The sequence below is a fragment of the Uloborus diversus genome, chromosome 8, assembly GCF_026930045.1.
Source record: "Uloborus diversus isolate 005 chromosome 8, Udiv.v.3.1, whole genome shotgun sequence".
In the NCBI taxonomy this organism is placed as follows: Eukaryota; Metazoa; Arthropoda; class Arachnida; order Araneae; family Uloboridae; genus Uloborus; species Uloborus diversus.
In genome coordinates this window covers 160,091,248-160,212,184 of record NC_072738.1, presented here as the reverse complement: position 1 = coordinate 160,212,184, position 120,937 = coordinate 160,091,248, and the positions used below count along the sequence as shown (strand labels likewise).

The 120,937-nt window shown below is 36.2% G+C and overlaps 1 protein-coding gene across 1 annotated transcript; it reads left to right on the top strand.

The window, feature by feature from the left end:
• Positions 1-17,183: 17,183 nt before the first annotated feature.
• LOC129227327 (scoloptoxin SSD20-like) lies at positions 17,184-105,021 on the top strand. The gene is given in 8 exon segments (XM_054861871.1): positions 17,184-17,345; positions 23,129-23,424; positions 88,252-88,442; positions 93,477-93,717; positions 97,571-97,621; positions 97,623-97,643; positions 97,645-97,686; positions 102,311-105,021. Coding segments are annotated over 8 exon segments (1,110 nt in total). The 5' UTR covers positions 17,184-17,230; the 3' UTR covers positions 102,464-105,021.
• The last annotated feature ends 15,916 nt before the right edge of the window (positions 105,022-120,937 follow it).

The window sequence follows — 120,937 nt, the reverse complement described above, 5'->3', positions numbered from 1 at the left end:
GTATTTTCAAATGATAAATGGATGCTCTCGAAGGAATGTATTCGGTTTTGACAAAACAAATCTTTAACAAAAATGGTTTTATTGCACCAAAATATGAGTTTTATTATTATTATTATTATTTTTATTTATCATTATTATTATTATTATTGCGATCGCTATATTGCATTTTATTCTTTTCTTCTTGAAATTTTTATTACTGTATTGTTGAAAGGTGTTTTTTTGTTTGGATTTTATTTTCATATTTTTGTATTTAATACCTTTGTTTCCACTAGTTTATTTTTCATATTGAAAATTGTCAGTTTGTTTCTTTCGTTTTGTTATTTGACTCGGTCTTTCATTAAATCCCTTTAATAATTCAAAAGTACTGTTAGTTTATTTTTGGGACAGTTTTAAATCAAAAATACTGTTAGTTTATTTTACATTAGAAATAAAGTTTACACAAAATCTGTTTATTCTTATCTCTTCCTATTTTTTCCTACTTTTTTAAGTGATTTTTTTTCCTAATTTTCCTACTTTTTTAATTTTTAATTCCTTATTTCCTACTTTTTCCCCCCAAAAAACCACTTCGGGGTCTGATCTCGAAACGTAACACAGAAACACCCAGTAATGTTTCTGAATTTTTTTACAGTGTTTAAACAAACTGATCCACGTCTCATTCCCTTTTACTCTGAGAAGCTTTGGACACTCAATAATCATTGTTGTCCACCAAGCTTTAACTTAAGCTTCAGAAAGCTTTGGGGACAGTTTTAGTAGATACTTGAACGCTGCAGATTACTTGTCCCATGCTGCCACAAATTACTTTGTTAGTTCATGATTTATGCACACCCATTGTGGGTGTACAATAGGATGGGCCAAAAGACACTTTTTTTCCCCGATGATGGGTAGCGCGTTTAAGATGCCATTGGAAAAGCAAAGTTCATACAAAAAAATTGAATTCTTTTGGACAATTTCTCGATTTGTCGTAATTGGGTTGAAGTTTCGACCAAATGCTGTTTTTCGATGAGTATTATAAAATTATGAAAAATAGTACTTTTCAATTTTCGACTATGGGAACTTCGGAAAAAATGTCATTGATGGTACTAAATTCCCATTAAAAATGTGAGGTGTGTGGTATTATGTCTTCCTTTGCCACAAATGCCTAGAAGTTTTGGCAATTTTCTGTTTCTAACGTTTTCAATAATTTTCGTCAAATACAGCGTAACCCCGATTTAACTATTGTCACGGTACTGGAAAAAGTCATCGTTGAATAAAGGACATCGTTAAATCGAGGAGCATAGACATTCAATGCAGTCAAATCCGGACCAGTGAAATCTGTCGTCAAATTGGGGAAATCGTTAAATCGAGGAGCATAGACATTCAATGCAGTCAAATCCGGACCAGTGAAATGTATCATTATATTGGGGAAATCGTTAAATCGAGGAGCATAGGCATTCAATGCAGTCAAATCCGGACCAGTGAAATGTATCATTAAGTTGGGGAAATCGTTAAATCGAGGAGCGTAGACATTCAATGCATTCAAATCCGAGCCAGTGAAATGTATCATCAAATTGGGGAAATCGTTAAATCGAGGAGCATAGACATTCAATGCAGTCAAATCCGAACCAGTGAAAAGTATCATTAAATTGAGAAAATCGTTAAATCGGGTATCGTTAAATCGAAGTTATACTAGTATAAATTTTGCTTCTGCCATATTTGTCTGAAGTAATTATATAGTTTACCACATGTGATGAACTTTTAGATGATGGGTGTGTTACAAATTAACTACTAATTGCGTATAATTTTTTTAATTTCATATATATGCTATTAGAAAGCTTAAGTGCAGCTCTCTGTTTGCTTAGCGTTCAAAACCAATGGGGGTTACTCAGAATTTGCTAATGCTGGGGGGGGGGAGGAGGAAATAAATAATGAACTGTAAAATTTGGTGTGCATTTTTCACGCAAACGAACTCCGAGTCTGACGCCTGATAAATAAGATAGAGAAACTACTGGACCTAAAAGAACTTTCTGGCCCAATCAAAGCCAAGATGATGGAGTGCGAAAACCTACTTACGATACCACTCTAGGTTACCTATGTCATATTACATAGAAAAAAGAAAGGAAAACGGTGAAAAATCGAGCGTAGAGCCAAAACACGTACTTGATAGTTGTACAACTGCACTGTAAAAAAAATCAGAAACGTTACTGGTTATTTCCGTGGAACGTCTCGGGATTTCACACGTTTTCACCTATTTCCCCGTAAAAACAAGTATCTTCACAAAAAAGTTTCCTGAATCGCTACAAGTTGCACGCGTGCAGACTTTTCACTGTTGTGGAAAATATTTTTAGCAACCAGTTTAATGATTGCATGAGCGTGTTTATTAAGTGTATCGGCCTAAGGTTGCTTACGATCTGTCCAAACTGACTAAGCTTTCAATGAAAGCGAAAATGTCAAGGGATAGTTACAACTTTGTAAGAGAAAAGTCAATGGATGGCTACAGCTTTGCAAGGCAGTAACTGCAGGCAAAAGATATGGCTGGTTCGTTCTTGCATAGCTTTGGCTATGGTCGCTCTGATTTCCATGGAGCCTTCTTGGTAAATCCGGAAGATTCTAATCACTAAACCTACTTAATTTTGCGAGAAGGTTCTAGAGACATGACTGGCTTTAACAGGGGAGATTTCGCACGTCTTCATAAAGTTTCAAGGTTAATTTCAGAAAGGTTACTGACTTTTAGCGTAAAACGTTCCTTATTTTTCCAAGAAATGTTACTGGAAGAAATTGGGCGCATCAGCTGCCTATTATTTTCCAGGAACGTTTCTGAATCGTTTTTTTACAGTGTGTTTCAACTGGACTGTGGCCTGCAGAGTTTGAAAACAACCAACCAGGGCTTATTACGTAGTCTAGATGCCTCACAACTGCCAACAGGACTCTTGGCTTGCACTTTCGTACCCCGAAACACAAGATGCCTTACAATGCCTCGCCCAGTTCGTAGTATTAACTGATTTCCCCGAATGATTCGCCTAAAGAAGCAACAAGGGCTGCAAAGGAATCAGGACAAGTAAATAATATGGCCATCTTGAGAATTCAAAACAATGAAACCACAGCAATCGCAACAGACCAAAAACTAGTGTTTAAACATCAATACAAATTAATTAGAATAATTACGTAAAATGTTTGAAATTTCTACCTGAATAATACAGAAATAGAAAGTAAGTTATTTAATAGTAATGTGACTCAATTAGAGAATTACGTAAAATGTTTGAAATTTCTACCTGAATAATACAGAAATAGAAAGTAAGTTATTAAATAGTAATGCGACTCAATTAGAGAATTACGTAAAATGTTTGAAATTTCTACCTGAATAATACAGAAATAGAAAGTAAGTTATTTAATAGTAATGCGACTCAATTAGAGAAATTAAAAGTTTTTTTCAAAGTTAATAACATGCACACACAAAAAAAAATAAAAAAAAAGTTAGAGAGAAAAAGCAAGTTAAGAGAAAAGTGAATATAATCTATATACATAAATGGTTACTTCTGTATGTATATCCGGGATAAACTTCAAAACTACTGGACCGATTTTAACCATTTTTTCACCACAAATAGCTACATTACCAGGAAACAATAATAGGGTATAATTTATTTCTAAAAAAGTTAGTTTCAAAAAGTTATGATAGAAAACGGTAAATTTCATGTAATTTCCCCATTAAATGTTTAAATATAAAATCCATTGTTACAAAAATTCGTTGCCCTTACGACAGCAATATTAAAAGTAATCATAATAATTTTTTTGTGTTCTATTTAATTAAATGAATATTGCTCACGGTTGTTTTTTATACTATTTAATTAAATAAATATTGCTCACGTTTTTTTTTCTTTTTTTTTTTGTGATCTTTGTTTTTGTTAGTTTATATTTTGGAAATTCTTCAAATGTTTATATGCTTAAATGTCGTGCTTTTGCTTCTAACTGAATAATATTTTGTTACCCATACTTATTGCTATTTTACTGTTAAGAGCAACGAAGAAGCTCGATTTTTAATCACGTCAAAGCGGTGTGTTTTAAGTTCCTTCAGTTATAAAAAATGATAATAATAATTTGAATTTTGACATTTTGAATTCAAATTATGTTTTTCGCAATCACCAATGTAAGTATGTATGCGTGTGTGTTTGTGTGTGGGGGTATGTGTGTTTGTGTGTAGGGGGTATGTGTATGTGTGTGTAGGTATGTGTCTGTGTGCTGGCATAAGTGCGTGGGTAGTTGTGTGTATGAATGTGTGTGTGGGGGGGATGTGTATGTGTGTGCAGGCATATGTGTTTGTGTCTGTATGCAGGCATGAATGCGTGGGTAGTTGTGTGTATGTGTGTGTATGCGTAGGTGTCTGTATGTATGCGTGTGTGTATGTGTTTGTGTGTGTAGGTGTATGTGTGTATGTGTGCGTGTGTGTGTGTGTGTGTGTGTGTGTGTGTGTGTAGTTTTGTGTGTATGCGCGTGTGTGTAGGACATGGATGCAACCTGGAGACGGCTTTCGCCGTAGGAGCAGCATCGTGAGGAGCCGGTCGACGGTGATGGTGCTGAGGGTGGCGGTGGGAAAAATCAAAAGACGCCAAAAACAGTCAAATGAGAACAATAAGCAATCGTGATTGCTCAAAAAAAAAAAAAAAACGAATGAAAGTAGCTATTGTTTCTCACAATAATTACTGACCCAGGCAACGCCGTTATATTTTTGCTATTAATAAATAATTGTACTGCTACACTTACTTCCAATGGAAGTGCATCAAAGAATTGTACAAATTATACTTAAAATTCAAATTATAATCAACTATTCTACGGTGTGCAGGTAAACGGCAATAACTGCAAAGTTTGCATTTTGCATTTTTTTTTTTTTCATTCTTGTCTTCTATTTTACGTTTTCTTTATTGTACAAGCTCGCTTACTTGGGTTCCGCGGAAAAAAAGGCGCGAAAAAAAAACTAATTTCAGCATTTCTCTATTGTAATCATTGAATCCAACACACATTTCTTCAAATATCTCGAAAACTGATTTCTCCAGATACTGCCGTTAACCTGCACACAGCTGTATTTTTGAATATAATTTGAATCATATCACGACTTGAAATGCATGCGAGGTGCATATTAAAAATAAAATTATTTTTATTAAAATTTATAAAATTATTAAAATTTTATAACTAATCCACCTCGTGTGCAATTATTAAAATATGATCCTATACAATAATGATGGATGGGTAACATTGTCGACGGTTTACAGTGTGGCCCTCCCCCTGTATCCGCTCCTGGTACCGGTGGATACAAGACATCCAGGCAAAGGCACCCATATAGGGGGGGTAAGGGAGGCTTAAGCCCCTCCCCCCTTTAGGAATGAGAACTTCCTTGCTTTTAGTGCTTTTTTCTTTGCAAAAATGTATAAAAATTTCTTTTCCAGCCATTAATTAATAAATTATTAAAAACGTCGAATTTCATTATCTCTAATCTGTGCTGAAATCGGTTTCCGTGTGGAAAAATATTCTGCTAAACCATGGGGAATTTTTTTTAGCCCCTCCCCCTTAAAATTTTGCATATGGGCGCCCTTGCATCCAGGGACAAGCCATTCCACTCTGACTTCCTTTGATCCTCACTTAAGGACCGACTTAAAAAGTCGGACATCCAGGAGTAAAAGCTATAAGATCTGTATTTGTCACCCATCGCAATCAACACTGTGGCACTGAAGGTAGCATAGAGGCGTTAACGAGCAGAGAGGGAACTTCCCAAGTTCCCATTATGTTCCTGTCCCATCTTTTCATGTCAAGAGGGACGTCTTTAATTTGTGATATGTCAATGTTGCAAAACAATTTTCAAAACTCTTTTACTTATATGAGTAAAAGCAGAGCATAAAAATTACTGGTTGTCAAAGAAAAATTAATATTCATATTCTGAAATTGTTTTAATTCATATTACAAGACTTAGGTTCATAGTCAGGGCTACGATTGAGATTTTTTCTCAAAATCAAAGATTTGGCTCATAAAATTCCCAAGATTGGGTATCGAAAGCTTAAGGTAATGTAACTAGTGATTCTTAAAACTTATTCATTTTTCTCCAATAGTTACTACTATAGATAGTCAATTATTATTCATAAAAAAAAATGTGACAGTAAATTCTGAAATTGAACCTTCAATAACTTTCTATTTGGAACTTCAAAAATGGTTAAAAATCAAACTTTATAGAAAAAAAGCGGGGGGGGGGGGATTAGTGTCTCTTGGCTTGATAAAGTACACACGTAGGAAAAAACTATTTACAACATTTAGAGAGATTACAGCCTGCGCAAGAGTGAGAGCATTCTTTTTTCCTAGCAACGCAAATCTTAGTTTAGTTGTAGCATGTGTATAAAAGATATCCCCATTTTATATTGTTCAGCCAAAGCATGACATTTTAGTTAAAATATTATTTTTTAATATTAATATGTTTAACAAATATGTCACTTTCATGAACAAATCCCAAAACCAAACAATTTCAAGCACGATTCCAAAATATAAGTCGAAAATCTACACTAAAAACAATTCAAAAAAGTTCCTGGGAATGGGCAGCTAATGTCCCCAATTTCTGCCAGTAACATATCTTGCAAAAGGCAGGAATGTTTTCCGCTAAAATTGAGTAACATTTCTGAAATTATTTTGCAATCTTTTTAAAGAATTCAGAAATTTCCCCGGTTAAAGCCAGTAATATTTCTGGAATCAAGTATTTGGAAGTTCAATGTTCTGGAATAAAGTAATTAGTTAGTAATTTAGAGCAGTGGCGGCGATTCAGGGAATCAAGGGCCTCCGCACTTTTTTCATCATCAAAGATTGCCTGAAAGTTAAGATTTCAATTTTAAAACATTCCGGGTGAGATTACCCGAACATTAATGTCACCAAATATTGTTTAAAATTTCAGTTTTAAAAGCTTCAATTTTGAAAAATTTCCGGGAGAAAACACCCCGATCGCACTCCCTCCTTCATTTACATTCAAAGATACCTAAATTTGCGTTATAAAGACTTCACTTTGAGGGGGAAAAAATCAGGAAGAGAATCCGCCTAGATAGCATAAAACTGCGTTTTTAAGACTCCATATTAGAAAAAAAAAATCCGGAGATCTTTTTCTGAAGTCCCCAAAGGAAGTTCAAGTCTGAGTTCTTAGGATTTCATCAGTTCAAAAAAAAAAAAAAAAAAAAATACTGGGAGAACCTCCGAACTATAAACGAACCCTTTTGTTCCTCTTTAAGTCAATAAAAGAGAAGTCTGAAATACCGTTTTGAAAGAGGTTTAAAAAATGTTTTAAAGTTAGAAAATTTTCTGGGAGAGAACCCCAAACCACTTGCTCTAAGTTTGCTAAAGATGACTTTAATTTGCGTCTTTAAGACATCAGTTTAAGATTTTCCTCTGGGAAGAGTCTTCCTTACCCTTGCATTACCAAAGAGAGTCTAATCTTCTCCGGGTTTTATTATTATTATTTATTAGATTTTATTTAAAAAAAAAACATTACGGGGACAACCTTGGAAACTCCTCTCCATTCCCCAAACGTTGACAAAACTCTACTAAAACGGCGTTTTTAAAACTACAATTCCAAAACATTTACGCGAGAGAACATCAGAAGATAAACGTAAAAACTGGGAGGTCATTCCAAACATTTTCTACTTTCGAGTTCGAAACGTTACGTCAGAGCCGATCACGTGACGAGAAATCTCGCAAAGTGGTATTCTGAGGTAAAAAAATTCTTACTGCGATGTGGCGACGAGTCCAAGTTCCAGCCGCGATGGGGGAGGAAGAGTTTTTCGCCGGTTTTGGCGGCGCGGGGGGAGGGGAGGAGGCACGTGATTTCTTCCAACCAATGGTCTTTAGGCGCAGATACTTTTTGTTTTGCTCCATCCGTGCAAGATAAGGCGCGAATTTTGACGATTGGCACGCTAATGGCTCATACTTCAAAAAATACGTTTTACGTTGCAAAGAATCACATCGAAATAATTTTAGATTTTCTAGAAGCAAATCCAGAATTCATAAAAATAAATTCACCGAAAATTTTACAAAATAGTACACAAAGGAAAAATGAGCCGAGGGCTAAAGGTAAGTCATATTTTATGCTTACGAGTATTTCAATATTACAGTGTCTAAAACAAAAATCGAAGAGGGGGAAAAAGCCAATACATACATGAGAAAAAAAATTAACCGTACATTTTGTTGATTTATAATATAAAACCATCTATAATAGTAAGAACGTCTTGTATGAAATATATTTTTCCCGAGAAACTATAATCAAAATAATGATAATAATAATAACTTTAGAAAAAATCATGATATCAAAAAAAAAAAAAAAATCCTAACTGTCATAAATGCAGACGAAGAAATATTAATAGTCCGTAATCGGGGATTGTATATTATGTTGTTGTCGTGTCTCGTGTCGAATGCGAAAGGTTTAGCTGCATCCAAAAGTCTTGATGAAAAAATCTGCTAATTCAAATTGAATATAAAACACTAAAATGCAGGGGGGGGGGGCTAGGTTATGGCGCTGACTGCGCTATTGAATTTTTTAGGGGATGGTGGTGGTGTTTTGAGGGGTATTTGTTTATTGGGGGGGAGGCTCTTGCTTTTGTAGGGGGAGTCTTTGCGATATTTGGGGGGAGGGGCACCCCTGCAACATGTAAAAGGTTTGTTGGGCTAATTGAGCTTTTGGGGATGAGAGCAGTCATAACAGAGTATACAATCTTCCATATTAGGATTGGTAATGTAAAAACCAACCTTTCCCCCTGCTCAGTTGTAACATGTAATTATAGCAACAATCTCAGTATCAAAGACATATTCCAGTTTTTTTCTCTTTTTCTTTAAAATTATAATTTAATAAGCATATGCTTAAATAAAAAGTTTTATTTCTTCATTATTCCTGTTTTCAAATTCCATTTTTTCTAGGTATTGTTTTCCAAGACCCAATCTTAAGATATCTTCAAAACAGTACTTTTTTAGATTTCCTTTTCAAAACAAGCAACTTGTAACTATGACTACATAATTTCATCTTTATCTTCAAGATTAAAAAGTCAAAACAGCAGTCTGGGTTATAAGAGCAGTTTAAAATGAATAAATACTCTGCTTCTGTAAATGTATATTGAAAAATATTCGTAAAGGGAGTAAGATTTTTTAATCATCGTTTCACTTCAGCTGATAAAGAACTTTAAACGTTCAACCCAAAGGAAAGATTCTAAATTGAAGAAGAAATGAAGAAAGGAGCAATCGGGGCGAAATGGAAAATCAAATTTTGGAAACAATTTCCCAGAAATTACCAGGCTTTGTACTTTTTTGTAATTAGTTAATCAATATCAAATTTCAATAAAGAAAAAAAAAAATTCTTACAAATTAAATTCAATTGAAATTGAATAATGACAGTAGGTAACAAATAAAGAATTTAGGGGAAAAAAAGGGGGACGAGGATTTTACAGCAAAAGAAGACAGAAAAAAAATTACATTCGTCAGTGGTGTACATAGCATGGGTGACAGACGGGGCGGTCATTTGTGATGTCACCGCCCCCCCTTAAACGCAAAAAAAGGGGGATTGTATATTCTGTGTAAACTTGAAATTCATACAATTTTCAGAAACAAATAGTACTTTTGTGAAACAACTAAATTTTAAGTGGGATAATGTACAAAAGACAAATAAAAATTATGAACGCTTTTTATATAATTTGCCCTAGACGCATTTGTTCAGGCCGTCAAGCGGTCAAAAACAATAAAGAGGAGTAGAAAATTCATTAGCTCCTTAATTTTTTCAAATGCATTATTTCTTGAAAAATGGAAGTCCCCGATCCCCGCCCCCCCCCCCCCCCCGCCCAACGTATTTCCTAAGTGATGGATTTGGTTAAAAGAAAATGAAATCCATGGAAATAAACAACCTTAGCCGAGAATGCATTTTTATTCATAAACTGACATCTTTTGCATTGAAAAAGGAGCTGCTTAATGTCTCCAAAACACGTGTCTGCAATTTAATTCGGATATTCTGTGTATTATAATGTTGTGAAAGTGGGTTTAAGTCTTTTAAGCATTGAAAACTTGTTGTAAAGCGAGAAATGTTGCATATATACCTATTTTATGTTTGCAGTTATAATTCTCACCCCCCCCCCCCCTCTCTACCCCCCTGCACCATTTTTTGGGGGTTGGCCACATCCTAATTCGTTTTCTTCGTACCAATACCATACCTTTTAGAAAAACCAACTCCCGTAGTTTTTATTACGAAAATTTCACCGAAATCCACTCCCCCCCCCCCCACCCCTTCTTTCCCTGCAAAATGTTTTTGCAAAACTCCCGTTTTAGTGTCACAAAAATTGAACGGAAAACCACTTGCCCCTCAGTGCAGTTATATGACCCCTCCCCCTTTTCCCTGCACCATTTTCAGGGTTGGCAATATCCTAATTCGTTTTCCTCGTGCCAATACCTTTCAGAAAAACCAACTCCCGCAATTTTATCAAAAAAATTCCACTAAAAACCATTTGCACCCCCCCCCCCTCTGCAACATGTTCGGTGTTTGCAACATTCAAATTAGTTTTTCTGAAATGTATTGGCAAGCGGAAAACTAACTCCCGTTTTTGCGGCACGAAAATGGAACGGAAAACCACTCCCCCCTGTACAGTTACGACCCCCCTTGCCCCCTGCAACCATTTTCGGCGCAGAGCAAAATCCTAATTTCTTATTTGTTATCCTCCTGCCAATAAATATCTGTCAGAAAACTTACTCCCGCAATTGTATCACAAATTGAATAGAAAACCACTTGCCCCCCCCCCCCCCGGTGAAGTTTTAACCCCCCCCCCCCTTCCTGAACCATTTCCAAGATTGGCATCATCCAAATTCGTTTTCCCTCGATCCAATACCTTTCAGAAAAACAAACTCCCATAATTGTATCACAAAAATCGCATAATCTCACCTACTTCGGGGCAGTCGAGATTTCGCTCGCAAGTAAAGGCGCGAAAAGTCACTTTTTCCCCTTCTTTTCTAGCTTAGAATACGAACTTGCGAGATTTAAACTGCGAGACTGCGATTTTCCTTAAAGCGCCATCTAGTGAGACGATCAGAACTAATCTCGCAAGGTGAATTTCGAGCTTGGAATAAGCACCCTGGACTGTAGCTGATAATTTCAATCTTCAAATTATAAAACTTATTATAAAACTGACTTTAATTTTTGAAACAACAATTTTTTTTTAATGAGAATTAAACACACACCCACACACCGCGCGCGAACGAACATACGAAACTTCTTTTGTATTTTTAAGTTTTCACTTTTCTGAGTGTCTTATAGTGACTCTGTTTCTGACTCTGTGCGTGTTAACCTTATAAATTTTAGTTTGAATAATCTGCTAATACATAATGTCTGGTGTCCATTTGTATTTTTTTGAGCAATCACGATTGCTTATTGCTTTCATTTGACTGTTTTTGGCGTTCCTATCATTTTATTTTCCCACCGCCACCCTCCGCACCATCACCGTCGATCGGCTCCTCACGATGCTGCTCCTATAGCGAAAGCCGTCTCCAAGTTGCATCCCATGTCCTACACACACGCGCATACATACACAACTACACACACATACAGACACACAAAAACATACACACACACATACACACAACTACCCCACACATTCATGCCCGCACACAGACACAAACACATATGCCTACACACATACACATATCCCCCCCACTCACACATTCATACACACAACTACCCACACACTTATGGCAGCACACAAACACATACCCCCTACACACAAACACACATACCCACACACAAACACACACGCCTACATACACACCCTCGTGATTGCGAAAAACATAATTTGAATTCAAGATGTCAAAATTAAATTTTTTTTTTTTTTTTTTTTTTTTTTTTTTTTTAAAGTCGAGATCTTTTGCAGCCAAAAACTCGAACACAGAATCAAAAGGGAAAAAAATCTTGTCAAGCATAAGCCTTTTGAACAACGGACTTTGTGAAGCCGTAATTGACAAAATTTCTCACCATTTTCTTCACTCATTCTTGTCAAGCATAAGCCTTTTGAACAACGGACTTTGTGAAGCCGTAATTGACGAAATTTCTCACCATTTTCTTCACTCATCTAGTTATATAAATAACCTAGAATTTGAGGCGTTGCTCTCAGTTTAGTATGAATTGAAAAAGACTGATGCAATCTGCTGTCCAGATTTTTTACACGTAAACGTTGTCGGTGGATTGCGAACACCCCTAGAAAGTTTTACTTTAAGCAGCTTTTAAATCTGCTATAACCTCCTAAACCGTGGCAGGTGCTCCATCTACTGCTGCTGAAGATTACTATTGCTTTTTCCGTAATGAGTATTGTTAGACTTTAAGCCTTTGTTGTTACATTGTCAAAGTACTCTGTGGGTTGGTAAACGAGCTGCAGTAAACCCGTGAGGGAGGGGGGGGGATTGGTGAGAAGGACTCTAAGCCCTTCGTAAGTACTAGTAAAATGCTTACTGTCTGGCTTTTACGAGGAAAAGCTCTCGTCGTCAAGTCTGAGCCCGTCTGCTGCCATAGAAACGGACTTCGTTCATTTTCTGCAAAGGTAGGCAAGAAGGCTTTTTGGTGCATTTTGCCACGTGTTTGCTCGCCTTTGTTCAGCCGTACGGGTTTTTCCAACATTAAGATTCCCTTGGAAAGATGAAACGCGCCTCGTTGCTATAGCAGTAGACAGGCGCAGACATTTCGGCGGTGGCTTTTCTCGTGATGGTCGGATAGTAAATTTTATTGCTAAATGTCTTGAAGAGGATCCAGGCCTCGTGGACCCTTATTTGTATCGCATGGATCCCCATTATTTTTCTTTTATATTGAATTTTTTCAGACTGCAGTGGACCCCTGCATTTTGGGAACCTCTGAGCTATAGGTTAAAACATTCAAATTGTTTCTTTTTACGTCAACTAAACCCACGATATTTAATAGGAGTTTCGCCTTCGCAACTCAATAGCAGAACGCAATCAACAGTTTCGAATGCTCCCGGCGCCGCTATTATTGTCCGTTTTTCACGAGAAGGCCCACCTCCTCGAACGCAAGTTCCACTTTAAGCGGGGATGATCGGTAAGCAATCCACGCTCTTCTAAATGAGACAACCAGACAGAATTACCTTGGGCGTGCAATGTGCAAAAAAGTCTTAGGGTCCTTTACAGCACTTGCTTCACTTGTCTGTTGTTATTTCAGCTATTCTTACATTTAAAAAACTGCTGCTTTTAGAACAAAATGTTATGATCCGAATATACTTTCTGCCAAAAACAACGAAATAGAATCATCGGATACCACGTGACGAAGGAGGAGTCAAGTGCTTTCTCGTGGAAAAGGAACATTACCTTCTTTGTAACTTCCTAAATACTCTTACTGTTTGACCACGGATTATATGTAATTTGACAATGTGCCAAGTAAAGACGATTCCATCTGAATGAATCCAGCAGGGGAGAAGAGAAAATAACGATGGGATTTTGATGCACACATTTTATAATGTCACTAGTAACTTATTCATTTATTTCATTCTCAAAAGTAAAATAAGGGGAAACTAAAATAGTTACCATGGAAACAACAAAAAGAAAATAAAATATTTTCATTTCATTCAGGAATGTAAAAGCAAAATGGTAAGCTCAAAACTTTGTTGTGAATAAATAAATCATGTAATTTTTGCAGTGAGAATATAAATCGAATATACTTGAGATTTAAAAAATGTTGCTGTGAGCAAATTTTCATTTTTACAAAACTAAGGCTAAATAGTAGAATCAAAAGTGCGCATCTGAAACAAACCAACTAACACACCTATAAACTAATAGATACGTCCATTTCCGCCTCTAAACCGGATATTAGCCTTTCAGTGAAATCCCTCTTTCACAGTTCCAAAGAGACGTCCTTGAATTTTACAAACACAGGATTTATAACACTTCCCACACGGCATTCTTTTAGTTACATGATACAAGTAGAGCATAGAAATGCCTGGTAGTCAAAGACAAACTCAATAGAGACTAAAATTGGTTTAACTCATATACTGCAGGTTTTTTCAGTCTCTACAACTTCGTAGGTATCTTTGTATAGGTTGTATTGATTGTTTGAAAGTTTTCACAGAACATTTGTAACACTATAAAACGCATTTCAAGTGAAGCTTTTCTAGTGCAAACAATTAAGTTCTCTGTTTAGTGAATATCTTTTTAAACATGGTTATGGTTATACTTCAAGGTCCCTCGTGCCTACCGCAGTTTATAGTTTAACCGGTTGGATGGGACCCTGAAAACAGCTCTGGTTTTTTGATCCCGACCGGAATTTGAGCAATCCCTGGTCCAGTAACCCTAGAGGTATAGGTTCATTTGGAGAACTTTGTGACCACGACATATTTAACATGCCCCAGTAGCCATTAACGAATACGGAGGATCTTCGACTGGTTACGAATCTGACGCCCTACCAATTAGGCCACCACTATCTTACACATTATGCTGTCCAACTAAAGTTAGTTGGAGGAACGGAGGTTGATTTTACATAAGGCCTGAGTGGTGTCCTGATTTTACAATTAGGCTACCACTGTCTTACGCATTATGCTGTCCAACTAAAGTTATTGGTGGAACTGAGGTTCATTTCACATACAATTAACAATATTCGTGTATTTAATTGACTGCCTTGCCTGACTGTTTTATAAGGAAAATATCCTTGTCAGTCGTAAAAATCACTTTACATACTATTAATATTTAAGCACTATCAATCAAATTTACACGATGTAATTCATTTAAAAAGAATTCAGTATTACTTGAATATACCGATTAATTGCACATGTTGCACTTTAATAATCGTATACGACGTAGATCATTTACATTTTACGTAAAAAACGGTGTACTGCCAACGGAACTACTATAGGCACCTTTGGTTTCTGAAAATTGGTTCAAGATGGCTCTGGAGTTCTTCTTTGTTTCGCCAGCGGTGGCCCCTTTAATACGCTGTGTAAGATCTCCATGCTGCTAAGCAACTATTCTTGCATAAAAATTAAATTGTTAGTTAGCAGAACTTGACTGTATACTGTAAAAAAAAACGTACTGAGTATTTCTGTGCAGCGTTTCGGGATTTCTGTGGTTTTTATCCACTTCCTGGAAAAATTAAGTATCGTTGTTAAAACGTTTCCTCAATTGTTACAAGTTGCACGAATGCTGACTTCTCACTGTTGTGAAAAATATTTTTAGCTCCCAGTTTAAAGATTAACTGAGCGTATTTATTCAGTGTATCGGATTCAGTTCGATTACGGCTCGTCCAGACTGAGTGAGCACCCTTAGGAAGTGAATAAGTCGATGAACTACGTAGCGTTGCGAATATTGCCGGTGAGTAACATTTTTGATACTTACCTGCAATTCTGTCTAAGCGCTGGCCGTGTTGGCAATCCTGCTTTAGGAACTTCGTCGTTGAATCAGGAAGGTGCTAAGTTATTATATTATACCTACCGAAGTTTACTCTGAAGTTCCATAGACATTACTGGCATTAAACGGGAAAATATTTGAACTTTACATGAGGCCTCTACACTGTAAAAAAAATTCCGAAACGTTACTGGATATTTCCGTGTTACGTTTCGGGATTTCAATGGTTTTTATCCACTTCCTGGAAAAACCCAGTATCATTGTCAAAAAGTTTCCTGAATTGCTACAATTCGCACGAATGCAGACTTTTCACCGTTGTGAAAATATTTTTAGTTCCCAGTTTAAAGAATAACTGAACGTATTTATAAAGTGCATCGGCTTCAATTCAGGTACGGCCCCGTCCATGCTAGCTAAGCACGCAAAGGGAGCGAATAGGTATGGACTACGTTGCTTTGCAAGAGTTGCAGGCGAGTAAAATTTTCGTTACTTGCCAGCAGTTCTTGCTAAGCTTTGTCCATTATTGCAATGATGCTCTTGGAACTTCCTTGTTGAATCAGGAAGATGCCGAGCTATTATATTATACCTTCTTAAGTTTACTCGAATTTTTCAGATACACGACTGGCTTTTAACGGGAATATTTCTGAATATTTAAGAAGTTTCTAGGATAATTTCAGGATGGTTACTGAATTTCAACGAAAAACGTTCCTGGATTTTGCGAGATATGTTACTGGCAGAAATTGGGCACATGAGCTGCCCATTATTTCCCAGGAACGTTCCTGAATCGTGTTTACAGTGTAGGATAATTTTAGGAAGGTTACTGAATTTTAGCGAAAAACGTTCCTGGTTCTTGCAAGATATGTTACTCGCAGAAATCGGGCACATTGTATGCAAATTATTTTCCAGGAACGTTTCTAAATCGTTTTTCAAGTGTATTCAGTAGCATAGCACTATCAACCCTTTTCGAAGTTCCAGTGTAAGTGACTCGACAAAAATTTGGCATCTACATAGGATCTTGTACACCTTATTGTGTTTTTATCCCTTATTTACACTGTAAAAACGATTCAGAACGTTCCTGGAAAAAAATGGGCAGCTGATGTGCCCAATTTCTACCAGTAACATATCTTGTAAAAGGCAGAAATATTTTCCGCTAATATTCAGTAACCTTCAAGAAATTATCTCGGAAACCTCCTTAAAAATTCAGAAATCTTACCGTTTGAAGCCAGTTGTGTCTCTGGAACTGTAGAGTAAACTTTAGAAGGTATAATATAATTGCTTCGCCCCTTCCTGATTTATTAAGAACGTTCCATAAGCAGTATTGCAAACGTGACCAAGGCTAAACCAGAATTTTTCACGCCTGCAACTCTTGCAAAGCAGCGTAGTCCGTACTTATTCGCTCCCTTTGGGAGCTTTATTAGCATGGACGGGCCGTAAGTATGCCGAAGCCGATTCACTTTATAAATACGCAAAGTTAAACTTTAAACTGGGAGCTAAATATATTTTTTACGTTAGTGAGAAGTGTGCATTCGTGCAACTTGTAGCAATTCAGGAAACTTTCTGACAATAATACTTGATTTTTCCAGGAAGTGGATAAAAACCATTGAAATCCCGACACGTTACACGGAAATACTCAGTAACGTTTCGGAATTTTTTTACAGTGTACCGTTCAAGAGGAAATTGATTGAAGTATTCCAAAACCATTGCAGTTAATCTCTAGAGGCAAACCTGGCGGGGCAGCGTCGTAATGCTGTAATTGGGATCTGCATAGCCTTTACAATTTTACCAGGTTAGCTGAAAGATAAATTATTATTGACTCTTAATAAATATTTCCAGGGGTGTTTTCACAAACAACGAGACCGGAGATCTACTGAAGGAAAGCGAAATTATGAGAAGGCCGGATCTCGCTGAAACGCTGGAAATAATTGCCAAAGAAGGTAAAAAGGCTCTGTATGGCAAAAGCACGCTTGCGGAAAAGTTCTTACAAGACCTGAAGAACTCAGGTACGTATTTTAACAACAGCAAAATCAGAGAGATTATCCTCTGTTTCCTGAAAAACTCAAATAGAAATAGTACATTTTCATATATATATAATAGCGAATGATAGAGTAACGCTGACGTCACCAACAACGAAATTCGCGCCACGGCATGATTATTTGATAATATTTTTTGGTAATCTTTAAAATGCAGGGAAAGACTTTATTGTGTAGTGACTCGCTCCACGGCATTATAATTTGATAATATGTTTTGGTAATCTTTAAATGCAGGGAAAGGCTTTATTGCGTAGTGACTCGCTCCACGGCATGATAATTTGATAATATGTTTTGGTAATCTTTAAATGCAGGGAAGGGCTTTATTGCGTAGTGACTCGCTCCACGGCATGATAATTTGATAATATGTTTTGGTAATCTTTAAATGCAGGGAAAGGCTTTATTGCGTAGTGACTCGCTCCACGACATGATAATTTGATAATATGTTTTGGTAATCTTTAAAATGCAGAGAACGGCTTTATTGTGTTGTGACCTGCGCCACGGCATGATAATTTGATAAGATTTTTTTGGTAATCTTTAAAATGCAGGGAAAGGCTTTATTGTGTTGTGACTCGCGCCACGGCATGATAATCTGATAATATGTTTTGGTAATCTTTAAATGCAGGGAAAGGCTTTATTGCGTAGTGACTCGCGCCACGGCATGATAATCTGATAATATGTTTTGGTAATCTTTAAATGCAGGGAAAGGCTTTATTGCGTAGTGACTCGCTCCACGGCATGATAATCTGACAATATGTTTTGGTAATCTTTAAATGCAGGGAAAGGCTTTATTGCGTAGTGACTCGCTCCACGGCATGATAATCTGATAATATGTTTTGGTAATCTTTAAATGCAGGGAAAGGCTTTATTGCGTAGTGACTCGCTCCACGGCATGATAATCTGATAATATGTTTTGGTAATCTTTAAATGCAGGGAAAGGCTTTATTGCGTAGTGACTCGCTCCACGGCATGATAATCTGATAATATGTTTTGGTAATCTTTAAATGCAGGGAAAGGCTTTATTGCGTAGTGACTCGCTCCACGGCATGATAATCTGATAATATGTTTTGGTAATCTTTAAATGCAGGGAAAGGCTTTATTGCGTAGTGACTCGCTCCACGGCATGATAATCTGGTAATATGTTTTGGTAATCTTTAAATGCAGGGAAAGGCTTTATTGCGTAGTGACTCGCTCCACGGCATGATAATCTGATAATATGTTTTGGTAATCTTTAAATGCAGGGAAAGGCTTTATTGCGTAGTGACTCGCTCCACGGCATGATAATCTGATAATATGTTTTGGTAATCTTTAAATGCAGGGAAAGGCTTTATTGCGTAGTGACTCGCTCCACGGCATGATAATCTGATAATATGTTTTGGTAATCTTTAAATGCAGGGAAAGGCTTTATTGCGTTGTGACTCGCGCCACGGCATGATAATCTGATAATATGTTTTGGTAATCTTTAAATGCAGGGAAAGGCTTTATTGCGTAGTGACTCGCTCCACGGCATGATAATTTGATAATATGTTTTGGTAATCTTTAAATGCAGGGAAAGGCTTTATTGCGTAGTGACTCGCTCCACGGCATGATAATCTGATAATATGTTTTGGTAATCTTTAAATGCAGGGAAAGGCTTTATTGCGTAGTGACTCGCTCCACGGCATGATACTCTGATAATATGTTTTGGTAATCTTTAAATGCAGGGAAAGGCTTTATTGCGTAGTGACTCGCTCCACGGCATGATAATCTGATAATATGTTTTGGTAATCTTTAAATGCAGGGAAAGGCTTTATTGCGTAGTGACTCGCTCCACGGCATGATAATCTGATAATATGTTTTGGTAATCTTTAAATGCAGGGAAAGGCTTTATTGCGTAGTGACTCGCTCCACGGCATGATAATCTGATAATATGTTTTGGTAATCTTTAAATGCAGGGAAAGGCTTTATTGCGTAGTGACTCGCGCCACGGCATGATAATCTGATAATATGTTTTGGTAATCTTTAAATGCAGGGAAAGGCTTTATTGTGTTGTGACTCGCGCCACGGCATGATAATCTGATAATATGTTTTGGTAATCTTTAAATGCAGGGAAAGGCTTTATTGCGTAGTGACTCGCTCCACGGCATGATAATCTGATAATATGTTTTGGTAATCTTTAAATGCAGGGAAAGGCTTTATTGCGTAGTGACTCGCTCCACGGCATGATAATCTGATAATATGTTTTGGTAATCTTTAAATGCAGGGAAAGGCTTTATTGCGTAGTGACTCGCTCCACGGCATGATAATCTGATAATATGTTTTGGTAATCTTTAAATGCAGGGAAAGGCTTTATTGTGTTGTGACTCGCGCCACGGCATGATAATCTGATAATATGTTTTGGTAATCTTTAAATGCAGGGAAAGGCTTTATTGCGTAGTGACTCGCGCCACGGCATGATAATTTGATAATATGTTTTGGTAATCTTTAAATGCAGGGAAAGGCTTTATTGCGTAGTGACTCGCTCCACGGCATGATAATCTGATAATATGTTTTGGTAATCTTTAAATGCAGGGAAAGGCTTTATTGCGTAGTGACTCGCTCCACGGCATGATAATCTGATAATATGTTTTGGTAATCTTTAAATGCAGGGAAAGGCTTTATTGCGTAGTGACTCGCTCCACGGCATGATAATCTGATAATATGTTTTGGTAATCTTTAAATGCAGGGAAAGGCTTTATTGCGTAGTGACTCGCTCCACGGCATGATAATCTGATAATATGTTTTGGTAATCTTTAAATGCAGGGAAAGGCTTTATTGCGTAGTGACTCGCGCCACGGCATGATAATCTGATAATATGTGTTGGTAATCTTTAAATGCAGGGAAAGGCTTTATTGCGTAGTGACTCGCTCCACGGCATGATAATCTGATAATATGTTTTGGTAATCTTTAAATGCAGGGAAAGGCTTTATTGCGTAGTGACTCGCGCCACGGCATGATAATTTGATAATATGTTTTGGTAATCTTTAAATGCAGGGAAAGGCTTTATTGCGTAGTGACTCGCTCCACGGCATGATAATCTGATAATATGTTTTGGTAATCTTTAAATGCAGGGAAAGGCTTTATTGTGTTGTGACTCGCGCCACGGCATGATAATTTGATAATATGTTTTGGTAATCTTTAAAATGCAGGGAAAGGCTTTATTGTGTAGTGACTCGCTCCACGGCATGATAATTTGATAATATGTTTTGATAACCTTTAAAATGCAGGGAAAGGCTTTATTGTGACAAGGCTGAACTGGTAACTTAACTGTTTTACTGGTAAGACTGTCATTTTAGGAGTATGGGGAAACAAAAACAATGAACACTATCTACTGGAGTTTAGGGTTAATCCACTGGTGTAGTGGGTTAAAATTTCATTTATCAAAATATCAACAGGCAATTGCTTCGTTCAAATGTAGAAACAATTTTCACCCGTCGTACAATGACATACGATTTTCCAGTATCAAAAAAATTAACAAGTTTTCTATGTTTTTTTTTAGGAAACTGCGCTATGTATTGTGTTCCGCAACACAGCTTTTCTGTAAAAATTTATTACTCTTTCGCATAAAATTGGCGACGGGTCAATACTTAATTTTATTCCTCAAGCCACAGGAGGTTTCTTTTGAAAAACTCTACATTTCTGGTATAGAAGAAAATAAAAATCATAATCTTTACTAATAATAAAACTGAAAGCCCCTCTGTCTGTCAGGATCTCTGTCCGTCAGGATCTCTGTGACGCGCATAGTGCCTAGACCGTTCGGCCGATTTTCAGGAAATTTGGCACAAAGTTAGTTTGTAGCATGGGGGTGTGCACCTCGAAGCGATTTTTCGAAAATTCGATGTGATTCTTTTTCTATTCCAATTTTAAGAAAAAAATTCTCATAAGATGGACGAGTAAATTACGAAATTATCATTACGTGGAACCGTAACATGGACACAAGCCAATTGGCGAGAAAATTCACCATACATTATTTGTAAATATACAGGCGAACCAAAAGAACTTTTAAGTTTCTATTACGGGCAAAGCCATGCGGGTACCACTAGTAGATTATATAAAAAGCAAAAAATTTAAAAATGTCACGTGCGGATAATGTTGCGACCTAGAGTAAGGAAAAAATACTAGAGCTCACGACAAGCTTATTTTGTGACTATAAGCATGAGACCGCTAGTTACCACTATTCTTAGGTGAGCGCAAAGGCCTAGCTATCAGCCAAGCTCACATTCTCTCACCATGATGTGGCGGGAAATATGACAGCTGAAACCCCCCTCCCCCCTTCTTATTTAACCACCACTTTCTTCTCATGTTGTCAGCCACTTTCTGCCTTGCGCATAAAAAAACACGTACTCTGTGTATGTAAGCTCTATGACTGAAACGAAATGGCTCCCTACACTGTTAAAAAGAATCCTGAAATTTTACGGTATAAATTACTGGCATCCATGTTGCTGGTAACTTTTACTATAAAATCCCATTCTCCTGTAAAATTTTACGATATGATAAATGAGAGTTAAAAACGCAAAATGCAAACTGCAGGTTCAAATTCGATACTTTCGTATTGGCAGGCGACTTTGCTGATCATTATACAAGTCGGAGCACATCAACTGAGGAAAAATACAGTTACCTGCTTTATACTATAAGTTACATGGTGTATCAATTGGCGCTGCAATTGCAATCGGTTTTTTTTCGCTACAATTTACTGTAAGGTTTTTCTGTACTGTAAACACTCTATTTTAGAGTAACATTTACCATAAAAGTTTCCTGATTTTTTAACAGTGTATAAATTAAATTGATGAGGAACCGTTCGTAAATAACTATTCACAACTGCTGCTTGTCTTGTTGTGTACTGTAAACACTCCATTTTACAGTAACATTTACCATAAAAATTTCCTGAATTTTTAGCAGTATGAGTTTAATTGATGAGGAACCGTTCATAGATAACTATTCACAACTGCTGCTTGTCTTGTTGTGTACTGTAAACACTCCATTTTACAGTTACATTTACCATAAAAATTTCCTGAATTTTTAACAGTGTATAAACTAAATTGATGAGGAACCGTTCGTAAACAGCTATTCACAACTGTTGTTTGTCTTGTTGTATACTGTAAACACTCCACTTTACAGTAACATTTACCATAAAAGTTTCCTGAATTTTTAACAGTGTATAAACTAAATTGATGAGGAGTCGTTCGTAAATAACTATTCACATCTGCTCTTTGTCTTGTTGTGTGCTGTAAACACTCCACTTTACAGTAACATTTACCACAAAAGTTTCCTGAATTTTTAACAGTGTATAAACAAAATTAATGAGGAGCCGTTCGTAAATAACTATTCACAACTGATGTTTGTCTTGTTGTGTACTGTAAACACTCCACTTTACAATAACATTTACCACAAAAGTTTCCAGAATTTTTAACAGTGTATGAATTAAATTGATGAGGAACAGTTCGTAAATAACTATTCACAACTGTTGTTTGTCTTGTTGTATACTGTAAACACTCCACTTTACAGTAACATTTACCGTAAAAGTTTCCTGAATTTTTAACAGTGTATGAATTAAATTGATGAGTAACCGTTCGTAAATAACTAATCACAACTGCTGTTTGTCTTGTTGTGTACTGTAAGCACTCCCCTTTACAGTAACACTTACCACAAATGCTTCCTGAATTTTTAACAGTGTATGAGTTTAATTGATGAGGAAACGTTCGTAAACGACTGTTCAAAACTGCTGTTTGTTTCTTCAGGAAGCATCATCGACAAAACGGACCTCCGAAATTACGTGCCAGAGTGGCGTCGTGTCGTTGCCGCCCGGTTGCGAGACAACATGACGATGTTCTCCGTGTCTCCTCCAGGGAGCGGACCCCTCCTCGCCTTCATCCTCCACGTCCTTGACGGTTACGGTGAGGACTTCAGCCTCGAGGGGGCGACCGGAAGTCGGGATCGGGCGACGTTGGCCTTGCATAGGATGCTGGAGACATTCAAGTTCGCCTACGCGAAGAGAATGTACATGGAAGATGATGATTCTCCCGAGATGCAACAGGTGAGATATAAATATTGTTAGTTCATGAAAAATAAGAGCATATATTACTGCCGTGTGCAGGTCAGTGCTGTTCCCATAGAGGGTATACTCCATATACGCCGTATATCTCAAATATTTTTTAGACATATGACGTATACCCTCCAGCTTCATAAATTTTCATAATCTTAATATATAAAAATCAATGTGTGTGTCCTGAGATAACATATATATATATATATATATATATATATATATATATATATCTTACTACTATTATATATGCGAAAGTTTGTCTGTATGGATGTATGGATGGATGTTTGTTACTCTTTCACGCAAAAACTACTGAACGGATTTTCATAAAACTTTACAATAATATAGCTTATGCATCAGAATAACACATAGGGTAGTTTTCGTCGCGTTATGGGGGGCAAAACCCCCTTAGGGGGGCAATAAAACACAATTTTTGTATAAATTCTCTAATGTTGGGATGAAAAAATACTTGCACATATTTACATTATATGTCCATCGAAAGCTCTGATTTTTCTGCTGAAGATGGCACCTGTTCGAAATTTCTAAGTAGAATAAAAAACGAGTTATGAGCTTTTTAGTTCCATGTTCGAAGGCTTTCCTTTAAGTCAATACAGTATTTAGTGTATCATCTCAACTCCCTGTCGACAGCGGCAATTGTTGTATTGTTGACTATCTTTGCTTTTCGTGACCGTTCAAGGCTTTTCTCAAGTCAAATCTTGAAGTAAGATTTTTGCACAAGATTGGCAAATAATACATGATTTGGCTGATCATTTTCCACTTAAACGGAACTTTAATGTAATTAATGGTTTTTATTATTATTTATGCTGATTGAACGCTTACTCATTATCCAATCAACCAGCAGATCGCCAAAATTTTTGCAGAAAGATTTCCGTAGCTGATGCATTTGGCAGTTTTTTCAACGTTGCTGTTTTTGAAGCCGAAGACTACGTAATAATGTTTCTCAGCTTTCACCATATAAACAAAATATCGCCAATCAAAGCATTTTCAAAAGACTTTTTTTACTGTGTTAAATAATCCAGCAGCTAAATTAGGCAAATCCATAAACAGCACAAAAACTCCCATTAATTTTCCTTTTTGCACAATTTCAAACAATCACCAGATTTTACAACTTATTTTGGAAACATTTCGGATGAAACTGTGTAGCGCCATTTTATGGTGACCAAAAGTATCTCAGAATCTGGCGACGATATCTCTGTAACGAAAATTAATATCATATCGTTTTACAAAGGAAGGAAAGAAGGGGGGAGAATCATCGAAGGTACCCCAAAACGACTCTCGCAAATTCGGTAAAATCGCACCAATAGCCCACAATGATTGAAATTTCCCAAAATAGCTAAAGCAAGTATAAAGGGATTACGAGCGCAGCTACTTTTTTTAAATCACTTCGTACTTCATTAGCCATACAGAGAAGGTTTTAGACTCCATGTAAAAAAAAAAAGTATCAACAGATTAATCTTTTTAAACATGAGAAGATTAATTTCATGTTTTGGAAATTTGTATATGCTTAAATGTAGTGCTTTCGTTTCTAAATCAATACTATTTTGTTCTTTATACTTATTGCTATTTTAGTTTTATAGGTAAGGAAGAAACTCGATTTTTAATCACGTCAAAAAGATGTGTTTTAAATTCTTTCACTTAAAACAGAAAACAAAAGCAAGTAACGATTTTTTCTGTTAATTATTACTGACCCAGGCAACGCCGGGTATTTTCACTAGTATATATATATATCAACGCACAGCCAATACCGCTGAAACCTCAGACTTGAAATTTCGCAGGCATGTCCACATGATTACGAAAGTATCTACTAAGAAAGAATTTTTCGAAATATCAATTAGTTCGGGAGAAACTAATTAAAACCCCTTAATTTCTGTGAAATTAAAGCCTGTCGTTGAAATTTAAATCCCTTATTTTCTAAGGCTTTCCTCCATTCAAATCATTATTCAAGTACTTCATCTCAACTTTTTGCCGATAGCCGAATATTGGTTTTATTTCTCACGTGATTGATTCTTCGAGGCTTTTCTCAAGTCAAATAATAATGTTGCTGTCTTGCTTTCATATTTTTCAACATTGGAAACGAAGTTTTTAAGAACATCATCACAAACAAACTATCCTTTTGAATTTAGAAGAGTGCAGTTTCCTGTAAAAGTTTGCTTTACAATAACCGTTAATAAGTCACAAGAAAAGACATTAAAAGTAGCAAGGATCTATTTAAGAGAAGACTGTTTACACGAACAATTTAATGTAGCTTGCTCCAGAGTGAGTTCATCAAGCAGCTTAATAGTTTTAGCACCAGAAAAAAAAATGTTGTAAACAAAGAAGTTCTTGCTTAAACATAGGTATAACAATAAAATGTGGATGGCCTGCGTTTGCAAAGAACATTAATACTTTAAAAGGATCTTTAATGACAGTTAAAGAATCGGTTAAGGACAAGGGCACATATATATAAGGAGTCCAGGGGCCCCGGGACCCTCCCACATTAAAAAAAATTGTAGGTAATAAGTAATTATTAAAGGGATTTTCCTAACTAGGCACACCAAGCACTGTTATCCCCTACTAATTGATTACCCGAGCAATGCCAGGTACGGGAATGCTAGTATGAGATACTATGTATATGATCACATACATAAATTACGCGTAATGGATTACTGGGAGTATACCCTCAGAAAAATTGATGGGAACATTACTGGTGCAGGTAAAGGGCTGTAACTGCAATTTTTTTTTTTTTTTTTTTGCATTTTTGTCAACTATTGTACGTTATCTTTATTGTACAAGTTCGCTTATTTGTTTTCCGCCGAAAAAAAAAGCGCGGGAGAAACGTCAAATTCCAATATTTTCCTATTGTTTGTATTAAATTCACCACACATTTCTTCAAATATCTCGAAAACTCATTTCTACAAATACTGCCGTTTACCTGCACACGGGAGATTAGATTAGAGCAGGGGTTCTCGACCTAGAGAGCACGCCCTCTACACTGTAAAAACAGTTCAGAAAAGTTCTTGGAAAATAATGGGTAGCTAATGTGCACAATTTATGTCAGTAACGTATCTCGCAAAAACAAGAACGTTTCTCGCTAAAACTCAGTGGCCTTCCTGAAATTACATTGGAAACTTTCTGATGAATTCAGATATACGAGGGGGGATCCAAAAGAAACCGGACTAATGGTGCGATGCCAATTCTAGATGTAGTAGAGTGTTCTCTATCTAGATAGCTCAAGTAGAGACCTTCATAAACCAGCTGTGCAAGTGGCGTCAGTTTAATTGATACCGTCTGATCGTAGGGTTGGTTTTCTCAGGTGCTGTTTCTTTCCGCCTGCGAACTCATTACACGGCAGATTTAAAAGAACAAACTAAACTTGAAATTTTGCTTCTCCTGCTTGAAAAGTCGGCAACGGATTAGCTTACCAAATGTTTCAACAAGCTTTCGAGATGGAAGCTATGAGCCGCACGTAAGTTTTCGAGTGGTTTGGGCGCTTTAAAAGCGGTAGTATGAATGTTGAAGATCATGCTCGCTCTGAGCGCCCTTCAACGTCTCGAAATGATGAAAACGTTGAAAAAATCTTCCAAAAAATCAACGAGAGTCGTCGTTTTACGGTTGACGAAAATTTAGAAGAAACAAGAGTGAGTTGGAGCTCGCTAGGGCGATTGGAAGGATGGTTCCTTCACAATGATAACGCTCCCGTACACACAACCTTTACTACACTGTTAAAAATTCAGGAAGATTTTCTGGTAATTGTTACTGTAAAATGGCGGACTTACGCATCGCTGATTTTTACGGTAATTTATACCGGAGAAATAAGCGATCCCAGCGCCAATTGGTTGCTGTGGCCTACGGAGGAAACCGTAAAATTTTATAGTAACATTTGACTTTTACGGTAATAGTTACTGGCAACATGGATGCCAGTAACAATTACCGTAAATTTTCCGGAAAATTTTTAACAGTGTATTAACCGTTCTCAGGGGTGGCCAGTCGTTCTTCGACCCCCGTATTCGCCAGACCTAGCCCCCTGTGAACTTTCTCTGTTCCCGAGAATGAAAAAAATCTGAAAATGAAGCATTTTGATGATGTAGAGGCTGTAAAAACTACTTCGCAACGGGCACTGGACATGGTCAAAGTTAGAGAGTTCCAGGGGAGCTTCTAACAGTGGAAAAAAAAAATTAACAAGTGTATTGCATCTAAGGGTGAACACTTTAAAGGAGACAAAAAAAATTTTGTGAATAAACTAATACATAAATATTTTAGAACAAAAATCCGGTTATTTTTGGGTTCCCCCTCGTATCTCCGGTTTAAGTCAGTCATGTCTTTGGAACTTACAGAGAAAACTTGTTGAGATTTTTAAATAATAGCTGGGCACCTAACTGATTTACTAACAAAGCTAAAAAGCAGTGTTGGGCATCAACTAAAAAAATCAACTAAATTTGTAATTGATTGATTAGTTGACTAAAGTAATCTGACTCCCATTTAGTTCAGACTAATATTTTAAAAATTTAATTCAATTGCAGACGAAGATTAACGTTAGTTTAAACTAACTCGTTAGTTGCTCAAAAAAACTAATTTAGTTCAGATTGATTTAGTTCAGATTAAATTAATCAGATTGAATTTAGTCAGACTAAAAGTAATCAGATTAAAAGTAATCAAATTGATTTGATTACTTTTTTAATTCAGATTAAATTCGTAAAATTTAAATGTCACATGAACAGAGGCACATTTGTATTTCTACGTGTATGTACATATTTATGCAAGCATACACGAGTTAATACGTGTATATACGACTATGTGCGTGACAATACGTATATAAACGTGTTATCCCGCGTATGTTCGTGTACGGAGGTATATTTGAAATTTTAAGTAAATATACATATTTATGTGTGCATACACCAGTAAATACGTGTATATACGAGTATGTACGTGTATATAAGAGTATGTACGTGTACACATGAGAATATGCGTCTAGATACGTGTTACTCCGAGTATACTCGTGTAAATAGGTACATTTGTATTTCTACGTCATATTCCAGCGTGCGTATACGAGAAAGTACGTGTATATACAAGTATGTTCGTGCACACACGAGAATATGCTTATAGATATGTGTTACCCCGAATATACTCGTGTAAAGAGGTACATTTCTATTTAAACGTGTATATACATATTTATGCAGGCATATACGAGAAAATACGTGTATATACGAGTAAGTACGGGCACACACGACAATAGGCTTATAGATACGTGTTTAACCCGAGTATACTCGTGTAAGATGGCACATTTGTATTTCTACGTGTATGTGCATATTTATGCGTTTATAAGCGAGTAAATACGTGTATATACGAGTATGTACGTGTACACACGATTATGCGTTTAGATACGTGTTACCCCGAGTATACTCGTGTACAGAGGTAAATTTGCTTTTAATTGTGTATATACATATTTATGCGTACACACAAGCTAAGATACGTGTATATACGTGTACACATGAGAATATGCGTATAGATACGTGTTACTCCGAGTATACTCGTGTAAAGAGGTACATTTGTATTCCTACGTTTATATACATATTTAAGCGTGCATATACGAGAAGGTACGTGTATATACAAGTATGTTCATGTACACACGAGAATATACTTATACATACGTGTTACCCCGAGTATACTCGTGTACAGAGGTAAATTTCTATTTAAACGTGTATTTACATATCGATGCATGCATATACGAGAAAATACGTGCATATACGAATAAGTACGTGCACACATGATAATAGTCTTATAGATACGTGTTTAACCCGAGTATACTCGTGTAACATGGCACATTTGTATTTCTACGTGTATGAGCATATTTATGCGTTTATAAACGAGTAAATACGTGTATATACGAGTAAGTACGTGTACACACGATTATGCGTATAGATACGTGTTACCCCGAGTATACTCGTGTACAGAGGTAAATTTGCTTTTAATTGTGTATATACATATTTATGCGTGCACACAAGCGAAGATACGTGTATATACGTGTACACATGAGAAGATGCGTATAGATATGTGTTACCCCGAGTATACTCGTGTAAAGAGGTCCATTTGTATTTCTACGTTTATATACATATTTAAGCGTGCATATACGAGAAAGTACGTGTATATACAAGTATGTTCGAGTACACACGAGAATATGCATATAGATACGTGTTAACCCGAGTATACTCGTGCACAGAGGTGAATTCGTATTTAATCTAGTACATGCACTTTTATGCGTGCATATACGAGAAAAGACAAGTATATACGAGTATGTTCATGTACGCACGAGAATATGCGTATAGATACGTGTTTAACCCAAGTATACTCGTGTACAGAGGTACATTTGTACTTGTACGTTAAAATACATATTTATGTGTGCATACACGAGTTACACGTGTATATACGAGTAAGTACGTGTATATACGAGTATTTTTGTGCATATACGTGTATATACGTGTTGACTCGACGATATTCGTGTATACAGGAATTTTGTATTTCTACGTGTATATACCTACAAGTACGTGTGAACACAAGTAAATATGTGCATATACGATACATATTTGTAAACACGAGTTTATACGTATAAATACGTGTTATCCCGAGTATATTCGTGCACGGAGATATGTTTAATTTCTAAATGTATGTACAAATTTATTTGTGCATACACGAGTAAATACATGTATACACGAGTATATACGTGTACACAAAGGAATATACGTATGGATACGTGTTAATCCGAGTATACTCGTGAACAGAGGTAAATTTGTATTTAAACGTATATATACATATTTATGCATGCATATACGAGAAAATACGTGTATATTCAAGTAAGTTCGTGTACAAGCGAGAATAGATTTCTAGGTTCTTTTTTTAGCCCGAGTATACTCGTGTACAATGGTACATTTGTATTTCTAGGTGTATATGCATATTTGTGCGTTTATACATAAATAAATGCGTGTATAAACGAGTATGTACGTGAACACACAAGAGAATATGTGTATAGATACTTGTTACCCCGAATATACTCGTGTACAGAGAAATTTGCTTTGTATATACATATTTATGCGTGCATATAAGAGAATACGATTATGTACGTATTCACACGAGTATATGCGTATAGATAAATGTTACACCGAGTATACTCGTGTGTAGAGGTCGTTGTATTTACACGAGAATATGCGTATAGATAAATGTTACACCGAGTATACTCGTGTGTAGAGGTACATTTGTATTTAAGATTGCATATACATTTTTATGCGTGCATACATGAGAAAATACAAGTATATACGTGTATGTACGTGCACACACAAGAATATGCGTATAGATACGTGTTTAACCCGAGTATACTCGAGTAGAGAGGTACATTTGTATTTTTGGTTAAAATACATATTTATGCGTGCATACACGAGTTAGTACGTGTATATACGAGTAAGTACGTGTATATACGAGTGTGTACGTGTATATACGGAGCTGTAAGTGTTAACCTGAGTACATTCGTATCTACAGAAATTTTGCATCTCTACGTGCAAACAGAAGTAAATACGTGTATATACGAGTTCGTAAGTGTAAACACGAAATTTTACGTATAAATACGTATTTCCCGAGTCTATTAGTGCACGGATTTATATTCAAACTTCTAAGTGTACACAATGTTTATCACTACAGCGTTTACAGACTTTCAGGGCAGATAGAGTACACCTAGACGAGGGGAAACACATAGCAATGCATGGTCGGAAACACTTTCCTGGCGCGGTAGTGACAACACCAATCACCCAAAACACGAATAAGAAAAGAAAACATGTTCAGAATATTTAGTACAGCAAAAAACTAAGGAAAAAGAAAATTAAGGGGCCAACGATCATCATCAAAGAAGGTGTTTGAAATTACGACCCCGCCTGTAATATCGAAATTTAGCAAAAATACCGGGCGGGTCCCGGACTTCCTGGTGGAACAAAAACCACGTGTGCGCATGCACCGTCATCTGATGCTTCGGTTTACGTAGCAACATCTGTTGTATGCACCAGACAAATCTTACCAGTATTTTTGTTGCATTAAAAATAATAAACATGTTTTCTCCTCTTAATCGTGCCCTGTCTTACGCTTTGTGTCGTCACTATCGCGTCTAGGTGCACTGTATCTGCCCTGAAAGTATGTAAACGCTGTACTGATACATCCTGTGTACTTATTTATGTGTGCAAACACGATTAAATACTTATATATACGAGTATGTTCGTGTACATACTAGAATTTGTGTATGGATACGTGTTAACCCGACTAAACTCGCGTACAAAGGTAGATTTGTATTTAAACGTTTATATACATATTTATGCATGCATATACGAGAAAATACGTGTACAAACGAGTAAGTGCGATTCCACACGAGAAAAGACGTAAAGACACGTGTTTAATCGGAGTATACTCGTGTACAATGGTACATTTGTATTTCTACGTGTATATGCATATTTATGCATTTTTACACGAGTAAATACGTGTATATAAGTGTGTACTTGTACACACGAGAATATGCGTATAGATACGTGTTACCCCAAGTGTACTCGTGTACAGAGGTAAATTAGCTTTTAAACGTGTATATATATATTCATGCGTGCATATAAGAAAAAATACTTGTATTTTCGAGTATGTACGTGTACAGACGAGAATATGCGTGTAGATACTTGTTTAACCCGAGTATACTCGTGTACAGACGTACATTTGTATTTGTAAGTTAAAATACATATTTATGATGCATATACGAGTTAATGCGTGTATATACGAGTAAGTACGTGAATATACGAGTATGTGCGTGTATACACGTATGTAAACGTGTTAATCCGAGTATATACGTTTACACACTAATTTTGTATTTGCCACGTGTATGTACATCAAAGTACGTGCAAACACAAGTAAATACGTGTATATACGAGTATATAAGTGTAACTTGTTATCCCGAGTATATTGGTGTACAGATGTATATTTTTATGTCCAAGTGTATGTCAATTGCAGATACAAAGAGGGGTCATGAAGGTCAGGACCCCCCCCCCACACCGCGGGGAAAATTTTGAACGTTTGCTTGAAAAATACAAAAAAATATCGAAACCATGAGAAAATGTAATAATCTTTTTGAATTTTTTTTTTTGGGGGGGGGGGCATTACTGTAGAACCTCGATAATTTGAATTAATTGGAATCCGACCCAATCCGGAATATCGAAAATCCGGAGAATGAAAAAAACAAAACAAATTAAAACATACTCACTGAAAATCACCTTAAAAGGAAACACATAGAATTACAAATAAACAGTAAACATGTCTACTTTGTTATTACAAAGTCTGTAATCTTCTCCTGTGACAGTTCAATTTTTTCCCTATCGAGTAAAACAAATTGATTCAAAAGTTGCATTGCGAAGAAAAGGGAACTCAATCAACGACATAACACGGTCTTGCCGTGAGAGGGTTAAATAAATAATTATTATGGAATTTTGACGATCGCTCTTTAAATGTAAAGGGAAATCGGTCAAATCGATCGAGCCGGATTATCCGGTGATCCAGACTAACGGGGTCCGTGGCGCCGACTTCAAATTTGTAAGGTTTGTTTTTGAAAAATTTTCGTGTTTTAATAGGTTTTTTGAAGGTGGGGGAGCCCCCCAGAATATGAGGGACTTTCTTATTTAAGGAGGGGGTATCCCCTTACGTAAGTTACTCAGAAACAGACCATGCATCAGCCATCTGGATTTAAAAAAATCAAACATTTTATTCCAATAAAACCAGAAGCAGTGTGGTCTACGGGCGGGGGGGGGGCGTGGTCAGTGGAGAGGTTGGTCCAAGCTTAAAATTTTTAGCGCTTATTTTTCAAAAAAATTTGTACTTATGTTTTTTGGAGGGGAGCCCCCTTCCCCCGTAATTTGAGGGGGGTTCAATCTAAGGCGGTCTATCCCCTTAAGTAAGTTACTTTGAAACAGAACAAGCATCGGCCATCTGGAGAAAAAAATTCAAGCATTTTATTCAAATAAGATCAGAAGTGGTGTGGCCTACGGGGGGGGGGGGGGAATTAGTGGGGCGGGTGGCGCAGACTTCAAAATTTTAAGGTTTGCTTTTGGAAAATTTTCGCGTTTTTAACCACCCCCCATAATTTGAGTGGAGTGAATTTCTTTTTGAGAGGGGGGCATCCCCTCATATAAGTAACTGCAATAGGGAATATGCATCGGCTATCTGGATATGAAAAAAATCAAGCCTTTATTCCAGTACTAGTGGTACCCGCACGGCTTTGCCCGTAATAGAAAATGAAAAGGTCTTTTGGTCCGCCTGTATATTTACAAATAATGTATGGTGAATTTTATCGCCACTTGGCTTATGCCCAAGTTATGGTTCCACGTTATGGTAATCTCGTCCATCTTATGATAATTTTGTTCCTAAAATCGGAATAGAAAAATAACCACATCGAATTTTCGAAAAATCGCTTCGAGGTGCACACCCCCATGATAAACTAACTTTGCCAAATTTCATGAAAATCGGGCCGAACAGTCTAAGCGCTATGCGCGTCACAGAGATTCAGACATCCAGACATCCTCCAGACAGAGAGACTTTCAGCTTTATTATTATTAAAGATTGTGAAAAAGGGCTTAAAATTTTAATAGAAAATTAATAAAATGGAATTTTCGAAAAATCGCTTCGAGGTGCACACCCCCATGCTTCAAACTAATTGTGTGTCAAATTTCATGAAAATCGGCTGAACGGTCTAGGCGCTATGCGCGTCACAGAGATCTAAACATCCATACAGAGAGACTTTCAGGTTTGTTATTTAAAAAGAAAAAAAAAGGAGAAAGATAAAGAAGTAAAGAAAAGAAAGATAAGGAAAGATAATTTTCTGAACAAATTCTTTCCCATTTTATTAAATTTCTGTGAAAAATGGGCTTAAAATTGGAATAGAAAAAGAACAAAATCGAATTTTCGAAAAATCGCTTCGAGGTGCACACCACTATGCAACAAACTAACTTTGTGCCAAATTTCATGAAAATCGGCCGAACGGTCTAGGCGCTATGCGCGTCACAGAGATCCAGACATCCAGGCACATCCTACAGACATCCAGACATCCTCCGGACAGAGAGAATTTCAGCTTTATTATTAGTAAAGATTATGTGAAAAAGGCCTTAAAATTTTAATAGAAAATTCAAAAAAATGGAATTTTTGAAAAATCGCTTCGAGGTGCACATCCCCATGCTACAAACTAACTTTGTGCCAAATTTCATGAAAATCGGCCGAACGGTCTAGGAGCTATGCGCGTCAGAGAGATCCAGACATCCTCCCGGACAGAGAGACTTTCAGCTTTATTATTAGTAAAGAAGATAAAGATAAGGAAGACCAAAAGCAGTATTGTGTACCAAATGAGGGGGGGGGGGGTAGTGTGGGTCATGTCGCAAACTGCGTCACTTCAAAGGGGGTGTTTTTAAATATTATTGATTTTTTAAGGTCTTAAATCGGTAAGGGGGCAGTCCCCCAACCCCCAATGTCCCCCCCGTAACACATTAGGAGCTACTCAATATTCATTGGGGGGGGGGGGAGAAGAGAAAGGAACCCCTTAATGAATCCAAACGCAATCTGTAGTTTTAACATTTTTCAATCTGATTAGATTTAGTATAAATTTTAATCTGACGAAATTTAATCTGATTACTTTAGTTGACTAAATCAATCTGATTAAATTAGTTTGACTAAATTCAATCTGATTAATTTAATCTGAACTAAATCAATCTGAACTAAATTAGTTTTTTTAGTCAACTAACGAGTTAGTTTAAACTAACGTTAATCTTCGTCTGCAATTGAATTAAATTTTTAAAATATTAGTCTAAACTAAATGGGAGTCGGATTACTTTAGTCGATAGAGGATTCAGTTGATTAATGCCCAACACTGCTAAAAAGCATAATTGCAACCATGGTTAAAGCAATTTAGTACTAGGCATCTCACTTGCTTGCAATTCTTGCAGTGCTACTGAATACAGAAACCTATTTGCTGTTATTAGGAGCTTAATCAATCTGGATTCTTGCAGAGATACGGGCTCCAGAGACCTATTTGCTGTCATTAGGAGCTCAATCAATCTGCGCGAACCGTTAACAAATTGCAGCTGATAGATTTAATAAACACAATCAGTTAATGTTTAAACTGGTGGTTAAAAATACTTTTCTTAACAGTGAGAAGTCTGGCTTCGTGCAACTCGTAGCAATTCAGGAAACTTTCTGACAAAGATACTTAATTTTCACAGGAAATAGGTGAAATCCGAAAACATTCCACGGAAATAATCAATGACATTTCGGAGTTTATTTTATGTGTAGGGAAGCGTAGAAAAACCTTATGGGTGAGTGTTTCGTTTTTAAATCTAAAAAAGAAGAAAAAAGGTGGCAGCTGCAGGTCTAGCCGACAGAAGCTATGCTTTTGCTAAGGGTTATTGAATAACATAAGCCAAAAATGTAGAAGGTATATTGAAACAACAAATTGAATTAAATGTTAGTTAGGAGCTGTCTGCTCGATGAAGTTCAATACTTGATTCGCAAGGATTTAAATTGTCAATTAGAAAGAATAAGATTAAAAGCGCGTTACGAGTTCCGTTTGGAAATAAAATTACCCCTTTCCCGGGTTTTAAACTAATTTCTACTAACTTGCAGAGTTAGAAGTGCTAATGGGCTGCTGAGTATTGTAAAACGACAGCTTTGTACGTTTGAAAAGTCGCTTTCAAATTCGTGGTCTCTAGTAACATATTTTGCTCTTACGCTATAAGGTCTTGAATTGAGTTAGCCTAGGATTTTCCGCTAAAATAGAAACCCTGATAAATGTTGTTCTAATTAATTGAGAAAGTTGGAACATTCTTGACGCAGAAAGGAAATGTCTTTCGAACGATATTTAATGTTAAGGAGTGTGGGAAATCTTTCAACCCTTAAATAGGCAATTTACAGGAAATTTAAGCTTAAAAAATTAATTATAAAGAAATTAATTCAAAATTAAGAACAAAAAACTCCAGGTGCAACCCCCCGGAACTAGAAGTAATTTTGTACTAAATTTCAAGGTTGTAGATGCTATGGGGTCTCCTTGCCGCAGGCCCGCCACAGACTTCCTTTCACAATCTCTTTGACGTTACTTTTTTCAATATATAGAGGCAGAGATACCTATATCAAAATTATTTATTACATCCTACACAATCATGCAACATCCTTTAACTAAGCCTCAGTAAAATCATAGTTTCTGTTGGCCATTACTGTCTGACCACGGATTGCATGGAAAGACAAACATCCGTTTTACAGCCGGAAATGGACAAATCTATTATTTTTAGCGATGTCAGCTTTTGCAGAAGCAGAGTCTCATTCAAATGAGCGGAATACACGCATCAAATTTTTACTTTTCCGCCTCATTCAGATAGATTCGTCTCATCTGGACGTTTGAAAATTCCATACAATCCGTGGTTGGACAGTACCATGACTACTACTGTAAGACAATTCAATCACCGGGTAATCTTGAACCATCAACCTATCAATTAAGAACCGAAAACACTAGCCAGTTGCGTAATTGAGGTTTCGATTTAGATTAATTAATAAACTACTGTGCATAAACAAAGCTCTAGGCATGCGCAATGTAGGTAGAAGGTGGAACGTTTTTTTTTTTTTTTTTAATCACTTTTTTTTTTTCAATTAACTCGGGCCGCAAAACGTGCGAAAAGAAGCATAAATTCAAAAAGTAAGAGTAGCAATATTTTTTAAAAAATTGTAGTTACATGTAAATAATTTCAGCACATCAACACCCCCTCCCCCCTTGAAGGTTTTAGAGTCTCGCTGATCCACTCTGAATCTGAATTTTCAGAATTAGAATACTACTTAAGTCAAAATATCGAGAAATGCTAAACACTGAAAGTAACGTGAGGAGCCAGTTCTCACAGTTACGAGTACTGTAGCAATATTAAGTTTTGAACCTATCTCCATTTTCATTCATTAACCAGCTTTGGAGGGAAGTATCAACCTATCAAATATTCCTATATTAACTATTGCACATTGTTGACAGGCTTACAAAACACAAAAATTCACCATGGCCGGATTTTTAAAACCCACGATTGATTTTTTATGAATTTTTTAAAGAGCGATGCGCAAAAAAGAGGTGTGGCCTAAAACGTCAGCAGCTGACGTCATTTCCCTGTTCAGATCGGAGCTCCATTTCCATGCCGTGTTGCGCCTACCAGGAGGTGAATAGCACTGTCTTTTTCAGCCTTTTTAAAGCCTTTGACCAGCATTTTTTTCCATCATGGAGCTAGGATTCACGAAAGGTCAATCCAATAACCTTCCTCAAGTAAAGTCATTCACGGTGTTTCACTTTTTTCGAAAGGACGAGAGATTTATAATGTCCTAGAAGTACGGGGAGTGAAACAACAAAGTTTCGCCATTGTTATTCTTTAAAATTGTACGTACATATCCGTCTATGTTTGCAGTTCATATTACTCGCATTAGTTTCCCTTATCAAGATTGATCATTTCCATTTGTGTGTCGATGGTTATTTTATCTGAATATATAAATTACAATGTAAGAGCGCTATTCCAGTTCTTACTTGGCGGCTTTTAATGAGGCGCGCATTTTGTAACAACCCTACTGCAAGTGATTCCAGTACTAAGTTTTAGAGCAGTTTTTGCATGAAAATTTTTCGCTTTGTTGACGATAAAAGTTGATCTGCTTTTTTTTTTGTGGAAAATTGTTTTAAATCCATTAATACATGTTTATTATCCTTGAGTTTTTGTGCAACTTAGCAAAAAAAGGAAAAATATTTTTTTTGCTCTTTTGATAAAAATAATAAATTTGAAAATGGTGTTCATTTCATAAAATAAGTACCTTTTTGCATGTGAGAAAAGTCTTGTATATATAGAAACGCTTCTGGTGATAAACTGAAAATGTATTTTCAAATTATCAATTTGAAATAGTTAAAATTTGAAGATAGTTTGAATGTTAAAAAGAAAGTATTATTAGTTTTTGCATTGTTATTAAAATGGAAATAGTAATGCATCTATTACTTTCTATTTAAGTTTATTGTGCAGGGTTTAAATTCCTTTGATTACTTGCATTTTTTAAAAAATATCTCATATGCTTATTAAACATTTATTTATGAACAGTTGTGAACATATATTTCAAACTGTATTTCTCACTTGACATAGTTTTTAATTAAAATGCAGTGCAAATTTTCATTTTCAAATTTTAATTAATAAACACACTTGAAAACACTTCTTTCGAAGATCCTGCTGGGACGGAACAATAACAAATCGCTTGTGAGGAGTTTTTTTAGATGTAGATACTCGTCCAGCAACGAAGCAATACTTGTAATTGATTCTACAAGCCATGACAAAGAAAATCAAATTAAAAACAATTGCAGAATGCATTAAACCCTACAGACAGCAAAGGATTTTCACTAGCCTTTTATGCGCGCTGCTGTTAGAAGGCTCTTGTTTTCCCGCGCTTTTCCCCCAAAGATCGCCAAGCACTTCTTTGTCCTAGCCAACCCCGCCGCCTCGCAGCGCGGCAGTGACGTCAGTCAAAGGACTGATTTCGTTAACAAGCAAATGACGTCACTCGCGCGTGAACTTTAAAAAATCATTTTAAAAAAAAGTATTAGTCGTATCGTAAAAAATTTTTCGCAGATGATATTCATGTATGTTACTCTATCATATAAAAATAAAATTAGAAAATCGAATACTTCCCTATTTTACGTGTAACTTAACCTTGTTCGGTTCTTTGACCATTGCTATGTCCCAACATGTCCGAGCGTTGGTTCACTATCTATCGGTCTTTTCTATCTATCTATCTATCTTCCTATCTATCTGTCTATTTATCCATTTTTCGGTCTACCTACCTATATGTATTTATCTATCTATCTATCTATTTATCTATCTTTCTACCTCTATCTATCTATCTATCTATCAATTTATCTACCTGTCTATCTATCAATTTTTCTACCTGTCTATCTATCTACCTTTCTATCTATCTATCTACCAGTCTATTTACCTATCTATCTACCTTCCTATATCTATCTGTTTATCTACGAATCTACTTGCCTGGTTATCTACAAATCTATCTATCTATCTATCTACACATCTATGAAACCTATCTATTTACCTATCTATCCATCTATCTATATACCTATGTATCTAGTTATCTACTTATTTATCCATCGATACGCTTTTCTGTCAATCTCCCTATCTACCTACACAGGGTGTATCAATACAGCGTTTACAGACTTTCAGGGCAGATAGAGTACACTTAGAAAATGGGAAATCACATAGCAATGCATGGTCTGAAACGCTTTCCTGACGCGATAGTGACGATACAAAGCAAAAGAAAGACAGGACACAAATAAGAGGAGAAAACATGTTTATTATTTTTAATGCAGCAAAAAACTTTTTAAAAAAAGAACATTAAGGAGCCAACGATCGTCATCAAAGTATGTGTTCGAAATTACGACCACCCCGGGCCGGGTTGCGTGCCTCCAATCTCCGGCGCATCGAATATTGAACGTTAACGTAAATACCGGGCGTGTTCCGGACTTCCCGCTGTAACAAAAACCGCGTTTTTTTATTGTATTAAAAATAATGAACATGCTTTCTCCTCTTATTCGTGTCTTGTTTGTGCTTTGTGTCGTCACTATCGCGTCAGGAAAGCGTTTCCGACCACGCATTTCTACGTGATTTCCCGTCGTCTACTCTGTCTGCCCTGAAAGTCTGTAAACGCTGTACTGAAAAGGAAGAAGCCTTCATTTGCACAAGATTAGACCGTTTGCTCCTTTCTTGACTTTTTGTCTTGAAGTAATTAGCGTACTATAATGACAATTTATAGAACAAATCATTATTTTTTATATTAGTTTTGACTATAACTTAAAAGTTATTAATTCCTCACATTTTTAATTCAGTTGCTAAAATTTTAGGGTAACGGCCAGAGGCGTCACAGAAATTTTGGGGCCCGTCACAAATGACTTTTCCGGGCACCCCTCCATGTTGTTAACCCCAATACTTTACGCCTAAATTTTAAAATAGTGGGCCCCCTTCAGGCTCGTTCCCAGGCCAACAAGTGTCCCTTCTCCCCCCCCCCCGCTCATGTGCATGCCCCTGGTAACGACACCAGTAACAGACAAGGGTCCCAGTCAGAGCCAGACAGTCATAAGTTTGGATTCAAATACAGTCGAGTCCCGACTTACGCAAGGGATGCGTTCCAAGACTACTCGCGTAAGTCGAAATTTCGCGTTGTGGTAGAATGTACGTATATAATTTTTTTAGAAACATACCACACAAATACTTTTAAACATTTATAAACACCCCTCAAACTGCTTTAAAGCATTCCTCAATTATTCATTACAGTTTCTTACAGAAAGAACTAAGCTTTTATTGTATTTGAAAAATTAAAAAAAGCTGTTTTAATCAACATGAAATACTTTAAGATGCACAAAATCAGTGATCACTTAAATAAAACGCGGTCCGCACAGCGTGTAGTAATAATAACATGCTGCACTATAACAGTACTGTACAGTAGATACAGTAATAATATTCATGCGGTAAAAAATGCAGATGATGATTTATGCTCCATGATCAGATTGTTATCTAATACATTTTGAAATACCGGTTGCTTTGTCTTTTCTTCTGTAACGTTTCCATTTATGGCAACAGCACAAGGGCAGCTTCCATTTTCATAATAGTATTGTTACAAATTCTGTAAATAGTAATTATTGTAGGAACGTAACCTGTAAATAGTTTCCCGTAATGAATATACATCCCCTTTTTCATATGGCTAAAGTATACGACCCCTATTTCCTTTTTGTTCATTGATAAAATTTGATAACGGTCTACTACTTTACAGAAGCGTGTGGAATATTTGAGAAATTTCTTTTCGGTGTATTTAAGCCGTTAGCGATGGATAAACAGTGAGTTTCGATTGAGGATTCCGAACTGAGAGTGTGTATTAGCTCTGTTTATAGCGAGGCATTTCGCTGTGTTGTTTTCGTATTTGGAAGTAAATACGTGTGTAAACGTTGAGTTTACGGTGTTGTGTGATAATTGCTTAATTGCTGATGAATAATCTAGCAGTTGTTGAAGATCTTTCCTGTACATAGTGTAAATAAATTTCCTGTGTTTTTATCAAGAACTGTGTTTTCATTTCAAGAAAGTGGAAGTCGCACCGAATCCGTTACAGTATTTACTTTGCTTAGACATTGCTGTGCACGCTTCAATATTGAAACTAAGTTCTGAACTTTTACGGATATCTTTTTGTTTTGACTTTGTAATTGTATGTATGGTAGATTCACTCGTATTTGTGTCGTGAAACCGTCGACGTTTGGTAGTTGTTCAAGCATACCGAAACTATTAACCCCTTTTTTCTTGGCAGAAAAACTTTCTTTTTCCTCCCATCTTCAAACTTTAGATGAAACAGCGCATTAAAATACATTATATTTCATCAACTTTAATATTTAGAATGAAAAAATAATGAAAGACACTGAGTGGTTATTTGATTCACTAATAGCGCGATTTGTAGACTAGTTCGGTGTGGGAACTTTCGCTGTCTGTGATGCTAAAGGGACGTAATAATATTCACGAAATTAGTATCTATTAGCCAGCCGATACTTTCTTCAAAAACAATTTGTATTGTGGACGAAGAATTCGCGTTAGCTATAAATTCGTTACTCGTAAAAAATCGCGTTACAGTCATTTTGCTTAAGTCGAATTGCGTTGTAGCGGGAGCGGGAGTCGACTGTAATGAGAATTCGGCGGGTAAAACTGATGATGCTGTGGCCCATGAATACGTTGCAACCATCTAGTGTTTCTCAGAGTGAATTTTATGAGCCAGTTGGTATTTACAAGACAGTGGTGGAAGGTTATGAACAGCTACCACGAAGTCAGCTGGTGTTTCTTGTTCATTTGAATTAAATAAGGCTCTGGTTAAAGAACTTTTGCACATTTTGAAGAGAAAAAGAAACTTTGTCCATCACTCATCTTTTCTTCATCCTGTTACTGGGTATCATCAGATTTTTCGGTGTCTGTTACAGGGGATCGGAAATTTTTTTCGAAATTGAGCAAATAAAAATAGAATTAACTGATTCAGAGGATCCAGGAGCAGCCAAACGTTAGATGAGATGCAGTTGCATGAGAGAAAAATAGTTTAAAAATTCTCTAATTTGAATTTCAATCTCGTAGTCCCACGTTCGGGCGTCAAATATTAAATTGAACTATTCATCCAGTTCTTGTTTAATCCAACTACGAAATTGCCTCGTTACCTTTTAAGTGAATATTTACACATTTCTAAACAACATATTTATTTTCAGACAACAATCACAACACATCTACACTTAACAACACAAAGTTCTATTCTACCTTTGTAACTACGCACATCTGAGATCGGGAGCCGTCAGCGCCCTCTATACTGTCATTCCTTTGATTTACAACATAGCGTGTTTTTGCTTCTTGACTGGGTTTTCTCATTAACTCCATGTTAATCCACAATCAAGAAAATCCTGAAATTTTATGAAAGTTACGGGCATCCAAGTTGCCAGTAACTTTTACCGTAAAATCCAGTTTTACTGTAAAATTTTAAGGTAGAATAAACGAGAGATAAAAAAAAGCGTCATGCGAGCAGCCGGTTCGATCTCGGGATCTTCGTATTGGCAGATGGCTTCGCTGACCAGCGTAACAGTTGGAGCACATCGAGTGAGAGGAATAACAGTGTTAAATGCTTAGCACTGTAAGTCACGTGGTGTGTCAATTGGTGCTGCAATCGTTTACTTTTTTCGGAACAATTTTCTGTATTTTTTTTTCTGTACTGTAAAATCTCCATTTTACAGTTATATTTACCATAAAAGTTTCCTGAATTTTTAACAGTGCAAGATTGCTGAAGGGTCGCTACTTAAGCTACGATCTAGCGCTTTAGATAGTAGCATACTAATAAATTAGCATACTGTCCAACCACGGATTGGATGGAATTGGCAAACGTCCAGTTAAGACGAGTCTATCTGAATTCAGAAGAAAAGCGAAAATTTGATGCGCGTGATCTGCTCATTTGAATGAGACTGCTTAATTTAGAGGCAACATGCATATGCAAATGCTTACATCCCTAAAAACTAATAGATGCGTTCAATTCCGCCTGTTTGTTTTTCCATACAATCCGTGGTCAGACAGTAATCACAATATTGGTCGATCAAATTTCCGTTTCGCCTTCTTCACTCTCATTTCAAATGCCTACCTTTGCGTTCAGTTGGTTAAAGTTTAACTTATCCGAAAAACTTTTGGTACAAGACTCGCGGTATTTTCTTGTAAGCGTGTCTATAATCTTTCCTAAGAATTCCATAAATGAAAGGATTTACTGCTGAGGAAACATAAGACATAAGCACGGCCGGGTAACTGAAATTCGACGAACCGTCGATGTCGTCAAATCTAGCATGCTTGGAGATCACAAGAAAGCAGTAAGTAGACAAATATATTATAACAATTACGACGATACTTAGAGTAGTCTTATTCGTGGTGGAATCAATGTTGAATGTTTTAGAAGCAACGCCTTTCTTGCGTCTTATGAAAAGAGTTTGAGGGCTGGGCTTAAGGGCAACTAGGATTATCACGACATTGCAAACAATCATAATCAATCCCGGTATGTAGCCGCAAATGGTACAAGACCATGCTGCGAATACAGACATATAAGGCATCGTCTTTTCTACGATGCACGTCGCCTGAGCATATTCGTAATTAGTGTATCCCAACCCAACTGTTGGGATTAACAAAGTTCCACTCCAGAAGAATAGAAGAATGCATAGGAGTAATAATTTCTTTGTTGTCACACAATCGTTGTATTGGAGAGGTTTCATTACAGCTACGGACCTGTCCAGACTGATGGAAGCAATAATGACGGAAGACAAGCAGGTGAAAAAGTAAGCAAGCCCCGCGTGGAGTCTGCACAGAAAGTCACCTAATGGCCAGTAATCAAAGGCCACTGAGACAGCACCAGGAATCATGACCAGGAACCCAGTTAGTATATCAGTTAGTGAAAGATAGACCAATAGGATGTTGCTGGTTTGTTCTTTCAGCACTTTGTCCCAGCAAGAAGCAAAGACTACCGCAAGGTTCCCCGAAATCGATATCAGAGCCAAAAAGATGGTGAAGACCGATCCAAATACAGTAGTTAAGAACTTGCGCCGGTATGGTTCTGGAAACGTCTGGTTGATGTCCAATGGAGAGGTAATATTAACCAATCCAAAATCCATGCCTAGAGGGTAAAAACGAAAATTGTTACAAAGTTCCAACGCGTAGTATTCAACAGAAAAAAAAAAGAATGTGAACAACGTGAGGGAATTTCTTATAGCGGCAAATATAAGTGCAATAAAATTCACTTCCTTTTACATAGTAAAGAATGTATTGTAATTCAAAGAAGATCCTCTCAAATTTTGACCTAAATTTCTGTTTTGCTCATTCTAAAATGAATGTTGAGTAGTTTTTTTCGGTGCCTACCAATGGGTACACAAGCAGCTAAAATATTCATTTGGACCATCCTCTATTTAATTAATACGAGTTTTCTCGTGACGTCTGTATATGCGTATGTGCATATGTATGTATTTCGCATAACTCAGAAACGGTATGCCGTAGAAGGTTGAAATTTTGCATGTAGAATTTGAGTAGTGTCAAGTTTGAGTAGTGTAGTAGTGACTAGTGTGCACCTTTCTTTTCAGTAGCTTTCCTATGCACCAAAAGTGGTCTTCCACAACTTTTATAAGACAAATCGATGTTAATTTCAATACAAGTTAAGTGATGTAACAATTTGGCGACCACTTGGCGATCTATCGTCAGATTTTTTATCAGCAAGTTAGCGACAAATTTGATGAAAAATGTCATTTTTCGAACCTGGATTCAATTTGGTGCTATTGGCGATTTTTAATCAGTAATTCATTGAAACATCAATCCGTATAAAACGGAAATTATTGTAAACAAACTAAATATTTTGCAATAAAAGGTAAAAAGAAACTTGAAGCTTTCTCTATGAAACCAGGGCAGATTAAAAATTCTAAAGATAAGTTTAACAGAAAAATGTTCCAAAAACTCATGATGGGTATATGGTGCAACCTTGGAACATGTAAAGAGGCAGCACATAAAGCATAGGATATGCCTAACTAACTGTTCAAAACATTTTAGCAAAATGATATGCTTTGTTTAAAATATTTTACTTTCAATTTGATTCCCCTTGTCCGTTCCCCCGATTCCCCTCGTAACCTGTGTTCACAAAAACACTTATTTTTTATTGTTTATACGTGAAAAAAATGTTATTTATACTTTGCCTCAAACACTTCGTAAAACATATCAAAACATCTGTTTTTTCCTCAGAAAACAGATTCGTGTAATATTGAAATTCAGTTATCGAACTGAATTTCGACCTTTAACTGTTCTAAGGTACCCCAATAGTACTAATTAATAAATTTTTATTAGTAAGAAATAAATGGTGATCCAAACTAAATGAACATATTTATTTTGGTTATCTTTTCAGGCTATATGAGTTAAACTTTGATGCATCAGCTTAAAAATGAGCTTAATTATTTTGAAATTTCTACAAAACTAAATTTTTAAATGTGCGATTTTTAAATGTAGAAATAAATCCGGTTACCTACGCTAACTAAGCAGCATTAACTTGAATTTTTGTCATGCTTCTCGGCTAAACGTACTTGTCCTTATTTGTGCAAATTCATTTTCACTTTACTAATCCAGTTTAATTGATTTATTAATAAATTTGAAAAATTGCAAATACGCTCCAAATTTGGGACACTGTTCTAAAAGGCATAAAAAGTGTATACGAGGAATACTATGTAAATAAATTGTATAACTGTATATAAAAAAAATAGTTAATTTTTTTTCATGGTAACTGTTCAAATGACAATAAATGTGTCTTTCTGTTTACATAACAGAAAATCTGTCATGGGCTAAAGAATCGGAATCTATTGATAAACACAGGGTGTTTTTCCAAAGTATTACGAATTAGAGGTGGGCAATGTTCTTTCTATGATCCGTTCCTCAGAGGATCCGTTCATTCATTTGATCCGTTCATTCAACTCGTTCATTTGAACGATTTCGTTGATTTTAAAAATTGCAGGTGATCTCTCTGCACAACATACTTACATACATTCGAAATGTTTTATTGGATCAGTAATATTCTTTGAAGATGCGACTCTGCTGGTGCCCCTTAGAACCTTATTGAAAACGAGCTGATGTGTGCATCACATGACTTCCTTTTACTCCAACTTAATGTCATTTTCCCATTATTGGCAATTTTAATGTGATTCAATAGTTTCTCTCTAAATATCACCAACAATGGCCAAATTGAAACCATATTAAAAAAAAAAAATCGCCAAATTTGTCGCTAAGTTGGCGACAAAACTTGGCGACCCAAGGACTGGCGGACGACGAAAGCACGATTCACTCAGTTAGGCCGATCGCCTCTTGCGATCATAGTTGATTCCTTTACAACTTTTCCTGGGAATGTTATACAAGTAGGTTTTTAGAATCGCCGATGTTTATATATTTTGCCAAATCCCTTATTTCTAAGTTTTTTCCTTCTACTTAGTTTAACGATAATAAGAAGGAAAAAAGTATTAATTCATTAAAGGAAGCAAGTTTTCAACTCAAGTAAAATTCAAAATTAGTGTACTTATTCGCTTCAAAAAGTGTTACTTACCTTTTTTCTTTTTTTTTCCATGAAGGAATTTAATGAATGGTTTTACTATGTATGCATTGCCTAAAAAAATAGCAGTATAATGTACGCTCAATGTTTTTATTTATTTATTTATTTAAAGACTATTTCTTAGCTTGCATTATCTGTCATAATCCTGAGTTTTGCTTCCAGTTTTTGATTGTTGTCAAAAACAATGAAAAAAAATAGTAATTATGAATTTAAAATAGTTCCGCTTTAAATTGTTGCCATGAACAATGAAAAAATGAACAAATGAGCTGTCAATCAATTTAACAAATCCGTTTCAAGGGGCGTTTTTAAAAGCTTTCTTTTTTCACTATACTTGAGCAAAATTGCTTTTAAATTCGAGCATACAAATCAGCAATACTGAAAAGATTAATGAAAAAAAAAGCTATTCTCTCTTTATGCGCAATACAATTAGATTGAAAAGAAAGTCCATAATTTTTTCCTTTAAAAAAAATAAATAATAAGGATAGGCACCAAAAAAATATGTTTGAACTTTGGAAAATTTTCACCTGAAATAAATTTTAAAACCAAAAAGTTTTAATGTAAAAAATGGTTTTTAATTCTAAAGATTATTTCTATAATCAATTAATGTTTTTTTTTATTGAAATTAAAAAAAAAAAACATATTTTCATGTTTTATTAGGCTTTGTTTATTATTGTCATGTTCAATAATATAATTAAGTGTAAGTTTTTTAATAACATGCGTGTACATATATATATTTTAATACTGAGATTAGGATTTAATGTTCTTGTTGTTATTCATAATATTGGAGAAAAAACATTAGAACCATATAAAATAACTTATTATTGTTAGAAATGATAAATTGACATTAATCAGCAGAAATTCAGGTAGAAATTTTTTTTTTATCACATTGAAAGTTAAAGGAAAAAAATTAAACACAATTCTTGGAATATATATCTAGAGGTTCGACTACAAAATTTCTAAAAAGGAAAGTTAGTGCAAAAAAAAAAAGTTTTTTTTTATTTCGTTAGAGTTTTTAATTTTCTCTCAATTTTTGTGTGGGATGCATAAGAAATGCTGTGATTTATTAATTTGCACTAGTCATTTAGAAATATATTAATTCGATGGGTATTTTATGTGATAGAAATTTTAATCCTCATCGAACTTGCTGGTGCATTAAGATATCATTTACATTAAAATGTACTGTCAAATTTTGATGTGGACCGATAACCAGCAAGATAAACAATTACAGGCATAATTTTATCTGACAGTTTTAAGTTTTAAATCCCGTTCTCTAACTGTTTGTACTTTTTTTATTCATTGAACTTAAATTTTGCTTACGTTTAAAATATATTCAATTTAATAACATACTATGAAAAAGTTTACTTACTCTTGAATTTTTTGTGATTTCAAAATTACTTGGAATAGCAGCGATCTTCTTTTGGCTAACCTCATAAGTTTTTGGAAATCCAAATGAGGCCCGTTGCCTCATAATTTATTCGGCAATTGAGCACAACACACTTGAAAAGCTTTCGACACTTTAATCATTATTATCTAGCAATTTGAAACTTGACAATTAATTGTATTTTTTTAGCACAACTTGTCTTTCTGTAAGAGAGCGACAAGCACGTGTTGGTAAACATTAACGGAAATATCCCTCGCCAAATAGTTGAATCGCTTTAGCTGAATCTGAGCAAAGCATGCGCAGTGCGCATGCTCTGAGCAGTAAAATATCGCCAGCTGGCTCTTTTTATCGGATTAGGATTTTTTCTGAAAAATAGCTACCCTGCATAGTTTTTCATCAGCCTACCTACGTTGCGCAATCATAGCTGAAGGCAACCCGTTGGTAGGCTTGTTCCAAGTCTAGAAGGTGTTGGTTTACATCGAAATTAACAATGATTTCCCCCCAAAAAGAGGCAAAAGGCCTCTTTAGAAACAAAAGGGGAGGTGCACAACTAGACCCAACTAGGAGTCTACGTACCAAATTTCAATTTTCTAGGACTTACCGTTTTTGAGTTATGCGACATACATACGCACAGACGCACATATATACATACGTAAATACAGACTTCGTGAGAAAATTCGTTGTAATTAACTCGTTAATCATCATTATGGATATTTCACGTGTATATACGTTCTTAGGCACTTATCCACGTGTGGTCGAGTCGAAAAAAAAACCTCAATATTCATTCGGGGGTGAGTAAAATGAAAATTAAGGTCGATTTTAGAGTGAAAATTTTTTTTGCGAATACAATACATACTTCCTTTTTACTTCCTTTTACAAAAAAGGAAGTATTGTATTCGCAAAAAAATGTTCACCCAAAAATCGGCCTTAATTTCCATTTTTCTCACCCCCGAATGAATGTTGAGTTTCTTTTTTTAACCCGACCACACGTGGATATATGCCAAGGAACGTACAGACACCCGAAATATCCATTTTGACTACCCCCGAGTTAATTACAACGAATTTTTTCGTGACGTCCGTATGTACGTATGTATGTGTGTATGTATCTCGAACAACTCAAAAACGGTATGTCCTAGAAAGCTGAAATTTGGTACGTAGACTCCAAGTGGGGTCTAGTTGTGCACCTTTCCTTTTGGTTGCATTCGGATGTTTCTAAGGGATTCTTTGCCCCTTTTTTGGGGGAAATCATTGTTAATTTCGATGTAAACTCAAGCTGTATTATAATTTGTGGGACACTTGGCGATATATCGCCAGTCTTTTGGTCGCTAAGTTTTTTCGCCAACTTGGCGAAAAATTTGGCATTTTTTTTTTTTTTTAAATTTGGTTTCAATTTGGTGATATTTAGAGAGTAAACAATGGAATCACATTAAAATTGCCAATAATATTGAAATGACGTTAAATTGGAGTAAAAGGAAGTCATGTGATGCACACATCAGCTCGTTTGTAAAATGAAGTAAAAATGCAAAACTTTTCTAAATAAGGGAAAAAATTAGATAATGATGCTCTTTATTAAAAATCTCTGGATATTGAACGTAAAATAAGCGACTTGGAAGTCGTCAAGCACGTAAAAAATAAAGCCAAATGAATAAGATGTTAGTTGATAGGGATGTCGTAGAAGACAAAAGGATCGCCAGAAAAGTGATAAAAGGTATTTTTAGAAATAATTTTGCCAAATCTTATAAAGACTGCATCAATTGTAGTTTATATCTCGTTGTGCTAAGATTGCAGTCATTGGAGATCGTTAAATTAAATTATCTATTTAAAAATTCAATGAATGGTTAGATTTTTATCATCTGCACATTTGATGTTGAAATCCCCACTCAAAACCATTGGCAAATCATCAAAGCTCTTCCAATTTTATTTTGAAGTAATGCAGAAGCGTCTTTATAGAATTTTTTTTTTTTAATTCAAATATTCTTGTATTGCGTTTATAGACTTAGCCGGTGAAATATAAACAGCAACCATCACAATTAGCTGTCCATTTTCAGTGTGACAACGACAAACACATGCATTACCGATACCAGAAAAGTCTCGCAAATCCCGAAGAGCTGGCCAAAACCTCAAAAAAACTTAGATTTGTGCCAAAATTAGTACGTAGGTGTTTTTGAGGTCGCTGATTATAAATCTGAAGTCAAAATTACTGTCAACAAAATGGCGGATCCAATTTGGTGAACGCACGTGTGAAAAATATGCAAGGATTTTATAAAAATTAATATATGGTGGTTTTCGAAGTCGTTGATTATAATAATCAATATCTGATGCAAAATGAAAATATTTTTTTTTATTATGTAAGAAATATTTTGAAATTAAGAAATTAAAAATGTTTAAAGAAAAAAGTAATAAAGAAAGAAAAAAAGAATGAGAACAAAGAATCAAATAATCCACTATTATACTGGGAAATGAAATACATTTGATCAATCAATTAGTTAAAATCGATTTCAGATTCGGAATTTATGTTAAAATCAGAATCTGTTTCCGAATCGGTGTCTAATGTAGAGCTACTTTACATTTTGTTTAAATGCGAAAATTGACAGGTTAGGCAGCTAATGGTAGTTAATATTTACAAATTTCGTAAGATAAGGGAGTGAACTAAAGCCCTAAACTTGAATCTTAGCAATATATGGCGTTATAGTACATATCTCTTCTAGACCAAGAGCTGGCTACACAAAAAAAGTACTCATAAGGTACGTTAAAAAATTTCTGTATGGAATGAAAGTACATACATGGTCAAGCATTTACCGCTTGGTCTCTGCCAGGGGAGGGGATATGGGACCGGGCGGGTTGGCGGGGGATCAATCACCACCAATTTTTAGCAGGAAAACTGCAGATTTCTGCATGAAAGCTGCAGTTTTTGAAGCCTCAAATCTTTAAAATATCTGCAGAATTCTTCAAAATTTCTGTAGGTGAACTTCTGCGGATTTTGTGAGGAAAACGCAGCACATTTGGCTATTCCCGTCTAAAATTAGGCATATTCGCGCAAAAAAATTGTGGTACTGATTTCATTACACTAGTTGCATTGATGTGTTTAGATACATGTATTTTAGTTACAGTCATGTCATGAGATTACGTATGTGGGCGTGTACGTAGTTCACGTATATGGCAATTTCTTCCTGTTTTTCAGAACAAGGGGTGATCTGTATGAGGGGGGGGGGATTTGAACTATAAAGGGCGCCACTAATTAAGCTATGAATTCTATGAATTTTAGAAAAACAAAAATGCTGGAATGATTTTCGAGATGGCAGATGACTAATTTCTTTTGCGCGTATTAATAATTGGACACTTTAGCCTGAGGTTTCTCCCCTCTCCTCCCAAATGTTGCATAGCACCCTCCCCCCCCCCCCTCCCCCTTCCTTCCTCAAAAACGAAAGACCCTCTAAAAGAGTGACTAAAAGCACGTTAAAAAATCAAATTCAAAAACGAAAACAGCGCATTCTGCATCATGAACCCCCCCCCCCCATTACTTCCTCGTCTTCTCCGCCATTTTTGGGCACTAATGCTTTTTATCCATTATTATTGAAATAACGTGCTCGAATGTTTTCCAAGATGGCCGCTGGCTGATCTTTACTACGTGGCTTAGTATTCAGAAACTTTAGGAAGGGGTAATTCTCCCCCTCCCAGAAAATGGTGCCCCCCCCCCCCCAAAATTTTCCAGTACATCCCTCCCACACTAAAATAAGGAAACCCCAGAAAAATGAGAGTAACTCTACGTTCGAGAACCGTCATTAAACTTTTCAACTGCGCATTCTGCGTCATGAACCTCCCTCCCTAGGGACCTCTCCCCTTCCCCGTCTTCGCCGCCATTTTTGGGCACTAATGCTCTTAGCTATTATTATTGAAATAACGCTCTCGAAAGTTTTTCGAGATGGCCGATGGCTGCTGATCTGTACTACATGTCTTAATGATCAGAAACATAAGGAAAAGGGTACCCCCCCCCCAGAAATTGGTGCCGACCCCCAAGTTTTGCACCGCTTCGCCCCCCCCCCCTAAAATAAGGAAACCTTTGAAAAATGAGAGTAAATCCACGTTCGAGAACCGCCATTAAACTTTTCAACTGCGCATTCTGCGTCATGAATCTCCCTCCCCCCCTTCCCTGTCTTCGCCGCCATTTTTGGGCACTAATGCTCTTTAGCTATTATTATTGAAACAACGCGCTCGAATGTTTTTCGAGATGGCCGATGGCTGCTGATCTCTACTACATGTCCTAATAATCAGAAACTTTAAGAAAGGGTACTCCCCCCCCCCCCCCCAAAATAAGGAAACCTTTGAAAAATGAGAGTAAATCCACGTTTGAGAACCGCCATGAAACTTTTCAACTGCGCATTCTGCGTCATGAAGCTCGCATTCCCCCTTTTCCTGTCTTCGCCGCCATTTTTGGGCCCTAATGCTCTTTAGCCATTATTAAAAATATAATTAGCCATTATTTGAAATAACGCGCTCGAATGTTTTTCGAGATGGCTGATGGCTGCTGATCTTTACTACATGTCTTAATATTCAAAAACTTTAGGAAGGGGTAATCCCCCCGAAAAATGGTGCCCCCCCCCCCCCAATTTTTCAGCGCATCCCCCCTTTCCCACTTAAATAAGGAAAACTCCGAAAAATGAGAGTAAATCCACGTTCGAGAACCGTCATTAAACTTTTCAACTGCGCATTCTGCGTCATGAACCTCCCTCTCCCTAGGGACCTCTCCCCTTCCCCGTCTTCGCCGCCATTTTTGGGCACTAATGCTCTTAGCTATTATTATTGAAATAACGCGCTCGAAAGTTTTTCGAGATGGCCGATGGCTGCTGATCTCTACTACATGTCTTAATGATCAGAAACATTAGGAAAAGGGTACCCCCCCCAGAAAATGGTGCCGACCCCCAAGTTTTGCACCGCTTCGCCCCCCCCCCCTAAAATAAGGAAACCTTTGAAAAATGAGAGTAAATCCATGTTCGAGAACCGCCATTAAACTTTTCAACTGCGCATTCTGCGTCATGAATCTCCCTCCCCCCCTTCCCTGTCTTCGCCGCCATTTTTGGGCACTAATGCTCTTTAGCTATTATTATTGAAACAACGCGCTCGAATGTTTTTCGAGGTGGCCGATGGCTGCTGATCTCTACTACATGTCCTAATAATCAGAAACTTTAAGAAAGGGTACTCCCCCCCCCCCTAAAATAAGGAAACCTTTGAAAAATGAGAGTAAATCCACGTTTGAGAACCGCCATGAAACTTTTCAACTGTGCATTCTGCGTCATGAAGCTCGCATTCCCCCCTTTTCCTGTCTTCGCCGCCATTTTTTGGGCCCTAATGCTCTTTAGCCATTATTAAAAATATAATTAGCCATTATTTGAAATAACGCGCTCGAATGTTTTTCGAGATGGCTGATGGCTGCTGATCTTTACTACATGTCTTAATATTCAAAAACTTTAGGAAGGGGTAATCCCCCCGAAAAATGGTGCCCCCCCCCCCCCCAATTTTTCAGCGCATCCCCCCCTTTCCCACTTAAATAAGGAAAACTCCGAAAAATGAGAGTAAATCCACGTTCGAGAACCGTCATTAAACTTTTCAAACTGCGCATTCTGCGTCATGAACCTCCCTCTCCCTAGGGACCTCTCCCCTTCCCCGTCTTCGCCGCCATTTTTGGGCACTAATGCTCTTAGCTATTATTATTGAAATAACGCGCTCGAAAGTTTTTTTCGAGATGGCCGATGGCTGCTGATCTCTACTACATGTCTTAATAATCAGAAAACATTAGGAAAAGGGTACCCCCCCCCCCCCAGAAAATGGTGCCGAACCCCAAATTTTGCACCGCTCCGCCCCCCCCCCCCCCCTCCTAAAATAAGGAAACCTTTGAAAAATGAGAGTAAATCCACGCTCGAGAACCAGCCACGAAACTTTTCAACCGCATTCTGCGTCATGAACCCCCCATCCCCCACCACCCGCTCCCTTCGCCGCCATTTTTGGGCCTTAATGCTCTTTAGCCCATTATTATTGAAATAACGTGCTCGAAAGTTTTTCGAGATGGCCGATGGCTGATCTGTACTACGCAACCTTAATATTCAGAAACTTTACAGAGGGGCTCTCCCACCCCCAGAAAATGGTGACTCGCTGCAAAAATTTGGGGGGGGGGGGGAGTACAACTTTCCTTAAGTTTCTGAATATTAAGACATGTAGTAAAGATCAGCAGCCATCAGCCATCTCGAAAAACATTCGAGCGCGTTATTTCAAATAATGGCTAATTATATTTTTAATAATGGCTAAAGAGCATTAGGGCCCAAAAATGGCGGCGAAGACAGGAAAAGGGGGAAGGCAAGGTTCATGACGCAGAATGCCGCAGTTGAAAAGTTTCATGGCGGTTCTCAAACGTGGATTTACTCTCATTTTTCAAAGGTTTCCTTATTTTAGGGGGGGAGTACCCTTTCTTAAAGTTTCTGATTATTAGGACATGTAGCAGAGATCAGCAGCCATCGGCCATCTCGAAAAACATTCGAGCGCGTTATTTCAATAATAATAGCTAAAGAGCATTAGTGCCCAAAAATGGCGGCGAAGACAGGGAAGGGGGGAGGGAGATTCATGACGCAGAATGCGCAGTTGAAAAGTTTAATGGGCGGTTCTCGAACGTGGATTTACTCTCATTTTTCAAAGGTTTCCTTATTTTAGGGGGGGGGAGTACCCTTTCTTAAAGTTTCTGATTATTAGGACATGTAGCAGAGATCAGCAGCCATCGGCCCATCTCGAAAAACATTCGAGCGCGTTATTTCAATAATAATAGCTAAAGAGCATTAGTGCCCAAAAATGGCGGCGAAGACAGGGAAGGGGGGGAGGGAGATTCATGACGCAGAATGCGCAGTTGAAAAGTTTAATGGCGGTTCTCGAACGTGGATTTACTCTCATTTTTCAAAGGTTTCCTTATTTTAGGGGGGGGGGGGGAGTACCCTTTCTTAAAGTTTCTGATTATTAGGACATGTAGCAGAGATCAGCAGCCATCGGCCATCTCGAAAAACATTCGAGCGCGTTATTTCAATAATAATAGCTAAAGAGCATTAGTGCCCAAAAATGGCGGGCGAAGACAGGGAAGGGGGGGAGGGAGATTCATGACGCAGAATGCGCAGTTGAAAAGTTTAATGGCGGTTCTCGAACGTGGATTTACTCTCATTTTTCTGAGGTTTCCTTATTTAAGTGGGAAAGGGGGGGGGGATGCGCTGAAAAATTGGGGGGGCACCATTTTTTTGGGGGGATTACCCCTTTCTAAAGTTTTTGAACACTAAGCCACGTAGTAGAGATCAGGCATCGGCCATCTTGAAAATCATTCGAGCACGTTATTTCAATAATAATGGCTAAAAAGCAGTAGTGCCCGAAAATGGCGGAGAAGACGGGGTAGGGTGGGTGGTTATGACGCAAAATGCGCTGTTTTAATTTTTATATCTGATTTTTTAACGTGCTTTTAATCACTCTTTTAGATAATCTTTCTTTTTTGAGAAAAAAAACGGGAAGGGGGGGTTGCCATGCAACATTGGGGGGAACCTCTGGCTAAAGTGTCCAATTATTACTACGCACAAAAGAGATTAGTCATCTGCCATCTCCAAAATCATTCTAGCATTTTTTTTTCTTCTAAAATTCATAGAATTCATAGCTCAATCAGTGGCGTCCTTTATAGTTCAAAATCACCCCCCCCCCCCCACCTCATACAGATCACCCCTTGTTCTGAAAACAGGAAGAAACTGCCATATTCGTATACTACGCACACGCCCACATACGCAGTCTCATGACATAACTGTAACTAAAATACATGTATTTAAACACATCATTCCAACTAGTGTAATCAAATCAGTACCACATTTGTTTTTGCGCGAAAATGCCTAATTTTAAATGGGAAGAGCCAAATGTGCTGCGTTTTTTTTTTTTTTTCCACAAAATCTGCAGAAATTCACCTGCAGAAATTTTGAAGAATTCAGCAGATATTTTAAAAATTTGAGGCTTCACCTTCAGAAAAACTGCAGCTTTCATGCAGAAATCTGCAGTTTTCCTGCTAAAAATTGGTGATCTTTGATCTCCCGCTAACCCGCCCAGTCCCTTACCCCCCCCCCCCCCCTGGCAGACCAAGCGGTAAATGCTTGGCTATGTATGTACTTTCATTCCATACAAAAATTTTTAACGTACCTCATGAGTTTTTTTGAGCAATCACGATTGCTTATTGTTCTCACTTGACCGTTTTTGGCGTCCGTGCCTTTTTCAGCTTGGACCAGGGCTGCAGCACCACCGTCCACCGGCGGCGGCGCTGCTGGTCCTGAGCACTGTCCCCCGGAATCCACTTTTGCTGGGCGGTGACGTCCATGTCCCACCCACACGAACGCCTACACACACACACACACACACGAACGCCTACACACACACACACGAACGCCTACACACACGCACACGAACGCCTACACACACACACACGAACGCCTACACACACACACGAACGCCTACACACACACACACGAACGCCTACACACACACACACACGAACGCCTACACACACACGAACGCCTACACACACACGAACGCCTACACACACACACGAACGCCTACACAGACACACACACGAACGCCTACACAGACACACACACGAACGCCTGCACACACACACACACACACGAACACCTACACGCACACGCACGTACACAACACTCACTCACACACATGCACACATACACTTACGCACCCACACACATGCGCCTACACAAACACACACGCTCGTGATTGCGAAAAACATAATTTGAACTCAAGATGCCAAAAATTCAAATTAATTCTTTTTTTTTTTTTTGTGTGTGTGTAGCCAGCTCTTAGTCTATTCCGCTAGTTGAAAATCGAAATCTCTACCATTATTTCGCTTTTGTCAGGGTACAGAATTTTGATTTATTTTAACAGGATACAAATGAAATTTCTATCATATCAATGTAAAAACATTTTCTACATACCTGCAGAAATCGTTTCCATGTTGTAGATTAAAATTTGGACACTTCACTTTAAAATTTTTGACTTAATAATATAGCCTTATTGCCTTATTTTCGTTGCGTTCTAGCAACATCCGCGCGCTCTGCACGAACTGCTAACTTTCAACTGAAGGGCACAAGCGTAAGTATGAGGACAGACCCTTCTCCTTTTGAAATTTAACGCAGAAGTTATCCCTCTATCCATCCCACAAGTCAAAATTTCCCGAATCAAATTTTCATTTTTTGAGGTTTTGGCCAGCTTTTCGGGATTTCACCCCACTGTGTGTCGGTGAGATGGAGTGACGGTGTCGCGAAATGGATGGTTTCTCCCAACCTCAAAAATGCTCAACGAGCCTAAAGAAGGTTTCACTACAAAATTTGAAAATGAATGCAATTTTTTTTATAAAATGCGATTTTATCACAAATGCATCAATACAATTTTCCAAACTGCTCATCCTTCAAAAGAATGGTCGTTCATTTTTACTTTCTTCTATATCTAATATATAGAAGAAAGTATTGGATTCGTGCAAATTTTCGAATTTCGAATTTTGACGGATTCGAACGTTTTGAGGTGTGCTGAGTCCATTTCGACCATTTTTGGAAAATGTCTGTCTGTCTGTGTGTGTGTGTGTATGTATGTATGTGTGTATGTATGTGTGTATGTATGTGTGTCACGTCTGTGTGTGACCAGTTTTTTGTGGCCGCTCTACAACAAAAACTACCGCATGAAATCGAACGAAATTTAGTACATATATGTGCCCCTATGTGAACTTGTGCCCATTAGTTTTTGGCGCGAATTCCTCCAAGGGGGGTGGAGCAATGGGACGTTTTTCGAGTTACGCGTGCTTGCTATTCCTCAGGAAGTTACTGGCGGAATCAAACAAAATTTGGTCCATATGTTGGTATTAACAGGAACAGGTGCTGATTCAATTTTGGTGTCAATAACTCAAACGGGGGTTGAGCTGTAGAACGTTTTTTGTCGTCAATTGTGACTGCTGTATCTCAAGAAATAATGAGCGGAATGAAAGAAAAATTTATCGGCAAGTAGCCCATAGTAGGTATAAGAACTGATTTTATTTTTGTGTCAACAGCTAAAAGGGGGGTTGCGCAATCACCCGTTCTTTTTTTCCATTTTGAGTGCCCTATCTCAAGAAGTAATGCTACGTTCTGGTTGAAATTTGGAATATATGTGAATCTATATGTAAACAGGCTTTGGTTCAATTTTGACGCCGATCGCTCCAAGAGGTGTTGATTTTTTTTTTTTTTTTTTTTTTTTTTGCGAATAAAAATATTTTTATTAATGCAACAATAAGAAAGATAAATCGTAATAGATTGTCGTCTGCGTATTTCTCGTGATTTTAATTGTATGGAAATGATAGGAAATATTATCTCAATGATTTAAAATTTTTAACTGTTGCCATCTTATGTTTGTTAACAAATAAAATATTTGTAATTAATTCAAGCAAGGCTTTTAAAATAACTTTCAATTTTCGCTCTTTGCTTTGCTTTTGCAATAATTCAGACATTGGGATGGTCGTCAAGTTTTTGCATGTGTAATTTTGTTTTTGTTGGGAATATTGCTTCCTCGTCAAGCATGGGGAGGGATCAGAAAAAAAAAGAAAAATATAGAAGAAAGTTTCGTGATGGCCACAACATACTAGTTTGAGTAAATAAACGGATCCGTTCATTTTAAGGATTCGTTCTTTTTGACCCGTTCGTTCATGAACGACACATCCCTATTACGAATGTTATTTAACGCATTATGAAGGAATGAAAATGAATGTGAAAATATGGGAAATCAGAAACATAGTGAGCTAAGAATCAACTACATAAGGATTTAATTGGGTTCACCAAATAGTCCAGTAACCTAGTACATCGTAAGTTGCACCAAATGGGGGTAGTAGGTTTTATGTTTTTTTCTTGCATGGGGATGTGAGCAAGATGCAAAATCCAAGTTTTCGACCTCGGCAACTTCCCAGAACACTTTTAAAAATCGCCAAAACTGTTGAATTTTCGTACTTTTTTCGGATTTTCCCCATTTTTACCATGAAGGAGCACGTTTTTTTTATGAATATCATTATTTACACATTTAAACTCGATTAAATTTGCTACAATTTGACACCAGAATGGGCTCATTATCTCTAACAGGTTTTGAGATACAGCTTTTCAAAATTTCGCGAATTCTCCAAACTTGGAAATTTTCAATCAATTTCCTTTTTACTTTCTTCTATATCTAATATATAGAAGAAAGTATTGGATTCGTGCAAATTTTCGAATTTCGAATTTTGGCGGATTCGAACGTTTTGAGGTGTGCTGAGTCCATTTCGACTATTTTTGGAAAATGTCTGTCTGTCTGTGTGTGTGTGTATGTGTGTGTGTGTGTGTGTGTATGTGTGTGGGTCACGTCTGTGTGTGACCAGTTTTTTGTGGCCGCTCTACAGCAAAAACTACCGCATGAAATCGAACGAAATTTGGTACACATATGAGCCCTTATGTGAACTTGTGCCCATTGGTTTTTGGCGCGAATTTCTCCAAGGGGGGTGGAGCAATGGGACGTTTTTTGAGTTACGCGTGCTTGCTATTCCTCAGGAAGTAACTGGCGGAATAAAACAAAATTTGGTCCATATGTTGCCATTAACAGGAACAGGTGCTGATTCAATTTTGGTGTCAATAACTCAAACGGGGGTTGAGCTATAGAACGTCTCAAGAAATGATGAACGGAATGAAAGAAAAATTTATCGGCAAGTAGTCCTTAGTGGGTATAAGAGCTGATTTTATTTTGGTGTCAACAGCTAAAAAGGGGGGTAGCGCAATCGCCCGTACTTTTTTCCCATTGTGAGTGCCCTATCTCAAGAAGTAAAGCTACGTTCTGGTTGAAATTTGGAATATATGTGAATCCATATGTAAACATGCTTTGGTTCAATTTTGACGCCCATCGCTCCAAGAGGTGTTGATTTTTTTTTTTGAATAAAAATAGCTTTATTAATGCAACAATAAGAAAGATAAATCGTAATAGATTGTCGTCTGCGTATTTCTCGTGATTTTAATTGTATGGAAATGATCGGAAATATTATCTCAATGATTTAAAATTTTTAACTGTTGCCATCTTATGTTTAACAAATAAAATATTTGTAATTAATTGAAGCAAGGCTTTTAAAATAACTTTCAATTTTTGCTCTTTGCTTTGCTTTTGCAATAATTCAGACATTGGGATGGTCATCAAGTTTTTGCATGTGTAATTTTGTTTTTGTTGGGAATATTGCTTCCTCGTCAAGCATGGGGAGGGATCAGAAAAAAAAAAGAAAAATATAGAAGAAAGTTTCGTGATGGCCACAACATACTAGTTTCATCATATATTCAGCTGATACAAAAAAAAGCTGTGCGACTGTTTTTTTAAGTACCCTCCATTTTCTAAAGTGAATATTATCATGTCCTTAAACAGTGGACTTGTAGGAGAGAAAGAAGTCAACTGTTGCATGGCCAGGAATATTGGGAAGAAAGCAATGTTGAAGACTGTAGGGGAAAATTTCCAAGACACCAAATTCGAGCGTAAATCAGAAGTTGTGTCTCTTTCCTCTACTGTTCGTACTATTACTGTTGGCAGTAGAGAAGTGACTATCGATTCACTTACGTTATTTCACATTATACGCGTTTTGAAGCAGTCTGACGAAGAGTTGAAGAACTTCTTCACGTACGAGCTTTCTATTCATCTCTCTGTCTCTATTCATTCAAGAAAGAATGAGGAAGGACAATAAGTCCTCTTTCTATGCAGCTTCCCAACCAGTCAATATTGATGAGTCACAAGAGAAAACTAAATTTAAGATTGTAGATGGTTGTTTTGTCTCCTTCACAAAGTGGTGTGGCCCAAGCAATCCTCGTTTGAGTTGATAGATGCCCGATATTTAAAATATCTCGAGGAATAGTACGGTCAGAACAAAGCTGTGGTATTCGATGGTTGCTCAACAGAACCTGTTCAAATAAGCACAAAGAGCTCTGAACGCAATCGCCGAGCTCAAACACATTGTTCTCCGGAGGTTATATTTGAGGAAACAAGTACTCTTAATGGTTCTCAAGAATTTCTTTTATCCAATATATAAGTAAAAACAAATTGAGATTCATCTGACTGCTGAAAGTGAAATTTGAAGTTTAAAATATTGAGAATTTTCAGGTTGTGTGAAGAAGATGCGCTCAGGCTAATAATAACTACAGCTATAAGAAAAGATCGCGGTTATTGCAGGAGAGGACATAGACTTGTTGGTAATCCTTACTGGTCTTAGAGGTCCCGAACAAAGTACCATAAACCTTAAGAAGTGTGGAAGAGGCAAAAAGGCAAATGTGTTCTACTCAACGACCACAACAACAGCAGACAATCAGCTCGTCGCTTTCACTCTCGCTTTCAGTGGTTGTGATTCCATCTCGTGTTTCTTCAGCCAAGGGAAACTGAAGTTGCTTGAAATATTGCAGAGACACGAAAAGCTTAGAGGGAAATCTGCAGTTTTCTGTAACCCAGCTACAACACCTGAGTAAGTAGTTGAAGCAGGGTAGAAAATTATCATTGAGCTGTCTGATGAAGAAAGGTCCAGTCAAACCCTCAACGACCTGCGCTACCAACTCTTTACAAAGGCTGCAGACATGACCAACTTCAACCTGACCTGACTTCCTCCCACGCAAAGTGCTGCAAAGCAACATTCGCTTCGTACATACCACCATGTGCATCAGTGGCAGAGTTACAAAAGGAATCCACTAGAATGAGGAAGGGTTACTGTAGCACAAGGGCTTTTTCAAAGATGATGTCAAGAGAAGTAGCCCCCGAAAACCTGCTGAGAATGATTTTCTTTTGTTGTAAAAAGGGATGCAAAAATACTTGCAGCTGCAAGAAGGCAAGTTTGAAATGCTCAAGCGTCTGCAGAACTTGCAATGGCCAGTCCTGCAAAAACCTGCCTGAAATTGTCATGGACATTAATGTCATTGTCCATGATTGGAACTAGATAGATAGGTTGCTTGACTCTCCAGCCAGCCAACTCGCAAGAAATACTATTGAACAAGTCGAGGAACAATTTCCGGTATACTAACACTCGTATTATTGTTTTCTATTAATTAATACTTTTTAATGTGTGGGTCGCAAATATATTAGGACTTCTTGGCGGAGAATTGATAGTGTGCCAGGAAAAAAATATATTGTGCAATGACATTGATAAAAAAAAAGGCTATTACATGCTAGTTCTGAGATTGCCATATTTCTTTTGGAATAATCCACAATTAAGTATATTCATTCCCTTTCATGATGTCCAAGACGAGGGAAATGGCACTGAAGGAGACCAATTTGCAAATTTACTTGACCCTGGTCCTTCAAAAAGGAGAAAAACACCTTTGATTCTTATTTCTCCTTTTGTTTAATTAACACTTCTTGTATACACTAAATATATATAAATGTATGTTAAATAAATTTCGTACTTCAATATCAGTTTTCTGGTTGTAAATAGTGACCTTTTCCCCTCCCGATAAACTATTCCCCTTCCCCCAACCCCTTCAAAATGTTAATTTGAATAAACTTTTACGTAACTAACTTATATCATACTGGTTATTGAAGATATAAAGACAACTGCATGTATGAGATGAAAAAGAAAAGTTGAAAATTTTCAAATTTGGAGAATTTGCGAAATTTTGAAGAGCTGTATCTCGAAAACTATTAGGGTTAACAAGCCCATTCTGGTGTTAAATTGTAGCAAATTTAAACTAGTTTAAATATGTAAAAAAATGATATTCATAAAAAACGTTCTCCTTTGTGATCAAAATGGGGAAAATCTGAAAAAAGTACGAAAATTCAGCAGTTTTGACGATTTTCAAAAGTGTTCTGGGAGGCTGCAGAGGTCGAAAACTTGGATTTTGCGTCTTAGTCACATCCCATACAAGAAAAAAACATGAAACCTACTACCCCCATTTGATGCAGCTTAGGCCCCTCTTTCCAGAACAAAAGGTTACTGGACTAAAATTCTTTTATGCTTTTAAATTTAGATAAGAACGTGGAAACATTGCATTCAAAATAATCAAGAAAGCCGGGGAGACAATCAATATTTTCAGGGCAAGTGTACATTCTGAAATCTGCGAAAGCTGAAAACACTAAATTATTTCTATCTAATGATATTTTTTCTTTATTTAGTAGTAAAATAGACTTTTTTGCGATTATAATAGGTGCCTTAACCTTAAACTATTATCGATTGCTGCATACATAAAAGAAAAATCAAAATGTATAGTGTCTTAAGTTACGAAGGAGGATCCCTAACTTGTGTGTGTGTGAGACAATGAACATTTTTTAATCTTATTTTTTAAAGTACATAACTACACATCGATATCATGGCCTGAGATGAAGTACTAAAGCTCTTCCTAAAAGTAGAACTACTTCGTTCAAATGGAAAACATATGATTAATATGCTATATGCTACTAAAGGTTAAGGTTCAGAACTGTCCCAAGTATGGGCACACTCAACTGTATATTTTTTCCCCAATAGATATAAGATCGAAACCTATTAAGAATGTATATACGCACAGGTTAAAAGAATAACACCAGGGTAAATTTTGAAAACAATCAGTGGCGGCTCGTGGAAGGGGCCGGAGGGGGCCTGGGCCCCCTCACTTTTTTCAGACAATAATTCATAATTTTTTTATTTATTTTTCTTTTTTTCTTCTTTCTTTTTTTTTTTTTTTTGTGCGTGCGTGCTTGAAATTTAAAAAAAATGGAATGTTTGTGTGGGAGGGAAAAGGGCGGGGGTCCAGGAAATATATTTTTTTGATATTACTTTGTTGCATTTTCCCCCTGAAATAAAATTCCTCTTAATATTCTCAACTTTTCCTTCAAAAAGGAAATAAAAATTTGAATTTAAATTTTCAATAGTTACATCTAGTTGACCCCCCTCCCTGCCCCGTATTATTTCTTTCTCCCATTTTTTAAGTTTGTCTGAAAATAAAAGTCTTTCCGAATCCCCCCCCCCCACCCCCTTCCCGCCAAAAATATTACGAAACATCTCAACTTTTATTTCCAGATTTTCAATTTCGCAACATTTCCAGGGAAAGTCTCAGAATACCTTGCAACATCGCTTAAAATTGCGTTCGAAAATCGCTTAAAATTGAGTTTTTGGAACTTCAGTTTCAAAAGATTGCTGTCACTAATGTTACCAATTATGGTCCTACTATCGCGTTTTTAAGCCTTCATTTTCAGAAAAGATTCGGGTAAGGGCCCCAAACCGCCTTCCTTTAATATCATCAAAACATAGGTTTTGTAAACAGCGACTTACGAAAAATTTAAGTGGAATAGTCTCTCCTCCTCATATTACCATAGAATCTTGTGCTTAAGTTTTTAGGATTCAATTTTGAAAAGAATTCCAGTGGAGAGTGTCAGTACCCCTTTTCGTAAAAATCTTAAAAGTTTGTCTACAATTGAGTTTTAGGAACTGCAATTTCGGAAAATTGGAAGGGGGGGGAGAAGGAATTGATTTCTATTTATTTTTCGAAAAAAAGGAAAAAAGATCGGGGAGAGTCCCGAACCTCCATCCCTTAGCATAACGTCAATAAATATGGTCTAAAACCGCATTTTAAGGCTTCGATTTCTGCAAATTTCCGCTGAGTCCTCTGTACTATCTTTCCCATAACATCACCAAAGACAGTCTAAAATTACGTTTTAAAAACTTCTAAAAGTTTCAACATTGAGAGATTTGATGAGCAAATCAAATCAATCAAATTGATCAGATTTTTTCCCTATTGTACCCCTCCCCACCCTAAAAACTATTTTCTAGTTGCGCCACTGCTGTGTGTTGTGTTTAATGTATATGAATGCATATATTGTCAAAATATTATTTTTTTTTAATTCAAAAAATGTGTTCCCACTGTTACACAGAAATTATTACTTGTTTTAAGTTACTTCTCATGTAGTTTTAAAGAAAATGTGAGAAGTTAATCAATAATTTGAAGAAAATAAAGAGTTCGATATTTTTTTTTTCTTCGTCCGCAGAAAAATTCTGTATCTGGCCCATGGAATAATATGCAGAAAGGTGCACTAGCATGAGAATCGCTCTGAATTTTTTTACTACCTAGTTTCTTAATTTATTTATTTTTCCTTTTTACAAATTTAGTTCATCAATTTTTATCTTATTTATTTTAAAACGAATACTGAGATGTATTTTTATCTTTGTTAAATGGTTTTAATTTATAATTTTTACACATTTCTCTGATAACAATATTTTTGCAGTCTTGTAAATTGGTCTTGCCTTAAATAAAAATTAATTTTACTCATTCAAAATAATTAGTTATTAAAAGATTAAATATAATAATACTATTAAAAATATTAGATTAATATTGCTTTTTAAAATTTATTTATTATTAAAAGCCTCCCCTGAAGCCCCTTACCAGTCCTGCAGGGGGAGACGTACTGCAGCGCCGGAAAGCGTACTGGATATAAACTATAATAATTTTCGTGATGTATTTTGTAGCTTTTCCCAATCTGATTTTTAAATTTTAATTTTGAAAGTCAGGGGTGAAAGTACACCACCCTGGCGGCGATCATGGACATAAACATGAGATTAATATATTTCGTGATTTACTTAGTAGTTTAAGTATTTTGTAGCTTGTCCCTTGTTTAAAAAGAATCTAACTTTATTAATTTAACACAAATAACTATTTTGAGATGTAAATATTAAAAGAATATTTAAAAAAAAAATTCTTTTTTGTTTTCAAAACCCGAGGGGTTGCGTGCACCCATGGTCTGGCCCCCTCACTTTTTCAATGCACGAGCCGCCACTGAAAACAATTAATGTCAAATAAATAGAAAATAATGTCCCAGGGAAAGCAACTTTCATCTAATATTTCAAACAGTTAATTATTTGAAAATTGTTTTACCTACCTTTGATGGACTCTTCTTTGGTAGTCTTTAGAGATGTTGCAGGAATAACTAAAGATGGCAAACTTTTTCAGCTTCGGTTTGCAAAGAATTGAGCTAGAGACTTGTTTCTTTCAGTAAGTACTAAGAGGAACATGAACCGCATCCCCGATTTATGTTCCCGCTTTGAAATCGATTATGCCATGCGCAGGCAGTTTGGAAGTTCAGAAAAACAGGGAGCGGTGTCAAGAATTGTATGGAAAGATGGTTTTTGATTTTACTTAACTATTTATAACTTCCTGTTCTACTGACGTCTTAACCCGTTTTTTTTAGATTTAAAGGCGGATGTCACGAACTGTATTACAGAAAAAATGAGTGAATGAATTGCAATCATTTTAAGAATACTTTTTTGTTTCTCATTCAAAAGTTTTTCCAACTTCTGAATAACTTGATTCAAATCCAATAATTTGCTATGTGTTTTGGATGTTTACCTTTTCAAAGTTTCAAGTTTTTTTCGATACAAGTGCACGCAGCCGATTCGATTTCGGATGATGCTTAGCAGTTAGTAATTCCAGAAAATATGCCAAAAGCACATCGATTTGTATTTCGTAGGTATTTTAAAGCCTTCAAATCGCTGAAAGCACTAAAATATTTATACACACCAACTTTGTATTTTCTCATGAAAAGCAATCTATCTAAAGATGAAATCGGGTTTTGATGACATTAAATTTTGAACTGTTTAAGCCAGGGCGAAGCAGGCAGGAAATATTTACGAACATCGAGCAAACATTGGTATCGACAATCGACGATGTTTTCGGACATTGAGGAACTTTTTCTCCTGTTGCATACTTTCAGAATCTGCCATAGGCATACAGTGGAACAGATTTGCGTGCGGGAAAAGAAGTTTCTTTTGCGGAAGAACAAACCATCAGTGGCGCACACAAGGGAGGGGTCCAGGGGGTCCGGACCCCTCCCATAGCTCTTGAATTCTTCTTATTTCAACTGATTATGATTCTATGTACTTTATACACAAAATATTTCCAAACAAAGAAAACAAGAATGTCAGTTCTAATAATAGAGAAAAAAATCCTCTTGTTAAAAGATTTTTTAGAAAATGTGTACATTTCTTGTAACGAACGAATCGCACAAGCGAGAGATCTTTCTCGACTTTGAGAAGGCTAAAAACATACTTAAATAGTACTATGTATGATGAACGTTTAATGTGTTTTTGTACTGCTGCATTCAAGCAATGTCACCATCACACACTGAGGAAGTTATAAATTAAATCGAAAAATGAACTAGAAAACTAAATTTTATTCTACGATGTTTTGTAAACCTATAGAGGCAGATGGGTGACTGTAAATGAAAACACAGTAATAATAATGTTTTTAGTTTTGTAATTACAGGTTAAAATGAGATTTTTCTTGTTCTTCAGACTTGATGCTTCTTATACTTGAATTTGGGCATCTGTTTTCATTTATGAACAATGATAAAAGTAAATACATTGCATAAATTCGTTTGCTTTCTGGTAATTTAAGTATCTGTTATTAATATTTTTTATTAATTAGTGCTAATTATTTATTCAATAATTTATTTTTTACTGTTTTTGTTCTCAAGAATCAATAAAATCAAGTCAATATGTTTGACGGCACATTGGGGTATGTTATGAAAATGGGACTTTAACTATGGACCCTCCCCTTGCAAAATTTCTCTGTGCGCCACTGCAAACATAGATTCTGTTTTGAAGGTTCGGTTTTAATATCTTGAGTAAACGACAAACAGATATTGCTTACTCTTGTCAGTAGAACTAAACAAAAGATTACAACCTTGAAGACAGATTGTTTACACGTATTTCTAGACTGCAAGTAAGTTTTTAACCGACTTAAGGGGGTCCGGGACACATTTTGAAAAATTTTTTATAATATACTTTAGGGTTTTGAAATTTTTTGCACTGATTCACCATTTATTTAATAAACAAAATCATAACATAAATATGAAAAAATTTTTTAATTTAAATTAATTAGTTTTTTTTTAAATAATGGGGTTGCTTTAAATTGCTATAACTCAAAATATTCTTGATCAATTTTCAATTTTTTTTAAGTAAATTACGCACAAATATCTAAGCTTTAATTTTTATTCGGCGATTTTAAAAATACTAATTCAATAAAAAATAAAAAATATTTGAAGAAAAATTTCGAAAAATTCGAAGATACTTTTTTTTAAAAAAATCATAACTTTTGCAGTAAACGTTTTTTCCAAATTCGACGAATAAAACTTAAAGTAAACTGTTTGAAAAAGATATGCTCCAAGTTTCATTACTTTATCTTTATCGGTTCCTGACTAATAAGAGTTTGAATGCAAGAAATCGGGAAAAAGTGCATCATGGAGAGAAACGCGTTTAAAGTTTTAAAGTTAAGTACACATTAGTTAGGTGCATGAAACAAAAATAATTATATCTTTCGTTCTATTTAAGATAGAAACAAGATTCAAACCTCCTCTTAAGCAGAAAAACACGGAGTAATTTTTTACATCATAAAAAAAATTGCAAAATTTGACGATTTTTGTGTCCCGGACCCCCTTAAAAAACATTTTCTTTTAGAATTCGTCGGAAGCTTTTTATGTATGATCCCTGCTTACTCGAAAACGTTTGGACCAATGTGAAAAATTATTTTTTTGTTTGAAAGGGAAAGCTTCCCAGGTGGTCCCATAGAAATTTGGTCTGGGTCTGATGAGGGGGGCCCTATAGAAATTTTCAAAACTCTTCAAATACGTTGTGGCTACGTTCACGGCAACAGACAAATAGAAAACTCACGTCGAAATCGAGGAAACTTCAAATTTTATGGGAACACTTTAAGCGATTTGGGTTGGTTTAATTGGAGATTCGTGTATTTGCTTTCGGAAAGAACAATTTGATAAAGTCGAACTGATGATGAACACAATTTTCTTCATACATAATAGCTAGGCTTGCCAGATTTCTGAAATGTTCAATCGGGACACCAGAATACCCCTCGGAACCAGGGATGATAGTGGGCTCAGGTAAATTTTTTGAAGACTGAAATTTTCAGAAACTATGAGAAACTTAACCCCCCCCCTAAAAAATTAGACACATGCAAACAAAAAATATTGAAAAGAAACATTTTTAAAGTTTTTTTTTCTTTTCCCAGACAAATTTTCAGCTTTAGAAAAATTTAGAAATCGTTGTCAGCCCAAATTTTTTGGAACTTTTGGATTACAAACACCATTGAAGGAAACACACCCCTGGCTGGTTTTTAATGTGTTTTAGAGGGTAGTTCATTCTCAATGGTACGAATAAATACTAATTATGAGCCTAAACCAGGGATAATAATAAATGACCCAAGCAGATAAATTTAAACTGTTTATTTCTTACATGTTAAGGTTTATTGGTTACTTCAATAAGAAGAAATACTTTGAATGAGGAACAAAAACTTGAACAATATTTACATGTATTTTTTATTCGCTAGGACTTTATTTCGAAAGTCTTTTTTGGTTTTAATGTTGTTGTAAAAATCCTCACAAGCTGATTCGATATTAATTTTACAAGTCTATGTTTCAAATGACAGTAATTATCCAAAATAATCCTTCACAAATATTTACTATTATTCTTTTTGGGTCATCTTTTGTTTTCAGACTCAGTTGCTCGACGCACTCTCATTCGATATGCACGTAAATAAGGCCTACTCATCATGTACCACATACTCTATCCTAAGTGCCTTTTTTATACTTACACCACTAAAAAGCAAAAAATAAATTATTTTCAAATAAAAAAACTCCCCTTCAAAAGAATCCAAGAACTAAAAAGCAAAAAATAATTGGTCACACTTACGATTTCCTACCCAAGCCTATAAATCAAATTTATTTTAATATTCCAGTACAAAATCAACTAAACTAGACTCACAATTAAAAAATAAACATTGATTTTAGTTACTATACGATATACTATTTTAATACTTAACTAATTAAAATAGTATATCGTATAGTTCTATATACTCCTATAAACTGCTAGGTAACCTGAATTATTAGGTTTGGTTTTAATGACTAATTTCGTGCGTAGTTAAATTAGTGTTCAGTTCAATATTCGGTGGGTATTCAGTTAGGTTAGGTAGTAGTTTATAAGAGGCACTGACTTCAAAACGTGAATTATAAAAATTAATAAATCGTACGTAATTAGTTATATATTAAAATAGTTTACCGTATTAGTAGTTAAAATCAGTGTTTATTTTATAATTAGGTTTCAGTGTTTAGTTGCTTTTTGCACAGGAATAGTAAAATAAATTTGATTTATAAGTTTGGGTACTATGAAATCGCATGCAAATGTAACCAATTACTTTTCGCATTTTAATTCCTGGGAGTTTTTTGAAAACGGTTTTTCTTTATTTAAAAATAATTTTTGCTACATCATTAAATTCGGGAAGATTTCGATGGCTGGAAAATTAGTGGTCTTTATCTATTGGCGTCAAATTTTTGGCTCCAACGCCAGCGCGAGAAATATTTTTTTTTCCCTTTGCATACGCAAACCGAGAGTAGAAAATTTCGTTTTGCACAAAAGGTCAACAGGTATCACAAAGCAACAGGGTTACCAAAGTATAGTTGTTCACCCCGAGAATTTGACGACCGTGCAAATTTTCAAAATATCGAAATATCCCTTGTCATTCATTTATTTTGAGAATTTGCATACAAAAAGCCAAATTGGAATAAATTATTTTAATCCTTTGTATTGCAAGTTCTTATAAAACTATATGTTCCCAGCTGTGCAGTGAACGAATGTATAAGTAGAAATAAAAATATTGGAAACATGAAAATTCATATGGATCATTTCACGTCAAATCGCCTAATGCCACGTGCTGTCATGTCTCCGATTTTGTCCATTATTTTTTTTTTTAAATAATAGATATCTATAAGATTCTCCCAAATTAATTTTTTCGATTTTTTTTAATAAAAATTACGCTCTCTTTGGAGAATTTTTTAACATTCAATTTTGATCATTTCAGGGTTGATTGTGCTCCGGTATTTTACCGAATTTCCGGTATTTTCGGACGTATTTCCGGTATTTTTATGTCCGAAAATACCGGAATTATGGTTTTTTTTTTTGTTATACTTTTATCTCCCACCTCCACATTTTTTAAAAATTATATAATACTCGTCAAATATACCTGCAAGTGCCTTAAGATGGACACCTATCCCTTAAGATGGACAAATGTCAAGATAATTTGTATAACACCAACTCGTAACTTTGTAATCCATAAAAAATTTAATAAAATGTACACACAATATTTTGACTCAGAACTATTTAATACTATGGCAAAGGTGCACTTAAGTAATAGGGACCAAAGATTCCCCCCTCCCGTTCTCGCTTTGAAATTTTCAGGTATTTTTTGATGAACTCACAATCACCCCTGGATCATTTTTCGGAGACATCGTATTGGCATGAACTTTGAAAAATCTCTCTAAGTTCTTTATTTTTCAGCCAATTAAGCAAAAATTGGTATCAATTTCAAGCTAATTCTTAATCTCTTTCAGTGTAAATAACAGAAAGTATTCTGTGAATAGTTGGGTGTTGCCACTCCTTATCTAAACTCAGTTTTTATGCTTTTCAATTGGGAGATTAAATAAGTCATATTTCCGGAGTACCTACTATGATCTTCATCAATTTTTTTTTTTTTTTTTTTTCGCAGCATATTTAAATTATTCTCTCGCTATGTCGAAAAGAAGTAGAAGGGTGTTTTTTCGCTGTTTTGAAATAAAAAAATAAAGTTTGTTTTGCAGAAAATACAACATTTCTATTACTTTAAAGCCCTTTTAAGTTTAAAAAAGCCCAAAATCTTTTCAGAACAATTTATTTTGGACTGTCAAAGTATAAAAATTGATTTGTATCAATAGTTAAGCGCTGAAAAGTTCTTCACTTTGGAAAAGAATTTTGCAAAAACCTCCGCTTCAGACATTACAAAAAAAAAAAAGCATAAAAACTAACTTTAGATAAGAATAATTAAAATTTTGGGAGGGATTTTTATTTTTTTTTAAATTTATGTATTTAAACTTATTTAGTGATTTAATTTTAATTTAAATTATTTATTTGATTTTATTTTATTCTCATTATATTTTATTTCATTTATTTATTTAGTTTGTGTGCGTGTGTGTGTCATTGGCGTAGCACAGAACTTTTCTAATAAAATAATAATAACAATTATAAATAATAAAAAAAATAAATATTTAAAAAAATAATTAAAATAAAAAAGGGACCTAAAAAATAAAAGGGAATGAGGGTTGAAAATTTGGGGTAGGGGGGGGGGGATTTGCGCCATTGAACTTGGGGGGATGGTCTGGGCACCCCTGCTTCTTTCTACTTACTAAGAATGCATTAAACATTCATCAGCTACTGAAGAGAAAAATAATGCTCTTAAAAATGAGATTCTAAAAGTTATGAAAAAATATTGTACATTATTGGACCCGTTTTCATGTATTCTAAACCACGATTTTGAAACGATTGCCTCATTAAGGCGGTCCGGGACACATTTTGAAATTTTTTTTATTATATACTTTAGAGTTTTGAAATTTTTTGCACTGATTCACCATTTATTTAATAAGCAAAATCATAACATAAATATGAAAAAAAGAAAAATTTTTATTTATATTTAATTAGTTTTTTTTATAAAAAATGGGGTTGCTTTAAATTGCTATAAATCAAAATATTCTTAAACAATTTTCAATTTTTTTTCGATGAATTACGCACAAATATGTAAGCTTTAATTTTTATTCGGCGATTTTAAAAATATTAATTCAATAAAAAATAAAAAATATTAGAAGAAAAATTTCGAAAAATTCGAAGATACTTTTTTTAAAAAATATCGTAATTTTTGCAGTAAACGTTTTTTTTTTTTTTCAAATTTGACGAATAAAATTTAAAGTAAACTGTTTGAAAAAGATATGCTCCAAGTTTCATTACTTTATCTTTATCGGTTCCTGACTTATAAGAGTTTGAATGCAAGAAATCGGGAAAAATTGCATCATGGAGAAAAACGCGTTTAAAGTTTTAAAGTTAAGTACACATTAGTTAGGTGCATGAAACAAAAATAATTATATCTTTCGTTCTATTTAAGATAGAAACAAAATTCAAACCTCCTCTTAAGCAGAAAAACACGGAGTAATTTTTTACATGATAAAAAAAAATTGCAAAATTTGACGATTTTTGTGTCCCGGACCCCCTTAACTTTGTATTTAATCTGAAACCGATAATATGAAATTGCATCGTTTTCATGGGCAAAAATAGCATTTTCAATGTTTCAAGATTTTTCAGATAGTTGATCTATAAAAATGAAACTTCGGTTCTGGAACTAAATTATGTATATTAAACTGTTTAAATAGACACATAATATCAAAATAAAGAAACCAAATTACAAAAATTTTTCGTAGTTGGTCTTGTGTGTTATGTTTTAAAAGGTAATGCAGTAGCACCCGTTTATACCAAGGGGATTTCAAGTTGAAGGGATCTAATGAAAACTTCGTTATAGTCGTGATTTCGCAATAAAATGTTAAATAGCACATGTTGAACTGTTAAAAACAGTGCACAAGGATGATTGAGACTATTACGTCATAAATTCGCTATATGGTGAATTCCAGGAAAAAGGCGACATGACACTTGAATTTTAACACTTAATATTCTGCCACTTGCCATATACCATTCTCTTCAGAAATAAATTAACTTCTTGAATCTTAACCTGTTTTTCCCAAATAGTTTAATGATTTCAAGAAAATCAAGGGAAAAATCAAGTTTTCTCTTTGTATTTTTACGGAGCAAAAAGTCTCTTTTTTGTTACATACTTTAATTTCAATAAACTTGTTATCAGCATATAATATTTAGGTTAACTTTTATCTTTTAAATGACTAGTCAAACGTTTTGGTAAGTAATTTAAAATTTATTTTTATTCAACCATGAAATAGGTTCATTACTAAGGTGATAATTTGATGTCCTTCCGTTACCAAAATACTACATCTCAGTTAGTTCACCAAGAACCTATTGGATATGGAAATTAATGTTTTTTATGCAAAGCAGAATTATGCCCCTCGTCAAGGAGGCATACTTATAATTTTAATGGATATTTAATTTATATGGTTTTTAATGGTAACGGAAGGACAGAAAATGCGGTAACGGAAGGACATTTAACTATTAGTTGATACAGAGTATAATTTTAGAATACTAGTATAAAACAAACTATTGTTTAAAGTTTGTAGCCACATTTAAAACATTTATAAGTCATATTTGCACAAAAATTATGCGTGCTTTTATTTAAAAAAAATTTTATGTAATTTTTTTTTTCAAAATGTTTCGTGATTTTATTTATTCTATTGTATGTGATGAAAATCACGAAAACTACATTTAAAAACTCCTAAGCATGTGAAAATCATTTTGGTATGACATGTTTGTGACATGACAAGCCAATTCAAGCTGAAACATATGCTTAAAAACTAGAAATTTATATGGGAACAGTAAAATATTTTGATACTGCTTTCAGATTTGTTGCCACAAGTTACAGGAAAGGACTGTTGAGAGCACTGATTTAACCGTTAATCGCACTGCGAAGAGATCAGTAAATTCGGAGATCGACTTTCAAAAAGATGGAGAAACAAGAAGTTCTGTCTAGAACTAAACGAGTCTACTATCCTGTATACCTATACTACTTTCTAGTACTTGGTCAATGTTCTCAAAAATAGCTAAAATCGCAAATTGTTTCAAACATATTTTTTTTATTATTTTAAGCTGATTTCTAGGAATAAAATATTAATCACTGATCTAAAAAACTAGATGCGTAAAAAAAGAAAAAAAAAACGAACAAATAAAATAGCAGCACCTTTTAAACAAAGCAGCTAATACACTTTTTTCCATTAAAAAAAAATCTTTAAGAGCTTTCAAAACCAGAAAATCATAATTAAAATTAATAAGCTCATTAAAATAAATACATCATATCAAAAAAAAAAATCGTTTCTTTTTCCCCTGTTGCCAAAAATATTTTTTTAATAAATTAATGCACTTACCAAAATAAATAAAAACAATAAAATGTCAACTTAAAGAAATAATTTTCATTGTCAAAAAAATAATAATAATAATAATAATAATAATAATCGTCTGCGCATATCTTTATGTCAAAACATAAATGACTTCGAGTTAATCCACCGAAAATTTAATACCTAAATTAAAACTTTAGAGTGAAACTAAAAACAAGTCATATCTCCTATACATATAATAAAACTAGTATGTTGTGGCCATTCCGAAACTTTCTTCTATATTTTTCTTTTTTTTCTGATTTCTCCCCATGCTTGACGAGGAAGCAATATTCCCAACAAAAACAAAATTACACATGCATTGACGACCATCCCGATGTCTGAATTATTGCAAAAGCAAAGCAAAGAGCGAAAATTGAAAGTTATTTTAAAAGCCTTACTTGAATTAATTACAAATATTTTATTTGTTAACAAACATAAGATGGCAACAGTTAAAAATTTTAAATCATTGAGATAATATTTCCGATCATTTCCATACAATTAAAATCACGAGAAATACGCAGACGACAATCTATTACGATTTATCTTTCTTATTGTTGCATTAATAAAGCTATTTTTATTCGCTAAAAAATAATGATAATAAAAATAAATCAGCACCTCTTGACGCGATTGGCGCCAAAATTGAACCAAAGCCTGTTTACATATGGATTCACATATATTCCAAATTTCAACCAGAACGTAGCATTACTTCTTGAGATAGGGCACTCACAATGGAAAAAAAGAACGGGCGATTGCGCTACCCCCTTTTTAGCTGTTGACACTAAAATAAAATCAGCTTTTTTACCCACTAAGGGCTACTTGCCGATAAATTTTTCTTTCATTCCGTTCATTATTTCTTGAGATACAGCAGTCACAATTGACGACAAAAAACGTTCTATAACTCAACCCCCGTTTGAGCTATTGACACCAAAATTAAATCATCATCTGCTCCTGTTAGGGGCAACATATGGACTAAATTTTGTTTGATTCCGCCAGTTACTTCCTGAAGAATAGCAAGCACGCGCAACTCAAAAAACGTCCCATTGCTCCACCCCCCTTGGAGGAATTCGCGCGAAAAACCAATGGGCACAAGTTCACATAGCGGCACATATGTGTACCAAATTTCGTTCGATTTCATGCGGTAGTTTTTGCTGTAGAGAGGCCACAAAAAACTGGTCACACACAGACGTGACACACATACACACACACATACACACACACACACACACACATACACACAGACAGACAGACATTTTCCAAAAATAGTCGAAATGGACTCAGCATACCTCAAAACGTTCGAATCCGTCAAAATTCGAAATTCGAAAATTTGCACGAATCCAATACTTTCTTCTATATATCAGATTAGAAGAAAGTAATAAGATATTTGTGTGTGTGTGTGTGTGTGTGGCGCGCATCCCGGGAAAACGGTAAGGCCTAGAAAGATGAAATTTGGTATACAGGTGTAGTTTTTGCTGAAGTTGTGCACCTCGGGCTTCGATTTTTGATATTTTAATTAGAAAAAAGTTATTTAATGTTTTATGTGATTTTTAGCAATTTTTAGTACTTTTAACCTCACAGACCCCGAACCAATCGCGCCAGACAAATATTTTTGGTACTATAGTGTCGGAAATTTAATTTTAAATGTGATGAACAAAAAAATTTTGAAGATAGAGCGATTTTTGTATTTCTTATGAATTTTTGTAAAAACTTTCAATTTGCATGTTTTCCTGGGTTTTATTTCTTTCTAATATCATCCTGCGAGAAGTATCAAAGCCTCATTTCTGAAATTTAAGTTGGTAATAGTAAAAACATTTCGCCCTCTTCAAAAGAAAAAAGTTCTTAAAAATACGCAATAGTTTTTTTTTTTTACAATTTTTTTAATGTTGAACACATCATGTCCTTTCACGCATCAGTCGAAAAAAGCGTTCTTCAATTTTTTATGCCTGTGACGTCACTACTTGGGTTTCGATTCGATATTTACGATGGAATCTTAATCGCAAGCAATGTTAATCTTTTTTTTTTTTTTTTTACTATATAGCTTACTTCTACATTTTCTGACGTGATGACCACGTGTTTTTTCGGCAGCGCTTGCTTTTTTTCTGTCCTTTTTTTTTTTGTTTTATTTAGGGATTGCATTTATTTTCTTTTTCTATCCCCCCCCCCCCAGCTGGACCTTTTGCTGTATCTATATTACGTTACATTTCATAGTTGTGCGCATTAATTCAATAAAAACAGCGAGATTTTTTTTATCTTTCTCAAACGCTACTTTTTGCACACTACGGGGAATTTGAGCTTTTTTTTTTTTTTTTTTTGCTCTACTTAAATAAAAAAAGCGGTTTTTTGAGTATTCTTTGTTTTTATTAGGAAATGGGCGAGGAGGTCAAAATAAATAGAGATGGATAAGAAAATGTAGAGATAGATTGTAAAGGTAGATAGCCGCCGAAGGCGGCAATCTTGGCGTAAAAATGTGAATGGCACAAATAAAAAGATAGTGATGGATTGATTAATACTGCTGCCAAATTTGTTTAAACAACCGCCGAAGGCGGCAAAACTTGAAGTAAAAAGGTAAATGACAAGTTAGCCAAACAGCCGCCGTAGGTGGCTGCTTGCACATTGGGTGTCAATACCCCGCTCCCTCCCCCACATACACCATGACTTTGAAAAAACAATGCTTTCACATAAAAGTGGAAGTGCTTTTTGTTATTTTTCGACAAAATTTGCATGAAGAGTACGTTGTTTGTGTCTCCCCTCCCCCTCCTTTAAAAATATTCCACACGACGAAACTGGAGACAGATCTAGAAAATATTTTATTCAAATTATTAATGATATAGATAGATTGATTGACACCGCCACGAAATTTATTTAAGCAGCCGCCGAAGGCGGCAACATTGGCGTAACAAAACGAATGATAATACTGATTTATAAGAGAAAAACATTGATTAATGTCGTCGCTAAATTGTTTAAGCAGCCGCCGAAGGCGGCACCCCTGCCGCAAAAAGGCGAATGGCGTAAAAAGGCGGACCAGCTGGTCGCCGCAGGCGGCTAGTTAACAATAATTATTTCACAGTTAAAACCATGGCGTCACAGTTGGAGTTAATCTCATTTTAGGATAAAGAAGTCGGAGTCGGAGTCGAATATCCAAGAATCAGAGTCAGTCACTTTTCCCCCGTGTATAAATTTTTGCCAAAGCTACGAAGTCAGAGTCGAAGTCCGGGAGTCGGAGTCCGACTAACTGTCGGGCACAGGAGTCGGAGTCCGACTAACTGTCGGGCACAGGAGTCGGAGTCGGAATCACACGCCCCTAAATTCTCGGAGTCGGAGTCTGGAGTTTGTCGTCAAGAGCTATTTCCAGCAAAATTTGTTTGATGTAAATCCGCCTTCAATTATGGAATCTTCATTGACTTTCAGTTTCCCCGTAGGCGCTAATGTTAAGGGATTTGAATTGTTCAAAACTGAACGGAAAATTGTTCAAATCAAAAAGATATTTTATATACAAGTTTTTCATCCAAAGCTTTTTCCTGCAAAGTTTGTTGCAAGCAAATTCGCCTCACAGCTCGGAATTACCTTGAACTTCCCCGTAGGCGCTACTGTTAAGTTTTTTTTGAACTGTTCAAAATTGAACAAAAAAAATCAAATTAAAAAGTGAAACAGAGGAATGAGGCGTCCTCGCCAAGATCTTTCGAACAAAAAAAATTTCGTTCGAATCGGACGATTCACTCAAATGTTATTTTGAGGGGGACAGACGACAGACCGACAGACATTTTCTCCCATCTCAATACCCTACTTTCCAATTTTTAATTTTCGATATTTATTTCATTTATTATTTTTATTTTTTGACTTCTTTTTGTTTTTACTTCCTTTTACAAAAAAGGAAGTATTGTATTCGCAAAAAAAATTTTACTCAGAAATTGGCCTTCATTTCCATTTTGCTAGCCCCCGAATGAATATTGATTTTTTTTTTCAACCCGACCACATGTGGATACATGCCTAAGAACGTATACACATCTGAAGTATCCATTTTGACGATCCCCGAGTTAATTACAACGAGTTTTCCCGTGACGTCCGTATGTACGCATGTATGTGCGTATGTGTGTATGTGTGTATGCAGTCGCGTAGCTAGGGAGGAGCGGGAAGTAAAATGGATTTCTATTTTCTCGCTTTTGAGAGCAGAAAATCTATCCCACAACTTTGTATCACATGTTAGTCTATTTCTTGTGGAAGTTAAGCGAATTTCATTTTTCAACATTTGGTTTGGTCATTTATCCCTCAACTAAGCCAAAAATAGTCTAAAATTGTGTTTTAGCGTATTCAGTTTCAAATAATTCTGGTTGGGAATCTCTCCCCCCTCCACTTTGTAATCTAACAGCGGGAAAGATAGCTTCAGAATGTTTCTAGGTGGGAGAGCTCTCGAATATTTCATCCTTTTTCTTGTTATCACCAAAGATAGCTTAGAATTAGGTTTTTAGACCTCAATGCTTCAAAATTTCTGTTCAGAGCCCTGAACCCTGTCTTTTCCTCTAACCTGTCAAACACAGCCAAAAAGTACATAGTTAGACCTTCAATTCTGAAAACTTTCATGGAGAAAACTCCCATCCTCCCTTCTAAAGTCTCAGTATATAGCCTAAAATTACGTTTTTGAAACTTCGATACTTCAATACCAATTTGTGAAAACAGCATTTGAACCTTGAATATCCTTAATTCCGAACATGATCAAAGACAGCCAAAAAAAAAAAACGTTTTCAGGATTTCAATTTCGGAATTTTTCCGAGAGAGAGAGTTCTTAAACCCTCCCCCCTCCCCTTCTCTTACCTAACGTCTCCAAGAGAAAAACTGTGTTTTGACAACTTCAAATTTGAAAAATTTTCTGAGGAAGAAAAGCCGAACTACTCACTCATTTTTATAACGGCACCAAAGATAGCTCAAATTTTCTTTCTTAGAAATTTGCGGGGGTGGGAGAGCTCGCTAACCCTTCCTTTTCAAAGTTAACCTAAAATGAACTACAGCTTTAAGAAAGATTTTGAGAGGGAAACCTAATACTCTACCCCCTCTTGCTCCTAACATTATCAAACAAAGCCTAAAGTCGGACGTCAATTACGAACCTTTTCCACGAGAAAGCTGCTTGGTTTCACAACATTTTTGTGCCCCCTTTGGAAGCGCCACCAAAGATAGCCAAAGATTGTTTTAACGTAACCAAAGATAGCCTAAAATTGCGTTTTTGAGACTTCGGTGCCGAAAATTTCCCAAAGAAAGAACCCGAACCTTCAATAGTCTACCAAACCACCGAAGATACCTTTAAAATTGATTTCAATTTTAAAAATATTTTAGTAAGAAACCTCAGCGCCAATCTCTTTCCTAACTCTTACAACTGAGTTAGAATACACATGCAATTGCGTTGCCAAAGATAGCCTAAAATTGTATACTTCAGAGCTTAAAATTTTCGAAATCAGTATTCGACCATTAACGTTTTTCTTAAGCTCCCCAAAGTAGCTAAGCTGCATTTTAAACTTTGATTTCGGAAAATTGTCTTGCGGTGCACACCGATTCCCTAACGTCAACAAGGAAACAGTAAAAGAGATTTCAGTTTTGAAAAAAATAGGGAGCAAACCCAACCCGCCCTCACCCCGAACTTTACTAAAAATTGATTGGAATTACGCTTTTTATGCGTAAATTTAGCAATTTTCTCCATGTGGTCCCTTTTCTCCCCTCCTTTTTTTTCTTTTGCAAGTATATAGAAATTAATTACGTCTTGTTTTCTTCAATTAAATTTCTAATTATAATTTAAACAGCTTTGACAATTTAATGTATTAGCTATTTCACAATGAAAGGGTGGCAAATTGAGGAACCGCCCCGGGTGGCAAACACTGTAGCTACGCCACTGCTGTGGGCAAAAAATTCAAATTTTAAATGGTGTTTGCTGTTTTTTACGAATACCACCATTTTACGGTAATAAGCACAATATTAAGGAATAAATAAACAAACCATTAAAGTCAAATGACTTATAAGGGTCAACACAATGCAAAAATATTAATAAAACGGCATATGATAATTTTAATCATGAATTTATTCGAAAATATTCGAGTGTACGATGATTTTCGTAGCGTGTTATTTCTCTGTCTCTTCGTTTTCTGACTCATTTCAAAAAGAAGATGCGTCAATATTTTGAAAAAACTAATGGGTTGTATTTAGAATGACATAGGAATGATGTGGAAAAATATTTCAAATTTAGTTTCGAGTTATTTTGGTTTTACTAAAAAATTTCAAAGTGTACGAACACTTTTGGGAGCCACTGGTTGAAGCCAGTCATGTCTCTGGAACTTAGAGAACACTTGGGGAGGTTTTTAAATAATAGCTGGGCACCTACCTGATTTACTAACAAAGCTACGAAGCATAATTGCAACCATGGTTAAAGCAATTACAGAATTGCAAGTAAGTACTAAGTACCTCACTTGCCTGCAATTCTTGAAGAGCTACTGAACCCAGAGTCTTATTTGATGTTGTTAGGAGCTTAATCAATATGGATTTTTTCAGCGATACGGGCTCCAGGTATCTATTTGCAGTCATTAGGAGCTCAATCAATCTGCACGATCCATAAACGAATTGCAGCAGATAGTTTTAATAAATTCAGTTACTTAATGTTTAAACTGGTAACTAAAAATACTTTTCATAACAGTGAATAGCCTGGCTTCGTGCAACTCGTAGCAATTCAGGAAACTTTCTGACAAAGATACTTAATTTTCACAGGAAATAGGTGAAATCCGGAAACATTCCACGAAAATAATCAATGACATTTTGGAGTTTATTTTATGTGTAGGGAAGCGTAGAAAAATCTTATAAGTTACCGGGTGAGTGTTTCGTTTTTAAATATAAAAAAGCAAAAAAGGTGGCAGCTGCAGGTCTATAGCCGACAAAAGTTATGCTTTTGCTAAGGGTTATTGAATAACATAAGCCAAAAATGTAGAAGGTATATTGAAACAACAAATTGAATTAAATTTTAGTTATGGACTCCCTGCTTGATGACGTTCAATATTTGATTCGCAAGGATTTAAATTGTCAATTAGAAAGAATTAGATTAAAAGCGCGTTACGAGATCCGTTTGGAAAGAAAATTACCCCTTTCCTGGGTTTTACACTAATTTCTACTAACTTGCAGAGCAATTGGCGTCGTCGGATAACATTTATTGGGGGGAACCAACTTTAACACTGCTAATTTCAAGCTGCTTAAAAAAGAAGGGGATAAAAATTGTATACATAGTAAAAATGGATTGTCATTGTCATTTAATAAATAATATTAAAAACTGAAACATCCTTATCAGCATAAACACACAAAATAAAGAAACTTTTCCTAGCCAGTATGTGTGATAAAAATAACTGTTTATATAATACTCTCTGCAATTTTTTTCTAATGAAGTATTAACACAAGAGAACAGGATTTAATCACTTTTTGTGTATTTTGAGCTTAGTCAACCTACTGAAGCATAATTTTGACTCAGAAATGGGGGGTTTCGTCTCCGGAATATTTTCGAAATTATTGTTTTATAAACTCAGTTTTAGACGATTTTTGGTGATGTTTGAGAGAAGAGAGATTCGGGGGCCTTCTGCGGAATTTTTCCGTAATCGAAGTTTTAAAAACACAATTGTAGGTCATGTTTGGGAACAAACAGTTTTTTGAAGTTGAAGATCCGAAAAGTTGAATTTAGATGACTTTCGATGGTGTAGGGAAAAGGAATTTCAAGACTTCTTTCCGAAACTTTTTTTCGAAAGTTTAGGTATAAATGTCGAAGTTTTAGACGCTCTTTGGTTAGGAAGAAAGGTTCAGGGATCTTACAAATATTTTCACAGTTGAAGCCCTGAAGACGAAAGTCAAGACGATCTCTGATAGTGGGGAGTGGGCGTTTTTCCAATATTACGGTGAGGGCCCTCTCCTGGTAGTTTTTCGACAATGAAATTGTAAATATGCAATTGTAGGCTATTGCTGCTGACGTTAGGGGAAGAAATAGTATTTAGATACTCTCCCTTGCTTTCAAAATGGAAGTTTCAAAAACAAAATTTTAGGCGACCTCTATGAAGTCCTGAAGGGTGCTTTGGTTTTCTATAGAGAAATTTTCAATTTCCAGCCGGATATTTATTTAAAATACGTCTGCGACTTCAGTAAAAGCACTTTTAACATTTTGAACTGGAGTAATATACTTAACAGCAGGGGTGATTGTGTTCCGGTATTTTACCTTATTTTCGGTATTTTCGGACGTATTTCCGGTATTTTTATGTCCGAAAATACCGGAATTATGTTTTTTTTTTGTTATGCTTTTATCTCCCTACCTCCGCATTTTTTTAAAATTATATAATACTCATCAAATATACCTGCAAGAGCCTTAAGATGGACACCTATCCCTTAAGATGGACAAATGTCAAGATAATTTTGTATAACACCAGCTCAAAAGTAACTTTGTAACCCATTAAAATTTTAATCAAATGTACACACACTATTTCGACTCAGAACTATTTATGGCAAAGGTGCACTTAAGTAATAGGGGCCAAAGATTACACCCCCCCCCCCGTTCTCGCTTTGAAACTTTCAGGTATTTTTTTATAAACTCACAATCACCCCTGTACCAGAGACGTTGCTTTTAAGGACCGGACGAGGCGGTACCCTTCGGGTGTCACCCGTATGTAGGGTGAAACCCAAAGTGAAATGTAAAATTTCAAGTTTTTGAAAAATATGAAGCTAAAGTATATTCTTAAGACTGCAAATTTAAAAAAATTCCGGGGGAAAACTCCCGAACCGCCCCCTCCTCCTTTTCCTACACTTCCTCATGGAGTGAACACTATTCTCAGGATTAGGTTCATGTTGTCAATACGTAAGCCTAGTTGTGAGTTCCTGTAAAAAAAAAAAGTCCCATTATCTTTACTTGTGTTTGAGATATGTTTGACATAATTAAAAGGCCACCAATTTCATACACACCTTTACTTTTTTGACCTTTCGACGGCCTATCGTATGAATTTCATGTTTTCTTTTTTTACATAGAATATTTAAAGTTTTTTTTTTTTTAAGTTTGTGGGGGGAAGGGGAGGTACGCACCACAAGTTACCGCCCCGATTGTCTCCCATGCTAGGTACGCCTTTGTTAACACTTATACATTAGGTCGAAATTTTTTCACTTTATTATAAATATCATGCCTCCTGATTATCTTAATAAAATTTTTTGTTTTACTCTTTTTTTCGAGCATTCAAGTACTTAGAATTTTTGTTGTGATTATTTCATTACAATATTTTAAATCTTTCTCGCAGTATTTCAGCTTTTGTTTTTCCTATTTAAAACATGCTTCGGTCGCCCAGGTGAGGTAATGTAATAAGACACAATCTCGATGCTCCTAAATTATATTTTAAGATTGCATTTAGAAAAAGAAAAGAAATACTTTTTCTTTTTTTAAACTTTTATTGTATTTGCTCGTTTATCATCTACTTGTTCCTTTTTAAACCTGTCTTCTAGCTTCGACATAGTTTTTTTTTTTTTTTGAAAAAAATATACATTGAGTATCTACCCTTTGCTCCCCTCCCCCGCCCCTCCGTGAAAATTCCAAATTACGGACTTGCTGCGAAGTAGTTTAGGCTCCTTAAAATTAGCAACGCTTATCCTTTGCTTCTAAGCTTTCATTGCAGACAGTTGCTTTCCTTTTGTCTAAGCAAAGTTCATTTCGACTCAATTATCTAATAATTTAACATTTCACAACTGTATTTCACATAATAAATTATGTGTTATGTAACTGTGCATTATCGTCCTTTTTTGGAATTAAAACAGTAATACCCGTTTAGTTTTTATTGATTTTCCAAATGTATCAGTCATTTTTGAAACACTTAGTAAAAAAAAAACCGCTTCGCCCGTATGAGAGTCCCAAGGCGTGATCTGAACAAATTGAATCGTCAAATAAATCTCTTTATTCCTATTCCTATTCTGAGTCACAACTGACTACAACTGTATTTATGTCGAGTACTGCATACTAAGTGCCTTGCCACCATTATTTTATATACCGATAGATGGCAGCACCATCACCGGATCGAACAGTTAATGAGAATTTAGAACTAGACCAGGAGCTAATAGCTACCTAGTACTAGCACCCCCAGAGGTATCGTTTCACTTGGAGGACATTGAGACCACGAGCATATTTAACGTCGCCCAGTCCCCTTTAATGACGACGGTGGGTCTTCGACCATCGAGGTTCGAACCAAGGGCCCTCCGGCCCCGAATCCGACACTCTACCGATCGGGCTACCATGGCCCAAAATCTCTTTATATATAAAACACAAACTCCAAATTTGTATGTCTTGGGTAAGCTTGGAAACTACCAGATCGATGCCGTTGAGATTTTCGCAGTATGTCTAGATTAACGGTGGGCAGGTTGATAGACCGATTCGAAAAAAATTCGATGAATAGTTTGTGTTATTCAAAATTTATGTTTTGGACGTAAATTTTGAAAAATATAAAAAAAAAAAATAATGAAAAAATTAATTTGAATTTTGTCATCTTGAATTTAAATTATGTTTTTCGAAATCACGAGTGTGTGTTTGTATGTGTGTGTGAGGGGGGGGGGTATGTGTATGTGTGTTTAGGCATATGTGTTTGTGTCTGTGTGCAGGGGCCGTGGTAGCCCGATCAGTAGAGTGTCGGATTCGGGGCCGGAGGGTCCTGGGTTCGAACCTTGATGGTCGAAGACCCACCGTCGTCATTAAAGGGGACTGGGCGACGTTAAATATGCTCGTGGTCTCAATGTCCTCCAAGTGAAACGATACCTCTGGGAGTGCTAGCACTAGGTAGCTATTAGCTCCTGGACTAGTTCTAAATTCTCATTAACTGTTCGATCCGGTGATGGTGCTGCCATCTATTGGTGTATAAAAATAATCGAGGCAAGGCACTTAGTATGCAGTCCTCGACATAAAAGCAGTTGTAGTCAGTTGTGACTCTGAATAGGAATAGGTCTGTGTGCAGGCATGAATGTGTGGGCAGTTGTGTGTATTTGTGTGTATGTGTAGGTGTCTGTATGCATGCGTGTGTGTATGTGTTTGTGTATGTGTGTGCATGGTGGTGTTTGTGTATGTGTGTAGGGGTATGTGTGTGTATGGTGGTGTTTGTGTATGTGTGTGTATGTGTCTGTGTGTGCGTGTGTGTTGGTGCGTGTATGTATGCGTGTGTGTGTAGGATATGGACGCAACCTGGAGACGGTTTTCGCTGGAGGAGCAGCATCGTGAGGCCGGCCGACGCGAAGGGTGGTGCTGGCAGAGGGCGGCACCGCGCCGGTGGGAAAAATGATAGCACGCCAAAAACAGTCAAATGAAAGCAATAAGCAATCGTGATTGCTCAATAAACGTTTTCGTTAAGAAGATAGGATAGCTAATTGATTGGAGTCGTTTGGGCTTCAGTAACTTTGTCACTTGGGGAAATAGGCAATAAGCAATGGCATTGGTGGATTATTTGACATTTTAAAGCAATTGTTAATGTAATTTAATGCTTTTTATTTCTTTGGAGATATATTTTAAGTTTCAAAGGTAATTATACAGTGAACTCCGGTTAATTGAATTGGTGGATAAATAAATCAACCCCATTAATGAGTTAAATTGTCAAAAACAGAATAAAATCCAGCTTTACTGAATCAGCCGCTTTATGGAATCAAAACTGTTTAGCACAAGCGTGGTTCATATAAGCGGCGGTCAGTGTATACTTTTTTTTTTTTTGAAGATTTGCAATAAAACCTCGAAACACGTGTATGTAGTAATCTGCTAGTTTTGAGCTTTAAAACGTTGTTGATTGCCATTTACTTGTTCTCACAGAATACTCATTTATTTCTTGTGTTTGTGTAACTAATTTTTAAAAAATACTTTTTTTTTTGTTGAGCAATCACATTGCTTATTACAAATTGGCAATTTGTGCTTTTTTTGACGTTGTTTTTTCTTACTTTACTGTTCAGCACAAAGGTATTTATTTATCTTACATTGCTTATTGTTCTCATTTGACTGTTTTGATTCCTATGATTTTATTCCCCCCCCCCCCCGCCTCCCGCTGCAGCACCACCATCGACCGGCCCTTCCCGATGCTGCTGCTCTAGCGAACAGCGTCCCCAGGTTTCGTCTATATCTTACACACACACATACACGCACATACATTCACACCTAGTCACACACACACATACATACACACCTACCCACACACACACACTCGTGACTGCGAAAAACATAATTTGAATTAAAGATGTCAAAATTCAAATAAACTTTTTATATTTTATTTATTTGTTTATTTATTTATTTATTTATTTATTTACTTATTTATTGAGCAATCACGATTGCTTATTGCTTTCATTTGACTGTTTTTGACGTTCCTATCATTTTTCCCACCGCCACCCTCCACAGCATCACCGTCGACCGGGTCCTCACGATGCTGCACCTCTAGCGAAAACCGTCTCCAGGTTTCGTCAATATCCTACACTTACACGCATACATACACGCACCTACACATATATACATATATACACCTACACACATACACAAACACATACACACAACTACCCACACACTCACATACACACACAAACACACACACACTCATATACACACACACTCATGCCTGCACACAGACACAAACACACATGCCTACCACACACACAAATACCCCCCGCCACGCACACACAAACACACACGCTTACATATACACACACACTCGTGATTGCGAAAAACATAATTTGAATTCAAGATGACAAAATTCAAATTAATTTTTATTTATTTATTTATTCAGATTGTGAAGCAGTTGGTTTCTAGGAGTTACGCCGACTCTATCCGAGAGAAAATAGATGACACTCGGACGTTCGACGACCCAGGCCACTACGGTGTCAACGTCACAGTGCACGAGGACCACGGTACAGCTCACGTGACAGTCGTCGGTCCAGACGGCGATGCCGTTGTAGCGACGACCACTGTCAATCAGTAGTGAGTACACATTTTTACTCCGACTTCCCTTTATCACGAAAAAATAAAGAAATTCCCAAAACTGTACTGCAAGTTCCCAGTATACACTGTAAAAACGATTCAGAAACATTCTTGGAAAATAATAGGCAGCTGATGTGCCCAGTTTCAACCAGTAACACATCTTACAAAAACTAGAGCCCCTTGAAAGGAGAGGCTGACTTATCCGACATTTTGGTTCCAAGACAAAATTGGATCCAACCTCGTTTCTAGTATTTATAAATACGTTATAATATTCGCTAGTTGCTATGTCGTAAAGCAATTGATGATAAGTTGAGTAAAATTTCCCTTTTAAGGTGAATCTAGAAAGATAACTTAGTTCACAAATTCAACAAAAATGTATTGTGAAATGCTTACTGTAATAAATCTAATTTTCACACCTTATTTGGTTTTAATTTGTATTAATTAAAGCGGCTGCATCTACAGAATAAAATAATCAAACATCAATCAGGCAACAACATCTTAAGCTTGAACACCAGTTTTCTGCAATGAGGCTTTTGTGCAAATACTATTTTTTTCTCCCGACAGTTTTGGAACCAAAATGTCGGATAAGTCAGCTCCCCCTGTATAGCTTACAAAAACAGCCTTAACAAAACCCTGTACAGCCTTAACAAAAACCAGAAAGGTTTTCCGATAAAAGTCAGTAACCTTTCTGAAATATTGCAAAATCTCTCCTGTTAAAGACAGTCTTGAACCTTCTAAAAATTAAATTATTTGATTAGAACTCCCTTGATTTACTAAGGAAGCATTAGAGCAACCATGGCCAAAGCTACACGAAAATTGCTAGCAAGACTGCAGCTATCCAGTGACATATTTGCCCCCATTGGGAACTTAGTCAAATCTGGACGGGCCGTAATCAAGTTACAGCCTATACATTTAATAAACACACTCATTTAATCTTTAAACTGGTAGCAAAAAATATCTTTCACACCAGTGAGAAGTCTGCATCCGTGCATCTTTTAGCAATTCAGGAAACTTTTTTGCGAAAATACTTTATTTTACGGGGAAATGGGTGAAAACCTCTGGAATCCCGAAAGGTTCCACGGAAATAACCAGTAACGTTTCGGAATTTTTTTACAGTGTATTTTGTAAACACGTTTTGAACACTTTAATTCAGAAAAAATGTTCGAACTGCCCGAATATGCACTAAATTGTGTTTCCAATGTGATCCGTTAAAACAAGTGTACTGAAATATACTCCAGATCTATCCCACTCAGGATATTAGTACTCTGTAAAAACGATTCAGAAGCGTTCTTGGAAAATAATGGGCAACTGATGTCCCAATGTCTGCCAGCAACATACCTTGCAAAAACAAGGAAAGTTTTCCGCTAAAAACCAGTAACCTTTCTAAAATTTTCCTTGAATCTTTCTGACGATTATGCAGATCACACCGGTTAAAGCCAGTTAGGATCCTTCACGAGAAATTCGGTAGGTTTAATACAATTCATTATAAACCTTCCAGAGTTACTACGAAAGTTCCAGAATATCAATGGAAACGTGGCCAAAACGCTACGGCAGAATTGCAAGCAAGAACCAGGCTTGGCTGCAACTTTTGTCTTGCAAAGCTACGGCTATTCGCCCTCATTGGGAGCTTAATCAACCGGGATGGGCCATAACCGAAATTAAGACGACACACTTAATAAATACACTTAGTTAATCTTTAAACTGGTAACTAAAAATATTTTTTCTATCACTGAGGAGTCTGCGTACGTGCAACTTGAAACAATTCTGGAAACTTTTTTGCAAAGATACTGGATTTTACGGGGAAATAGGTGAAAACCAGTGACATCCTGCAACGTTCCACGGAAATTATCAGTAACGTTTCGAAATTTTTTTACAGTGCAAAATTTTTACATAGGAACAAGTTTGAGAACGGATTGGGGCACATTTGGATATTCTTGTTGAATCATCGCTCTCTTTTAAATAAATATTTTTCAATGGCATTCGTTAACTGCCTGTCAACTGAATGTCTCAATATGATACTAGATTTTCTGGCAAAACTTGATGGAGGCTGGTGCTGCAAATACCGTCAAACGGTGATAATCTTCCTTGGTCAAGGACACTCTGATGCCCTTGACAGTTACTCCATGAGACCGTTGTAAAATTATAGGAGTGCTGTCAATAAGACCAAAAAGTCTATGGATTCCGCAGCTTTGCAAGAATTGCAGGCAAGTGAGATAATTGGTATTTACTGACTTGCGATTCTGTCTTAGCTTTAGCCATGGTTGCAAAAATGCCTTTAGTTCTTTCTGGGTTAATCAGGGCGACCGAAGCTGTTTTTATAAACTTAAAATTTCTCTGAAGGCTCCAGAAACATGACTGGCTTTAACCGGGAAGATTTCAGTTTTATTGAGGAATATTCTAGGATAAATTCAAGGAGGTTACTGACTTTTAGCGGAAAACGTTCCTGTTTTTTGAAAGATATCGGCGGAAATTGGACAAACTAGCGGCCCATTATTTTCCAGAAACGTTTCTGAAATGTTTTTTGCAGTGTTTTAGCATGAACAAAGGACCAGAAACAATAGGCTGTAATTAATAAAAAATTATTACTTTTTTAAAAATGTTTTATTATTATTATTATTATTATTATTAATGTTTTTTTTGTAATACTTAGTCGACAATTTAATGTTATAGAACAGTTACAGGAAATAAAAAGACACAAAATATTCTGTGTTAATTTAAAAAATTTTTTTATGAAACTTTAAAGCAATATATAATAATAATCTTTACATAATAAATAGTATTTGTACCTTGTAGTCTTACAAGTTCTTTCTTTTGTATCCTGGGTTCAAAGCACGCTACACAACTTAAATCTTTATAGAGAGCAGGGTTACGGGTGATTTTTCTCAACACGTTAACTTTCCAATGACAAATATAAAATATCATCTTATTATTAGTTGACTGTTTTCAATTTTTATATAAAGAAAATATATTTAAGTAAGTGCACAAATTAATGATCAGCAACGAAATAAAATTCAATTTAAATTTAATAAGTTTTAAATTTAAATTGCATAGAAAAATGTCAATACTGTCTCCTAATTTATCTACTTCGAAAATTTGAAGATGTTTTTAAATTTTTATTTTATCAACTCATAATAAAAAAGAAAACAAAATACATCTTTAAAAATATTACTTCATAAAACTTTTCACAAAACTTTAAAAAACAATAGATATCTAGAATTTTGAAGCAATATTTGGCATATTTGTATGCAGACGATTTCGATTTTTGAACATGTCGTTTAGAAATGGGCCATGCCATAGACTAATAATAAGAGTAGACTGCGTTTTCCCAGACTTGCTGATGAAAAAATTGGTTCATGGATACATGATGTGACTGGCGGGAGGCTTGGCGAAAACTTTGGCAGCATGGTTGCTAGATGGCAACATTATCTATAGTTTGGCACTCGACATGTATTTTAAGACGTAATGTGTTTTCATTATAATTTCTTTCCAGGTGCAGAGATTGAGCTGTTTTTCTTTTTGTTATGCATTATTTTGACATTAGTAATTAGTTTTTGATCACAGTTTTCTGTAAATTTTGTTTCATTTGGAACTGCTACGTCAGCGTTGGCGTGAACGTAATGGCGTAAATGTTTCGCGTTAACGCAAAAACGTACTAATCGGTATCTTAAATTGAAATTTCAGGTAAAAATCTTACCGTTTGCCGATTCTTTTTGGGCACTTGCATCTTTAATTGCTTTGAGAGTTATTGAAGCTGACTAAAGAAAATGCACAGTACTATCTAAACGAAAAACTCACTATATTAACAAAATATTTGCAACTTAGAATAAAAAATTTACAAATCGGACTCCATAAAAGATCATTCTTCCGTGTTCCATCAATTCTATTTATTTTATTTCTCGCTGGCGTTGATCGTCTGCTACGATCAACGCCCACAGTTGCTAGGATATCCACCAGTCACATGGTTTGGTTTATGAGCAGCAAAAGGGTTGCCATAGTTCGGTCTATTCTTATTATTAGTCTATGGGTCATCCGAAACGGCCGCGCCAAAACGGCGGAGACGAATATCCCCGTTCCGTCATTGTTGACCATTCTTTCGTTTCTTCATTCCCCTGACATCACCAGTAAAGCAGATAAGTGACCGGATACAGATCAGCCTTGTCACAATAACGTCTTTCCCTGCATGTTAAACATTACCAAAACAGATTATCAAATTATCAAGCCGTGGCGCAAATTTCATTGTTGATGTCGTCAGGACCTTTACTCGATCATTCGCTATTAGGATTAATTATTGTTGAGCAATCACGATTGCTTATTGTTCTCATTTGACTGTTTTGAATTCCTATCATCTTATTTTCCCACCAGCACCCTCTGCCAGCTCCACCGTCGTGTTGACCGGCCTCACGATGCTGCTCCTCTTGCGAAAACCGTCTCCAGGTTGCGTCCATATCCTACACACACGTGCATACACGCACAAACACTCATGCCTACGCACAGACACAAACACACACTCCTCGTCACACACGCAAACACATACACACACTTATGCCTGCACACAGACACAAACACATATGCCTACATACATACACACACGGACGCCTACGTACACACGCGCGCGTACACACACAGCACTGCATACACAACACGCACACACATGCATACATACACACACACGCTTACCACATACATGCACCTGCACAAACACACACACTCATGCCTACGCACAGACACAAACACACACTCGTACACACACACACACATACACACACTTATGCCTGCACACAGACACAAACACATATGCCTACATACACACACGCACACGAACGCCTACATACACAAGCGCGCGTACACACACAGCACTGCATACACAACACGCACACACATGCATACATACACACACGCGCACCCATATACATGCACCTACACAAACACACACACGCATTCATACACCCACACGCTCGTGATTGCGAAAAACATAATTTGAATTCAAGATGCCAAAAATTCAAATTAATTTATATATTTTTTCTTTACTTCAAGCTTCGGAAGTCTGATAATGTCTCCACAAACGGGCATCATACTGAACGACGAGATGGACGACTTCAGTTCGAGGAACATCACCAACTACTTCGGCCTTCCTCCGAGTCAGAAGAACCTGATCCACCCGGGAAAGCGCCCCATGAGCTCCATGTGCCCCACCGTAGTCGTCGACAGCAACGGAGACGTCCGATTGGCCGTGGGAGCGAATGGAGGGACGCAAATCACCACCAGCGTCGCTCAGGTGGGCGTTCATCGATTTCGATTCCGAGTCACAACTGATTACAACTGTATTTATGTCGAGGACTGCATACTAAGTGCCTTGCCTCCATTATTTTTTTATACCGATAGATGGCAGCACCATCACCGGATCGAACAGTTGATGAGAATTTAGAACTAGATCAGGGCCGTGGTAGCCCGATCGGTAGAGTGTCGGATTCGGGGCCGGAGGGTCCTGAGTTCGAACCTCGATGGTCGAAGACCCACCGTCGTCATGAAAGGGGACTGGGCGACGTTAAATATGCTCGTGGTCTCAATGTCCTCCAAGTGAAACGATACCTCTGGGGGTGCTAGCACCAGGTAGCTATCAGCTCCTGGACTAGTTCTAAATTCTCATTAACTGTTCGATCCGGTGATGGTGCTGCCATCTATCGGTATATAAAATAATGGAGGCGAGACACTTAGTATGCAGTTCTCGACATAAATACAGTTGTTGTCAGTTGTGACTCTGAATAGGAATAGGAACTAGACCAGGAGCTAATAGCTGCCTGGTGCTAGCACCCCCAGAGGGATCGTTTCACTTGGAGGACATTGAGACCACGAGCATATTTAACGTCGCCCAGTCTCCTTTAATGACGACGGCGGGTCTTCGACCATCGAGGTTCGAACTCAGGACCCTCCGGCCCCGAATCCGACACTCTACCGATCGGGCTACCACGGCCCGGCATTCATCTTTTAGCGAATATTTCTGCTACTACAGTGCTGGTTAAAATAAAAAAAAAACTGCATCGCCCTCGCATTTTTCACAACAATGGGATTGTGTGATACGTTTTGGTCGACCAATTAACGGTGAATGTCTGTGAAATTCTGCAAAACTTATGAAATAAACAGCAGGAATCCGATAATTGTTTACGCAGATAGGGGCTGTTTCCGAACCTGCGTGTGAGTTTAGAGAAAAAAAACTACTTAACCCCATGCCAATTTAAGTCTAATGGCAGGATAAAGGTTTTTAAATTGTTACTTACCAGTTTTGCCCTATGGTACGGAGCAGAATCATCCTGGAAAATGACGTTTGGAACTGAAGTAAAGTGATCCCGGATAGTAGGAAACAATTTCTCCTCCAAAATGCCGATGCACACCTGAGCGTTTACTGTTCCTTGCATAAAGTGAAGCCCACCAACTCCTTGATCAGAAATACATTTCCAAATCATCTGGGATACGGGATGCTTGACTGTGTGTTGAATGCAGTCGGGATGATATTCCTCTCTTTTGCGGCGCGGGTGATACAATTTTTTTTTTTTACCACCACTGTAGCTCCCAGTTAACATGCATATGCAGAGGGATCCAAAAAGAAGGGGGGGGGGGGGTATATAGCTACCTATTTGGGAATATTGGACTTACAGCTCTCTGGGGGGGGGGGGTTCGATCCTAGCCGATCGAAGATCCACCGTCTTAATTAATGGTGACTGGTGACGTTAAATACGCTCGTGGTCAAAATCTTCCAAGTAAAACGATGCCTCTGGGGGTGCTGGATCAGAGATTTCTCGGTTACTGGTCTGGATCAAAATATCAGAGCTGTCTTCAGGGTCCCATCCAGCTGGTTAAACCACAAATAGTGGTAGGTACGGGGGACATTGGAGTGAAAAGTGAAAAAGATCTCTGGTGGAGCTCTAAGAAAGATCAAGTAGTAAAGTTTTAATTGCTTACCACTAGATGTCTCTGCGTCATTTTGTATAATATGTCGCACTTGTTATTTATTTTTCAGTTAGTCAAAATGGCGATCAAAGAGAGAAGCGATTTCGCACTGTATGACTGTTCTCCCATCAGGCAGCCCCCCCCCCCCACTCCCGATCGCTCTGGAAAGAGAATGTATAAAACATTTTAGTATGTATTTTGTATTTTTTTTCTCATTACATAATGAGTGAATACAAAACCTTTGCCCCCCCCTCCCCCCAGAATTCTTTGAAATAAAGGGCTTGACAACAGAGACACCAGATCTAACACCGTGCGATTTTTTCTTGTGTAGATTGGTAAAGGATGCTATGTTTATACCCTCCTTACCTGCTAATCTTGACAAGCTGAAGAATTGAACTATTGCGGCAATTGCTTTTATGTAACTGCGTACATTCTACCACGTTTGCGACAGATTTTCTGTATTAGAGTGGTATCGTTCAGGCGTCAGAAGGGGGGCACATAAAACATCTTAAAAATGATTTAATTATGTAAACAAAAAAAAATAGTTTTTGAATAATTTTTACATGTACATATTTGAAACCCCTCCATTCTCTTTGAATTACTTTGTATTCGCTGTGTTTTACTGTAAAACAGTAGCTTCTCCAGTTATAAGTATCGTAAAAGTTTTGTCAAAGAAGTTATGCCCATCTATGTGGGATGCCAAAGCGTAGCACCCAACAATCATGGCACTTGGTTTACAAAAATTACCTCGCACCATAGAGTTTTTGCACCTTAAAATGTTTTTTTTTTTAATTTCAAGTTGTTGTTTTTTCACTACATAATGAATGAATACAAAACCTTTCCCTCCCCCCCCCTACCTCACCCGGAACTTTTTGAAATGAAGGGCTTGACAGCAGGGTCACCAGAGCTAACACCATGTGATTTGTTCCTGTGTAGATATGTAAAGGATGCTGTGTTTATACTCTCCTTACCTGCTAATCTTGACGAGCTGAAGAATTGAACCACTGCAGCAATTGCTTATAAAACTGCATACATTCTACAACGTTTGCGACTGAGTTTCAGTATTGGAGAGATATCGTCAGAAGGAGGGTACATAGAACATCTGGAAAATAATTCAAGCATGTAAACAAAAAAAGTTCGCTTCTGAATTATTTGTTAATGCTGACCGGGGCACGTTAAATATGTCGTGGTCACATAGTCCTCCAAGTGAATCAATACCTCTGGGAGTGCTGAAGCAGAGATTGTTTGGCTTCTGGTCTTGATCAAAAAATCAAAGCTGTCTTCATGGCCCCAACCAACTGGTTAAACCACAAATTGTGGTGGGTCTGGGAGGTTCCCTGAAGTGTGATATGATATGTAATATATCACATAGACTAATAATAAGAGTAGACCGAGCTTTCCCAGACTTGCTGATGAAAAAATTGGTTCATGGATACATCATGAGACTGGTGGGAGGCTTGGCGAAAACTTTGGCAGCATGAGAGGCAACATTATCTATAGTTTGGCACTCGACATGTATTTCAAGACGTAATGTGTTTTCATTATAATTTTTTTCCAGGTGCAGAGATTGAACTGTTTTTCTTTTAGTTATGCATTATTTTGACATTAGTAATTAGTTTTTTGATCACAATTTTCAGTAACTTTTATTTCATTTGGATCTGCTACGTCAGCGTTGACGTGAACGTAATGTCGTAAATGTTTTGCATTAACGCAAAAATGTACTAATCGGTATCTTAAATTGAAATTTTAGGTAAGAATCCTGCCGTTTGCCGATTCTTTTTGTGCACTTGAATCTTTAATTGCTTAGAGAGTTATTGAAATCGACTAAAGAAAATGCACAATACTATCTAAACGAAAAACCTCACTACATGAACAAATTATTTACAGCTTAGAATAATAAATTTACAAATCGGACTCCATAAAAGATCATTCTTCCGTGTTCCATCAATTCTATTTATCTTATTTCTCGCGGGTGTTGATCGTCTGCTACGATCAACGCCCGCTATTGCTAGGATATCCAAATCACCAGTCACATGGTTTGGTTTATGAGCAGCGAAAGGGGTGCCATAGCTCGGTCTATTCTTATTATTAGTCTATGAGAGATCATAATAACTGAGGAGTATTTTGCTAAGACAGAAGGTGCTAAAACCGTTTCCTTATCTTGAATTCATTTCGATTTACAGGCTATTGTACGGAATTTGTTCCTCAAAGAAGATATCAAGAAGACAATAGATTGCTCCGCGATTCCATCACCAAGCTGTTGCCAAACTACATAGAATATGAGACTCTATTTCCTCAGGTAAAACTGCTTTTATGTAACTCTAATTTACAATAATCCTTAAATATCTTGTGCTTTTGAAAAGCTTTTAGAAGTTCAATGTACAGTGGACTTACACTGTAAAAGCGATTCAGAAACGTTGCTGGAAAATATTGGGCAGCTGATGTGGCCCAATTTCTTCTAGTACCATATCTTACAAAAACCAGGAACGTTTTCCGCTAAAATTCAGTAACCTTACTGAAAATATTCAGAACTCTTCCCGTTTAAAGTCAGTCGTATCTCTAGAATCTTAGAATAAATTTACGTAGGTATACTATAACAGTTTGGCACCTTACCGAGTTTCAAGGAAAATTCCAAAGCAGTATTGCAAATATGGCCAAAGCTAACACAGAATTTTACTCGCCTGCAATTCTTGCTAAGCTACGTAGTCCATAGACTGATTTGCGCCCTTTGGACGCCTTATCAGTCTGGACGGGGCCACAATCGATCTCAAGCCGATACACTTTATAAATACGCTGAGTTAATCTTTAAACTAGGAGCTAAACATATTTTTTACAACAGTGAGAAGTGTGCATTCGTGCGACTAGTAGCAATTCAGGAAACTTTTTGACAAGGATACTTGATTTTTCCAAGAAGTGTATAAAAACCATAAAAATCCCGAAACGTTGCACGGAGATACTCAGTAACGTTTTGGAATTTTTTTACAGTGTAGGAAAATCGCAGCCAGGAAAACTTCAATATGTCCGCATAGAGGCTGCGAAAGTATAGCTGTTTGACCACGTATTAAAGTTAACTACACTGCAAAAACGATTCAGTAAAAATGTTCCTGGAAAATAATGGGCAGTTAATGTGCCCAATTTCCGGGAGTAACATATCTTGCAAAACAACGAGGATGTTTTTTGCTAAATGTCAGTAACCTTTCTGAAATCATTCTTAAATCTTTCTAAATAGAAATATATATATCCGGTTAAAGACATTTATGTTTCTGGAATCTTCAGAGCAAACTTAGGTAGATTTTAAATAGTAAATTGACGCCTTCCTGATACGCCAAGAAAGCTCAAAAAGCATTATTGCAACAAGAGCCAACCTTAAGACAGAATTTCAAGTACCAAGCTTGCTTGCAGTTCTTGAAAAGATGCTGAATCCAAAGACATATTCGCTCTTTTTGTGAGCTTAGTTAATCTGAATAAGCCGTGATCTCTCAACAGCCAATACACTTAATAAATACATTTTAATTGGCTTTTAAACTGGTAGGTAAAAATATGTTTCTCAACAGTGAGAAGTCTGCATTCGTGAAACTTGGAGTCATTCATGAACCTTTTTGACTGTACTTAATTTTTACAGGTAATTAGTGAAAATCAGTGAAATTCCGAAATGTTCCATGGAAATTACTAATAAGGTTTCGGAATTTTTTTGCAATGTATGTGTGACGTCATTAATCATTGCAATAAACAACCAAATAGCGGAAATTGCGCTTTTTTTCCCTATATTTTGCATTTTTTTGGAGAGTATTATTCAGGTTTAAACTAAGCCAGTGATCCCCAACCTTTTTTACTCGCAGGACCGCATCTCAAATTGAGATGAATATCGCGATTCAGAGCAGAATTATTAAATACTAGAAAGCCGCCCGTCAAAGTGTGACGGGTGAAAATTGCTTCTACATTTCAACGAAGCCATTGCCCGTTTGGTGATATTTTGATAGTTGAAATTGTAACCCTAAGTCCAGTGGATTAACCCTGAACTCCAGTGGATAGCGTTCATAGTTGATCGCTTTTTCGTTTCTTTCATTCCCCTGAAATGAAACAGCCTTACCAGAAAAAGAGTGAGGTTACCGGATCGAGTTCAGCCTTATCACAATAAAGCCTATCCCTGCATGTTAAATATTACCAAAACATATTATCCATTTATCATGCCGTGGCGCGAGTTTCATTGTTGAAACACACGGGTTACTCGATCATCGGTTATTATTTATATGAGTATACTTTTTCCCCCTATAAATAGCATGGGAAAACGTAAAAAAGGAAAGAAAAAAGGAGTTGCAGTTAGCATTAGTGCCAATGCCTGACGATGTTGTCATGAGACAAATAAATTACATGACGGGTGACATTAAGAAAAAAAAAACAACAACATTGGTTGTTAAACTACAAATAGCTGGATAATTTCTATAGCTTTTGCACTGTTCTTACTAACGAGGACGGCATTCATGATCATTTTACTTTCTGCTACACTGTAAAAATGATTCAGAAACGTTCCTGGAAAATAATGGGCAGCTGATGTGCAATAATTTCTTCCAGTAACATATCTTACAAAAGCCAGGAACGGTTTCCGCTAAAATTCAGCGACATTTCTGAAATTATGCTAGAAACCTCCTGAAATATTCAGAAATCGTCCTGTTTAAAGCCGGGTCATGTCTCTGGAACTTTAGAGTATGATATAATAGCTCGGTACTTTCCTACATTTTACTACAGGAAAGCTCCAAAAAGCAGTAATTATTAGCATGGTCAAAGCTAGCCCAGATTTGCAACCAAGTATCAAGAATTATTTACTCGCCTGCAATTTTAGCAAAGTCACGTAGTTTCATTAACTGATCTTCTCCCTTTGGACGCCTTATCAGTCTAGACCAGCCACAGTCGAACTGAAGCCGATACAATTTATAAAGACGCTTAGTTAATCTTTCAACTGGGAGCTAAAAATATTTTTTACAGCAGTGAGAATTCTGAATTCGTGCCACTTGTAGCAATTCAGGAAACTTTTTGGCAAAGTTAACGATTTTTCCAGGAAGTGGATAAAAACCACTAAAATCCCAGAGCGTTACACGAAAATGCTCAGTAACGTTTCGGAATTTTTTTACAGAGTAAGAACTTTTTCTGCTTGCAACTAGTAACGCAAAACTGCATAAATAAAAAGCAGCGAGAGGCACAAGAGCTTGCAGTGATAGAGCAATTACAATGATGGGGAAATGTCTAATCAAATCACTTTCCTCCATCCTGAACCTCTCCTGAAAAACAATATGCCAGATGAGCTAAGTCAGCCATGGTTGAAGTCGTAAAAATCTTCAACATAATTCTCACGATTTCCTTTTGCTTTCTGATGACGTGGTGGCGGAGAGATTCCCTCTCCCTGTTTTTTCACACGGACGGTGGCTGGTTTTTGAAAAGTGAGGTTCAGCCAAAAAGTTTTGAATTAAGAGACGAGACGAGGTACATATTTCTGATGCTTCTGAATGAAATGAAACATACCAGCTTGATACAAGACAAATATTGTCTTGGAATACACGCGTACGGGGCTGATATTTTTGAGAATCTTCCGGAACTGAATCGAAGAAATCATGAACGCTGTTACATTGTGTTCTCATGTATGGACAAGCTACAGGGTTTCCAGCAAAGGACTCCCTGGTTTCAAAATTAAATATCTCGAAAACAAAGAACGATATTGGAATAAAATAAACGGTAGGTTTACTGTGAAACCCATAAAAATCATATACAGGAACTTGTAAATTAGTTTTAAAAAGTTCCAACAGGTGGCGCTGCACGCTGTAATTGCAATAACAGTCGCCATAAATAGTGCTGCGAAGAGGTTGGACAATAATTTCTAGCGTATATGTAAGCATATCTGAGAGACTAAACTACTGCTGAAGCAACTAACCTCTTCACAGCACTATTTATAGAGACTCCTATTGCAATTACATTGTGCAGCGCCACCTGTTGGCAGTTTTTAAAACTAATTTCCAAGTTCCTGTATATGATTTTTATGGGTTGCACAGTAAACATACTGTTTATTTTATTCGAATATCGTCCTTTGTTTCCGAGATATTTAATTTTGAAACCAGGGAGTCCTTTGCTGGACAACCTGTAAATAGGTCAAAATTTAAAACTCAGCTTTGGAGAGAGGAATTAGGCCACGGCTCACAGGAAGTGTTCGAACGAACCATAACACAGATTCTGAAGAAAAGCTATCAAGTGTAGTGGCAGAACATTTGGCTATGATTCCTCGTACTACCTATACTAGAAAATTTTCTAGTACAAATTTTTGTTACCTATTCTAGTACAAATTTCTTGGTCACCTCCATTCCTTTCTATTTGTAGAAACAAGGAACTTAACGAGTAGGGTCCTATCGCAATTTCGGACTGCGGAAAACATAATTTATATTCAAAACGTCAAAATTCAAATTATTATTTTTTTTTTGAGCAATCACGATTGCTTATTGTTCTCACTTGACAGTTTTGAATTCCTATGATTTTATTCCCCCCCCCCCCCGCCTCCCTCTGCAGCACCACCGTCGACCGGCCGCCTCACGATGCTGCTCCTCTAGCGAAAACAGTCTCCAGGTTACTTGCCTACACTTACACATACACTCGTACTACACACACAAACACATACACACACGTATACATACAGACACCTACACATACAAACACAAACACACAACTACCCACACATACACACACACCACTACCCACACACACACATGCCTACACACATACCCCCCCCCCCCCCCCTCCGCACACACAAACACACACGCATACATACACACTCGTAATTGCGAAAAATATAATTTGAATTCAAGATGTCAAAGTTCAAATTATTTTTTATTTATTTATTTATTATTTTGACTCGATGTAATTGTTCTTACTTTCCCTTGCAGAGTACCTTGGAAGATTTGAGAAAAATGGGCCACAAAACTCACGTCTTAGGAAGTAAAATGGTTGGTATTTTGATGGGGATCGCAAGAGGAGAAGACGGTTTGCTGTATGCCAATTCCGACTACAGAAAAGGAGGGAATGTCGACGGGTTCTGAGAACTCGTTCAAGCATTTTGATGTCTGAAATACCGTCCATTGTAAAATTTGTATATAGACTCTCAGCAGTATTTTTAAATGTCATGTTCATGTTTGAATTTACCAAGAGAATTCTTAATGCGTGACAAACTTTCAAAACTTGAAAACAGAAATACAGTTGAACTCCGATTTAACGAATTCACCGGGCCCGAAACTTTTATACGTTAAATCGGGGTTATTCGTAATATCGGGGTGTGAAAATCGTTTTTTTAAATGCACTCACATTACCTAATAAGCAACTGCGCAAAAAATATCCATAATTCGAGTGTTTACATTTTTTATTCAGCATCCCACGACTTATTACCACGCTGGTTAATTTGAAGTTCTTAACTACTGAGTAATAGATGTTTGACAATTCCTTGATACTTGACTCGAAATAGCTCTCCTTCGACTTTATGGGAAAAAGAAAATACTGTGTCGTTTACAGCGTGCTGCATGAAAGATGTTTTTACAGTTTCCAGGCTATGTAAAGCATTAAAAAATGTTAAGTTTCAATGGCAGTTTCACTATCGCTTCCTGCATCAGAATCACTATTTGTTGACTGTCCCCTCGCAAAAATGGCTGATTTCAAGAAAAGTATTTTTTCTGCTTCGGACAATATGGATGTAACATTTGGAAAACAATCTAATATTCCCTTGACCGAAAAAGAAAAAAAAAATCGGCTGTTAAAAAAATTCGCTTTTTCGGGGTACGTTAAATCGGGGTTATTCGTAATATCGGAGTGTGAAAATCATTTTTTTTTAAATGCACTTACCCTACAAAAGCCCTAATAAGCAACTGTGCAAAAATATCCGTAATTAGAAAGTGTACACTTTTTATTCAGCATTCCACGACTTATTACACGTTAGTTAATTTGAAGTTCTTAACTACTGAGTAATAGATGTTTGACAATTCCTTGATACTTGACTCGAAATAGCTCTCCTTCGACTTTATGGAAAAAAGAAAATACTGTGTCGTTTACAGCGTGCTGCATGAAAGATGTTTTTACAGTTTCCAGGCTATGTAAAGCATTAAAAAATGTTAAGTTTCAATGGCAGTTTCACTATCGCTTCCTGCATCAGAATCACTATTTGTTGACTGTCCCCTCGCAAAAATGGCTGATTTCAAGAAAAGTATTTTTTCTGCTTCGGACAATGTGGATGTAACATTTGGAAAACAATCTAATATTCCCTTGACCGAAAAAGAAAAAAAAAATCGGCTGTTAAAAAAATTCGCTATTTCGGGGTACGTTAAATCGGGGTTATTCGTAATATCGGAGTGTGAAAATCGTTTTTTTTAAATGCACTTACCCTATCTAAAAGCTCTAATAAGCAACTGTGCAAAAATATCCGTAATTAGAAAGTGTACACTTTTTATTCAGCATTCCACGACTTATTACACGTTAGTTAATTTGAAGTTCTTAACTACTGAATAATAGATGTTTGACAATTCCTTGATACGTGACTGGAAATAGCTCTCTTTCGACTTGATGGAAAAAAGAAAATTACTGTGTCTTTTACAGCGTGCTGCATGAAAGCTGTTTTTACGTTTCTAGGCCATGTAAAGCATTAAAAAATGTTAAGTTTTAATGGCCGTTTCACTATCGCTTCCTGCATCAGAATCACTATTTGTTGACTGTCCCCTCGCAAAAATGGCTTGATTTCAAGAAAAGTATTTTTTTTGCTTCGGACAATATGGATGTAACATTTGGAAAACAATCTAATATTCCCTTGACCAAAAAGGAAAAAAAAATCGGCTGTTAAAAAAATTCGCTATTTCGGGGTACTTTAAATCGGGGTTATTCGTAATATCGGGTTGTGAAAATCGTGTTTTTAAATGCACTTACCCTACCTAAAAGCTCTAATAAGCAACTGTGCGAAAATATCCGTAATTCGAAAGTGTACACTTTTTATTCAGCATTCCACGACTTATTACACGCTAGTTAATTTGAAGTTCTTAACTACTGAATAATAAATGTTTGACAATTCCTTGATACTTGACTCGAAATAGTTCTCTTTCGACTTTATGGAAAAAAGAAAATACTGTGTCATTTACAGCGTGCTGCATGAAAGATGTTTTTACAGTTTCCAGGCCATGTAAAGCATTAAAAAATGTTAATTTTTATTGGAAGTTTAATTAGCACTTTCTGCATAAGAATCGTCATTCATTGGTTGCCCCTCGCTCATTAAAACTTGCTGATTTCAAGAAAAGTATTTTTTCTGCTTCGGACAATATCAGGGCCGGATTTAGCGGAGGGCAGGCGGAGCTACTGCCCCGGGGCCTCCACAACAAAGGGGCCCCCACAATAAAATTTTTACAAAACATCCTAACTTTCAACGGTCAGCAAATTTTACGTTTTTTCTCCTATACAAATTATAATAATAATAATGTAAAAAAATAAATAGCAGTAACTTTAGGATGTATTTACTATTAAAGTGCTGATCGAAAATATCGGATATATACATGTATATCAAAATATTCGGATATATATCAAAGTATCGGATATTTTCGAAAATATGATGATATTTTCGAACCTTGATTAGGGGCCTCCACTCCTTCGTTGCCCCGGGACCTCCACACTTTCAAATCCGGCCCTGGACAATATGGATGTAATATTTGGAAAACAATCTAATATTCCCTAGAAAAAAAAATCGTCTGTTAAAATAATTCGCTATTTCGGGGTTTACTATTCGGTAAATAGGGGGTTTTGTCTTCATTTTGGTCGGGGGAAAAAGAAAATTCCGCTAAATCCTGAAATTCGTTAAATACGTAGAGGTTCGTGTAGTACCTGTTGTTTCTTAATCCATGTACCTTTTCTTTCCGTGTTCCTTTTCGCATGCTTCGCTCATTCCTTGTTTTTTTTTTTCGAAGTCACTGGCAAAAGCTTTGAACCAGCAAAAGAAGGCTATAACTTTTGAGGGTGTTGCCAAGGCATGATGCTGAACATTTTAATTTAAAAAAAAAGGCCTGTCCAACCACGGATTGCATGGAATTTTCAAACGTCCAGATAAGACGAATCTATGTGAATGAGGGGGAAAAGTAAAAGTTTGATGCGCGTATTCCGCTCATTTGAATGAGACTCTGCTTCTGCAAAAGCTGACATCGGTAAAAAATAATAGATTCGTCCATTTCCGGCTGTAAAACGGATGTTTGTCTTTCCATACAATCCATGGTCAGACAGTAAACCATTTAAACTAAAGACATAAAGCGAAAACTACCTTTTCTTATAAATCAAAAAGAAAAAGAAAAGGCTTCAATAGTCACACAGTTTTTTCTGCCACACATTCTCTTCTAAGCTGTGACTTGCTGCGATTTTAGGAGTGTCCAGGTAAATTAGTTAAAACTTGGCAAAGTGTGGAACAAATTTGTACCAATACAGTACAGAAAAAAACCTCTTTTTACTTTTTTGCTTGAACACCTCTTAAACTCCCCATGCAGACTCAGCTAAGTTATACATTGCATAAAACAGCAAACTTCAAATGTATCAGTTCCTCGTAATATAAGTTTAGCAGATCCCGGTTTAAATGTTCCTGCACCATGAATTAGAAAGGAGCAAAGACATTTTGAAAGGTTGAAAATCGCTTGAATTCGCGTAAAACAGCAGTGTTTAACCTACTGCCTACACTGTAAAAACAACTCAAAAGCACTCCTGGAAAATAATGAGCAGCTAATGGTCCAATTTGTGTCAGTAGCATATCTTGTAAAAAACAGGAACGTTTTCCGTTAAAATTCAGTAACATTCCTGAAATTATCTTAGAATCTAAGAGAATTCAGAACTATCCTATCTTGTAAAAAACAGGAACGTTTTCCGTTAAAATTCAGTACCATTCCTGAAATTATCTTAGAATCTAAGAGAATTCAGAACTATCCTATCTTGTAAAAAAAAGGAACGTTTTCCGTTAAAATTCAGTAACATTCCTGAAATTATCTTAGAATCTAAGAGAATTCAGAACTATCCTATCTTGTAAAAAAAAGGAACGTTTTCCGTTAAAATTCGGTAACATTCCTGAAATTATCTTAGAATCTAAGAGAATTCAGAACTATCCTATCTTGTAAAAAACAGGAACGTTTTCCGTTAAAATTCAGTAACATTCCTGAAATTATCTTAGAATCTAAGAGAATTCAGAACTCTCCTATCTTGTAAAAAACAGGAACGTTTTCCGTTAAACTTCAGTAACATTCCTGAAATTATCTTAGAATCTAAGAGAATTCAGAACTATCCTATCTTGTAAAAAACAGGAACGTTTTCCGTTAAAATTCAGTACCATTCCTGAAATTATCTTAGAATCTAAGAGAATTCAGAACTATCCTATCTTGTAAAAAAAAGGAACGTTTTCCGTTAAAATTCAGTAACATTCCTGAAATTATCTTAGAATCTAAGAGAATTCAGAACTATCCTATCTTGTAAAAAAAAGGAACGTTTTCCGTTAAACTTCAGTAACATTCCTGAAATTATCTTAGAATCTAAGAGAATTCAGAACTCTCCTATCTTGTAAAAAACAGGAACGTTTTCCGTTAAAATTCAGTAACATTCCTGAAATTATCTTAGAATCTATCTAAGAGAATTCAGAACTATCCTTTCTTGTAAAAAACAGGAACGTTTTCCGTTAAAATTCAGTAACATTCCTGAAATTATCTTAGAATCTAAGAGAAACAGAACTATCCTATCTTGTAAAAAACAGGAACGTTTTCCGTTAAACTTCAGTAACATTCCTGAAATTATCTTAGATTCTAAGAGAATTCAGAACTATCCTATCTTGTAAAAAACAGGAACGTTTTCCGTTAAAATTCAGTATCATTCCTGAAATTATCTTAGAATCTAAGAGAATTCAGAACTATCGTATCTTGTAAAAAAAAGGAACGTTTTCCGTTAAAATTCAGTAACATTCCTGAAATTATCTTAGAATCTAAGAGAATTCAGAACTCTCCTATCTTGTAAAAAACAAGAACGTTTTCCGTTAAAATTCAGTCACATTCCTGAAATTATCTTAGAATCTATCTAAGAGAATTCAGAGCTATCCTTTCTTGTAAAAAACAAGAACGTTTTCCGTTAAAATTCAGTAACATTCCTGAAATTATCTTAGAATCTAAGAGAATACAGAACTATCCTATCTTGTAAAAAACAAGAACGTTTTCCGTTAAAATTCAGTAACATTCCTGAAATTATCTTAGAATCTACCTAAGAGAATTCAGAACTATAACCGGTTAAAGCCAGTCATGCAAAAGCGCCCATATAGGGAGCAAGAGGGGGCTCGGGCCAATCCCCCCCCCCCCTTAGAAATTAGAACTTCCTTGCTTTTGGTACTTATTTTTTCTTTGCAAAAATGTAAAAACATTTCTTCTCCAGCACAAGTAATCTTCTTCTTCTTATCTCTCTGTTCTGTTCTCTTATCTCTCTGCTTTGAATCAGATCAGATCCATGAGATTGCTCGCCTTAATCAACCTCAAGACAGAAGCAGGTCTCTTCAGTAGATTCTCGAGTACCAAACCAACACAAAAAATCAGATGTTGTGCAGTGGCCTCTTCAGACATTTGGTGCAAACTGGGAAATTCCTATTACCATGGGAAAATCTGAGGGTTTTTAGATGACCTGTGCTCAGGCGAGTCAAAGCAGTTTGATCCAGCAAGTAATGAATAAGTTATTAATAATGTCAAATTTTAATGACTCTAATCTGTCCTGAAATCGGTTTCCATGGGGAAAATATCTGCTAAACCATGGGGGAAATATCTGAGCCCCCCCCCCCTACAATTTTGCATATGGGCGCCCTTGTAGTCATACCTGGACCGGTCAGGTCCAGGTATGATTTACCAGGTTAAACTTACCATGCCTGGACCGGTCAGGTCCAGGCATGGTAAGTTTAAAATTACAACTTGTGCTTGGCACCTTCCTGGTTTACCAAGCAAACAACTCCAAAAGCAGTACTGCCACCGTGACCAAAGCTGAGATAGAAATTCAAGTGAGTACTAAGCATCTCCTTTCCCGCATTTCTTGCAAAGCTACGGAATCCAGGGGCTTAGTCACTCATAATTGGGAGCTTAATTAATCTGGATAGACCGTAATCGAACGGAAGCCGACACACTTAATAAATAGGCTCAGTTAATTTTTAAACTAGCAGCTAAAAGTAATTTTAACAACAGTGAGAAGTGTGCATTCGTGGAACTTGTGGCAATTCAGGAAACTTTTTGACAAAGATGCTTAATTTTTACAGGAAATAGATGAAAACTTTGGAAATCCCGAATTGTTCTACGGAAATTATCAGTCACGTTTCGGAATTTTTTTTCAGTGTATTAGCCATATGTGGTCCGCGAAACTGATCCCTGTAACCAGTTGCAATCCCCAATGTTGCGAATCCGAAACTAGATTCAAGAAACTTCTGAAACAACAGGTCATTTTTAATCGGTAATGAGAATTACTGTTCGCCAATCTGGAGCAAAATGGTCAGAGTATGGTTTCTAAAAAACAGATGAAAAGTTCGTATCAATAAAATAAGCATGCAGTGATGATGAGAGCAGTTTTTGGTTTATGTCGCTCCCTATTTCGTATTTCTGAATATTATCCAGAATCAGAAAAATCAATTATTTATTTACACTTTACTAGCTGCGTTGCCCGGCTTTGCCCGGTCTATTTTGAAAACAAAAATTGTGTCAAGTGACGTATATTCAACAAAAAAGGCATAAATAAAAGAAAAAAAAATCATCATGCAAAATTTCCCCTCCAAACAATGACGACAGATATTAAAATACTTTTAAGAAATTAAAATAAAATGAGAAAGATGGATTTAAAAAGCGTGACCATGGAAACACAAAATAAAATGAGTTTCAGAATTGAAAATGAGAAAGATGCAAATAATGGATTCAAAAAGCGTTACCGTGGAAACGCAAAATAAAATGGTTAAAAACTTGAATAGAGAACAGATTTTTGAACTTCATTTAATTCGCTTGTAACTTTTTTTCTAATGGAGATAGAGGGTTAAACTTCCGACCAGAGGTCGAGTTAGATCTGGAGTAAAAAAAACAGCTCTTTTCAATGGTGTCAAAAAGAAAACTGTAGGACGATTCCTTCACTTTTTATTGATAAATTTAATGAAGAAAGTAGTGCCTAAATTTCAGCTGAGCCTAAACAAATTCGAGCTAAAAACGTAAATAACTCCCGCCGCAATTAAGTTAGAGCGTTGGAACAAATTGCGTAGAACGCGGAAAATTCTTCTCTTTCCAACGATATATAATATTACTAATTGCGAGTATTTATGTGAAAATTGGGCCTAAATTGGAATAATAAAAGAACTATTCATCGAATTTTTTTCGAACTGGTCTGCAAACCTTCTCAGGACTTAAAGGAACAAATTGTGAAAATTTCAGCGAAATCGGCCGGGTAGTTCTCGAGTTTTGGGAGTTCAAACAAACAGACGCTTTTTGGACACTTCATTTTATACTATGTAAAGATACTTGTTTTGTCCCGCGAGATTCATCATAATACGAGATGCGTCCCTCGGGTATAAAAAGGTCGGTGATATTGGTCTAGAAGCTAGAAGGTGATTTACAATCAACTAAGATCAGTTATTTTGTAACGGGATCACTTCCTTCAGTGGCGCACTCAGGATTTTTTCCTGGGAGGGGCTAGAATTTTTTTAAGGAACTGATACGTGAATTGAGAGGCAAAATCAGTGTTTTTCTACCTTTCCCAGATTTATGCAAATTTTGTTTTTAAATTTCGTATCAGTTAAGTTTTATTACACAGTTTTTATTTTAATTATAAATCAACTTTATAAAATTTCAGGGAAGAATAAAATTGCGCTCTCCTGCTCTCAGTGCGTTCTCTCTCTGTCTACCGAACCACAAAATCAGTTTAAATTTCCAAATCATAAAAGACACACACCAACTTTTAATTATGCTCAAATTAAGAAAAAAACATTGAATAAAGAAAGCTGCAACAAATATCTCTTTTTAAAAAGAAAGAGGCTGACTACTCTGTAGGGGAGAAAGGTCGATTGTTGGTAAAAGAATCTTACAGCAGCCGTATTTTAAGAAGAGTAATTTTCAAATATTTTGTAAAATTCCCAAAATTAAAGGTCATAAGACGCAATTTTAGGCCTTCTCTTTGGTCTGGTCATGGAGGTTATTTCCCTTTCTGAGTTTCATCTGACCTCTGGGAGGGGCTTAAGCCCATAGCCCCCTCCGTGGGTACGCCACGGGCTTCCTTGTTGCAATAAACCGTCTTATTGCTGCTCTATTCCAATTTTATTCCGACACAGAACACTTTTTTCGAAGTTTAACAAGTCTTATACACTTTAAAAAAATTCAGAAACGTTACTGAATGTTTCCGTGTAACGTTTCGGGATTTCAATGGTTTTTATCCACTTCCTGGAAATATCAAGTATCGTTGTCAAAAAGTTTCCTGAATGGATGCAAGTTGCAAAAAAGCAGACTTCTCTCTGTTGTAAAAAATATTTATAGCTCCCAGTTTAAAGATTAACTGAGAGTATTTATAAGGTGTATCGACTTCGTTTCACTTACGGGTTGTCCGGGCTAGAGCCCCTTGAAAAAGACAGGCTGACTTATCCGACATTTTGGTTCCAAGACAGAATTGGATCCAACCTCGTTTCTAGTATTTATAAATACGTCATAATATTCGCTGGTTGCTAAGTCGTAAAATAATTGATGATAAGTTGAGTAAAATGTCACTTTAGGTAAATTTTGAAAGATAACTTCGTTTACAAATTCAGCTAAAATGTATCGGGAAATGTTTACGGTAATAAACCTCATTTTCATACCTTATTTGTTTTTAATTTGTATTAATTAAATTGTATTCATCCACAGAATAAAATAATCAAACATCAATCGGGCAACACACCTAAAGTTTGGACACCAGTTTTCTGCAATGAGGCTTTTGTACAAATGTTTATTTTTTTCGCCCGATAATTTTGGAACCAAAATGTCGGATAAGTCAGCTCCCCTTATATAGGAGCCTTAGCCAGGGCTATTTAAGCTCCCGAAGGGAGCGAAAAAGTCCTGGGACTACTTAGCTGTGCAAGTAATTGCCATCATTACTTGCAATTCTGGCTTAGCTTTGGCCATGATTGCAATACTGCTTATAGAGCTGTTTTATTATCCCTACCTAAGATTACTTTCAAGTCTAGAGACACGACTGGCTTTAAACGGAAAGCTTTCTAGGATTTCTCAGGATAATTTTAAGAAGGTTACTGAGTTTTAGCGGAAAGCATTCCTGGTTTCTGTGAGATACATTACTGGGTGAAATTGGGCACATATCAGCTGCCTAATATTTTCCAGGAACGTTTCTGAATCGATTTTACAGTGTAAGCGGGTTTGCTTTACCCAATCATTTCGACGGACTTCACTTCTCACCTGAAAGTAAAATGAAGAAAACGACAAAGAAAGAAAGCGTTTTATCATGTGCTGTTGTAAAATAATGTCTTACTGTCCAACCACGGATTGTATGGAATTTTCAAACGTCCAGATGAGACGAATCTATCTGAATGAGGCGGAAAAGTAAATATTTGATGCGTGTATTCCGCTCATTTGAATGAGACTCTGCCTCTGCAAAAGCTGACATCGCTAAAAATAATAGATTCGTCCATTTCCGGCTGTAAAACGGATGTTTGTCTTTCCATGCAATCCGTGGTCAGACAGTATGTTCCTGGTGAATGAAAGTTGTGTTAATAAAGTTTCAAAAGCTGTCGGATTATTTTCTTAACCTACATGCAAGGCTCGAGCTCACATCCAATGGGCTCTTTTCAGGATTGGATTAGGTAATCGGGCGATTGGGTGATCACCTGAAGGACGTGTGAGGTCACAAGGTACTGTCTGACCATCGATTACATGGAAAGGCTAATATCCGGTTTATAGGCGGAAATGGACGTATCTATTAGTTTATAGGGGTGTTAGTTGGTTTGTTACAGATGTGGACTTTTGCCTCTCTATTATTCAGCCTTAGTTTTGTAAAAATGAAAATATGCTCTCAGCAACATTTTTTTTTTAATCTAAAGTATATTCGATCTATATTCTCACGGCAAAAATTAATTGATTTATTTATTCACAACAAAGTTTTGAGCTTACCATTTTGCTTTTACGTTCCTGAACGAAATGAAAATTTTGTCTTCTCTTTTTATTGTTTCCATGGTAGCTATTTTTGTTTTCCCTTATTTTATTTTAGAGAATGCAATAAATGAATAAGGCACTAGTGACATTATAAAACGCGTGCATCTATATCCCATCGTTATTTTCCCTTCTCCCCTGTTAGATTCATTCAGATGGAATAGTCTTTACTTGGCAGATTGCCAAATTACATACAATCCGCTGTCAAACTATACGCTGCTATATTAAACTTATTATTATTTTTTAAAGTCGAAATACTATTTTAATGAATAAAAGATTGTAGACCCACCAAATTTGAAGGCGCCAGCGCCAGGTCTATCTATAGTAGGGAATCCTGAGAAGAATCTGCATTAAGTATAAAATCATAAGTGTCCACGAGGCGTTTTTAGAGTGTACTTTAGGGGCATCTTCAAAAAGTGTATTGAGGGTGCTGACCCCCCTATCCTCCAATCCCATTTCAATTTTATGTTAGAAATGCAAGAAAAAAGTTAATAATGAATGAATGAACTGAATGAAACAAATAAAAAGTATTGTTCCGCAAAATTTTAAATCTTAAAATATTATTTAGAAACATCGAATTTCTGTATTAAGATTATTTAATTAAGGGTTGACGAAATGTGCGTTACAAACATTTTTTTAACGAAAAAAAATTCAGTACATTTTACAAATCCGGGGCAACTTTAATTAAAAAATATATATGAATAGATACACAAATTTGATAGCTCTGTGGGGGATGCGACAGTGGCGGATTTACTAGGGTAGCACTGGAGGCGACCTCCCCCTCCATGACCTTCATTTTCTGAAACCAATAATATGAAAATGAAGAAATTACTTCAATTAACAAAATTAATTGACAATTACATTAAAAATAGTAGCAATCGCTACTATTTTTAATCAAGTAAATTCTGCAAATTTGCTTTAAATGAATTTTTGACAGTTCGTGTAGTCAAGGAGGAAGGGCGTTACCCACTTTTTAATTTGAATCTAAGTTCGCCCCCTCCCAGGAGGGCCTGCCCCCATAGAGCAAGGGCACCCCCCACTAAATGCTGCGAAGCTTCCATCCAAAAGCAAGAGTCCCTCCAAAAAGAAAAAAAAACACCCCTCAGAACAACCTCCGTAAAAATTTTAAGGGCGTAGTCTACGACATGACCCCTGCCTCCCTCCCCCCCCCCTTTCGAACTTTTATAATTTTTATATTTGTATATGTGTCTTTCCACCTTTTTCTTCCAGGACTACACTATTCTTTTTATGATAAAAGACGTTACTATGGTTTAGAACAGTGGTTCCCAACCCTGGGGGGTGATCATCATTTTATCACTATTTGAGGGGAAGGGGGGCCCCTTTTTTTCCCCTCTTCTTTTTAATAGCTTTGCAAGATAATTTTTGTAGCAAAGTTGCTGATGTGTCGTTAAATTCCCCATTTCATGTGAAATCGTAACTTGAAATAGACAGTCAATTCCATCAACATAACGCCGTATAGTCGTCTATATTGTTACGGATCCGCTGCGACGTCCACTTCCTTGAAAGGACGACACAGTTCTTGAGAAAAACACAGGAAATTTATTTACACTATGTACAGGAAAGATCGTTAACAACTGCTAAATTAATCATCAGCAATTAAGCAAATATCAATCTACACCGTAAAGTCAACGGCTACACACGTATTTACGTCCAAATACGAAAAACAACACAGCGAAATGCCTCGCGATAAACAGAGCTAATACACTCTCAGTACAAATTCTCAATCGAGACTCATTTTTTATCATGCGGCACGCTATTTATAGACATCGAAAGAGATCTCTCAAATATTCCAAAAAATCGTAGACGGTTCTACCTCTACCTTATTTCTTTCCATTAACAAATTTTATCATTCAGAAATGAGGGGACCGTATACTTCAGCCGAATGTACAGGGGCTGTATATTCATTACAAGAAACTATTTACAGGTTACGTTACTACAATAATTTTTGATGAAAGATAATTTAATAAACGCCAAATTTAGACAAATTAATCACAGAAATAATTACTGCTTATAGAATTGTAACTATATGTTCATAATGTAACAAAAAAATATGATGATGCTGAATGGGATTGCCCTCTGTTATGAACTCCTTGACGAGCTCTTTTATGTTTAGGTCATGGGCTGAAAGCGAAAAAAACATTTGATTGGCACTTCGTAAAAAACGGGTTACTGCAAAGCAACTCAGTTTTCTCCGCCCCTGTTTTAACAAATGAATTAGTTTATTCCCTCGCGCATCAGATGTCATCTTATCAGAGATAGATTGGTGCAATTCTGCAGCAAGACTTTAAAAAAAAAAAAATACTTTATACTAATTTAACGCTAATGCACCAATTGCTACAAATAACTCCTAACATGTATTTACGAAAAAATGAGGCCTATTTCAAAGCGCAGTATTACACTGACATGGTAAGCCTACTTATTTCGAAACGCGGTGTAAGTAAATACTTTTATTTATTTTTCAAATAAGAAAAAGGGAAAAATATAATACATAATTTATCCTGTGAAAAAAAGAATATTAGGCTATGTGTTCTGGTGATTTCAAGATACTTTCTTAATTGATTTCTGCTTGCTCGTTTTAAGTTTTAATTAAAAAAAATTAAATGTTTTCAGTTTATTGAAAATTTTTCCACGGAAAATGCCGTAGTGGAATTACTGTTTGTGCGTATTTATATTTTTATCACGGAAAATTAAATTTGCTACAGACCAACGAACCAATCGACACATCATCGCTATCGCTCATCGTGCTAGCGAAGTTGGGGGTAGGATGGGGTACAGGCCCGTCATTTCGAATTCTTCCAGTAGGGGTTCAAGGCAAATTTTTATCGCAAAACAACAAAAACAAAGTTCACTGACACGTAAAAACATTAATTTTTCAAAGCCCGGGAGGGGGAAGGCAATTGACTCCCTAGCCCCTTCTACATAACGCGTAGGGGGGTGGGGGGCTTTTGCGGTTTTCAATCACCACCCCTTGAATAGACTATAAATCTACCCCTGGCCTGCGACGCATTTGCATTTCTAATTTTTTAATTAAAATATTGTCACGGGGGAAAAAAAACACAGCTAGATGATCAAAAATACATAGGCCACCGAAATATATTTTAAATTAAAAATTAAAAACGTTAAAATACAGTTGGTATGATTTGAAACATTATAATAAGTAAACAGACCAGTTGCTCCGAGCATTAGAATGTAGAAAAAGAAAGTTTAAAAAAGGAAATGATAAAAAGCATAGGATATACAGGGTGTTCCGTTTTATCCTGCAAGACCTTTATTTTCGCAACCGTTAGTCCTAGGTGTATAATTCCAAGTGCAAAAATGTTCAAAATCAGATGCAGAGTTAAGATATTGAAAGTTTGAAGCAAAAACAAAGTCAAAAAATACAAAATTTAACTTTTTATACTGGTTCCAGGTTCCCTAATTTATATTTAAGGAAATAATTTCCATAAAACGATATTACAAGCACAAAAAACTTGACATTTGTGCTACCAAAACTCAGGGAGATATTCCATTTTAAAGTTTTAAGGGACGACACAAGAGATGAGATTGGAATTCACCGCCTTTTCAGAAGAATAACAGGTCGTCAAAGTAAGAAAAACAAGGTATTTATATTTTTTCATTGCTATATTCAAAAATAAATGTAAATATTATGCCGTGATACGCAAAAACACACAACAAAACCTCGAACAATTTGAAAATTCACACTTTATGCACACATATAATTTTAAAAAACATGCTAAATGCTATATTCTCGGTGAATATTGGTCACACTAATTTCAAACTTTTTGTGTTAGAATTGTTTTTCAATGCAGCTTATTTCCCTAAATATAAGTTAGGGGACATGGGGCCCGTATAAAAAGTTCAATTCTGTATTTTGTGACTTATCTTTATATTCACTTCAAACTTTCAATATCTTAACCCTGCATATGATTTTGAACATTTTTGCAATGGGAAGTATACATCTAGGACTAACGGTTACGAAGATAAAGGTCTTGCAAGTTAAAACGGAACACACTATATAATACTTCGATTCCGAGTCACAACTGACTACAACTGTATTTATGTCGAGGACTGCATACTAAGTGCCTTGCCTCCATTATTTTTTATACCGATAGATGGCAGCACCATCACCGGATCGAACAGTTAATGAGAATTTGGAACTAGACCAGGAGCTAATAGCTAGCACCCCCAGAGGTATCGTTTCACTTGGAGGACATTGAGACCACGAGCATATTTAACGTCGCCCAGTCCCCTTTAATGACGACGGTGGATCTTCGACCATCGAGGTTCGAACTCAGGACCCTGCGGCCCCGAATCCGACACTCTACCGATCAGGCTACCACGGCCCCTTGTATAATACTTGAAATGTATAAAGTGAAGAAAAAGACCTAAGTTATCACTGCAATCACCGCCCGACGAGGAGCCATATCAGCCTATTCGGAAACTAAGGATCCGGCTCTAGGAAATTGGCCAGAATTTCGGTGGCCCTCAGGCCAACTAGGCCGCCCCTTGCCCGAATGCCAGAAATTGTTTTAAACAATGGCTAAAACTATGAGGTTTTCAACTACAGAGACCACCAAAAAAGTGCTTGGTCTACACGAAGATAGTCGTGTATAATTGTGTTTTTCAGATTTTAATGTCGAAAAAATTCCCTAAGGATCCACTGAAGCTTCCCAGTTTCGTTTACGTAGCCGCAGGTAGTCTAAAATCGTGATTTCATCAAAAAGAAACCAAGAATGTGGATCCAGCTCAAAATTCAAGCATTCACATCAAGTCAAGCTCATCATCAGTTCTTTTCAATACACAAATTCGTTGGAACAACAGTACTGTCCAACCACGGATTGTATGGAATTCTCAAACGTCCAGATAAGACGAATCTATGTGAATAAGGGGGAAAAGTAAAAATTTGATGCGCGTATTCCGCTCATTTGTATGAGACTCTGCTTCTGCAAAAGCTGACATCGGTAAAAAATCATACATTTGTCCATTTCCGCCTGTAAAACGGATGTTTGTCTTTCCATACAATCCGTGGTCAGACAGTAGATCAATAAGCATAGTACAGGGTTGATTGTGTTCCGGTATTTTCGGGCGTATTTCCGGTATTTTTATGTCCGAAAATACCGGAATTATGTATTTTTTTTGGTTATGCTTTTATCTCCCAAACTCCGCAATTTTTTAAAATTATATAATACTCATCAAATATACCTGCAAGACCCTTAAGATGGACACCTATCCCTTAAGATGGACAAATGTCATGATAATTTGTATAACACCACCCCAAAAGTAATTTTGTAATCCATTAAAAACTGAATCAAATGTACACACAATATTTTTACTCAGAACTATATAATACTTTGGCAAAGGTGCACTTAAGTATTAGGAGCCAAAGATTACCCCCCCCCCCCCGTTCTCGCTTTGAAACTTTCAGGTATATTTTGATGAACTCACAAACACCCCTGATAGTAACATCGTTGATTATTACGTGCGTATTCGCAACTTGGCTTGCAGAGAAACAACTCCGCTAGTATATGTGAATATTTCAATACATGGCTGTTTCTCTCGGTCCTCATTTTTACCTCCTTTTGACACATAACACTAGAGGAAGATAACCTATAAATTTGATTTTAAAGAAAGGGTAAGTAGACTGCTCAGGGGCTATCTTTTATAAAATGCCTCTGTAGAAATATTTATTGCTATAAAGTTAATTGATGCTGGAAACACCTGGCAATTTCGTGTATAAAATCATTTCTAACTGCTAAAACAAGTATCTTCGGAACTTAATTCTTATCGCATTTGTCTCAGCGTAAAGATTAGTATTAGAAGTATTAGATTGCAGTTTTTTTTTTTTCGTTTTGGCGTAAAAAATTACGTATACAGCAATGCGTTACTTGCCTACATATTTCATTTCAAATCCTCCCCCCTTGAAAAAAAAAAAAAAAAAAAGGATGTGTGCAGGGGCATGCACAAGGGGGAAGGTGGGACACCTGTTGGCCTGGGAACGAGCCTAAAGGGCGCCCAACATTTTGAAAACTAGGCGTGAATTATAAGAGTAAATAATATGGAGGGGGGCCCAGAAAAGTCATTTGACGGGCCCCCAAAATTTCTGTGCATGTCCTTGAGGGGGGGGGGGACTGCTCTTTTTTAAAGTTATCATTTATTAAGATGGAACAAAACTTTGCATGAGGAAAATTTAAAGTAGTTAATCTTTTTGAAGAAAAATTCTTAAAGTTACATCAAAAGAAATGTTTCCTAATCTGTTTTAAAACATGGTTTTTGGGCCAAAAACTCTTTAAATATTTATATATTGATTTGGCTATGGTCAATCGATTCAGTATATAAAAAAAAAAAAAAATACGTTAGAAATGATAACCCACTTTTCAAGATAGCAAAATTAAACCTCTCCCCCTTCTTCCCCTCCCCCCAAAAAGGGGGAAACGTACAGCAGAAAGCTGAGGACTTTTAAGGTGTCGTTTAGGAGGATATAACAAAGTTTAAGGTGAAGAAAAACCTTGGGGTTTCATTTTTTCAAGTAAGGTCTTTTTCTTCGGCTAATTTTACTGGACTAATTTTAGCTTTCTTCGTTATTCCATCATCATGTTTATGGCAAATAACCAGGACTCTACCTATCTTGTTTAGCTAATAAAGTAGGGGAGGTTCCTGAATGTTTTAAGTCATAATTGTTGATCATTTTTTCATTAAAACGTGTGCATTTAGAGGCCTTAAACATTAATTTTGAACATTGAAATTATTTCTATAGTGTAAATATGGTCATTTCAATTTCACTAGTTATGGCAGAGTGAGACACGTTCACAGCACTAGACTCCAAAATGTGTAAAAGAAAAGTTAATAAATAAGGGATATTTTAGTATGTAAAACTTTGCAGTTTGAGGGAGGGGGATATTTTATAGTTGAAAACATTGCATGGTAGTTTAGCATAAAAATACAGCATAGAAAAGAGTCTGATACATGATTATAGGTCTGAAATTGATATAGTTTCAGATCTCAGAAAATGGTTTTAACCCTAGCGTCAATGACCAAAATTTTCCCATACTCTCAATAACCGGGTACCCATGTTGAATTTTAAAGATTTAGAGTAGGAAATTTTTTTTTTTTTTTTTTGACGTCTCTTCTATTTAATTGAGACGTTTTCTTTCACCCTCATTGTGGGAAATGTGTGTAGCTTGTTTTTACCAAAAAGCAAAATTGCTTTTTGTTTTTCCAACATTTTATATTTGCATTACACACTAAATGGTCCGTTAGAAAAAATGTGTTTCTGCAGTTTTTTTGTAATGCTGGATGTATTAGGTCTTACGCTTTGGTATTTCATAGTGATTTCATTTATTCATACCAATGATGTTCAGCTTACAGCCCGTGGACCACATGGGGCCCGCGAAGTTCGTACATGTGGCCCGTTACATCGAAAAATATTATCTGTAATTTTTATCCTCACTGTCATTTGTTCCACCTTTGCTGTCATGCCATCTGACATTCGTAGGTATACTCAAATAAGAAAAGACAGATAATATATTCCAACTGAAATATTATTGTCTACATATCGAGAGATACGAAATTCCAAATTCGGTATCACTCACGATGTAACAATATGTTTGTTCATCAACAAAAAGGAAAAGAACCATAATATTGTTTCCCACTATATATCATAACAAACGCAACTCTGGAGCAACCAAAAGTCACAATTATTTTGTTTTATAACAAAACAAAATCTGACGTGGACACGATTGATTAAATGTTACGATACTTTCAAAGCATTTGGTCGAATGATGATAAACAATGGGTGCAATACCCGTTGAAATATAAAAATATATTAATCCATATTATAAGTATACTTAACTTCATTTAAAATCTTAATTATATCTGTAAATGTAATTGAAATTTTGGGCATGGGAAGTGAGTAAAATACTTGGTTTTACACCAAGAAAATAAGTGAAAAAATTAAAAAACGAACCTTTTCCAAAAAAAAAAAAAAATTGTGAGAATTTTTAGATTTTTTTTTTTTTTTTGGGGGGGGGGGTACTTGCTTGAGTGTCCCAACTTGCCACAAATGTTCATGCTCTAGAACTATACACTTCTCTAATCTTTCAGAAAAATAATAATGGTGAATACAATGCTTTTTTTCCTATCAAATATAAATAATTCCTATGTAACTGCCAAAAAAAGAATAAAATTAGGGGGCGCGATATCAAAGGTGGGGGGGGAGGGGGAGTGATGGGGGAAAATAGTGGTCATATTTTGATTTAAGGGGTCATTTTACATGAGAATCATCTAAACGGTGTCAGAAGCATTTTGAAGGGGTATTTTTTGATG